This window comes from Miscanthus floridulus, chromosome 1, assembly GCF_019320115.1.
Source record: "Miscanthus floridulus cultivar M001 chromosome 1, ASM1932011v1, whole genome shotgun sequence".
NCBI classification, from domain to species: Eukaryota; Viridiplantae; Streptophyta; class Magnoliopsida; order Poales; family Poaceae; genus Miscanthus; species Miscanthus floridulus.
In genome coordinates, this window is record NC_089580.1 from 110,589,143 (window position 1) to 110,733,321 (window position 144,179).

The 144,179-nt window shown below is 43.5% G+C and overlaps 2 protein-coding genes, 2 long non-coding RNA genes and 1 pseudogene across 6 annotated transcripts; 2 read left to right on the forward strand and 3 right to left on the reverse strand.

Moving 5' to 3' along the window:
- Positions 1–5,085: 5,085 nt before the first annotated feature.
- LOC136491072 (8-amino-7-oxononanoate synthase-like) lies at positions 5,086–9,968 on the forward strand. The gene is made up of 9 exons (XM_066487287.1): positions 5,086–6,671; positions 6,973–7,214; positions 7,281–7,322; positions 7,459–7,546; positions 7,666–7,799; positions 7,992–8,080; positions 8,618–8,768; positions 8,893–8,961; positions 9,645–9,968. Exons 1-9 carry the CDS (start codon positions 6,498–6,500, stop codon positions 9,685–9,687), a joined length of 1,032 nt encoding a protein of 343 aa, XP_066343384.1. The 5' UTR covers positions 5,086–6,497; the 3' UTR covers positions 9,688–9,968.
- Positions 9,969–17,932: 7,964 nt separating this feature from the next.
- On the reverse strand, positions 17,933–91,214 carry LOC136491079 (WAT1-related protein At5g64700-like; annotated as a pseudogene).
- Positions 91,215–99,837: 8,623 nt separating this feature from the next.
- On the forward strand, positions 99,838–102,511 carry LOC136491087 (uncharacterized). The gene is made up of 5 exons (XR_010767941.1): positions 99,838–100,375; positions 100,495–100,599; positions 100,736–101,531; positions 101,650–101,702; positions 102,272–102,511. It is a non-coding gene; the product is annotated as an uncharacterized lncRNA (long non-coding RNA).
- Positions 102,512–124,017: 21,506 nt separating this feature from the next.
- On the reverse strand, positions 124,018–127,705 carry LOC136538863 (caffeoylshikimate esterase-like). Of its 2 annotated transcripts, none has more exons than XM_066530811.1 (9): positions 127,546–127,705; positions 127,257–127,464; positions 126,708–126,737; positions 126,009–126,135; positions 125,762–125,908; positions 125,487–125,617; positions 125,275–125,412; positions 124,683–124,781; positions 124,018–124,548 (listed from the first exon to the last, which is right to left on the reverse strand). In XM_066530811.1, exons 1-9 carry the CDS (start codon positions 127,698–127,700, stop codon positions 124,315–124,317), a joined length of 1,269 nt encoding a protein of 422 aa, XP_066386908.1. In that variant the 5' UTR covers positions 127,701–127,705; the 3' UTR covers positions 124,018–124,314. The 2 variants fall into 2 exon arrangements, with proteins under 2 accessions (XP_066386908.1, XP_066386905.1); XM_066530808.1 differs by having other exon boundaries at positions 127,550–127,701.
- An 8,502-nt stretch (positions 127,706–136,207) lies between these two features.
- Positions 136,208–137,533, reverse strand: LOC136491089 (uncharacterized). Of its 2 annotated transcripts, none has more exons than XR_010767943.1 (3): positions 137,152–137,533; positions 136,672–136,743; positions 136,208–136,601 (listed from the first exon to the last, which is right to left on the reverse strand). It is a non-coding gene; the product is annotated as an uncharacterized lncRNA (long non-coding RNA). The 2 variants fall into 2 exon arrangements; XR_010767944.1 differs by having other exon boundaries at positions 137,140–137,533.
- Positions 137,534–144,179: the final 6,646 nt, after the last annotated feature.

Below are 144,179 nucleotides of genomic sequence, written 5' to 3' on the forward strand. Positions count from 1 at the left end.
ATCTCAACTCAGTCCACATGAATCTAGGGATATTGAACCTGTCCTCACCTGGAGCAAATCTAGCCAACACATTTCTCACATAGCCATTAATATATGAGACTGCTCCATCCTTTGGGTCGATGGTGTTCCTGATGAGGTTGTTGAGGATGTAATAGAAGCTGTGTAGACCACTCCTCTTGCCATCTGCAATTCTTTTATCTCTCCACATGTAACTGATGTCATGGATCTTAGCTCGAGGCTCATCATGAATGTAAATGTAACTTCTGTGCTTCTCCTCAAAGCCAAGAATCCGGCTGAAAGTGACAAAGTCGACTCGGTAGTGCCGACCATCAGTCATCCAGTGAATCTCATCAGAGGTCGGGTCATAGAAGTATGTGGCATGAAACTATGCAAGGACCTCCTCATTCCAGTTATACTGGAAACCCATGATGTCTGAAAGCTGGAACCTTTCACAAATCTTGATTACCTTGTCAAACTCAGGCTCCTCCTGCATCTCATCCCAATCAATGTACTGCATCTTGATGATCTTGGTTTTCTTGGATGCAAGAATGACAGTGGCATAAAAGTTAGAATGAAACTCATTCCAGAATCTGTAATCAATGTCCAAATCCTTGCGCACTGCATAGGGATTGATCCCTCTTGCCTCTTCCACCAGCTTCCAACTCTTGGAATAGTTGACAACTGCATGCTGGTAGGAGTCATCTGAAGGTCTCATGATGATCTCACTCTCAAAATCTCTCATATATCTGCCATCAAACTCTGAGAGATGCCGTGGGGTGTCGGAATGACATCAGTGGTATGACCTGTCATTTCCAGCCTCTCCTCATCTTTAATGTATTGCTCACGCCTCCCCCTGTTACCAAGTCCCCTTGGAGCTACACTATTGCCTGCTGTTGTTGACCTCCCTCGACCATGGCGAGGTGGATCTTTGTCTTTTTGCTTATTCATCTTCCTTTTTTCTCTTCGGTCATAATCTCCGTGCTTCATCTTCTCAAACGAGGAATGGAGAGGAGAGGAAAGAAACTGCTCGGGTCAAGGGCAGTAGCAGCCGTTAGTGACGTTGAGAGAGGGCTGTCAGCTGCCGCGGCAGTGCCAGAGATCGGCAACGCGTGGCCAAGCGACGGCGACGACGTGGGCACGAGAGGAGAGAGGCGCGGGCGTCGGCGTCGGGGGGAAGAGAGAGGGAAAAAAGTTACTGCGGACCTGAGGATAAGATGAAGAATAAATGGGCCCCGCAGTAAAACCGTTTGGGCCGAATTTCAATTGAGATTCAAAGTGCGGCACTACCGTATGCCTAGCCCGGCATTGCCGCAGAGCGGCATTGTCGCACGGCAGGCGCGACACTGCCGCACTCCCCAAAACAGTGGGAGTTAGCTATGATCTATATGACTCTCTCTGTATAAGATATGGATACATATCACCTATATACCATGACCAGAAACAAATAATCAATACAGGCTATGATCATGATACATAAGTTGCCTTTTATAAATCATTTTCATGTACAATATGAAATTTTTTAATTCTTTTGCCTAGATACTAGTTTATCAAATAGAGGCATGCTAAAATTCAAACCACGTTACGAGAATCAAGTATATTTAGCTCACTACGCAAAGCACAAAACTTTGACTCGTCGAGGGGCTTTGCGAAGATAACGTCTAGTTGCTTTTCGGTGCTCACATGGCGAATTTTGATATCTTCTTTGATTTCGTAGTCTCTCAAGAAATGATCTCGGATGTCTATGTGCTTGGGAGTGGCTTACGGGATTGTTTGCAAGCTTAATGGCACTCTCATTGTCACATAATAATGGGATTTTGGTGAAATGACATCCGAAATCACGAAGAGTTTGCCTCATCCAAAGTAGTTGGGCACAACATGCACCGGCCGCAACATCCTCGGCCTCGGCAGTGGAAAGGGCTACACAATTTTACTTTTTAGAACTTCAAGACATTAGGGATCGTTCAAGGAATTGACATGTCCCTGAAGTGTTTTTTCGATCTACTTTGCAACCGGCGTAATCGGAATCCGAAGTTGTACAGGAGGAGGGAGATGTGAGTTTAGAAGGTCAAGTAGTGCCTAAGAAGGATACCTTTCGGTATCTGGGATCGATGCTACAGAGGGATGGAGATATTGATGCGGACGTTAGCCATAGAATCAAAGCAGGGTGGATCTAAGTGATGATAAGCTTTCGGCATTCTCTGTGACAAGAGGGTACCACAAAAGCTAAAAGGCAAGTTATATAGAACGGTGATTAGACCGGCTATGTTGTATGGAGCAGAATGTTCGCCTACAAAGATTCTTGCAGAAATGCGTATATTGCGATGAATTTGCGGTCACACAAGAATGGACCGAGTTCGGAACGATGATATACGTGATCGCCTAGAGGTAGCACCAATTGAAGAAAAATTTGTCCAACATCAGTTGATGTGGTTTGACCATGTCTAAAGGAGACCTCCAGAGGCACCAGTGCATTATGGAGTCATAAGCCAAGCTAATAATACGAGGAGAGGTAGAGGAAGACCGAAATTGACAGGGGGGGGGGGGGGGGGGGCAATAAAAAGAGATTTGAAAGCTTGTGATATACCTAGAGATCTATGTTTGAATAGAAGTACTTGGAAAGCAGCTATTGAAGTGCCTGAACCGTAACTTGGGATTCTTGGTGGGTTTCAACTCTAGCCTACCCCAACTTGCTTGGGACTGAAAGAATATGTTGTTGTTGTTGTGACATTGTGGGCATAGATCACAGAGAAGAATAATTCTTGCTTTATCGGTTTGGGAGGATGAAGGGTTATTATGTATCATACATATTTTTCCATAGTCTCTCTAGAACCAGTTGTATGAATTATGATCATTGTGGTGTGTACTGTGTACATTTCCCAGATCCTACTTCAACTTGAATCCCTACCTATGTGGTAACAAGCTACAGAAATTTGTCAGTTACCAAGTATTCTCATGGCTTAACAGTTAGAGCATTAAACTCCAGGAGTTGATGAAACCCTTGTTGCTGGCCTGGGTTTGAATCTTGGTACCTTAAGGCTACTCTCAGGAGGAGGCTCACCTCGTAGTCTAGTTCTTTACAGAAAATTATCAGTTTCACACTCTGCATACTTCTTACTGGCTTACTGTAAACACATCTACACATATTAGAGATTATTAAATGCACCTCTTGTTTTCTAAAAAAACCCTACCTCTTTCCTTAACTTATAGTTTAGTAGTGAGCACACACCCAAGTGAAAGTAGATTCATGATGGGTTTTATCCTTATTTTGTATGTACTGCTTTTGGACCACTTTATAAGGCACAATTTGACACGACACGGACTCGAAGTTATACTTTGAGCATTCATTTATTTAATATTATTTATTTATGATTATAAACTTATGATTATTGGATAGTACATTTAATTACAAACCTAATTGTATAATGTTTGTATTATAATAGTTAAAAATTGTCGGTGAAATTATTGGTCAATGATTATAAAAGTCCATCACTTCTCTCCTAGTTTTGATTAGTCTAAAAATACCGATAGTATGGTGTAGAAAGTGGTCTTTCTGCTCTTTAGGTGGGTTATATTTGTGTCTCATTTTTTATGCCATGTATGAGCTGGTTTCAAGAATATGTTTTTAGTTTTTACTGATTTTTGTGATGATTAACTATTTGCTATCAAAAAAATTGCTGACAAATAGAGCTCTTGATTCTTTGGTGTACTCTCTACTATGTATGAACATTTTTTTTCCCATTTTTGGGCTAACTATATCTTTGGTGTTACTAATGAACATATTTTCAGGTTATGGTCTAATTTAATAATATATTTGGTAGTCATTTTAAGTGATGAAATGCTGACATGGGCTCCATAATCTTGATACCATAAAATCAGTCAATATATTTTTGCTTTGTGTGTATGTGAAGCTCTCATTTCTATATGTTGTAGAAATAAAGTATTAAGAGGCTCTTTATCATAAAATTTATAAAACAAGGACCCCCCCCCCCCCCCCAAATAAAATAAAATGCTCCAATAGACTCTCTAAACCACTTTCCATCTTTTCCGCTCTCCAAAACCACCTTTGTCGCTCTCCAATTTTGGAGAGATTACATGGTTCTCTAAATGCAATATATGGTAGTTTTCTTATGAATTTTTTCACAAAAGGAAAGTTAGAGCAACTCTAAAAGCCTCTATAAATTTCAATCTCTATATCTCTATTTAAAGTGCCATTCAATGAATATTCTCTTTGTATATCCTGTGTGCCTTCAATGTTTTTTCCAGTTTTGTTCTCTATACTCCAATAGGTTATCATAATTTTCTTTATGTGAAAAAATCATGAGAAAAACTACTGTATATTGCATTTAGAGTCATGTAGCCTCTCCAAAAGTGAAGAGCGAGAAGAGTGTTTTTTGAGAGCGGTAAAGATGGAGAGTGGTTTGAAGAGTCTTTCGGAACCATTTTTTTTTTTGGTTTGCTTTCTAAATTCTGTGACATCAAACTGAGAGGACTTGTGTTCAGCGAGAGTACACAGAAAATTGCTCCTAAAACATCGTCAACCATCAAACGACCGTCAACCTTCTGTCGCCTCCCTCTACCAGGAACTTTCCTTCTTAGTGTTTCTTCCTTGCACAATGGCTCCCATTTCTTTAAAAAACAAAAGAAAATGGTGAATTAGATCCGTTGGATGGTTTAATATTTTGTTTTTGAAAACAAGATCACGGTGAGTTAACCACAAACTCCAGCAGATGCTACCTAGAAAAAAAACTAAGAACTTATTGCGAGAATCTCTGCTATGAAATAGGATCATCTCTATGAATTGTTGAGTAGATCGAGGGATTCCTCCAGAGTTTAAAACGTCTCTAATGACACACCACGGGTACTGGGCGATGTTACACTGTATATGATCAGCACTTTTCTCCTGTCCACATAATTTACTATTCTTCTCACCTTGCTAATTCTCCCTCAGGAGTTGGTCAGCAGATTGAATTGACTCATGAATAAAAGACAGAAATTTTCTAATCTTCAGCGGTAGTGGTGAATTCCATGTCTAATATACTGTGTTTTCTGGAGCAACCTGGTTCTGATGATGCTGTTTATCTGGCAGGTTCGTCAGCTGCTTACCAAGTGATCTAAGACAAGGTTGAATTAGGAGAAAGGTTGTCTGCATACGGGTAAGCGTGTTCAAGAGGCCTTGGAGATCTTGTGAGCTGTTTCTTACTCGTGGTTTGGTAGTGTCGATAAGGCTTATGATAAAATACCAATGAATGTTATGTGGTGGGCGTTGGACAAACATAAAGTCCCAACGAAGTACGTCGGGCTCATTAAGGACATGTACAGCAATGTTGTGACTAGAGTTCGAACAAGTGATGGAGACACGGATGACTTCCCGATTAGGATAGGACTACATCAAGGGTCAGCTTTGAGCCCTTATTTGTTTGCTTTAGTGATGGATGAGGTCACAAGGGACATACAAGGGGACATCCCTTGGTGTATGCTTTTCGCGGACGATGTAGTGCTAGTTGATGAAAGCCGGACAGGAGTGAATCAGAAACTGGAGTTATGGCGGGAGACTTTGGAGTCCAAAGGTTTTAGACTTAGTAGAACTAAAACTGAGTATATGAGATGTGACTTCGGCACTACTACTCGGGAGGAGGAAGATGTTAGTTTGGAAGGTCAAGTAGTGCCTAGGAAGGATACCTTTCGATATTTAGGATCAATGCTACAGAGGGACGGGGATATTGATGAAGATGTTAGCCATAGAATCAAAGCAGGGTGGATGAAGTGGCGGCAAGCGTCTGGTGTCCTATGTGACAAAAGGGTACCACAGAAGCTAAAATGCAAGTTTTATAGGACGGCGATTAGACCTGCTATGTTGTATGGTGCAGAATATTGGCCTACGAAAAGACGACATATTCAACAGCTAAGTGTCGCGGAAATGCGTATGTTGCGTTGGATTTGCGGTCATACAAGAAGGGATCGAGTTCGGAACGATGATATACGTGAGAGATTAGGGGTAGCGCCAATTGAAGAAAAGCTTGTCCAACACCGGTTGAGATGGTTTGGACATGTGTAACGGAGACCTCCAGATGCACCGGTGCGTAGTGGAATCCTAAGTCAGGATAGTAACGTGAAGAGAGGCAGAGGAAGACCGAAGTTGACTTGGGTAGAGGCAATAAAAGGAGACTTGAAAGGATGGAATATACCCAAAGACTTAGCCTTAGATAGGAGTGCTTGGAAGACAGCTATTCACGTGCCTGAACCTTGATTGCTTCTGTTGGGTTTCAACTCTAGCCTACCCTAACTTGTTTGGGACTTAAAGGCTTTGTTGTTGTTGTTATTGTTGTTGTTGTTGTTGGACAAGGACAAAGTAAGTTAGTGTCTGTATTTGGTTCACGATGTTGCCATCTACAGTATATAATGTTAGGGGAGCGCCAACTGCATGTTGAGAGAAGCTCGTAAGGGGCTTGTAGCACCGACGCAGTTGAATTACAGTACATTCTCTAGTTTCGTCAGAAATGGACCAAACTGTTAGCTGCTCTGAACATGGAAAGTGGCTTCTGGGGGCGCTGGAAAACCAGGCGCAGTTTTGCCACGCTCTGAACATGGAAAGAGGCTCTTCCTTGATCTGTGGCTTTACTACTTACCACAAACTGGTGGAGGAATCACTGGAGGAACTGCAGAAAAAGGAGGTAACTAACAAATGTTATATTATTCTGTTTTATTTACAGCAGTGGTGGATCTAGGTAAGATTTTAGGAGGGGCCGAAGAAAAACGTACCAGCGACAAAGCTCCACTATGACCCTCCCACAAAATAAAAATATAATAGTTTGAAGTAGTCTTATATTAAAATATCGATGAACGATAAATTTTACAGTAGTATTAATATATTCAAAGTAATTGATAATCGTCTAAAAGCAGTTTCTTTAGCTTAACAATTAGAGCACCTCGATATGATGATTTTCATTGGTTCTATTCTATCTACTTGTACAGGATTGCCTTCTCTGTCCCACTGGATTTTCGGCAAACACGGCCTTGATGACTGCCCTGGGTAGCATCAGCTCTCTTTTGGCTTCTGCAGGGAGAAAACCTGCACCGGACGAGAGGATCGCAATTTTCTCAGACGCCCTCAACCATGCGTCAACAATTGATGGGATCCGCCTTGCGGAGAGACAGCAGGAAGCAGTAGCCTTTGTGTACAACCACTCTGACATGTCGCATCTTGACTTCCTGCTGTACGTTTCTTTTCTGTTTTATTTCGATACCTTGGTAGTCAGTCATAAATCATGACTCGTCATGAGAATCTGCATGCAGGTCCAGAGGAAAGTTGTCGTCACAGATAGGCAAGTCATCAGAACAAGTGTTCATATCTCCGTCAGAATTGAATTTGCACCAAGTGCTTGCTTGTATTTAGATATATACGCAACTGTCAGAGTACTTATTAACCCATTGATCTTTTCACATATATAAATTGTGCAGCATTTTCAGCATGGATGGAGATTTCACGCCGTTACCTGAACTTGTCAAATTACGCAAAAAATATGGATTTTTGTTGGTCGTCGATGATGTTAGTAACTTAATTAGCTAGTATTTTATCTCCTCTCATTTACATTTTAATTTCCAGATTTTCTAGCTAGTGGCCAATATAATAATGGTGGCAATGCAATTGCTCTTTAATTACTTAAGGCACATGGAACACTTGTTTGCGGTGAGAATGGTGGTGGTATACCGGAGCAGTTTGGATGTGAAAATGACATCGACATATGTCTTGGCTCCTTAAGCAAGGGAGTTGGTTGCCAGGGTGGTTTCATAGCATGCAGGTATATATATTATGAACAGAAACATAACGTATAATGCCATCCAAATTATCAGCTTTAATTTCACACATTTGCACCGCCGATTCTCATGCCTATAGTTTTGCCGAATGTATAGTGGACTACTTTAGCTTAAGTAACTAGGTTTGTTGGCGCTTCATTTCGAGATTTCTGACTAACTGTTTGCAATGTGAGCAGCACTAGCTGGAAGAGGTTTATTCTATCACGAGGTCGCTCCTTCGTATTTTCGACTGCTTTGCCAGTGCCTGTAGTTGCTTCTGTGCATGGTAACATCGCTGTCGGTCCTTCGAAAAATGAATATTGCTTGCTTCTGTCATTTTTTAAGCATGCTGGACTGCTGAGCTGAGCATTCACCATGTACTTTTAAAAGTTCCATTACATTTTCTAGTAGTAGGACGAAAAGATTAACTTATTACCACGGGCAAAAATGGTATTATTAGAATATAGAAAACAGAAACGGTAGATACAGAACTTTTCTAAATTCACGAAATTAAGAATATAAAAGGGTTGTAAAACCAGTAGAAAATGACAACGCTTATGTTTGGCTAAATTTAAAAACATCGAAAATATTATAATAATATAGAAAAAATGGATTTATCCTGTTCATTTTCACAATAATTTTTAAGGATGAGAATATCCTATTCCCTGCATTCTAAATTATACATAGTGTGTCTTATAATTTGGAAAGGGGGAGTAAAAGATAGGACATGCAAGTTGGTTCTGTACTCGATTGCTACGAAATATATAACAACACTGGGTTACATCATCGACCGTTTTTCCTGATTAGAATCTACTGGTTTCAGCTGCGATCAGTGTCTTGAAAAAGGAGAGATGGCGAAGATCAGTTATCTGGGAGCATGTGCAATATTTTGCTTCTTTGACCAAACTCAACATAGCCAGTCCCATCATTGTCATTTTAGTTGGAAGTGAAGAAGCAGCGGTCAAGGCTCACAGGTTCCCTCTCATCTCCCACCGACTTCTTCTTAATTAATTCCCTTTAACTTTCATGCTTCGAGTAGATCTTATCCTCAATGACTTTGCTTGTGTTTCCCGGCCTGTTTTTGAAACTTGGGTGCAGGCATCTTCTAAGATGTGGATTTCTTGTCCAGCCAATCCGGCCACCCGTAGTGCCACCCAACTCAAGCAGGTGGTTCCAAACTGTCTCTTCTTTTTGGGTGTCTTTGTCGTTTTGCATCTTTCTTTTCCTTGTCATGACGTTAATACAAAAGCCTAGCACTTGGTAGGCTTTACCAACAACAACAACAACAACAACAAAATCTTTAAGTCCCAAACAAGTTGGGGTAGGCTAGAGTTGAAACCCAACATAAACAATCAAGGTTCAGGCACGTAAATAGCTATCTTCCAAGCACTCCTATCTAAGACTAAGTCTTTGGATATATTCCATCCTTTCAAGTCTCCTTTTATTGCCTCTACCCAAGTCAACTTCGGTCTTCCTCTGCCTTTCTTCACGTTACTATCCTGACTTAGGATTCCACTACGCACCGGTGCATCTGGAGGTCTCCGTTGCACATGTCCAAACCATCTCAATCGGTGTTGGACAAGCTTTTCTTCAATTGGCGCTACCCCTAATCTCTCACGTATATCATCGTTCCGAACTCGATCCCTGTAGATGGTAGGCTTTACCAAAATAACAAATTTCTTGTATCACGAAAGGTTTTACTCCATGTAGATGGAACTTCTGCCATAAAAATTGGATGAAGAACACACACACTAGCACACTATATGTCTGTATCTTCTTGCATTGATACTATGCCAATAAGAAAAACAGAACGAGATTAATTGACTGTACAAGAAACTCCCCTCTGGCAGGTTGCGAATTACTCTTAGCGCTCACTACTTGGCTCCATATTGACTGTACATCAAAAGGCTCGCTGATGAGCTCACTACTTGGCTCCACATTAAACCTGATGAGCTGAGTAAAGCTTATTCAGCTTCAAGACTATAAATCAATGTACTCTTTGTTCCAAATTATAAGTCGTTTTAACTATTATGGCACATCGATTTTTCTATGTATCAAGATTCTATGTATAAAAAAAGTTAAAACGACTTATAATTTGGAACGGAGAGAGTAGGTGATATGGCTAGAAGCAATTTCGAATATCATGATTGTACCGGCCCAACATATGTTTTGTGTAATTTGAACTATGTGCACTCATTATTGTATAATTTCAATAACCTTGTTCAGAAAGTATGTAACTTGTTTTCATGCCTCTTTTTTCAAACAATATGCAACGCTATTCTAAATAATTCCTATTCTCATATCATTATTCGGGTCACTAATATATGGTTCAAACATATTGGACGACACATATGAAATTAGTTGTGCAAACATCAACTATCTCAGACCAAAACATCACTGCCAGTTCAAACCCCCCCATAGCTGCCGAAATTTGAACCGGTAGTACCAAAACGATAGTGATGTGCCGATCCTATCACTACAGACAAAAAACTGGTAGTGATAATAACCTTCACAGCCGGTTAGTAACACCAATCGGTAGTGTTGATTCGAGTAACATTGCCGGTTCACAACACTAACCGGTAGTGTTTAGTTGAGCAACACTGCCGGTTCAGTACCTAAGATGGCAGTGATATACCTGTGATCTCTGCCAGTTCATGACTGCAACCGATAGTCTGCCAACTCTGTACTTAAGCCGACAAACGACAGTAATATAATTTCCAATAAAACTAATTTATTTTATTATTTTGTGTGGTACGTTTTATTTCCTATTGTTACTAGACTCATACATCACATATCCATCAAGATTTATATTATAAATGTTACGGTGACAAAGACAATGTATATATTACAAAAGTCTAACATGGATTGACCATCCTCTAGTCCGATCCATCGGCGGGGTGCCTCAACATTGTATCTTTCTTATGCTCTTTGTCATGCCACACTTGGATGACTTTGCATTTGAAAACAACCGATGCACACGGGAAGCTATAGGAAAATACCAAACGACCTTTACGTACCCTCCTCTAGTCTTGCTACCCTCATTTGACGACTCTTGCTTGTACCGTGGAGCTTTACACAGTAGAATATGCAATCATTGGAACATGCATAAATTTTTTGAACCTCAAGACTGACTGACAGATCATTTTGGCAGTTATGTCTTTTCTTGCAACTCATTAGGGTCTAGGTGTTTCCTCGATACACATAACAAATCATCGAAGCCTTTATCGCTCAGTCCGTGCATAGATTTCAACTCTAATAGCATGATGTCGGTTTGCAATTTGCTCACTGACAACCCTAGTACAATGGTGTTTTTCCATCCTTTCTCGATATCTCTAACTTTTTCAACTATCTAGCACCAAGAAATCCGCCCTCTACATCACGTAGCAGCTAAGAAATGCAATCGTCGTGCTTGGTGTTGTCAACTAATGTATTCCTAAACACATTATCTTTGGGAGCCACCTGTTTCCTCGTTAGTAACAGCCTAGGGGCAACGTCAGACATGATCACACCATCAAAGGTTTCTTGTGGAACATTCTCACTAACCTTCCCATGCTCACTCCATATCGTGTAGTTTTTCATAAACCCCTTGATAATCAAGTGACATCGTATATGCTCCACGCTAACAAATTTCTTGAGATTATTGCAATCTCTGCCAGGGCAGAATACATGTTCTCCATCACCAGCATAAGCTTTGGCGGCCGTAATGAAGGTGCTGATTCCCATCAAGTACCGCAAGTCCACATATGCTAGACCGTACATCCATCCTCGATCCATCTATGCATAGAAAAAAATTTCTACTTCATGCCACATGAAAATGGGGAGAGTAATTATATGAAAATAAAAATTGGAGCCTTCATGAACAACAATTATAGCTCAAAACAATGGGTTAGTAGGTGTGACATGGTTGTGCTCATCAAAATTGGAATTGGTAGTGTAACACCCTAGTGTTCAGCATGCATTTGGCACTTGCATTTCATGAGCACAAGCATCATCCAAGCATTCATGAGCATGAGCATATGAAATTTCATCTCATTCTTTATATGTTATCACATGTGATGTTGATTATATACATGCATATGCTTGTGATAATGTGTGACCAATGCAAGAAATAGTGGTGAGGTCACAAAAACACCTTAGACACATCTAGGATGGAAAATGGAACAATGTTTGTATTCATGACTAGCCCAAATTTGCTTCTAAGTGTTGGTTTACTTTGAAATGCCTTTTACATGATGCTCGTTTGACCAAAGTTGAACTATAGCATAGAATGTTTGCATGGTAGTGTACCCTTAATAAAAGTTGTAGTCCATGACATGGGGAACAAACTTTATTTAAGGGTCATGAGCTAATTCAGCGCCTAGCATGGTCAAATAGAGCCCACAAGTAGCAATCAAATGCTGTTTAGGGACTTAGAAATTTTGCTAAGTCTAAAGCTGGTTTTTAGTTTTAAAGTAGCCTACTTTGGAGCATTGTAGTTTGAAAACTGTGGCGAATTAGAGGAAGCTTCCTAAAGCAAAGTTGGAGAGTACATGTAGCTCTACATTTCCTATTAAGGAGTTTTTCACCAACTCGAGCTCGTTTGGGAGTTACATGTGCTTGAGGTTTCTCCGTCAGTTAGCCATCGCCGGCCTGAAACAGAGCAGCAGCAGCGCAGCAGTGGCCGACCGGTGCCAGGCTGCGCGCACCGTGTGGCGGCCGCTCGCCGGCATCGGCCCGGCCAGTCGGGCCAGTAGGGGGAGAAAAGGGAGGTGAAGCCACTGCGCTCGCTTATTCTCACTCTCTCGCTCTACTCTCCCTCTCGCTAGCTCACCGAGTGGAGCCGTGCTCGCCATCGCCGCCGCACACCTCCACCACACTCGCGCGCCACCACCGCTACACCTCCATCCAATGCACCTCTCCCACAGCTCTGCCATGAGCCACTCCACCTTCCCGACCCACCATTGTCACTGTTCGAGCCCAGGTAATGCGACATTTCACGTTGTCGTCGCCGCGACCATCGTCGGAGTGCCATCGAGCTCCGAGCTCACCGTGGCTAGCCTTATATGCTACTCCTCCTACCTTTTTCTTCATTGGTTTGTCATCGCCTTAGGTCATAGATGCTCACATCGTCGTTTATTTAACCGCTACTACCGCCACCGTGCGGGAATGCGCCGCCGCACCGAGCGCGTCGGCCATGGCCGTGAGCTCAAGCTCACCACGACCGGCACCGACTAGGTCCCGTCGTCCCCCTCTAGCGTGTGTTTCCGCATCTCCATTAACCCTAGCACCATCATCGAAGATGGAGATCTGCCATCGACATCTGTCTCATCGGAACGGTGACATCACCGCCGTGTGCTGTGCGTCATCGTGCCGTCATGCACGCGGCCGGAGCACACCGCCTCTCCACCATGACCTAGACCTAACCCTAGAGCTCCGCTAGGACCTCCTAACGCTGTAGCCTCGCTTGCCTGGCCGTGTCATCGCCGGAGACGATGAGCCCACCGCAGAGCACCTCTGTCGTGCCGCCATTATCATCGGCGAGGTAGCTCCAGTGATCCATCGGGCCAACCTAGGGTACCGGTAGGTGCGCAAGAGTGTGGGGAACACGACGCCGGTGACCTCATCGTCGATGAGTAGTGGCCGGTCAACCGTTGTGCCCTGCTCCTATGTCGCTGACGTGTGGGGTTAGTTGACTGTGGCCCCCCGCTGTCAGTCGTAGTGGGTGCACTGGATCGGGTGCACCTAGCAGCTGAGCTCGATTTGAAATTCGATTTTCTTTATTTATTATTCTAGATTTTGTAGCAATCTTGCAAAAAATTATATCTAGAGCTAGGAGTATCCAAATGGGGTGATCCAAATTTTGCTGGATTCATCATGAAGTATACTATTTGATAAAAATATGAAACCTACTGTTTGGAATATTTTTCTAGGAGAATTAAATTAAGCTAGTATAGTGCTTTTAAATTTGTTTCTATCTTGTAAAATGCATATCTTGAGCTAGGGAAGTGCAAAAATTATGATTCCAATTTTGCTGGTCTTATGTGGACATGATCTATCTAGGAAAAATACTAAGCCTACAGTACACATATTTGAAATATGGTCTTCCTATTTAATCTTAAATAATTGCTAGTTTCTAGTGAAAATAAGTGGGGTAAAAATACATAATGTTTGATCATGTAAATTTTTACACAGTGTTCTTATGCTAGGATGAAAGTAAGAAAAATATGAAATCTATTGTTTGACACTTTTCACTAGGCTAAACTATTTTTTGCTACAATAAGCCTATGCAACTTATCATTTTTGTAGAGGTTGCTATACTTATCCAAATGGCATGAATTTTATACAATAAGCTATTGGGGACATGTGGAGGCTACTGTAATGTTCTCAAAAATTTATTGAGGACTAGAAATATTTATCCTTTAAATCATCTTATTATATAAGGAAATTAATAAATGCATGTAAATAAGTTATTGGGGCTTAACCATGATGTTTTCTAGGGTGCTTGTGATGCATATGATGTGTTGCTATTAGTAGTTGTGCTTGGAATTAATTAGTTATAGGCAGTGAGTTAATTATTGCTTTATAATTCAATTAAATGACTGCATGAGTAGTTTCTGTTGTGTTGATAAATTCATGATGATAGTGACCATTCCTATGAAACTTGTTAATAACAAAGTTATAGATAACTTACCCATATTGCTTGTCCTAAAATTTCATGGTCATAGGACTAATGGTTTAAGAGTTATAGCTGTTAGAAGTCTGCTATAGATTTGCTTATCCTCTGGATAGATATGAAAGATTGAATTGTTTGACTAGATAGCTACAGAATCACCTTAAGATGATTATAAGAAAGTTGTAGACAATTTCATAATCTTTCTAGAAAGTCCAAGATCATATTGTTTGGATGTGTATAACTCCAGTTATGGTCAAAACAAGTGGCTGTTGTTTTGCAATCTAGAAATTGCTTAAATGGAAATTTGTTTAATTACTAGAGAGGAGATATGCACCTACTTAGTAAAAGAAAATTCATCTTGTTATCACTTTAATACATTATTGTTAAGGACACTTATGAGTATGCTTTTTATCATATCATATCATCCATGTCATTATCTATGCATCCATGATATCTTATTTTATGCTCATACATATAGGATCGCCCGAAGGAGTAACCCTACTAGAATTCAAAGAAGAGGCGGAGGAGAATCAGGAGACACCATAGCCAGCAACTCCCAAAGACGAGGAGTCAGCTACTGAGGAACTTTTGGAGTGCCCTAACCACTGACCCACTTTTTTTTTCCTGAAAGGCAAGCCCCGGAGCATTTTAAGCCTCCTATGTTTTATAAAATATCACTTGAGTCCTTTATGTTTGATGCATTAGGTTGTAAGAATTGAATTGAAAACACTTGATGCATAGAACTACCTTGTCCAGATATATATACCTTTAACCCTGTATAGGTCCAGGATCTAATATATGCTTAGCAATGCTTAGACCGGTAGAAGTCGAGTGATTTCCTACCACCTGCGAGATATAGGTGGATACCGCAGCACGGTTGGCTATGCTATCATGGAATAGAACCATGGGGTAATATAACTGGAGGCCAGACGGAGTCTATGTGTAGGTTGATTCATGTGATTCCATCGGTGCCGATTAAGGATCGCATCGTTGGAGGCCCTCTTATCATTTTGAACGCATGCCTCTCACTTAGCTGGCCAGATAACTCATTCCGACCGCGAAGCCGAGTAGCTCAACTCAGGCTTGGCCTTGTTCTGTTAAAGTGCGCACACTCGAGGTAGTAAAGATGTGCGGGGAGCCGATGTGAGGCCAAGGGCAGGTTAGAGTCCTGATCGACCTGGCATCCGGTAGTGTCCCTGAGGGTGCGGCGCTGATCGAACCCTCAAAATATGTACCTGGTTGTACCAAAAGTGACCTAAGTCTACCGTGGCTGGTAGACTTGGGTTTGTGTTAGGAATACTGCCCAGCTGGTTGCAATTGATTTGAACCGCCGTCTCTCCCGGATAGTGAGAAACTTGACGGAGCTTCTTCATCGTAGTAATTGGATTATAGAATATGATGGTTCTAATGAATATGAAATTCTTACACCGGCTATGGTTACTATTATTGTGCTGTCACTAATGATATACCACATATTTGGCATATGTTAGTTGCTAATCTAGAGATGAATAGCTATAATTAACTTGGTGACCGAATTAATAAATGTATAGTTGAGTTAGTGGCTTTTTATGCAAAATATTGTCAAGCTAGCTCCACTTATAAAGCCTTGTATGATCCTTGGAGTCACCTTATTTTTGGTTTATGACGGGTAAGTCTAGCTGAGTACCTTCTTGTACTCAGGGATTATTTCCCACTTGTTGCAGATAACACAGTGTATCATGGATATTGTAAGAATTGCTTCTGTCCCGCTGTGAACGAGGAGTAGGCCCCGAGCAAGGCGCTTCTACTTATATATCTAATCTATGATGCTTTTGTGGGTTGTGATCACAAACTGGCTTGTATTAAACAATGGTGTGAGATGCTGGTTTTAAAACTACTTTGCTTCCGCTACTACCTGATTTGGAACTTGAGTTGTAATAACTTTAATCATACTCTAATGTATGGCAATGTATTTGTGAACTCTATGCAACATGTGGCATAACATATATGTTGAATCATGTACGATCTTGGTTATATGTTGGCGATTAATCGAGACCATTTGGGGTACTCGACGGACTACCGGGTTTATATGGACTCAATTATGATAGTGCGACTGCTTCGTAGGCTGCCATTGTACTTGTGCTCTTGTAAATTAGACGGTTCTGTTACAGGTAGCCCCTTTTGAAGAACTTCTACACTTCATGCCACATAAAAATAGGAAGACAGACTAATTATAGGGTAATAATAATTAGAGCCTTAATCATGAACAACAATTGTAGCTCAAAACAATGGGTTGCTAAGTGTCACATGGATGTGCTCTTCAAAAATGAAATTGGTTGCCCCCCTCTTGAAGAACAACTTCATATATGCCACCTAAAAATAGAGAGACTAATTACAAAAAATAAAAATTGGAGACTTAATCATGAAGAACAATTGTAGCTCAAAACGTAGGTGTCACATGGATGTGCTCATCAAAACTGAAATGAGTAGCCCTATTGAAAAAACTCTACTCTACTCCATACAAAAACTAGAGCATCACAAACTAACAATCATCTCAAAACCTTCATGTAATTTGCTAGGAACTAAAATGGGTTCATAGACAACCTTTTTGAGGGTCACTATATATGAAGCCTGCCATGTATTGAATGGCTTACCACTACAACAAACCTTTTAATCCATGACAGATTCTCGACATCATTAACAGTCCACAACCTATGACGGTCATATATTTTTCATCATGGATCTGCACTAGTGGATACTTGTCACACCCCCAAAATTTCCATTTTGGGTTGTGAATAGAAAACACTAAATAAAGTAAATGATTTTATGATTTTTTCTAAAATTTTCTAAGACTTAGTTAGATTGTTGACAATTTAAAATAGTGAAAAACGTGATTTTCTAAAAAAATCATAATTATGTTAATATGCTTGTTGCATTCATGGTGTTGCATTTAATTTAATTATGTGAAAAATGAATTTATAAAATTCGAATTAGGGGCGACTCGATTTTGCTCTATTTATAAAATAAAGTATTAAGTGTTTGAAAAATAAATTTAAATATAAAATTTAAAACTATGTTTAAAAGTGTACCATTCTGAAAAGTCAAATGGCTTAAACAAATTTCAAAACAAGTTTGACTTAAAAAGGTTTGATTTGAGTTTCAAAATAAATTTACAAAACTGAAAAGGTTTAAAACTTTCTTTTTCTGATCTCGGTCAAAATTCTCTTCCTCAGTCCTCCTCTCTCTCTTTTTTCTTTCGGCCCGCTCTGTCCTCTCTCCTCATTCAAGACATCGCGCTGGGGTATTTTTAGAAAACAAAACACTGCATACAGACACGTTGCATGTGCCCTTAGTGTCCTGTTTCTACTTGTTTCCTTGCATATATAGAAGACATTATCTGAATTCAGTTTTAGTACGACAAGGTAAGGCTTCTTCATGCTTATAAGAACACCATATCTTGGATAAGTGTCTTATTCTCTATATAGAACATTACTGTTAACGAAGTATTCATACGTTGGATCCTGACGAATCTTTGATTTTATCTTCACTCTGAGATTGCAATTCATCCTTGGGTTTTTCATCGTTGTCGGGCACCAGTTCTTTTCTCTTTCCCCATAGGAAATGGTAGAGCCCGGCGAGAATCATGAACATGCCAAGAATACTGCATGTATGAAATCAAATTTGCATTAATTAGGTCAATAGGTCGTAATGCAATCATAGTCTTTATTTTTTCAGTTCCCAAATTAAAAGCATTATTATTTTCCCTTCCCAAAGTCACTCTAATCAAAATGTACCAGTATTATTTTTCATTTTTTTAGTATGCTTTCACCATCATGTCAGATGAAGAGAAGGAACATTAACTTCTTACACAGAGTTTCATAATTATATTACCTTTTGACTTATGCTAGTGAATTTTAAGAATTACGACTGAGGAAAAACGTTATAGTGATAACTTCCAACAGACAAATCATGGCCCAGAAGCAGTGAGTCAAGTACAGTAGTGAACAGGACGGATACCGCACAAAGCATCGATGGTAGGTTGGGCCTCGCTGCGTGACGACCCACGAAATCATCACGAATTTCGCAGCAGTGTTGAGTATTGCCTGTTCAAAAGAACAAGTGTACATTTAAGCACTAGTAATGAAGCACTTGGCTAAATACTTCTTTAGCCCTCAAATATAAGTCGTTTCTTTAAATTTGAATAAATTTATATAAAACAATAATGTTATTTATGACATTAAGTTAGTATCGCTAGATAAATTGTTATGAAATATATTTTTACAATTTAAATATTTATATGGTTTATGTTAAATATTTTTCTCTATAAATTTGTGTCAAACTTGTGATAATTGGACTTAGGGCCACTACAATAGAAATAATGTTTAGAATATGAAAGGCATTCCTCGACGCTTTCGTCGGCCACGGCGGCGGAGATTCCTGCCGTGGCGGAAGATATCCCTGCGCCTGCACCTCCCAGGATCGTCCTTATCCGCCCTCCTGCTTCTCGGCGGTGGGGTGCGGAGCAGCTTGGTCCAGAGGGGTGGGTGGAGTTCGTGTCGCGTGGCGAGTGTCGGCGTCGCCGGCGTGTAGCGCGTCCTCCTCATCGTAAAGTCCCTGCCGATTTGGTGGGCAAGTGCTTCAACTGTTTGTCTGCCGGTCACACTGCCATCTTGTGCCGTCAGAAACCTAGGTGCTTCCGCTGCCGTTCGCTGGGGCACCTGTCCTACGTGTGTCCCATGAACTCGGCTGTTCCGGAGCGCAGCTCGGTTTGGAAGCGCATTGGGCCAGCATCGTTGAGACCGGTGGCACATCTCCGCAACAGTTCTCCGACGGGTGAGGAGTCTAAGGTCGCTGCGGCTAACCCGATCGGCGGCACCAGTGCTGGGCATGCCTCAGGTGCTGTTATGCGTGTCTGGAGACGCAAATCTCCAACCCAGTCCCCGGCTAATTCCCCGGTCGTTTCTAGTCCCCGCAACGGCATTCCAGCGGGTGTGGTGGAGGTCGAACTGGGTTAGGCTGCGCATTCTACTGTCGGCGGAGCTGTGCCGTAGGGACCTGAGGCGGCGGCCATGGATGGTGGGGGGAGGCGATCTCGTCGCCGTCGTCGACACCGCTTCCGTCAACCTGCCGCCTCGTCCATGGATGCTGATCCCGCGCCTTCGGTTTCTGCGTCAGTGGCTTCCCCTGAACCATCTGTCATGCCCATGCAGTCTCCCCCTGCATTATTAGCTGGGATGATCGCATGGCTAGGGCAGAAGAGGACCTCGCGTATGCCGTGATTGTGACTGTCTGTGGGGAGAAGCCCTTGGCCCCGGCTTGGGAGATAGCGGAGGTTCTCGCTATCCGGTTGGGTGTCGAGGCTGGCTCCCTAGTGCTTCGTCAAGCTTCCGACTCGAGTTATCTGCTCGTCCTCCCCGATATTGGCCTCGTCGAGTGCCTGATGGATCAGCGACTGCCACCCCTGCGCTCACCTGCTTTCACCCTCCTGTGTTTGCGGTGGAGTCGGTTGGCCGGTGCATCGGGGCGGTCCCTGCCATGGCTGGTTGATCTTGAGCTTCGGGGTATTCCAGCACATGTCTGGCAGACCTCAACTGCGGAGCAGTTCTTGAGCCCTCTAGCCTGCATCCAGCAAGTTCACCTAGAAACTATCAGGCTGACGGACCTGTCGACCTTTAGATGCTCGGCATGGTGCAAGGATCCAGCTGCGTTCCCATCTTTTAAGGAGCTCTAGGTCATTGAACCTCCGGTCGCTTCCATGGAGGGCCCCCTGGCGAAAACATTACTGTCCTACCCCATTGATATCAAGTGCTCCATCTTGCTTGGGCCTGGTGCTCCTTCCACCCCCCCGCCACCTCCTGCAGGGATTCATGATGACTCTCCTGCTCGTCGACGGCGGTGCCGCCATTCCTCTGCGTCGTCCGACGTCTCTCCGGCGAGTGGGGGCCATGATGGCCCCCCCTGTCCTTGAGTAGGGGGACCTTCCTTGTCCTACGCAGGCCATGTGGTGGCCCCTTCAAGCATCGGCATCTTGATGGCCCCGATGCTCGAGGCTCCTTCGGAGCAGATCGCGGGTTTCCAGGGGGCGCTGGATGTCCGACCCCTCCTAGAGATAGAACCCCTCGGTTCTATTCCCTCTATTACTGCGGTGTTTGCCAATGGATGGAAGGGCCCTTTCGACAAGGAGCCAGCAACTGCCAAGTCTTTCTCGTCGAACGATGCGGCCCCTTCGGTAATCTCCCCCACGCTTATGCGGTTCTCAGTTGGGGAGGAGTTAATGCTCCCCTGGACCATTTCTGGTGCTCCTAGGTTGGCCGCCCATAGGCCAGTGGACTCTTCACCTAGGCCAAACATGGATGATGGGCTTGATTTTGTTGGGGCTAATGCTGACGATCACGGTGAGGCGACGGAGTTGTCGGCCTCACCTAGGCCAAACAAGGATGATGGGCTTGATATTGTTGGGGCTGATGCTGAGGATCACAGTGAGACAATGGAGTTGCTGGCCTCACCGCGTTCACCTCTATGTTTTTTCCCTGAGGAGGCGATGGTTTTGTCGGCCTCACCTCGGACGCCGCATTCTTCATCTCACATTCCTGATTTCATTCTCCTGGTCACCCCACCGTTGCTTCCTCAACCTCAAGTGAAGCCGCTCCTAGTTTACCCTAGGCGCCACTTCCACCACTCAAGGACCCTTGCGGGCGGGGGTGAGGCGGTGGGGGTGGTGGTTGCCATTCCGCCTCCAACCTCCTTGAAAGCTCTAGTTTGGTTTTGTTGAATTGATGAAACCCTAAGTGCTAACCTAGTTTATCAAGTGATCATGAGATAGGTAGCACACTCCAAGTCGTGAAGCAAATGAAGATCATAGCATGATGAAGATGTTGCCATGGTAATGATCAAGTGCATCGACTTAGAAAGAAGAAAGAGAAAAACAAAAAGCTCAAGGCAAAGGTATAAACCATAGGAGCTATTTTGTTTTAGTGATCAAGACACTGAGAGAGTGTGATCACATTTAGGTTTGATAGCCATACTATTAAGGGGGGTGAAACTCGTATTGGAATGCGGTTATCAAAGTGCCACTAGATGCTCTAACTCATGGCATATGCATTTAGGATCTAGAGGAGTGCTAACACCCTAGAAAATGTTTGTGAAAATATGCTAACACATGTGCACAAGGTGATACACTTGGTGGTTGGCACATTTGAGCAAGGGTGAAGAAGATAGAGTTGAAAAGGAGTTAGTCACGCTGGTTACAGAGTGATCGGACGCGTCCGATATGGTGACCGGACATGTCCGATATTTGGCGACGAACTCAGCGACCGGACACGTCTGGTCGCCACACTAGACACGTCCGGTGTGAATCAGCAAACGCAGTGTTTGGCAGAACAGTTGATTGGACGCTGGTAGCGTTCGGTCCGGTGTGAATGGACGCGTCCGGTCGAGCGTGGATGCTTATAGGACTCGACCGGACGCAGTGGCTCAGCATTCGGTCATTTGTGTTTGTGCGTCCGGTCATCGATAGAATGGGCAGCAACGGCTATGTTGGTTTGAACTAGACACGTGGCAGTATGGGAGCTACTAGACACATCTAGTAGGCCAACCGTACGCGTCCGGTATTCACGGTCGGAGCGTCCGGTGCTATGTTTGGTGCATTCTGACCGGAGCGTCCGATCGATGCGCAGTGAGCCAAATATTTAAGCCAACGGCTCTATTTCATGGGGGCTTCTATTTAAACCCCATGGCCGGCTCAAGCTCACTCTCTTGGCCATTTACATTGACATAGCAACCTTATGAGCTTAGCCAAAGCCCTCCCACTCATCTCCATCATTGATTCATCATCTTTGTGAGATTGCGAGAAAATCCAAGTGCATTGCTTGAGTGTTTGCATCTAGAGGCACTTGGTGTTCGTGTTTCGCTACGGATTTTGCTTGTTACTCTTGGTGGTTGCTGCCACCTAGATGGCTTGGAGCAGCGAGGATCATTGAGCGGAGGGTGGTGATTGTCTTCGGCTCCGATCGTGGTGATTGTGAGGGGTTCTTGACCTTTCCCCCATGGAGAGCCAAAAGGTACTCTAGTGGATTGCTCGTGGCTTGTGTGATCCTCATCTTGTGTTGGTTGTGCAGCACCCTATTGAGGGTTTGGTGTGTGAAGCCAATTAGCGCGTGAACCTCCAAGTGAGTGAATCACCACAATGAGGACTAGCTTGCCGGCAAGCAAGTGAATATCAGTAAAAAATCATTGTGTTCATTATTGATTCCGAGGTGATTGGTCTTCATTATTATTCATCCTTGTGATTGATGGTTCCTTCATCTACACGGTGGTATAATCTTCTTGATCACTCTCTTTACATTACCGCAAACTAGTTGTCAAGCTTTTTAGTGTAGCTAGTTGTGAGAGCTTGCATGCTTGGTTGGTGTGGCTCTTTAGTTAGCCTTTGAGAGCACACTAACATAGAGTAGTGTCATAGCTATTATGTGAATAGACACTATCTAAACTAGAATTGTGATAGGTGGCTTGCCTTTTTGAGTAGGCTAGCACAACACTTGCTTCGCCTCATAATTGTCTAACCATTTTGTTAAGTGTTGTTGTAGAAATTTTTAATAGGCTATTCACCCCCTTTAGCCATTAGGACCTTTCAAGTGGTATCGGAGCTGAGGTCACCGTGATTTGAGGATTAACAACCTTCGGTGTAAAAATGGCTCAAATCAACAACACCAAGAAGCCACCCCAATTTGATGGATCAAATTATCCATATTGGAAGTCAAAGATGACCACACATATCAAGTGAATCAATAGAAGAGTGTGGAAGGTGGTAGAAACCAAAATTGAGATTGAAGATCCGGAGAATCCCATTGCGGCCGAAGAAGTGCTTCTCCAAAACAATGACATTGCTCTAAGTGCTATTCATGATGCAATTGATGAAAGAACATTTGAGCAAATCAAGAATATTGAGATGGCTCATGAGGCTTGGAATAAATTGAAAGAATCATTTGAGGGCACTCAAGCTGTGAAGGGTGCAAAGGCATACATCCTCAAAGAGAAGTTTGCAAGCTTCAAGATGAAGGAGGATGAGAGTGTGCCAGAGATGTTTCATAGGCTTCAAGTGCTTATCAATGATCTCAAAGCACTTGGAGAAGAGGTGAAGGACAAGGACTTCTCCCACAAGTTCTTGAGATGCTTACCTTCAAGATTTGGCACATTGGTCACAATTCTAGTGAGGAGTGGTTTGGACACCATGACACCAAACCAAGTGTTGGGAGACATCATGACCGATGATACATATAGAGATGAAGATGAGAAGGAAGAAAAGAAGGAGAAGAAAGATGAGAAGAAGGATGAGAAGAAGAAGAGCATGGCATTCAAGGCCACATCATCCAATGGCAAAGCTAAGCAAGAAACATCAAGTGAAGATGATGATTCATGGGATGATGATGATGATGAGAAGATGGATCTCTTTGTCAAGAGATTTGGCAAGTTCATGGTAAAGAAGGGCTACCATGCTAGAAGGAAGAAGTCTTCATCCAAGAACAAAGAAGAGTCAAGAAGGTGCTTCAAGTGTGGAAGCAAAGATCATCTTGTTGCTCAATGCCCATACAATAGCGACAATGATGATAACAACAAGAAGAACAAGAAGGAAAAGAAAGAGAAGGACAAGATGGCCTTCAAGAAAAAGAAGGGTGGTTCATATGTAGTCACTTGGGATAGCGATGCTTCATCAAGTGATGATGATGATGATAGTGATGATGTCAAGACTACCAAGAAGAAGGTTCTTGCAAGCATTGCTATCAATGAGAAGCCTTCTCTCTTCGAATCTTCATCATGCTTCATGGCTAAGGCCACTAAGGTACAATCTTGTGATGATGAAAGTGATGAAGAATATGATGATGATAATGAACATGAAAATGAAAATGATAGTGATAGTGATAATGATGAACCTACTAAGGATGAATTATTTGACATGCTAGAAGATGCTAAAGAACATTTTGACATTAAGAGAAGAGAATGCAAGAGCTTGAATAAGGAGGTAAAAGCCCTTAAGCAAGCCCTTGATGAGCTCAAAGCAACTCATGAGAGGCTAGAGGAAGCCCATAAGAAACTAGGCAAGGCTCACAAGAAGCTTGAAAAAGCTCATTCTTCTTTGCTTAATGAGCAAAATAAAAAGAAGCATGTTGAAACTTGCAATATAGGCTTAACTTGAGATATAATTGATGAATCATTATCTATTCCTATCATTGTTGCTCCCACTAACCCTTCTTGTAGTACTTCCACCTCCACCTCATCTAGTAGTGACAGTCTCACTTGTGATGCCTCACTAGTGGTTGAGAATGAGAACCTCAAGAAGGAGGTCAACAAGCTCACTCACACCTTAGCTAAGGCTTATGGTGGTGAGGACCGCTTGCTTATGTGCTTGGGTAGCCAACGGGCTTCTCTCTACAAAGAGGGATTGGGCTACACCCCCAAGAAAGGCAAGGCGGCCTTTGCTCCTCACAAGACTAGTTTTGTGAAGAACAATGGTTGGTTTTGCACTAGTTGCAAGCAAGTTAGTCATGTAGAGCAAAGATGCATGAACAAGAAATCATAAGCTAATGTATCCTTCATAAAGCTTGATTCATGCTATATGCTTACTAGGGGTACAAATGGTGTAAAGGCTAAGTTCATTAGTAAACCATGGATGGGTTCAAAGAAGAAAGCCATTTGGGTACCAAAGAGCTTAGTGACTAACCTTCAAGGACCCAAGCAAGTTTGGGTACCTAAAAAGAATTGATCTTCTTTTGTTGGTTAATTACAAAGCCGGAGGAAGGCATTGGGTTCTTGATAGTGGGTGCACTCAACACATGACCGGTGATGCAAGAATGTTCAACTCAATCAACACCAATGGCAATGATGGTTATGATAGTATCACATTTGGTGATAATGGCAAAGGCAAGGTCAAAGGGCTTGGTAAGATTGCAATATCCAATGACATGAGCATATCCAATGTGTTGCTAGTAGAGAGCTTGAATTTCAATTTGCTATCCGTGGCTCAATTGTGTGATCTTGGATTCAAATGCATATTTAGGGTAGATGATATAGAGATCATAAGTGTAGATGGCTCTAACTTGATCTTCAAAGGCTTTAGATATAAGAATCTATACTTGGTTGATTTCAATGCTAGTGAAGCTAAATTATCTACATGCTTGTTCACTAAGTCTAGCATGGGTTGGTTATGGCATAGAAGGCTTGGTCATGTTGGAATGAAATAATTGAATAGATTGGTTAAGCATGACTTGGTTAGAGGCTTGAAAGATATTGTGTTTGAAAAGGATAAGCTTTGTAGCTCTTGTCAAGCCAGAAAACAAGTTGGAAACACCCATCCCAAGAAAAGCATGATGAGCACTAGTAAAGCATTTGAGTTAATGCACATGGATTTGTTTGGGCCAACACAATACATTAGCATTGGTGGTAACAAATATGGCTTTGTGATAGTAGATGATTACACTAGATACACATGGGTATTCTTTCTAGTGGACAAGAGTGATGTGTTTACAATATTCAAATCATTTATCAAGGGCATTCACAATGAGTTTGAAACAACCATCAAGAGAGTTAGAAGTGATAATGGTAGTGAGTTCAAGAACACTAGAATTGATGAGTTGTGTGATGAATTTGGAATTAGACATCAATTCTCAGCCAAGTACACTCCACAATCAAATGGCCTTGTTGAGAGGAAGAATATACCACTCATTGATATGGCAAGGTCTATGCTTAGTGAGTACAATGTGAGTCAATCTTTTTGGGCCGAAGCAATCAACACGGCTTGCTATTGTAGCAACCGCCTCTATTGTCACCCATTGAAAGAGAAGACACCATATGAGCTCTTGAATGGTAGAAAGCCCAACATTACATATTTTTGGGTCTTTGGTTGCAAATGCTATATCTTAAAGAAAGGCACTAGATTGGGCAAGTTTGACAAGAAATGTGATGAATGATTCTTACTTGGTTATTCTACTATAAGCAAAGCATATAGAGTTTGGAATTTGGAAAGTGGTACTCTTGAGGAAGTTCATGATATTGAATTTGATGAAACCAATGGTTCACAAGAAGAGAATGAGAACTTAGAAGATGTTAGAGGCATTCAACTTTCAAATGCCATGAAGAACATAGATGTTGGTGAATTGAGGCCTAAGCAAGTGAATGATGATGAAGATGATCAAGTACAATTGCTCTCTGACTCAAATGTGCAAGATGATACAAATCAAGTTAGTACAAGTGGCTCTCATGATAATGAACAAAATCAAGTGGCTAGTACATCATCTCAATGTAATGATCAAGCAAGTGCAAGCAATCAAGTTCTAATGCTCCAACCAACCAATATTGCAAGGGATCATCTATTGGACACTATCATTGGTGATATTTCTAGAGGTGTACAAACAAGATCAAGATTGGCTTCATTTTGTGAGCACTTCTCATTTGTGTCATCCATTGAACCAAAGAAGATAGATGAAGCATTGAAGGATGTTGATTGGGTGAATGCTATGCATGAAGAATTGAATAACTTCACAAGAAATCAAGTATGGGAATTAGTACAGAGACCAAAGGGACACAATGTGATTGGAACCAAATGGGTCTTTAGAAACAAGCAAGATCAAGATGGGATAGTAGTAAGGAATAAAGCAAGATTGGTAGCACAAGGCTATACACAAGTTGAAGGTCTTGACTTTAGAGAAACATATGCCCCAGTTGCTAGATTGGAAGCAATTAGAATCTTGCTAGCCTATGCTTGTACCCACAACATCAAACTCTATCAAATGGATGTCAAGAGTGCATTTCTCAATGGTTACATCAATGAAGAAGTATATGTTGAGAAACCTCTCAGTTTTGAAGATGACAAGAAGCCCGACCATGTGTACAAGTTGAAGAAAGCTTTGTATGGCTTGAAGCAAGCACCTAGAGCATGGTATGAGAGATTGATGGACTTCCTACTCTCTAAAGGGTTCATGATGGGCAAGGTTGATACCACTCTTTTCATCAAGAAGATTGGAAAAGATTTATTTGTGTTGCAAATCTATGTTGATGATATCATATTTGGATCAACTAATCAAGACTTTTGTGATGAGTTTGGAAAGATGATGGCTAATGAGTTTGAGATGTCCATGATTCGAGAGTTAAGTTACTTCCTTGGTTTCCAAATCAAGCAATTGAAGAATGGTACTTTTGTGAGTCAAGGCAAGTATATCAAGGACATGATCAAGAAGTTTGACATGAGTGATAGTAAAGCCATTAGCACACCAATGGGAACAAATGGTAACTTGGATGGTGATGCAAGTGGAAATATGGTGGATCAAAAATTGTATCGGTCTATGATTGGAAGCCTACTCTACGTGACCGCATCAAGGCCGGATGTCATGTTCAGTGTATGCATGTGTGCAAGATTTCAAGCCTCACCAAGAGAAAGTCATTTGAAGGCTACAAAGAGAATATTGAGGTACTTGAAGCATACATAAAATGTTGGTTTGTGGTATCCCAAGGAGCAAAGTTTGAGCTAGTTGGTTACTCCAACTCGGATTATGCGAGATGTAAGGTTGAAAGAAAGAGCACCTCGGGCACATGTCAATTGTTGGGAAGATCACTTGTTTTATGGTCATCAAAGAAGCAAAATAGTGTTGCATTATCAACTGCCGAAGCTGAATACATATCCACCGGTAGTTGTTGTGCACAAGTACTTTGGATGAAGGCCACTTTGAGTGATTTTGGAATCAAGTTCAAGAAAGTGACATTGCTATGTGATAATGAGAGTGCAATCAAGCTAACCAACAATCCAGTGCAACATGCAAGAACAAAGCACATTGATGTCCGCCATCATTTCATAAGAGATCACCAACAAAAAGGGGACATTTGCATTGAGAGTGTAGGCACCGAAGATCAACTTGCCGACATATTCACCAAGCCATTGGATGAGAAAAGGTTTTGCAAGCTAAGGAATGAGTTGAACATATTGGATTTCTCAAATATGTGTTGATACACCCCCCACTCATATGACATGCCTCTTCGTCGAGCAATCCAAGGTAAAAGTTGATTAGCATGGCATACATCTTTGCTAAGGACATGTTTAGTGCATCTAGTCATCTCTCCATTTTATTAGGCTCATTCATGAAAATCAAATGAATTTGATGATTGTATGGTACCACTATTGTTTCTATGCTTATTTTGATCTAGTGGTAGCATATGACATGTTTGTGGGCTTGTAAACCTAGTGTTTAATCTAGAAAATAAGCTATAAGGGTTTAACCCAATATGGTACAAGATAACCCTTATTTGGAGGTGTGAAGAAGCTTATCCTTGGATCAAACCGAGTTAAATATCTTTGGCATATATTCTAGTTTGAACCAAATTTGGAACTTTGATCCTCATCCCATTGATTGACATTGATAATCTCTACCTATCTATATTTTGAACCTTTGTGGTCATTGATGACAAAGGGGGAGAGAAACAAAGATATAAGTAATAGGGGGAGAGTTTGACATAGGGGGAGAGATATGACAAAGGAAAGGGATCAATTAAAATTTTGCACACAAGTAGGGGGAGCAAGCTCATGAACTTGTATGGTGCATTTGAATGTGCATTTCATATGTTTGCTTGCATGGCACAAGTTTTAAAATTCAATATCTATGCTTGTATGGTGTATGCTAGTTGTCGGTTTGAATGATGAAACAAAAACTAGCATGCATAGGATATCTAGTGATTTCATTTCCAAATATTTCCAAGTGGTATTGAGCTAACCATGGTGCTAAGGATGGTATATTGGTGCACTCCGATTGGTATCACGCTTCAAAGGTCCATCTTTTATACCTTAGCATCATTTGGTAGACATTGTCTCCTATATTTCCTGTCTAAGTATATGTGCAAGCTACAATCCAAACTCTTAGCACATATGTAGGGGGAGCAATTGCTACCATTTGGAGTTCATGAAACTTGTCCATATCCTTTTACACATGATAAATATGCTTGGGCAAGTAACATGGATTCAATTGAATTTCAATTCATATCTTTGTGTAAGGGTTGTCATCAATTACCAAAAAGGGGGAGATTGAAAGCTCTAGTTTGGTTTTGGTGAATTGATGAAACCCTAAGTGCTAACCTAGTTTATCAAGTGATCATGAGATAGGTAGCACACTCCAAGTCGTGAAGCAAATGAAGATCATAGCATGATGAAGATGTTGCCATGGTAATGATCAAGTGCTTTGACTTGGAAAGAAGAAAGAGAAAAACAAAAAGCTCAAGGCAAAGGTATAAACCATAGGAGCTATTTTGTTTTAGTGATCAAGACACTTAGAGAGTGTGATCACATTTAGGTTTGATAGCCATACTATTAAGAGGGGTGAAACTCGTATCGGAATGTGGTTATCAAAGTGCCACTAGATGCTCTAACTCATGGCATATGCATTTAGGATTTAGAGGAGTGCTAACACCCTTGAAAATGTTTGTGAAAATATGCTAACACATGCGCACAAGGTGATACACTTGGTGGTTGGCACATTTGAGGAAGGGTGAAGAAGATAGAGTTGAAAAGGAGTTAGTCACACTGGTTATAGAGTGACTAGACGCGTTTGGTATGGTGACCAAACACGTCCGGTATTTGGCGATGAACTCAGCGACCGGACGCGTCCGGTCGCCACACCGGACATGTCCGGTGTGAATCAATAAACGCAGTGTTCGGCAGAATAGTTGATCGGACGCTAGCAGCGTCTGGTCTGGTGTGACCGGATGTGTCCGATCGAGCATGGATGCTTACTGGACTCGACCGGACGTAGCGGCTCAGCATCCGGTCATTTGTGTTTGTGTGTCCGGTATGAGCATCCGGTCATCGGTAGAATGGGCAGCAACAGCTATGTTGGTTTGAACTGGACACGTGGTAGTCTGGGAGCTACCAAACACGTCTGGTAGGCTGACTGAACGCGTCCGGTATTCACGGTCGGAGCATCCGGTGCATTCTGACCGGAGCGTCTGGTCGATGCGCAGTCAGCCAAATATTAGAGCCAACGGCTCTATTTTGTGGGGGCTTCTATTTAAGCCCCATGGCCGGCTCAAGCTCACTCTCTTGGCCATTTACATTGACATAGCAACCTTGTGAGCTTAGCCAAAGCCCTCCCACTCATCTCCATCATTGATTCATCATCTTTGTGAGATTGGGAGAGAATCTAAGTGCATTGCTTGAGTGTTTGCATCTAGAGGCACTTGGTGTTCATGTTTTGCTATGGATTTCGCTTGTTACTCTTGGTGGTTGCCACCACCTAGATGGCTTGGAGTAGCGAGGATCATTGAGTGGAGGGTGGTGATTGTCTCCGGCTCTGATTGTGGTGATTGTGAGGGGTTCTTGACCTTTCCCCGGCGGAGAGCCAAAAGGTACTCTAGTGGATTGCTCATGGCTTGTGTGATCCTCATCTTGTGTTGGCTGTGCGGCACCCTATTGAGGGTTTGGCGTGTGAAGCCAATTAGCGCGTGAACCTCCAAGTGAGTGAATCACCACAATGAGGATTAGCTTGCCAACAAGCAAGTGAACCTCAGTAAAAAAATCATTGTGTTCATCATTGATTCCAAGGTGATTGGTCTTCATTGTTATTCATCCTTGTGATTGATTGGTTCCTTTATCTATGCGGTGGTATAATCTTCTTGATCACTCTCTTTACATTACCGCAAACTAGTTGTCAAGCTCTTTAATGTAGCTAGTTGTGAGAGCTTGCATGCTTGGTTGGTGTGGCTCTTTAGTTAGCCTTTGAGAGCACACTAACATAGAGTAGTGTCATAGCTATTGTGTGAATAGACACTATCTAAACTAGAATTGTGATAGGTGGCTTGCCTTTTTGAGTAGGCTAGCACAACACTTGCTTCGCCTCATAATTGTCTAACCGTTTTGTTAAGTGTTGTTGTAGAAATTTTTAATAGGCTATTCACCCCCTCTAGCCATTAGGACCTTTCACTCCTCTACGGAGAGGGCCCCTACCATGGGCTCGATGGTTGGGGGTGAGCAAGCGGCTGATGCTGCTAAACCTCTAGCCTACTCTCTAGCTGATGCGGAGGGCCCATCCCTGGCGACTGCAACGGTGCCCCATCCGGCAGTTGCCCCAGTGGCTGCGATGGGGCTTCCTCTGGCGGCTACGATGGGGCCCCCTCCGGTGACTGCGAGACTCCTTCCTTCGTCGCTGGCTACACCAGATGCTCAAACTGCATTCCTTGATAAGATAACTCGACGCACTTCGAGCTTGCTGCCCGGCCCCTCCGTCAGTAGACATAGAGGTATGTCTGTGCCACCCAGGATCTGCCCTAGCCATAGCCGTTGGCTTGCTGGTGTTGAGGCTAAAGTGATCCCTACAGACCTAGGGGGAAGACCAAGGAAGAAGGCGATGAGGTCCCTCAACATCATTGATGAGCATGAAGGTTTGACTCAATAGGCCCAAGACAAGTATTTCAAGCTGTTTGGGCAGTCACTCTCGTATTCTCATCTCCAGGCTCTGACTGCATTGTTTAACTGGTCTCTCCCTAAAGATTTGGAGTCTAGGATTGAGGAGGTGCTGGTGATGTAGGTTTGTTCTGAGTCAGTTCTGTGGTCGTTCTTTATTTGTGTTCAATGGATCCATCAAAAATTCTGATTTGGAATGTGAGCGGTTTAAATTCTACCGCTAGACAAGATGCAGTGCGTTCTCAGGTTGTCTCTTCTTGTGCAGATATTGTTTGCGTTCAGGAAACCAAGATCACAACCATGTCTCAAAGGGTCATTTTATCTACCCTCGGGTCTGATTTCATAGGACACTTGTCTCTGCCATCAACTGGGGCTAGTGGTGGTATTCTTGTTGCTTGGAGGCATCATGTGGGAGTCTCTGTTGCTCAGAGGGTTGACAGATTTAGTACGTCCATTCAATTCTTCACGGATAATGGACACGCGTGGTGGCTGACCTATGTTTATGGACCGTAGGGGAATGGGGATAAAATTTAGTTTCTATAGGAGCTTCGTGACATCCGGGCTGCCTGTCCTGGGCCTTGGATGATAGCAGGGGATTTCAATTTGATTTACAAAGATGAGGATAAGAATAATGCCAACTACAATTGAGCTATGATGGGTCAGTTTTGGCGTTTCATTAATGATATGGCCCTCAAAGAAGTTCCCCTCCATGGTCGCAAATACACTTGGTCTAATCAGCAAGACTCCCCTATTCTGGTTAAGTTGGACAGGGTTCTCTATTCTGTAGACTAGGAGGATAAATTCCCTAATTACTTGCTCCAAAGTTTGGCGTCAGAAGATTCTGATCACTGCCCTCTTCTATTGGGGCTTCAGGATAACAAAGTAGGAAGGCGCATATTTCATTTTGAGTCCTTTTGGACCAAGATGGATGGGTTTTAGGAGGTGGTAGCCACTGCATGGACGTCTGTTCCTACTGGCTCTTGCCCCTATTTAACTCTAAGCTAGAAATTTAAAGCAACCGCTAAGGGATTACAGAGGTGGAGTAGCAAAACGGTTGGTAATGTGAAATTTCAGCTTGCCTTGGCACGAGAAATCCTTCATCAATTTGAGATAGCTCAAGATAATCGTCCCCTATCTCCAGGAGAATTGTGGTTGAAAAACAATCTGAAAAAGCATAGCCTTGCTCTTTCTTCCTTTACTAGAACTATTGATAGGCTACGATCACGTATTGGATGGCTCCAGGAAGGTGATGCCAACACCAAGCTATTTCATTTGCATGCCCGTCATAGAAAGAGAAAAAAATTTATTGGCCATCTCATCTTCGGGGACCGTGTTTGTACAAGCCACCAGGACAAAGTTGAAGTGATTGATAATTTCTATGAAAATCTGCTTGGGAGTAGTTCAGACAGGCTACATACTATCAATTTAGCTGAGATTGGAATCAATTCACAGGACTTGGCTGTTTTGGATCTTCCTTTTAGTGAAGAAGAAGTATGGAAGACAATTCTGCAACTGCCATCAGATAAAGCCCCTAGGCCGGATGGCTTTATAGGTCAGTTTTACAAATCCTGTTGGCCGGTTATAAAGGAGGATATCATGGCTGTAGTTTCAGCACTTTGGAGCAGAAAGTTCATGAATTTTGAGTCTCTCAACTCAGCCTACATTACTTTGCTTCCCAAGAAGGTTGGTGCGGATTAGCCCAAGGATTTTCAGCCTATTAGCTTGGTGCATAGTTTTGCTAAACTTATCACTAAGATGTTGGCCAATCGGCTTGCTGATCATCTCCAGCAAATGGTGTCACCAAATCAAAGTGCGTTCATAAAAGGGCGCTTCATACAGGATAATTTCATGTTGGTACAACAAACAACCAGATATCTTCATCAACAAAAGCAGCCCCGCATACTTCTTAAATTGGATATTTCTAAGGCATTTGATTCAGTGTCCTGGCCCTTCCTCTTGGAGGTCCTACAACACCTGGGCTTTGGGCAAATCTAGAGAGATATAATTTGTGGGCTGTTATCCTCCTCGAGCACTCAAGTTTTATTGAATGGGATTCCTAGAAAATATATTTCCCATCGACAAGGGCTGCGGCAAGGTGACCCCCTTTCTCCCATGCTCTTCATCTTGGTCATAGATGTTTTGGGGCACTTGATTGACTAAGCTGCAAGGGAAGGCCTTCTACAGCCTCTCTCGGCTGGAAATTTGCAGCACCGAATTTCTTTATATGCGGATGATGTGGTGCTCTTCCTCCGTCCAGTGGCTAGCAACATTTCTGTAACAATGGATATCCTCAAATTTTTTGGTGAAGCCTCAGGCCTGAACACTAATCTTCAAAAGAGCAGTGTTCTCCCAATTAGATGTGGTGACTTGGAGTCAACAACCATTCAAAATTTGCTGCCCTACTCCCTTGCTGAGTTCCCTTGCAAATATCTAGGTTTGCCTCTGTCCTTGAAAAAGCTAAGCAAAAATCAAGTGCAACCCATTGTTGACCGCATTGCTGATCAGTTGCCAGGTTGGAAGGCAAAGTTGACGACAAGGGCAGGAAGGAGGATTCAGGTTCAATATGTGCTTACTAGTATGATGGTATATATTGTTATGGCATCAGATCTTCCAACTTGGGCTATCAAGGCAATTGACAAAATAAGGCGTGGTTTTCTTTGGTGGGGCCACAAGGAAGCAAGGGGAGGACATTGTCTTGTTGCTTGGGTGAAGGTTTGCCACCCAACTAAACTTGGAGGGTTAGGTATTTTAGATTTAAAAATGCTTGGTTGGGCATTGAGAATGAGATGGTTGTGGTTGCAGAAAACAAAGCCAAACCGCCCCTAGGCACATCTCCTTATTCAGGTCCCTGACTAGGTGAAGGCCTTCTTTGCTGTGGCTGTTATCACCGAAGTTGGTAATGGTGAGCACACCCTGTTTTGGACCGACAAGTGGCTGCATGGTCAGTGCATCACAGATTTGGCTCCTCGACTGTTCGCTATTGTTTCTAAAAGAAAGATCAAACAGCATACAGTCAAGGAGGCACTTAATAACCGGGCTTGGATAGCAGACATTCAAGGGGCTATTACTGTTGGACTGATAATTGATGTGTTCCAGTTATGTGATACCCTTTCAGGCATTGTTTTGCAACCTAGAAAGGGGGACAAACATGTCTAGAAGCTTTCATCTAATGGCCAATATTCAGCTAAGGCGGCATATGAGGGTTTGTTCTTGGGAGCTACTCTCTTTGAACCATGCGAAAGAATTTGGAAGACTTGGGCACCACCAAAATGTTGGTTCTTCATGTGGATAGTGGCCCACAACAAGTATTGGACATCTGACCGCCTTGCACGACGTGGAATGCCTCACCCAGATTATTGTCCGCTGTGTGATCAAGAAGAGGAATCAATCAGCCATCTCCTTATGGAATGTGTATTTGCCAGGGAATTTTGGTTCATTTTGCTTCGGCAGGTCAGTCTCCAGGCTTTGTCTCCCCAACATACTGATAATTCCTTCATGGACTGATGGGAGAGAGCTTGTCGGGTACCATAAAAAGGGGTCCCCTAAGCAAGAACCCAAAAAAATCGCTTAGACCTTATAAAAATCAAAGCCAAGAGATAACTACCGGTAAACCCCCACCTTATCTGAGGCTCGGCTTGATCGCTCGGCCCACCTCAAACAGTTTTCTGACTCGCCTGAGGCCCCAACCATAAGGCCTCGGATGAGGTACCAATTCTCTGCCTCGCTTGAGGCCCCGCCCGTAAGGCCTCGGACGAGAAACCGATTCTCTGCCTCGCTCGAGGCCCCGCACGTAAGGCCTCAGATGAGGTACCGATTCTCTGCCTCGCTCGAGGCTGGCTTGGCAACTACCCCATCACCACTGCCTCGACCAGGACGTCAGCCGAACGATGGCTCGATACAGCAGAGTGGTCGACGAGATGGGAATCACATTGACACCATGCCATCCGGGACAGGACGGGGCAGGGGTTATCGTCCGCTGTGCTCGGCACTGTGCCCACAACTAACACCCATGCGGCACTGTGCTGCCTAACCCCACCTGCTCTGAGGATAGTGCAGCATGGAGAATCATGTTCGGGTCCCTATAGCCTCAGAATCAGCATAAAAGACCAATTGCTCCCTCCGAGCCTCGGCTACCCGCCTCCGCACCCCTGTAGCCTCGGGACTCGTGCCCGCCGAGCCCCCCCACAATGGTTCAGCCTCTGCACCGACGGGGCCTCAGCTCTCTATGCTATCGACATTTAATGACTGGCACATCATCCATAGTCTACGCCATGCCCTGCGTCAAGCCATCACAGGAGCCCCCATGTCGCACAAGATCGAGCATGAGTGGCGCGTCGCTCCAGTGCACCGAGGACAAGACCGCTCTGTCGACCATGCCACCACAGTGACAAGCATAGGGCTCGGACATACTGCCTCCGCTCACAAAATGCCACGTAGCTATGGCAGAACCTCTTAAGAAATCGGGCCCACATGCACCTATCGTTGTCTTGACAGACCTCAGATAGCATACACGAGTTCCCAACAACTCAATAGGTCTATCGAGTGTCCTTAGGAAACCTGAATCATCCACGATTCTCTTTTCAAATAGGATCCCAATCATAGACATTATAGATTACAACAGTTTATTCAAATATATACATCAGAGTAAAGATAGCAGAAGTCTTAAGCTAACATAGGTTACAAACCTGTTGTTTTCAAACTTACAATACCATAAGTGTCATACAACCATAGTAGTGGGATAATATTACATTAACTTTATTTATCAAATAGACTAGTGCCTTATCCAAAGGCCATTCATCACTCCTCATCATCGTTGACTTCAAACACAGACATGCAGCAGGGACCAAAACAAGTCTACGCATGCGACTCACCTACAACAAGGGTTAACAAACCCTGAGTACAAAAGTACTCAACAAGACTAACCTGACATAAAGGGGGTGTAAGACTTTTAGAGAAGCAGGTGTTTGGGCAAGGTAAGGATGTAGCAAGACTCAAAAGTTCTTTGCCAAAAGCTTACTATTCTTGATCCTATTTTCACATTTTACCCCTAAGTCCTTTTAGTTGATTATCTCAACTAAATGTACATTTCCCATATTCCATTCCTTCTCATTCCATTCTTTTCTCATATTTTAGTAATTCACCAGTCCTGCATTGCTTTTGTAATGAATCAAGTCTCCATATCCGCGGAGCACCGGCAATTCGAATTGTTTCAAGTCCTAGCTAGGGATTCCTTATCACACAACATATGTAGAACTTAATCTTGCATATATCAACCTCGCTACCGGATCCTCCTATACTAAGCCGTCTCCACGTCACCCGAGAGCATAGCACACCTCAAATCTAGCCACATTCCAGCCACGAGGGTACACGCTACTCCCACCATCTCTCCACTCCCAGTGCGTGGGCATTCGTCTTAGTATCGGATTAGCCGAAGTAGGCTTACCGGAGTATGTGACCAGTACTACAAAGTGTCTCGTTCAGAAGATCCACAATGAGTGGCCTTTAAGCGACATAGTCGGCAACATTACCCAACATTCAAGATAAGTCACCCGACTAGTCTCTAGTTCATTCTACCTTCTTTCTTTCTTTGGCCAGTATGCCATCTTTGATTGTATCGAAACTTTTACTTTGAAAACCTACCATAAGCATACTAAGCATTCTACGCCTTTATAAAATGAAAACATCTTCAAGGATGGTAAACAATTAACAAGGTAGGCAATGCATCAAGTAGGTAACATTTGAATTTAATCAACTTAATGCAATAAGTAACATAGGTGTTAAACTTTTGAAAGTAACAAGGTAAAGGTTTAATGCATAAACCGGGGCTTGCCTTCGTTGACGATCTCGGGTTTCGAATCAGTACCACAATTATCGAATCCCGTGACAACCGGGGTTTCTTCCAAAACTTGCTCAACTAGAATCGTTTCACTCTCAGATTCTACACAAAATGGTAACATATGCTTTAACATGATGATAATGTAAACATGATGCTGTCATGGTACATGAAATATAACAACACCTTGAATACGACTATTTTTCACGGTACAGTTGCAAGCCAACAAAACCAACTTGCAAGGCTACCATCAAGAACCACACATATAACTTGACCAAATGGATCTTGAAACCCTACTAGTCACAAAACATGACCAAAATCAGATCCAACACTAATCAAACACTTAGGGTTTGCTTTTATTCATTTTTGAATTAATTTGGAATTAAGCCCAAAAATGAACTTGTTCCAAATGACCTCAAAATTTTATGTAAGCTTCCTCATGATAAATTAGTGTATCAAAACAAATTTCATAATTTTTGGAATTATACAGTGGCTTACAAAAATCATGGAAATTGCATTTATTAATTAATGGACTAAATATTTGAACATTAAAAATTTATTCAAATTTCAAGTTTCAAATTTTTAAATCATACTAGAGCATGTACAGAGGCTACACACAAAATTTCAGAATTTTTGGAGCTATGATTACTTTCCTACAAATTTCCAAAGATTTAGCACTATTCAAAATCAGAAAATAACAAAACTCACTATTCTCTCTCTTGCTCTCACTAACAGCCGGCCCCCACCTGTCATCCCCAACCTCGGGCATTGACCGTGGCTGCGACGGCGCTGACCGGCGCAATCTCGCCGACGGTGAGCTCAACAGCGACGGCCAAAGCACTAACATGTTCACAAGAGCTAGGCGCATCGATTAGTGGCACTTTGGAGGTCGATTACGACATAGAACAAGGCTGACACCGGCCATGGTGGATGTGGTGGCACGGCAATGTTACGCCGATGAAACAAGACCAGTAACGGTGAAACAGAGAGTTCAGAAAGCATCAGTGGCTCACCCGGATCGTGTTGAAGCAACAAGCGAGATCGGAGAAGCTAAGGTGACGCGTTTCGACGGTGACTAGGATCACGGCGGAGCGGACCTCGTCGACGACAGCGTTCCGGCAACTGCAGTGGGCAAAACGAGCAGGCAAGAGTGGAATGAGCACTACAGCATCGAGACGAAACCAGAGAGTCAACAATCAAGGGCAACGACTCACCGAATGAGGCTGGCCACGGTGAATCGAAGTTTCCATTGAGGTCGCCGGCCGCGAGGAAGATGAACGTGGACACTGAGCTCTCAGCGAAATCAAGCGACAACAACAACTCGGTCGGATGCGCAAGGAGCGGGTAGAACTAGAACATGGCTTTTCCTGGGCTATCTTGCACTGAGGAGGCGAGGGAAGCTCGCCGGAGTCGAGACGGCGGTGTCGGGAAAACAGAGAGGAGGAATAAAAGTGAATGGCGTCGTCTGGTTCTTATAGCTCGGCCAGGAGCGCGCGGACTCGACACGCAGCGTGCTCCCTATGCCAGCGCAAAGCCAAGGGCAGTCGCAGGCATGCCTGGAAGGCTAGGGAAGGACACCGGCGGTGGGGCGGTGACGCCCTGTTACCAACTCGATTTTTGAAGTATTTACAGATTTGCCACTACGTCTATTTTTCAAATTACTCACAAATTTTCTAAAGAAGTTGAAAATCTCCAAAAATGAAAGTTGCTTAGCTTTTCAAACTCTACAACTTTGCTTCAAGGAACATTTTCAAATTCTGCCTCCATTTTGAAATTTGAATTTAGGGTGCATTTGAGCATTTGAATCATTTCAAAATTACTCCAAATTTTACATGTAAACTTGAAAAACTTTGAATACCAAAGTTGATCCTTATAAAATAATCTTCAACTTTGCTTTTTGTCTCAACCCCAAATTCCAAATGGATTTTGATTTAGACAAAAGGGGCAAAAAGGACCTTTATGATTTGAACTTGAATTCAAATTTGATTTGTTTACCTTTTTACTTTAACTTTGATTTTTGACCAGTAACATGGCCCATTAGGGTTATTTGAGTCAAATGACACATGGCCTCACATGATCACATGAAATTTGACCCTTGTGGTCATGATCTTTATTTAGGTTTTTGAATCACATCACATAAAATAACAACATTATGAAATAAAGCTTACTTAGTGAATGCATTCAAAATTTTCTACTTGATGAATGCTTTGCAATGCACATGATGACATGTCAAATTTTAGTGCTAGGTCAAAACACCAGAGGTGTTAAACCCTTCCCCCTTAAAGATATCTCGTCCCAAGATTTAAAACCTAGAGCTAAGTAATGGAAAAGGAAATGTGTCAAGCTAACACATCACAACTTTATTCAAAAGGCTAGTGAGGGGTTTTCCATTCTATTTGACAAATGAGACAAGTTACAATATAGACAAGGTATTGCAACTAGATAGAAGCGAAGAAGTCAGGAAAGTTTTCTTCTAAGTAATCCTCGGACTCCCAAGTAGCTTCATCTTCAGTGTGTTGATTCCATTGTACTTTGTAGAACTTGATTGTACGTCTTGGAGTGACTCGATCTTTCTGATCTAAGACTCTAATGGGATACTCGGCATAAGTCAAATCATGTTCTAATTCTACATCACCAAAGTCGATCACTTGGTTAGGTACGTGAAGACACTTCTTTAACTGGGATACATGGAAGATATCATGCACAACTGACATGTGATCTGGTAGCTTGACATGATAGGCGATCGGTCCACATCGTTGTTGGATTTGAAAAGGACCTACAACGATGAACTCCTTTCATTGGTGATACCTTGAGGTAGACATGATCTCCCACCTTGAATTCTAGCGGTCGTCTCCTCTTATTAGCATAGCTTTTCTGTCGGGATTGAGCTATCTTCATATTAGCTTGTATGAGTTTAACCTTCTCTTCAGCTTCCTTGACCACATCCGGTCCAAATAACCAACGTTCTTCAGCTTCTGACCAATTTAAAGGTGTCTGACATCTACGACCATATAGTGCTTCGAATGGTGCCATTTTAATGCTCTCTTGATGGCTATTGTTAAATGAGAATTCAGCTAAAGGAAGGCATTCATCCCACTTAGCACCATAGGAAAGGACACATGCTCTTAGCATATCTTTAAGAATTTGATTTACCCTCTCAGTCTGTCCATCTGTTTGTGGATGATAAGCAGAACTACGAATAAGTTTAGTTCCCAAAGACTCATGTAAACTTTTCCAAAACTTGGATATGAATAATGACCCTCTGTCAGAGACAATGGTCTTGGGTGCCCCATGCAGACTGAAGATTCTATCCAGATAAAGCTTTGCATACTATTCTGCTCGATATTTATCTCTGACTGGTAAGAAATGAGCTATCTTGGTTAGGCGATCAACAATAACCCATATTGAATTGTAGCCTGTAGATGTCCTGGGCAATCCCATGATGAAGTCCATACAAATATCTTCCCACTTCCAAGATGGAACTGGCAAAGAATGTAATGGACCTGCAGTCTTCATATGAACCGCTTTGACTCTCTGACAAATATCACACTTGGCTACATATTGAGCTATTTCTATTTTCATTTTGGTCCACCAATATCTCTTTCTCAGATCATGATACATTTTATTGCTACCCGGATGAATGGAGTATCTTGTAGAATGAGCTTCATCAAGAATATGCTTTCGTAGCTCTGGATTCTTGGGTACTACCAATCTATCCTTGAACCATATGACATCTGATTCATCAATCTTGAAACATGTTGGTCTTCCAGATCTGACTTTATCCTTGATATGGGCTATGCCCTTACTTTTCTGTTGAGCATCAATGATCTGATCTTTGATAGTGGACTCAATTACAATATTGGACAGGGAACCTTGTTCTATGATTTGTAAATTTAGATGCTCCATCTCTTGACACAACGTTCATTGCATAGGCTCTACAATCAGACAATGACAATGACTCTTGAGACTCAGGGCATCGACAACCACATTAGCCTTGCCTGGATGATAATGCACTTCTAAGTCATAATCTTTGATAAGTTCTAACCATCTTCTTTGCCTCATATTCAACTCTGACTGAGTGAAGATGTATTTCAAACTTTTGTGATCCGTATAGATATGACAGATATTGCCTAATAAATAATGTCGCCAAATCTTGAGGGCATGAACAACGGTGGCTAATTCAAGATCATGGGTGGGATAATGTTCTTCATGCTTCTTGAGTTGTCTAGAAGCATATGCTATGACTCTGCCTTCTTGCATAAGAACACAGCCAATACCAATTCCAGATGCATCACAATAGATATCAAATGGCCTCTCGATATCCAGTTGTGCTAAAACTGGTGCAGTTGTCAGTAACTTCTTCAATGTCTGAAAGGCCTCCTCACATTCTACTGACCATACAAACTTAGTTTGATTTTTCAATAGTCCAGTAATTGGCTTCGTAATTCTAGAGAAGTCAGGGATGAACCGATGATAATACCCTGCCAACCCTAGAAAACTACGAACTTGATGAACAATTGTAGGTGCTTTCTAGTTAAGGACTTCTTCTACCTTGCTCGAATCTATAGCTATACCTTCAGCAGATAACACATGACCTAGAAATTGTACTTCCTCCAACCAAAATGCACATTTACTGAATTTGGCATATAGTTGGTGATCTCTTAATCTTTGTAGAACAATGCGGAGATGTTCCGCATGTTCCTCTTTGCTCTTAGAATAGATAAGAATGTCATCAATGAACACCACGACAAACTTATCCAACTCAGGCATGAAAACTGAGTTTATTAGGTACATGAAATGAGCTGGGGCATTGGTCAGCCCAAAAGACATGACTAGATACTCATATAGACCATATCGGGTAGTAAACGCTGTCTTCGGCACATCTTCTCGTCCAATCTTAATCTGGTGATAGCCTGATCTCAAGTCTATCTTTGAGAACACCTTAGCTCCCACAAGTTGGTCAAAAAGCAAATCAATTCAGGGTAAGGGGTACTTGTTCTTTATGGTGACTTCATTTAATGGCCGATAGTCAACACATAACCTTAAGGTTTGGTCCTTCTTCACGAAGATAGTAGGGCATCCCCAAGGTGATGAACTGGGTTGAATGAAACCCTTGTCTAACAACTCTTGTAGTTGCATTTTTAATTCTGCTAGTTCTTTGGGTGGCATCCTATATGCTCTTCTAGACACTAGTGCTGTTCCTGGCTTCAGATCAATTCTAAACTCTACATCTCGGTCTAGTGGTAGACCAGGCAGATCATCGGGAAAGACATCCATAAATTCACATACCACTGAAATTTTCTTGGCTTCTTCAACAATAGTTGCATAGACTGTTTCCACTGTACTCTTAGGAAAGGGAAGTTGGATGAGAAGTTGGGTTTTGCTGCCAGGTGCATTTACCCTTATGGTTCTACGCAGGACATCTATGATAGCCCCGTGTTGGGTTAACCAGTTCATACCAAGGATCACATCTATATCTTGATCCTTTAATATCAGCATATTGGTAGGGAACTCATAACCTCCCAAATCAATAGGTACATGCTGAACTACCTCCCTTGTATAGATTTGTCCCTCGGGCGACTGTATATGATAGGGTTCTTTTGTTTCCCCAATAGCTATCCTATGCTTCACAACAAATGTACGATTGATGAATGTATGGGATGCACTAGAATCAAATAAGGTAATTGCAGGATGCTTAGCAATGGGAAATATACCCATCATTACTAGTTCTCCTTCTAGAATAGATTCCACCTAAGTATAGAAGACCCTTCTAGTTTTCTTCTCAGCCTGACCCTTCTGACTATTCTGAGCATTGCCCTTGTACTGATTCTGAACTTGAGTAACAGGGGCTTTGGGTGCATCAGGATTATTCTTCCTAGGATACGGGCATTCTTGGGAAAAGTGTCTGGGTTTACCACAATTATAGCATGGATAATTGTGATTCTGGGGAGTAGCATTGCAGTTTGCATTATTTGTATTATTTTGCTGCTGCGGTGCTTGATGAGGGTAAGGCGTATTAGTTGTAGGGCGAATAAAGATTTGTTGCCTGCCTTGGCCTTGTTGTGGGCGGAATGGTGCACGGCCATGATTCTAAGGATGGTAGACTATCTTCTGACGCTTGCCACTTGATGATCTGGAAGCAGATAATTTCTTTTTCTTCGCCTCCTTGTGTCGGTGGTAATTCTCCTCTGAAGCGATAGCAATGTTGATTGTCTCATGGTAAGTTGCGTTACCACAAGTTGCCATCATAGTCTAAAGTTTAGTGTTCAGGCCTTTAAGAAAATGATTCTTCTTCTTCCTGTCAGTATTCACATACTCTATAGCATACTGTGATAGGTGATTGAAGCACCCAACAGGTGCTCCCCTTGCTTAAGAGCCAAAAACTCCTCTAACTTCATGGTCATCACACCATCTGGAATATAGTGTGCCCTGAAGGCATCCTTAAACTCCCTCCAGGTGATTTGGTGACCAGCGGGCTGTACTGCTACCAAATTTGCCCACCAGGCACCAGCAGCTCCTCGGAGTTGCTGTGCCGCAAACCTTGGTTTCTGAATCTCGGTACAGTGAATTAGCTCAAACTTTTGCTCTATTGTCCTAAGCCAATCGTCAGCTTCTAAAGGCTCTTCTGCCTTAGAGAACATAGGCGGATGTGTGTCAGTGAAATCAACATAGGTTGACTCATCATTTCCATTATTACGATGGCCACGATTAGGGTATGGTGCCCGTTGGTTCTGCGCCAATTCCCTTAACAACCTAGCATTCTCTACTGTTGCATTGATGAGTGCGGCTATGGCATCTGCCATAGTCAAAGGCATTGGTGGAGGATTTGGGCACTCATCATCGTCATGCGAGCCACTAGCACCAGTTTGGGTGATAGGACGAGGCATCTGTTAGAGAAACACGTTTACTTACATTATTCTTTATTGAAAGCATTTAAAAAGGTTTTATGCTACAAAGGGTTACTTATTTAAATTACATGTCTTGTATCCCACAAGACAACCCTGATTTACTAGGAAAGCAGTAAAGGAACTACTACTACTCTGGGCTCTCAGTCATCGGCATCTATGCCCATATCAGATGAAACCTCATCTTCATCTAAGAAGTACACTAACTCCTTAGGATCCTCCTCCTTCTCTTCATTCTCGACTTCTCCTAGATCTACAATCATTTCTTCATCTGTAACTTCACCATCCCCATGAGGAGGATGAAGTTGAGCATACAGCATGTGGACATTCTCATGAAGAATGGCATTGTCCATCTCTAGGTCTTCTACATAGAACTCCAACTCATGGACGCGTTCATTGGCCGCATCCTCTCATGTCCAGGCTTCATTCCGCAGCTCCATGGTCATGGTGATGCCCCTTTGCATTTCCACTAGCTCCTCTTGATCTTTGGCATGAGCTCGACGAAGAGTGTTGAGCTCCTTGTTAAGGTTCTCGATTTTGGCAGGATTGCTTGAAGATCCTTCATCTCCTAGGGTCTTGGCACTTCCTTCACCAAGCTCATGGTTTCGTGGTGCCAACTGGTGACGAGGGACTCCGTGAGGTCCGGTGGACTTGCGTGCGGTCACCTTGGTCTTAGTCATAGCCTGTAGGATTTAAGGTAGGACTATAAGAATAGCTTGAGGATAATCAAGGTTAGCAAGAATGGGATTGACATTACTTACCCACCCACTATTAAGGGGAATTATTATGCAAGGTGCTCAAGCATGATGCATGAATCAATCTTACAAATCTAGGTACAAAAGATTTATATAATCATAAGTACTAGATTTTTAATTCATAGGACAAACCTAATCATATTATTCGCCACAAACTTTCAAATAAGACAAGATTGAGCCTAGATCAAAGGTAAGAAGAAAGAAATTTGAACTTTAAAATATCAAGTTTACTTTCTTTGATCCAAATCAATTTAAAGGTTTTCCAAAGTAACCTACAATGATCTTAGATGGGACCTTGCTCCGATACCAGCTGTGGCAGAACCTCCTAAGAAATCAGGCCCACATGCACCTATCGTTGTCTTAACAGACCTCGGATAGCGTACACGAGTTCCCAATAACTCAACAGGTCTGTCGGGTGTCCTTAGAAAACCTGAATCATCCATGATTCTCTTTTCAAACAGGATCCCAATCATAGACATTGCAGATTACAACAATTTATTCAAATATATACATCAGAGTAAAGATAGCGGAAGTCTTAAGGTAACATAGGTTACAAACCAGTTGTTTTCAAACTTACAATACCATAAGTGTCATACAACCATAGTAGCGGGATAATATTACATTAACTTTATTTATCAAACAGACTAGTGCCTTGTCCAAAGGCCATTCATCACTCCTCATCATCGTTGACTTCAAACACAGACACGCAGTAGGGATCAAAACAAGCCTACGCATGCGACTCACCTGCAACAAGGGTTAACAAACCCTGAGTACAAGAGTACTCAACAAGACTAACCCGACGTAAAGGGGGTGTAAGACTTTTAGAGATGCAGGTGTTTGGGTAAGGTAAGGATGTAGCAAGATTCAAAAGTTCTTTGCCAAAAGCTTACTATTCTTGATCCTATTTTCATGTTTTACCCCTAAGTCCTTTTAGTTCATTATCTCAACTAAATGTACATTTCCCATATTCCATTCCTTCTCATTCCATTCTTTTCTCATATTTTAGTAATTCACCAGTCCTGCATTGCTTCTAAAATGAATCGAGTCTCCATATCCATGGAGCATCGGCAATTCAAATTGTTTCAAGTCCTAGCTGGGGATTCCTTATCACACGACATATGTAGAACTTAATCTTGCATATATCAACCTCGCTACTGGATCCTCCTATACTAAGCCGTCTCCACGTCACCTGAGAGCACAGCACACCTCAAATCTGGCCACATTCCAGCCATGAGGGTACACGCTACTCCCACCATCTCTCCACTCCCAGTGCGTGGGCATTCGTCTTAGTATCGGATTAGCCGAAGTAGGCTTACCGGAGTATGTGACCAGTAATACAAAGTGTCTCGTTCAGAAGATCCACAATGAGTGGCCTTTAAGCGACATAGTCGGCAACATTACCCAACATTCAAGATAAGTCACCCGACTAGTCTCTAGTTCATTCTACCTTCTTTCTTTCTTTGGCCAGTATGCCATCTTTGATTGTATCGAAACTTTTACTTTGAAAACCTACCATAAGCATACTAAGCATTCTACGCCTTTATAAAATGAAAACATCTTCAAGGATGGTAAACAATTAACAAGGTAGGCAATGCATCAAGCAGGTAACATTTGAATTTAATCAACTTAATGCAATAAGTAACATAGGTGATAAACTTTTGAAAGTAACAAGGTAAAGGTTTAATGCATAAACCGGGGCTTGCCTTCATTGACGATCTCGGGTTTTGGATCAGTATCACAATTATCGAATCCCGTGACAACTGGGGTTTCTTCCAGAACTTGCTCAATTAGAATCGTTTCACTCTCGGATTCTACACAAAATGGTAACATATGCTTTAACATGATGATAATGTAAACATGATGCTGTCTTGGTACATGAAATATAACAACACCTCGAATACGACTGTTTTTCACGGTATAGTTGCAAGCCCACAAAACCAACTTGCAATGCTACCATCAAGAACCACACATGTAACTTGACCAAATGGATCTTGAAACCCTACTAGTCACAAAACATGACCAAAACCAGATCCAACACTAATCAAACACTTAGGGTTTGCTTTTATTCATTTTTGAATTAATTTGGAATTAAGCCCAAAATTGAACTTGTTCCAAATGACCTCAAAATTTTATGTAAGCTTCCTCATGATAAATTAGTGTATCAAAACAAATTTCATAATTTTTGGAATTATACAGTGGCCTACAAAAATCATGGAAATTGCATTTATTAATTAATGGACTGAATATTTGAACATTAAAACTTTATTCAAATTTCAAGTTTCAAATTTTTAAATCATGCTAGAGCATGTACAGAGGCTACACACAAAATTTCAGAATTTTTGGAGCTATGATTATTTTCCTACAAATTTCCAAAGATTCAGCACTATTCAAAATGAGAAAATAACAAAACTCACTATTCTCTCTCTTGCTCTCACTGACAGCCGGCCCCCACCTGTCATCCCCAACCTCGGGCATTGACCGTGGCTGCGACGGCGCTGACCGGCGCAATCTCGCCGATGGTGAGCTCAACAGCGACGACCAAAGCACTAACATGTTCACAAGAGCTAGGCGCATCGATTAGTGGCACTTTGGAGGTCGATTACGACATGGAACAAGGCTGACACCGGCCATGGCGGACGTGGTGGCACGGCAACATTACGCAGGCGAAACAAGACCAGTAACGGTGAAACAGAGAGTTTAGAAAGCATTAGTGGCTCACCCCGATCGTGTTGAAGCAACAAGCGAGACCGGAGAAGCTAAGGTAACGCGTTTCGACGGTGACCAGGATCACGGCGGAGCGGACCTCGTCGACGACAGCATTCTGGCGACTGCAGTGGGCAAAACGAGCAGGCAAGAGTGGAATGACCACTACAACATCGAGACGAAACCAGAGAGTCAACAATCAAGGGAAATGGCTCACCGGATGAGGCTAGCCACGGTGAATCAAAGTTTCCATTGAGGTCGCCGGCCGCGAGGAAGATGAACGTGGACAGCGAGCTCTCGGCGAAATCAAGCGACAACAACAACTTGGTCGGATGCACAAGGAGCGGGCAGAACTAGAACACAGCTTTTCCTGAGCTATCTTGCGCTGAGGAGGCAAGGGAAGCTCGCTGGAGTCGAGACGGTGGCATCGGGAAAACAGAGAGGAGGAAGAAAAGTGAACGGCGTCGTCTGGTTCTTATAGCTCGGCTAGGAGCGTGCGGACTCGACACGCAGCATGCTCCCTGCGCCAGTGCAAAGCCAAGGGTGGTTGCAAGCGCGCCTAGAAGGCCAGAGAAGGACGCCGGCGGTGGGGCGGTGACGCCCTGTTACCAACTTGATTTTTGAAGTATTTACATATTTGCCACTGCATCTATTTTTCAAATTACTCACAAATTTTCTAAAGAAGTTTAAAATCTCCAAAAATAAAAGTTGCTCAACTTTTCAAACTCTACAACTTTGCTTCAAGGAACATTTTCAAATTCTGCCTCCATTTTGAAATTTGAATTTGGGGTGCATTTGAGCATTTGAATCATTTCAAAATTACTCCAAATTTTACATGTAAACTTGAAAAACTTTGAATACCAAAGTTCATCCTTATAAAATAATCTTCAACTTTGCTTTTTGTCTCAACCCCAAATTCCGAATGGATTTTGATTTAGACAAAAGGGGCAAAAAGGACCTTTATGATTTAAACTTGAATTCAAATTTGATTTGTTTACCTTTTTACTTTAACTTTGATTTTTGACCAGTAACATGGCCCATTAGGGTTATTTGAGTCAAATGACACATGGCCTCACATGATCACATGAAATTTGACCCTTGTGGTCATGATCTTTATTTAGGTTTTTGAATCACATCACATAAAATAACAACATTATGAAATAAAGCTTACTTAGTGAATGCATTCAAAATTTTCTACTTGATGAATGCTTTGCAATGCACATGATGACATGTCAAATTTTAGTGCTAGGTCAAAACACCAGAGGTGTTACAGTAGCGAACACATGTATCACCCCTGTCCCCCCCTTCAACTATAAAAGGGAGTGACCGGGGCCATTTCTAGACACGCACAGACAGACGGAGGTAGATGCATAGAGAGACAGACTCACGTAGACTTAGACACACACACACACACTCTAGCAACGCTCAACACTCTGTGATACGCACACTCCCCCGCTGCCTGAGATCAACATCTCAAGCAACCCACGCCGCTCCACGTAGAGACCTGGGACTAGCTCCCTCTCTCGCATAGCTTGTAAACCCCTACTATAAGCATCTCGGTGCAAGGAATACAAGATCGTTCTCTCAAACTGGATGTAGGGCACCTATTGCCTGAACCAGTATAAACCTTGTGTCTCTTTGCATCACCATCCGGGATTAGGGGCACGTAGTACACATTCACTAGCCGGTTGAGGGCCGCTGGTCCAAAACACCAACAGTTGGCGCACTAGGTAGGGGATCTACTGCGTGTTAGTTTCGTCATCCCAACAAGTTTCGGATGGCAGACCCCGTGCGACTACTGTGTCTTGGCACGATGATCTGGTTTGGAAGCCTAGAGTTCATGTCTCTAGGATGTGAGTACGATATGGTACTCCTCACACCCAAAGCCCCACCGACTGACGACAACATCATGCACCAGCAGCCTAGGCGCAGGCGGCGCCCGAGCCACCGCTCACATCACGCTCGCTAGGCACAACATGGGCGGGACCACCCTAACACCGCACAAGGTCAGGGCGATGCACTGCGCTTTGCCGGTGCCCCATACCTAGCTGTTGGTACAGAGTCCCTGGTTGGGGACCTGTCCAGCCTAGGCCTAGGCAAGGGAAAGACACCGGTGGCATGCAGCGATGCCCCATCATCTAGCTCTGCCCCGCTACCTCCTAAGGAGTCTACTCTAGTGGAGCGGAGCCCGGTGACGGCACCATCCCTGTACCCCTTTGGGTTGAGCAATGTCGCCGCTGCCTATGCTTCCGCCTATGCTTCTGCTCACGCGGAGCCCTCAGGACGCCACCAACACTTCACCCTTGACCTCGATGCCACAACCTTGATCCACTCCCACATCAACTACTCAGAGGAGGACGAGGCGTGGGCTGGAGTGGACTTCTCTAGGCTTCACGACCCTGAAGCCATGCGCCACTTCTTGGCCGTGAGCGACTACTGCTTCAGCTACTCCGACTCCGATGATGAAGGCACTTATGATCCGACTCATGAGTGCTTCAACATCGAGCTTGGGATGCCGAGAGCGAGCGATGCGGACGAAGGGACAGGCAATTGCTCCCCACCCTACGAGGGGGCAGGCGACACCACACCTCCACACGTCGAGCACCCGGCAGCGTGGAACGAGAACCCCGCCCCTAAGGAACTTCAACACCTTGACTTGGAGTAGCTCCATGAGTTTTAGGCCAAGATCGAACAAGATCGATTCCTTCTGTAGCAGCTCCAAGACACTCTCGAGCGAGAGCAGCGGGGTCACGGTGATGGTAGAGTAGCCCGGCGGAGGGCTCGCGATGTCAACCACCGCATCAACAACGACAAAGGGGGCGAGCAACCCCCTATCTTCAATCACGCTAGCCAGAACGTCATGGCAGCAGCGATGCTACTCTGGACAATGCCCGAGCCCTCTACCTCGGAGGGGTGACGGGTCCACAGTGAGCTCCAAGATCTTCTCGAGACCACCGCGGTATAGCAGGCCGAAAGTTCCACCTCTCGACGGCATGGAGGCGCCTCAGAACTTCCCACGGCACCGCCTCGGTAGGATAGGGAGGCCTTGGTTCATCCCGAGCCCGCTCAGGCACCGATGGTCAATAGGGCCCCCATGGTGCATGACCGCCTCGGCGATCGACGCAAGGCATAAGGTGACCACGATGTGATCAGCAGGCGACGACGCCACAATAATGAGGGGCCTGCCCGAGGCTACCACCTGCACCGAGGCGGTCGCTATGACAGTGAGGAGGACCATAGTCCTTCTCTTGGGCCACCTGGCCCTCGAGTCTTCAACAAGGCCATCCGCGGCGCCCACTTCCCCGCTCGGTTTCGGTAACCGGTTAACCTCTCAAAGTACAGCGGCAAGACCAATCCTAAGCTATGGCTGGCCGATTACTGCCTAGCTTGTCAGCTAGGAGGCGTGGACGATGACCTGCTCATCATCCGTAACCTCCCGTTGTTCCTATCAGACTCGGCGCGAGCCTGGCTCGAACACCTCCCTCCCTTATAGATCCACAACTGGCGTGACTTGGTAAAAGTCTTTGTTGGGAATTTCCAGGGCACATACGTGTGCCTCGGGAACTCTTGGGACCTCAAGAGTTGTCGCTAGAAGCTGGGTGAGTCTCTTTGAGACTTCATCCAATGCTTCTCCAAACAATGCACCGAGTTGCCCCATATCGGCGACTCAGAAATTGTCCAGGCGTTCCTCTCCAGCACCTCCTACCGAGACATGGTCCGAGAATTAGGCCAAAACGTGCCAACCTCAGCGGCCGCGCTCCTCGACATCATCACCAACTTCACCTTAGGCAAAGAGGCTATTGGGGCCATCTTCCCCGACAATGACACCAAGGGGAAGCAGAGGGACGAGGCCCCCAGGGCCTTGGCCCCCACCTCCCCAAGAAAAGAAAAAGGGTCACCAGGGGAAGCAAGAGGTCCTCGAGGCCGGTCTAGTCACAGCCACAAAACACAAGAATCCCCGAGGCCTAGCCAGAGGCCCTAGACTCTTCGATGACATGCTTAAGAAGCCCTACCCTTATCACCAGGGCCCGGTGAAGCACACCCTCGAAGAGTGCACCATGCTCTGCTGTTACTACGCCAAGCTCGGACTCCCCAACAATGAGGCCAGGAAGAGAGACGCCGGTGATAGGGACAACAATAAGGATGACGGGTTCCCCGTGGTGCACAACGCCTTCATGATCTTTGGTGGGCCTTTAGCGTGCCTCACGGCATGCCAGCAAAAGAGGGAGCACCAGGAGGTCTTCTCGGTGAAGGTGGCCACTCCCTAGTACCTCGACTGGTCTCGGGAGTCGATCACCTTTGATCAGGATGACCACCCCGATTATGTCCCAAACCCCGGGCAGTACCCACTCATCGTTGACCCGATCATCGACAACACCCGGCTAACCAAGGTGTTGATGGACAAAGGCAGTGGCCTCAACATCCTCTATGCCAACACCCTAGAGCTCCTAGAACTCGACCAGTCACAGCTCTGAGGCGATGCCGCACCCTTTCATGGCATCATACCAGGGAAACGCACGCGACCCCTCGGGCGCATTGACTTGCCCGTCTATTTTGGCACTCCCTCCAACTACTGCAAGGAGGTCCTCACCTTCGAGGTGGTTGGGTTCAAGGGGACCTATCATGCCATCCTAGGGCGCCTATGCTACACCAAGTTCATGGCGATCCCCAACTACACCTACCTCAAGCTCAAGATGCCGGGCCCTAATGGCATCATCACTATCGAGTCCACATACGAGCATGCATACGACTGCGATGTCGAATGCATCGAGTACGCCGAGGCTCTTGTGGAGGCCGAGACCCTCATCGTCAACCTCGACCAACTTGGTAGCGAGGCATCCGACTCCAAGCATCGTGCTGGGACTTTCGAGCCCATAGAGGCTGTCAAGCTCATCCCGGTCGACCCCACCTGCTCCAACGACTGGGCGCTGAGGATCAGCGCCACCCTCGACATCAAATAGGAAGCCGTGCTTGTCGACTTTCTTCGCGCGAATGCCAATGTATTCGCGTGGAGTCCCTCGGACATGCTGGGCATACCAAGGGAGGTCGCCGAGCATGCCTTGGACATCTCGGCCAGTTCTAGATTGGTGAAGCAGCGCCTATGCTGATTCGACAAGGAAAAGCATAGGGCCATCAGCGAGGAGGTGTAGAAGCTTTTGGCGGCTAGATTCCTCAAGGAAGTGTCCCATCCAGAGTGGTTAGCTAATCCTGTACTAGTTTAGAAGAAAAATGGGAAGTGGAGAATGTGTGTAGACTACACTGGTTTGAATAAAGCATGTCCAAAAGTCCCTTTCCCATTACCTCGAATCGACCAAATCATTGACTCCACTGCAGGATGCGAAACCCTATCTTTACTTGATGCGTATTCCGGTTACCATCAAATCAAGATGAAAGAATCCGACCAGCTCGCGACTTCTTTCATCACACCATTTGGCATGTATTGCTATGTGACTATGCCGTTCGGCCTCAGAAATGCAGAGGCCACATACCAGCGGTGCATGACCCAGGTCTTTGGCAAGCACATCGGGTGAACCATTGAGGCCTATGTGGACGACATTGTGGTCAAGTCTAGGAAGGCCAGTGACCTCATTGGTGACTTGGAAATAGCCTTCAAATGCCTCAGAGAGAAGGGCATCAAGCTCAACCCTAAGAAGTGTGTCTTCGGGGTCCCCTGAGGCATGCTCTTGGGATTCATAGTCTCGGAGCGTGGCATCGAGGCCAACCCAGAGGAGGTCTCGGCCATGACCAACATGGGACCAATCCGAGACCTCAAGGGAGTGCAGAGGGTTATGGGATGCCTTGCGGCCCTGAGCCACTTCATCTCGCGCCTTGGTGAAAAAGGCTTGCCTCTGTACCGCCTCTTGAGAAAATCCAAATGCTTTTCTTGGACCCCCGAGGCCAAAGAAGCCCTCGCCAAGCTCAAGGCACTGCTCACCAATCCTCCCATCTTGGTACCACTGGCCAAGAGCAAGGCCCTCTTACTCTATGTCGCCACAATGACCCAAGTGGTCAGCGCAGCCATAGTGGTCGAGAGGCAGGAAGAGGGGCATGCTTTACCGATCCAATGACTTATTTACTTCATTAGCGAGGTGCTCTTCGAGACTAAGACGCGCTACCCCCACATCCAGAAGCTGATGTACGCCATAGTCTTGGCTCAACACAAGCTGCGTCACTACTTTGAGTCCCACTCGGTGACCGTGGTGTCGTCTTTCCCCTTGGGAGAGATAATCCATAACCGAAAGGCCTCAGGTAGAATAGCCAAGTGGGTCGTCGAACTCATGGGGGAAGCCCTGTCTTTTGCGCCTTGGAAAGTAATTAAATCTCATGTCTTGGCTGATTTTGTGGCTGATTGGACCGACACCCAACTACCACCTGCTCAAATCCATGCGGAATGCTAGACCATGTACTTTGATGGATCCCTGATGAAGACCGGGGTAGGCACGGGTCTGCTCTTCATCTCACCCCTCGGAGTGCATATGCGCTACATGATTTGGCTCCACTTCGCCGCCTCCAACAATGCAACCGAGTACAAAGCCCTCGTCAATGGCTTGCAGATCGCCATCGAACTCGGAGTACGGCGTCTCGACATACGGGGCAATTCGTAGCTCATCATCGATCAAGTGATGAAGGAGTCGAACTGCCATGACCCCAAAATGGAGGCGTATTGCAAGTTGGTGCGTCGCCTAGAAGACAAGTTCGACGACGTCGAACTCAATCACATTGCGCAAAAATTCAACGAGGCCATGGATGAACTAGCAAAGATGGCATCGGCATGGGCCCTGGTTCCCCTGAACATCTTCACTAGAGACCTCCACAAGCCTTCCATCTACTATGCCTTGGTGGCGGAAGAGGGCCCACCGGCCGAGCCCACCGCAGGGCCCGAGGCCCCCTCTATCACTGAGACCCCTTCGACCGAGCCCGAGGTCATGGAAGCCAACGCAAAGCCTCCCGAGGCCAACTAGGGTATGGACTGGCGAGCCCTATTCCTTGATTGCCTCATTCGAGGAGAGCTTCCTGGAGATAGGACCAAAGCCCGACGGCTTGCGCGACGAGCCAAAACTTACGTCCTCAGTAATGGCGAGTTGTATAGGCAAAGCCCATCTGGCGTCCTCCAACGGTGCATCACCACCGAGGCAGGCTAAGCCCTACTTTGGGACTTACACACGGGAGCCTACGGGCACCATGCAGCGCCTCGGACGCTCGTTGGAAATGCCTTCTACCAGGGGTTCTACTGGCCAACAGCGATTGCTGATGCCACCAAGCTGGTACGCTCCTGCGAGGGATGCCAGTACTATGCGCGGCAGAAGCACCTCCCGGCCCAAGCCCTCCAAACCATCCCCATTACATGGCCATTCGCTGTGTGGGGGCTCGACATGGTTGGGCCTCTGTAGAAGGCCCCCGAGGGCTATACCCATTTGCTAGTAGCGATTGATAAGTTCTCCAAGTGGATCGAGGCTCGTCCAATCAATCAAATCAAATCTGAGCAAACAGTGCTGTTCTCCACTGATATCATCCACAGGTTCGGGGTTCCAAACACCATCATCACTGACAATGGGACACAATTCACTGGCCACAAGTTCCTGACGTTCTATGATGACCACCACATCCATGTGGCCTGGTCAGCCATAGGACACCCTAGGACAAACGACCAAGTAGAACGTGCCAACGACATGATCCTACAAGGCCTCAAGCCAAGAATATACAACCGGTTGAAGACATTTGGCAAGAAATGGCTTGCTAAACTCCTGTCGATCATCTGGAGCCTGAGGAACACCCCGAGCCGAGCCACGGGGTTCACACCGTTCTTCCTGATCTATGGAGACGAGGCCGTCCTCCCCACTGACTTGGAGTACTATTCCCCGAGGCTACAGGCCTACAACGAGCAAAGCAACTGCACTGCCCGTGAGGATGCCCTCAACCAACTGGAGGAAGCCTGAGACATTATGCTGCTACACTCGGCCAAGTACCAGCAAGCCCTATGATGCTATCAAGCCCGACGCATTCAAAGCCGAGACCTGAAGGTGGGCGACCTAGTGCTAAGACTAAGGCAGAGCAACAAGGGCCACCACAAGCTAACCCCGCCATGGGAAGGGCCGTACATCGTCGCCCAAGTGCTAAAGCCCAGGACCTACAAGCTAGCCAACGAGAAGTGTGAAATCCTCACCAACGCTTGGAACATAGAACAGCTACGTCGCTTCTACCCTTAAATTTCCAAGCATTGTATACATTGTTTCTCGAAATACAATAAAGAAATGTTCTTTAGTTATTCTAATTTTTCGGGAAACCCCCCAAATCTATCGATGGGGGATCAGCATTACGATAACGCTACAAGGGAGACTCAGCTCTGCCTCTTCAGAGGTGCCCACCACGGGGCTCGAACAAGACTCGGCTCTACCTCTGTAGAATAGAGCCTCCCTCGAGGGCTAGAAGGGGGGACCCCCCCTAAGTCCTAGGCACCATTTATAGTCGTTTTTCAAAAAAATTTCTACGCCAAACTCTCTAGCGTGCTCTGACAAATCAATTGTGAAAAACCTAAGGACCAAAAGCCTATCTCAGGGCCAAAAGGTTGGCCAAGCCATGAGATGGCCTACGCCTCTGGGCTACGGCAACTCCCTCACCACCTTTTGCCCGAGGGGCAGCTTAGGCTCCAAGGAAGTTTCTTGCAAGTGATATGTTCAGAGACGAGACAGAGGGCAGAGGCTCGGAAATACAATAAAAATGATTAAAAAGCGTAGACGCATAAGTACTTTAAAAAAGGCCTCGACGGCCACAAGTATTATGGTACAATAATAATCCTAATCTATTTACATGGCCCCTTTGGACCAGGTCAGAACTCAGGGTCCCCAACGTCGGCGGTTGGCATAGGAGGAACCACCTCCTCTTTGAATAGCTTGGTCAGCGTTGTGCCAGGGGCCTCAGCCGCCTCCATCATCTTCATGACCTCCTCCTCAGCCTCCTCGTCATCCTCAGCCACGACATAACCGTCGCTGATGGCCTCGAGGTCGATGCCGGCGTAGTGTGAGGAGACGACGGCCAGGGCGCGCTTGACGCCCGTATGCAGCGCCCCCCTGGAGCCGCTCGTGGACTCGGCCGCTCAACACAATCAAGCGGCTCCTGAGGGAGCTGCCTGACTCGACCCCCTAACCTCCAGGGCCTCGCAGGCGGTACGAGCGGCGCTCTACAATGTGTTGTGCTCCCAGACTGCCTGAGAGACCTCCTTCTCCAACCTAGCGCCAAGACAAGCGGGATGGGGTTAAGCACAAAAGAAAATAAGCCAAACAGGGGCGAAGGCCTATGGGACTCACCCTTGGCTTTCTCTTTCTAGCTTTAGACCTCGACCCAAGAGGCCTCGACCACCTTGGAAGCCTCCTTCTCCAGCTCTGCATCATATCAGGGAGTTAGGGGTCGAACGCAAGAAAAACAAATAAAACAAGGGGCGCGGCTCAATAGGACTCACCCTCGGTCTTTTTCTTCTAGGCTAAGGCCTCAACCCGGGAGGCCTTGGCCACCTTGAGGGCCTCTGCCAAATTGCCTTTCGTCAGCAGGTGCGTGCCCTGCTCCGCCCCCAGCTGCCTGACGATGGCCTTGGCAGAGACCTCCGCTTGTTCGGCCCAGGACCTAAAGGTGTTCCGCTCGCCAGCCACCCGGGTCAACTCCTCCTCCAGCTCCTTGATCCATGCCGCCAAAGGGGCAGCCTGCTCCTAAGCCATGGCTACCTCGGCCTTCATGTCAGCATAGCGAAGGTGGAGGTCCTCCACCTCCGCGCTCCACGCCGACAGAAGCTCGTTGGCACCGGCAAGTAGGTCCTTCTGCTACCAGAGCTGGTCCCAGATGCCCCTCTCCCACTGGAGGAACAACGACTTCCCAAGGGACCGGGCCTCGAGCTCCTGGATAGGCAGAACAAACATCAAGCACTGCGAGAAAACTTGGGAAAAGATGACACAGCACGAGAAAAGAAAGCACGTACCTAGGCAACACCGGACAGATCATTAGCCATGACGGACAACGCTGTCCGCAGTGACTGCTCTACTAGATAGTGAAATTGCTCGAAGGAGTCCCAGCGCCCCCCCTCGGCTGCATCCTCGAGGGCAAATAGAAGCTCCCCTTAGGGTCATCCCGTCTCCACCATAAGACACACGGGCTATCCCACCCGTGGGGCTCGGGTTGTACCCAAACAAGGGCCGAGCTCCCCTCGCTAGAGGTCAGAGCTGGCTGCTCTGTGGTGCTGGCCACCTCGGTGTCCGCCACCTCCTTCCCCCGGGAAGTATCGTCGGAGGAGATCGAATGGACCTCCACCTCCTAGGTGCTTCCCTACGACGGAGGCAGGTCTTGGACTAGGGGCGGTACTAAAGCTTGCCCCGCCTCCGTCTCCATATCCTAGGCCGCTGGCTTCACCGTGCCCACGCCAACCTCTGCCACCTCGGCCTCGGTGGTCCTAGGAGCCTCGACCTCCATCGCTTCAGCCTCAGAGGTCCTAGGGGCCTCGGCCACACCCTCGGTGGCCTCAGGGACTAGGGGTGCCTTGGCTTCATCTGATGCGTGGGCCTCGGCCTTGCGGGGCATAGGCGCCTCCTCCCTCGCTTGCTTCGTGGCCGCCATAGTAGCCTCCCCTTGGGCGACTGGCTCCTTCGGGTTGGCCCTGGCCGATGCCACGCCACGCTCTATGGTGGCTTGCACCTCCACCACCCATTGGGCAGGGGAGCTAGTGCTCACCTTGAGCGCCTTACGTGGCGCCAAGGCAGACGCTTCCGCCTGACACATCTGGCTGAAGAAAAAGCACTCATGGGGTTAGTGTACGACCAAAGAACGAGTGGAAGATGCTGCAAACTCCACTGACAAAACACTTACCTCGAACAGGGACACAACCGCTTCCACACTATGTCCCTCGTCCTCTGCAACGGCGGTGGCGGTGGCAGTGGCATGGCCCCCATGTCCACCGGTGTCGGCCGACCCTTGCCGAACTTCGGCGCCCCCTCGACCCTCTGCGGAGGTGGTTGCATCGCCCCCGCCATCGCCTGCTCCACCTCCACTGTTGAGCCCACTGGGCTAATGGCGCGCTTCCCTAACACCCATGCCTCAGGCGTGTCGGCCTCGGCCCCAGGGCGGGCGATCGCTGGCCCCGAGGCATCCTCTCCTCCTCCTCCTGGAAACGTCGGGCTACTTGCCGATGCCTCGGGTGCCATCCCCCTAACGTTAGGGAGATGGTCTAGGGTACCCCGCCCTACCTTGCTCTTGTCGTCATCACTCAAGGGATCCGACAACGATGGTGATGGAGACAGCTCCACCAGGAGACCATTGTGCCTCTGCTGCCAGCGATGTTTCTCCAGCTCATCACGCTCAAGGTTCTTCCTCTTGCGCCTTGCCTCCTCAGCGTCTTTTCGCTTCTTTTGCACCTCGACATGTGCTCTGTTCACCGCCCGCCGCTCTGCATCCTTAGGAACAGGCGGTGGGGAGGCTCGCACATCCCTCATCGCCTATAGGAACAGCAAACGCAAATAAGGAACCGATCAAAAATGTAAGGAGCAAGGAGGCCTCGGGGGCCACAGTGGCGCGTGACTTACTAGAGAGAGGTACCCCCACAATGAGCGCATCAGAAATGGGCTTAGACCACTACTCCTCAGCCGCCCTCCACCGTCTCTCTCACCTGACGTAGAATCTCCTCGTCGGAGAGGGCGACGGTGGACAACCGGACGCCATCGATTAGCTCATCCGGTGTCATCTCGAACAGGCGCTGCCACCGAGCCATCAGTGGTAGCACCCTTTGGCAATGGAAGGCTGCCATGACCATAGCCACCGTAAGGCTATGGCTGTGCAGCATCTCTAGCGCCTCTAGAAGCGGCCGTAGCTTGGGCTAATCCACCGTTGGGACGCCGTACCTCCACTTCTCTGGCTGGCTCTCCACGACCCGCCCGGTATAGGGGGGAAGTCCACCATCGTCGTTGCGGAGGTAGAACCAGCTATTGTACTAGCGACGGTTGGACGACACGAGCTGGGCTGGGATGTAGAGGAGCTGCCGGTCTTGGCGCACTTGGAGAGTGTAGCCGCCGGCCCTCATTGCCTTCTACGTGCCCGCCATGCCCGCTGGCTTGGTGGTGAGCCCCGCCTAAAAGAGGTGGAGCCATAGCTCCTAGTGGGGGGCAATGCCTAGGTACCCCTCATAGATGGCAATGAAGATGGCCGCCTGCATGATGGAGTTAGGGTTGAAGTTGTGGAGCTCCACGCCGTAGTAGTGCGGGAGTGCCCGCATGAACCATTCTGCCGATAGGCCGAGACCGTGCTCATGGAAGGCCACAAAGCTCACGATGTAGCCATCGCATGGCCTTGGCTCTAGCTTGGCCCCTAGAGCAATCCAGTCTAGTCTAGTGGGGTCAGTAACCGGGTGGAGGAGGCCATCGTCGACGAGCGACTGCAGTGTCACCATAGACACGTTGGACGGACCCTAAGGATCCGCTTGGATGACAACAGCGCCACCGGCCATGGGTGCGGTGGAGAACACGACTACAACAATAAGGCGAGCTCTCGCTATCCCTCTCTCTCTCGCTCTCTTCCTCCCCCTTCTCCCTTCTTCTCCCCCGGTGCTCTCTGTTCTTAGCAACCACTCGAGGGCAGAAAGGTCGAACATATGTAGGCAAGGTAAGGAGAGGAGGGGCAAGGCTCATCACGTATTTATGAGGGAAGGGGGCGAAACGGATGGGCGATGAAACCAGGGAAGTTTCCCTCAGATCTGGCGTAGTTAATCTGGATCCAATTAAACTGCCCACGCGTCCACCTTTTCCTTATTAACTACGCACGCATAGTAACATCCCATTCGCAAACATCGCATTGCATTTGACCGCAGCGACGGCAAGCATCGTTTTGTCTTCCTAAGAAACCACCTCAAAAGGCGCGACCCACCGTCGTCAGCTGATGGGAGGGGAATATCCCCCACCCGATTCCTTTCAGACTAAGAAACTAGGCACCGAGCCCGTTACGGTCCAGGGGTTGGAAGGCTAGGCCCCCGAGGGTCTCAACAGCCGCCCTAGGACAATAGAGTCAGGGATGACTATGGGTGAGCCCATACATGGTCGAGGCCTGAGCAAGCGATTGCTCAGGATGCCCTAAGTCGTGTTCGAGACCGATAGGGAAGTCTTTGAATGGGATCCCACCGTAGGGAGGCACCAAGACCTTAGAGCCAATCAAATGGCCCTGGGACCCACTAGAGAAGCCCTCTGGTACTTTTGGAGTGCGTCTCTGGACCACCAGTCGACCCCTATTGAATGGGGCACCAGCCTCCACTTGGACTTACCTAATAACAGCTCACTGGAGGTGTCACTGCTCGCGCCCACCAAGGGTAGCCTGGCATACTCCACCCCTCCTTCCAAATGAAAAGGATGTGTGAGGGCCACACAAAAAAGATAGGGAAACTCCTGATCGCCCTCTTGCTCCGCGTAGAGGCTCAGGGGCTCTTCCTGCATACACGCCGAGATCCAGCAACCCGAACTCGCACTCAGGGGCTCGGCAAAACGTGATAAAGGGCACTAAGCCCGTTACGGTCCAGGGATTCAAAGGCTGGCCCCCCGAGGGTCTCAACAGCCGCCCAGGACAACAGAGTCAGGGATGACTACGGGTGAGCCCGTACATGGCCGAGGCCCGAGCAAGCGATTGCTCAGGATGCCCTAAGTCGTGTCCAAGACCAGCAGGGAAGTCTCTGAATGGGATCCCACTGTAGGGAGGCACCGAGCCCCTGGGGCCAATCGAATGGTCCTAAGACCCACTAGAGAAGCCCTCTAGTACTTTTGGAGCGTGTCTCTGGACCACCAGCCGACCCCTATCGAATGGGGCACGGGCCTCCACTTGGACTTACCCAATAACAGCTCACTAGAGGTGTCACTGCTCGCGCCCACCGAGGGTAGCCTGGCATACTCCACCCCTCCTTCCGAATGAAAAGGATGCGCGAGGGCCACACAAAAAAGATAGAGAAACTCCTGATCGCCCTCTTGCTCCAAGCAGAGGCTCGAGGGCTCTTCCTGCAACCAAGCCGAGACCCAGTGACCCGAACTCGCACTTGAGGGCTCGGCCAACACGATAAACACCCCTCCTTCTGAACGAAAAGGATGCATGAGGGCCGCACAAAAAGACAGGGAAACTCCTGATCTCCCTCTTGCACCGAGCAGAGGCTCGGGGGCTCTTCCTATGGCCCAGCGACCTGAACTCGCACTCGGGGGCTCGGCAAACGTGACAACCCCCCCCCCCCCCGCTCGACAGGGAAAAAGCCCCTAGAGGAGCAAATCCACTCCTCTAGGGCCTCGGGGGCTACACCCGGTGGGTGCGCTCATGCGCACCCATCGAGGCTTTGAGTACGAAACACCATCCCGCTAGGAGCTACCGTGAGTCAAGTCTTGTCAAAACCTCAGGGAGAGCGCTCACACTCTCCCCGAGGCTCGGGGGCTATTGTCGGGTACCATAAAAGGGGTCCCCTAAGCAAGAACCCAAAAAATCACTTAGACCTTGTAAAAATCGAAGCAAAGAGACAACTACTGGCAAACCCCCACCTTATCCGAGGCTCGGCTTGATCGCCCGGCCCGCCTCAAATAGTTTTCTGACTCACCCGAGGCCCCAACCGTAAGGACTCCGATGAGGTACCGATTCTCCACCTCGCTCGAGGCCCCGCCCATAAGGCCTCGGATGAGGAACCGATTCTCCGCCTTGCTCGAGGCCCGCACGTAAGGGCTCGAACGAGGGTACCAATTCTCCGCCTCGCTCGAGGCTGGCTCAGCAACTACCCCATCACCGCCGCCTCGACCGGGACGTCACATCCAACTAACGTGACCAACCACTCCCGCGACATCAGCCAAATGACGGCTCGATACAGTGGAGTGGTCGACGAGATGGGAATCACATCGACACCATGCCATCCGGGATAGGACGGGGCAGGGGTTACCGGTTGCTGTGCTCGGCACTGTGCCCACGACTGACACCCATGCGGCACTATGCTACCTAACCCCACCTGCTCCGAGGACAATGCAGCGTGGAGAGTCATGTCCAGGTCCCTGTAGCCTCAGAATCAGCATAAAAGACCAACTGCTCCCTCCGAGCCTCGGCTACCCGCCTCCACACCCCTGTAGCCTCAGGACTCACGCCCGCCGAGCCCCCCCACAATGGTTCAGCCTCTGCACTGATGGGGCCTCGTCTCTCTACGCTGTCGACATACAGCGATTGGCACGTCGTCCACAGTCTACGCCATGCCCTGCGTCAAGCCATCATAGGAGCCCCCACGTCGCACAGGATGGGTGTGACCGGCGCGTCGCTCCAGTGCACCAAGGACAAGACCGCTCCGTTGACCATGCCGCCACAGTGACAAGCACAGGGCTCAAACATACCGCCTCCACTCACAAAACGCCACGTAGCGAACACATGTATCACCCCTGTCCCCCCTTCAACTATAAAAGGGAGTGACCGGGGCCGTTTCTAGACACGCACAGACAGACGAAGCTAGACGCATAGAGAGACAGACTCACGTAGACTCAGACACACACATGCTCCAGCAATGCTCAACACTCTGTAATACGCACGCTCCCGCGCTGCCTAAGATCAACATCTCAAGCAACCCACGCCGCTCTACGTAGAGACTTGGGACTAGCTCCCTCTGTTGCCCAGCTTGTAAACCCCTACTACAAGCACCTCAGTGTAAGGAATACAAGATCGCTCTCTCAAACTGGACGTAGGGCACCTATTGCCTGAACCAGTATAAACCTTGTGTCTCTTTGCATCACCATCCAGGATTAGGGGCACGCAGTACACATTCACTAGCCGGTTGAGGGCCTGCCGGTCCAAAACACCGACGGAGCTAATAATGCTACTTCTGATATGGTGAGGCAAGGAGTTAATTCCCTAATTATTTTAGGGGCCTGGACTCTTTGGAAACATCGCAATTGCTATGTCTTTGCTGGAGCAACTCCAAGTGTGGTTGGGGCTGTTGTAATGGCCAGTGAAGAACGTCGGTTGTGGACCAGTGTAGGGGCTCGAGGGCTCTCCCTCTTGACCGCCCATCTCCCAGGTGATTAGTTCCTAGGATCTCTGTGGGTCAACTTCAACCAGCCGAGCTGCGTTTGTGCCTTGGCTGGTGTAGCTTGTGTCGTGTGTGTGTGTGTTGTGTTTGGGGTGTTTGTAAGTCTGGGTTCTTGTACCCTCTTTTCTTCTTAATACAATGAGACGCAGATCTCCTGCGTTTTTCGAGAAAAAAACAATGGTTGGTATTTCAGTTCACTCCTAACACTAGGTGGTGCACCAAAAAAGTCCACAATTTTTCAAATAAGGTTAATTGAAGAAAAATTTTATATCACAACTGCAGAGCTCGATAAGATCTAAACTTTTATAAACGATGACTTTTTTATTTGAGATTGTTTAAGGCTCAAATACATGCTTTATGTTATCAAATTTTGGATTTAAAAAATTTTAACGACCTTAGGTGGTGACGCACCCTATATCAAAGTTGCAGAGCTCAACCAAATCCAAAACTTTGTTGTTCAAACCTTTTCATTTACATATTTAAATATGAAATATTCAAAACAAGAATCATAGAAGTTAATACAAATGATAACATCCTATATTTGGTTACAGCTGACAAAGTGGTGAGGTGGTTGGGAGGGCTTGTGCGTGACAAGAGGTTATAGGTTCGAATCCTAGAAAAATTATTTGCACGTATCTCACATGAAAAATAGCGTGACTTATGACTTCTAGAGAGGTTTGGTTTGCAAATCAAATGTGACCATCCATAGAAATGTTTTGTGTAGTAGTAGATAACTAAATAAGGAGTATCAATCAAATATGTCTATGTATCCATAGAAATGTTTTGTGTTGTAGTAGCTGACTAAATAAGGAGTATCAATCAAATATGTCTATGTATCCATAGAAATGTTTTGTGTAGTAGTAGCTAACTAAATAAGGAGTATCAATCAAATATGTCTATGTATCCATTACCTTTAGCCTAATATAAACATGGTAAAGAAAAAGAAAACTCAGGTGAGTCCTGGTGAACCTTATCTCCAACCTTTACCTACGATAAGTTCGGTAGATATTTAATTTTAAGCTGCTACCATATTTAAAAAAAATATATAGTTCATACATGGAAATATATCCAAACCATCTCCTTTCAATTATTGTCATGCGGCTAGAAAGGGAGGACAAACATATGGGGAGGTTCTCTTTCAATGGACAGTATTAAGTTAAGTCGACATATGAGTGCTTTTTCTTAGGCTCTACCCTTTTTGCACCGTGGGAAAGGTTTTTGAAGTCTTGGGTGCCACCTAAATATAATGTCGGTTCTTCATGTGGTTAGCTGCACACAACAAATGCTGGATGACAGACTGCCTTGCATGTCATAGGCTGCCCTGTCTGGAACGCTGTCCACTATGTGATCAAGATGAGAAAACCATTGTGGTCCATGGCAGGGGCTCAAGGATTATCCCTCTTGTCCGGCCCCTCCAAGGTGTCATGTTTCAAAGGCACGTTTGTGTTTAAGGTTGTTGTAGCATTGTGTTGTGTGACTGCGTTGTGTTGTCTGTGTGTGGTGTAAGTGTTGTTTAGTTCTTACACCCGTTCTCTTCTTAATATAATAAAGCGCAGATCTCCTGTGTTTTTCAAGAAAAAATGTGCGTCTCTTATAGTGACATCTCCATATTCTCCATACTACAAACCGTCATGGCGTATGTATAGAGATAAAAGCAATTGAGTTACCAATTATGATTTGATTTGTTTGGTTTGTCAGGTTGCAACGCCGGCTAACGCTCAAATAGGATTACTTGTGCAACAAACTCATAAACACAACAACTTGGTAGTAGAATCCATCTCTTAAGCTAAGGTTATGAGTATGATTCCTTATATTTCCATAATATATTTTGTAATCTGCTTTTATATTTCCTCCTCTGCTTCCAGTTTTTTTTTTTTCCATTTTACCTCTTTTCCATGGAAAAAATCAGATGCTTTCTTTTTTCTCAATCTACCTCTTTTCTATGAAAAAAAAAACAGTTGCAAAACAAGACTTCAGGTTGTGCGTGACATGAATGGGACGGACGAAAAAGAAAAAAGGAGAACTGGAGGAACTGCACGAGGTGGAATGAAAGAAAAACTGAAAACCTAGATTGGGGAGAATGAAAACAAAGAAAAAAATAGAAAACGGATGAAGAAATCTTAATTAATGACTTTAATATTGAGGATCGCTAGATTTACCGAGTAAACGATTGTGAGCAGGCTCATGTTCCATTTCAGCTGCCAAGTCGCCCTTTCTCTGTTCATTGCGACCCCTACAACAGCCATGTGGATGCAGCCCACGAAGCATGTGGCAACCATGGACCAGTACTTGTACGGGAACACTTTCAGCATCTGGGCATGTAAACACAAGACTGCATGTAAGTTTTCCTAAAACTATATATGTATGATTTCCTTGCTGAATTAATGGTGATCAGCAGAGAGTTGACATCAAAGCATCACTTCAATTTTTTCACATTTTAATATCTACCATTCAGTCTGACAGCAGGAACATTCTGAAAAGAACAGATAGAAAGATACTGCATGCGTGGGCTACAAGTGTTTCTATTAGCTGATCTCTATGAGTGTGTGCATTATTTGCTGGATATTCAGTTGTTGAATTAGAACTTAGCATAAACAGGATCTTATCTTAGCCTAAACATGATCACTAACTAAATCTTATGAGGAAATTAATTTGATACTAACCAGAGCCTGTGAACGCCATCTGTGTCGCTGGAGATGTGAAGTTGACGTAGATGAAGTAGGTCTTAGTCTTCACCAGATCGGGGCTTGATGCTCCTAGTTGGTGAAGAACGCGATGTAGATCTTGCAATACTTGGATGGACGTGGGTAGACGGCCTTCCTAAACCCTCCAGCGCCTAATTGATCGGTTATGTGAATAGTTACGGGGATTAGAGAGATTATGACGCTAGGGGCGTCTCTCTTATTTATAATCGCACTGTGGACCAGGGGACCGAACCCTTAGAATTCTAAGGGTTGCCGACGATCACGGTAGTTCTTATTTAGTTGGAAATAAAAGACAAGTGGGTGGACTAAAAGGTTAACGCTTAATTAATCTTGTAATTAAGTTCGGGATTAGCCGAACCGATCACATTCCAACATTCTCCCACTTGATTGAACGACTAATGCAATTATGCAACTAATGTTCGCTTTACACTTATGTTCACACTTAATAGTCCAGACCAATGCGTGGTCAGCAACATTAATCGCCACTGGGATCTCATTACCCATAGTTCACTGCAATACTTTGTTAGAACGGTTATTACTTATTGAGAGTACATGGCCCTATTATCTAGAAATCAAGTCAAAGACTCTGCACTAAATCCTAAATTGATTTGCGCGCTCATAAATGGGATAAATGTTAAGCCTCAAATAATCAAATATGCTATCATCAGCTTAGTTCTTATTTTTCTTAAGGTTAATAATTTGATCCTGGGTTCTTTCTTTCACACCATTTAATCAATGTGCTTATCATCAGCATTTGATCTGTTGTTACTCAAAATAATACTGCAGTTTAATTGTAGGCATGTAGCAGTATGTCAATACTTAATTTTGGAATAATATCTCTTTAGCCACATGGCCCGTCGTATTCATGCAACTAATTTAGCTCATCTTAAAAACTAATTATATTTGGAGCTTTCAATAAAACCGTCCTTTTCTGCAAGAGTAGGTATAATTATACATACTAAAGAGAATTGACAATCTACTAATTCTTAATTCTTATAAGTGACATGATGATTCTTTTGGTGCCTCGTCAATAATTTAAAATAATTTAGGATGTTCTAGTGGACCTATTCTGGATTAAGAAACTAATATTTTTGCCAAGTATCCCGATGCCAAGTCTAAACTAGTATTGACTTGAGCATTCTTAAAGTTAATGACAGCCGAAGCATATGGAATGTCTTACTCTTTAACTATTACTAACTTATTCTTATAATTATTTAGGATAATTAATCTTACTGTGTTGTGCAACTACACTATGCAAATAAACAGGCGTGACATTACTTATTCAAACTCTATCACTTAAGCATTCATTTGATATGCCTTTTGTGATAGTCCTAGTACTCAAATGGTCCTGTATTGGTGTATCTTAATGCCCAGAAAACTCAGAGGCTTCACCAAAATATATCTTATTAAAATTTTGGGCGAGTAGAAAATTCTTATGTGACATTCCTATTGCCACTTATTAACTCAACTTCACCCATGTAGAGTATTAGGACAATACTTTTTTCCACCTTTTCTTATAAACATAATTGTCCATTTAATGAAATTCTAAACCATAGTGGGCTATATTCTTAGTTTAAATCTTTCAAAACTCCCTTTGAAGCCATCCTTAGAATTATAGACCCTTTTATAGCTTACTGTTTTGACTTCATTAGGAAACTTATTAACACCCACATTTTGTATATACTTATGGACCTAAGCTCATAAAATAGCTTAGTTTAGAATAACAAAATTCTTCTTCTGATGTGATCATCTTATAGATTTATCATGGATCACAAGCAGTTTAATAACAATAGAGGTTTATTTATGTGCCTAATTATCCACTAATGGTTGCTACATGTATCTGATGTGACACACTAATTGATTCTTGAAAATCCACAATAGAAATTGTAGTAATTTAAATGGAGGTATACTAATGACTTTTGTCACAAACTGAGATATTTCTGTCTTCTTAGTCATTGATACATAAAACTAAGTCCGTATCTCTCCAAGATTTAACCTTCCTCCTTTGTGAACTCTCACTAGCTCCCACTGATTTTTGCATTCTTTAGGAACACATTCATCAAATCTTAACTTAGTGAAATAGTTATAAGTTATAACAGTAGAAAAGCAATCCTTTGGACTTTGCTCCCACTGATTTCTGTGTTGTCTAGAAACATAATCAGGGTGCCATGTGGATAGCTCATTTACTTAGAATCTTATTTCTTATCCTTAGCTAGACTATACTTATGTCTTGTTGATGTTTTGCCCAATAGAACTATTATGGTCAAATATTCATCAATCAGCGTTGGCCAGAATGACAAATATAAGGCATATAAGTCTTCAAAAAACAAGCTCTATGAACTAGTCTAATCAGCGTTGGCCAGAATAAACTAGAACAAGAAACTTGGTGGACATGCAAACACTAATCAGTGTTGGCCAAAAATAATGAAAGCAAGTCATACTTCAATTAGAGACTAATGTGGGCTTAGGGACAAAAATTAGTATCAATGATTTATTTCTCAAGTCCCGTGCTTTATAATTTTATTTGAATAGAGCATCTCTTTCCTGATGAGACAGTCCATTCTCCCCTTCGAAATGTGGGTTAACTATAGTGACATAATTTCGACAATGTCTCATCATCTTGACTAATGATTAACTTAAAGATAAAACTGACATAAAGAAAACTCATATTACAGGAAATAAATCTCTTTGCCAACTAATAAGATAAATCATAATGGAATAAATTTGATGTATTCATAAACTCCAAACTCAAGAACATTTGTTCAAAATACTAAGTATCTCATACTAAGATGACATAAGCATCATTAAGAACTAAGTTTAAAACTAATCTAATGCGAAGCTCCAAGGCTCGACTTTATCTTTATTCCATCAATGGCTTCTTAGACTTTGCTCCCCTGGTTTGGCAAGACCTGAGGAGAAGTTAAGATATGCATTATTGCACCTTACTTAATCCACCATATGTTGGGGAAATATCTTAAGTAAAAGCTTATGAGACAACTTAAGTTACCTATCTTTTGAAGCCACTCTTATACCTATTATCAATTTGGTAACTTGTAAAATTTGCAGATTATTGGAAACTTATCATTTTGAGTATGTTTGTTATGGTTTTCTGGCATAGAATTCATAAGGCAATTTACCATAAACTCATTGGACACATCTAATCCAAGTGCCTTCAACTCATAAACCATATCAAACAAGCTTTTAATGTGGTTACCCAGACCACTTATCCCATCATAATGGGAATTAAGTAAGTTGTCGAAGAGGAAACCTTTCTAAAATGTGCTTTAATAGAGTTGTGAAGCTCCTTAACACTTAATCCCTCGATGTTGTTTTTATTTGAAAAAAAATCTCCTCATCATGTTAACTAAGAGCGAGCATCTTATTATCATTTTAGCAACCTTGTTAGATTTCTCCAATTTTTCTAATTTTGGAATGTACTCCTTCGTCCTCTCATCATAGTACTCATAAATAGAAGGAGCATGTGTTTTTCCTCAAAAAACGCATAATCAAGGTCCAGCTCCTTGAGAATGGCATGCACCTGATTATTCTAAGTAGAAAAATTAGTGTAACTTAGGGGTTCTATGGTACTTATATAGTCTGCATAATTTACTAAAAAAAATTGAAGCAAAATAGTGTCTTAATTAATAAGTTGTATATAAGATGTACTTAAAGCATGAAGCTAAAACAACGTTAGTTAGTATTAACAACATGCTTAAGAACTTTAATTTGCATCACCGTAGGGCAGAAGCAAACCAAAATTTGTCTTAAATAACTCATAATTAAATCAATGTTGGTCAGAAATTAACTATGAGTAATCTCCGGTTAAACTTCTCGTTGGTTCCATTTAACTGGAGACCATCTTATTATACAGTAGTGGATATATTTATATATATGAAAACTTTTAATTGAATGCAAATTCATGCAAAACTTAATCTTAGGGTATAAAATGATCATGAAAACATAAATTGATACTAGAACTGAAGCTAAAACTAAGACTTAGAACTTATTCAAATAGTGCACAAAAATTAACTGAGTAAATTGCACTAAAGAAAATTTTCTTAAACATTCTTAGCAACATATTCCCAAAGCATACTTAAAATTAACTTAAAGGTCACCGAAAAAAGGCAACTTAAACTTTATATGAAATGGGAATATGCAACATTACGTGGGCCATAAACTTATTTGCAATAAAGTACTAATTAATTTACTTATGCAAATGGTAAAGCAAACTTAAATTTGGATAAATATATATTTATATACGGATCAGAATATAGCCCAGAAAAAACTTAATTCACTCATGGGCCAACATTTGCGGCAGAAGCAGTGCACAGTTGGCCGAACGTATCGTGCGGTATGCCTCTGAGCAACAAATGAGAACTCAACTTATAAAAGTAATAAATTACTGATAGGCTGAACCAATTAGAAAACATAAAACTCAATTCGGCCTTAAATAAACTCAGCATGGAGCAGCCGAAAAACTCAGCACCAGGCCACGGCCTGCTCATGGCGGAGCCAGCCCATGCGGTTCTTCACTTAAAAGCCATCTCGGCTTTCCCTAAGGCGCATCAGCAGCCCACTCAGCAAAACTCTAAAGCTCAAAGTAATGTGAGCCATCAATCTGAATCCAACGATCACGAAACATCTGGACAGAAAAACCCTTCGTATAAAAGCAAAAAGCTTAAGCATCCCATTCACTCACTTCCTCCCTTGCTTCTTACGTAGCAGCCACACACAAAGAGCGGCGATGTCCCGGATGGACTCAGGGCCGCGTGCGGCTTTGTCGAACCTGGCAGCCCGTGTTCCCTTATGTGGTGCGGGGACAGTGGTAGGGAGGCGGCGGCCGAAAGCAGCGACAACAGCCTACGGTGGCGTGGCCCCGGGTGGTGGAAACGCCAGCCCTAATCTGCGCGAGGCAGCACAGCGCGGGCGGCGTGGCCCCGAGGGCATGCGCGCAACTCACGACGGCGGTGGTGGCCCTAGCCCATGGCCCTTATCTGCGCGGTGGTGGCAGGCCCTGAGCGGTCTACACGCGGCGGTGCCCTGACACCGGCATGGCCCTGCCCTGCAGCGGCGGTGGCGACTGGGCCTGAGCGTCCAGTACGAGCCACCCGCTTGCAGCACAGCCGCACGGTCGTGGCGACTCGGCCCAAGGCCGCCGGGTATGAGCCACGTGTGACCGGCAACGGCGACCTAGCCTGGAAACCGGATACGAGCCGCACAGGTGCAATCTCAATCTCAATCTCAATCTCAGATGCTTCATCTTAGGGTTAGGGTCCTGATTTGGGGAAAAAATATTGGGATTTTTGGGACTTTTGACGAGTTTTGCCCAAATCATCTCTTCTAAATGCTTATGTCGGCGTAATGCGGTGAAAACCACCTCTGATTGCAAACAATGATCTTAATCTCAATTAACAGTAAAACCCTAATTGCTTAATTAATCTAATTGTTCACTGTCATCAATTTGAACGCATTTGATAGCACTGATCTACACTTGATCTTAACAACAAATCTAATCTTAAAAACAATGCTAATTTAAAATTAATAGATCGATCTCATCTAATCTAATAAAGGCATAACCTGATCTGAAAACTTAACTTAGATGTGAACTAACGATCTGATGTAAACTCTTAAAGAACAGGTAGTATGTGATTTCCCAAAACTTAGCAAGATCAGCACGTACTTGACAGATGCAGAACAAAGAACTTTAAATGAATCTTAACCGAGGCATAAAACAGAACTGACTCTGGCCTAGGATCATGTTAGGTCTAAGCAAGCTCCGATACCAATTGTTAATTAGAACTTAGCATAAATAGGATCTTATCTTAGCCTAAACATGATCACTAACTAAATCTTATGCGGAAATTAATCTGATACTAACCAGAGCCTATGAACGCCATCTGTGTTGCTGGAGATGTGAAGTTGATGTAGATGAAGTAGGTCTTAGTCTTTACCAGATCGGGGCTTGATGCTTCTAGTTGGCGAAGAATGCGATGTAGATCTTGCAATACCTGGATGGACGTGGATAGGCGGCCTTCCTAAACCCTCCAACACCTAATCGATCGGTTATGTGAATAGTTACAGGGATTAGAGAGATCATGATGCCAGGAGTGCCTCTCTTATTTATAATCGTGCTGTGGGCCAGGGGGACGAACCCTTAGAATTCTAAGGGTTGCCACCGATCACGGCAGTTCTTATTTAGTTGAAAATAAATAACGAGTGGGTGGACCAAAAGGTTAGCGCTTAATTAATCTCGTAATTAAGTTCGGGATTAGCCGAACCGATCACATTCCAACAATAATACCTACACTGTGTACCGAACGGCCAGGCTTAATCAGCTGACGATGAGCAAGACGGTTCCACGCGTATGGTGGTGCCCAAAGGCTGATCCAGATTGCTTGGGGTGATAGCCGATGATGTTGGTAGGCCAGAGATGAAGCACTTTGGCTTTGTAGAGGCTGATCACCAGTGTCCCCCAAACACAAACTAGAGTTCCTATCACTTTGATGTTTCCTACCAGGCTCTTCAAGTTCAAAGGCTCCTTCCTGATGAAACAGGCTAATTATTTATGTAGGGGTATGTATCCTTTTAGGAACAAACAACTCTGACATTCTTTATTTTGGTCTTATTTACTACTCACTACCCCAGATTTGTACATCACTGCCGGTTCAAAAACCCCCTTCACTGTCAGATTTTGAACCGACAGTGGCATACCAGCAGTGATGTGGGGTTGACATCACTGTCGGTTCTTAAAAAGCGACATTGATCTACAGATAATAGTGTTGGTTCATGGCTCCACCCGACAGTGTCTAGTTGAATAACACTGCCAGTTTGTAGCCCCCACCGACAGTGACGTTTGCTTCAAGGGTGTCGGTTCTTGCCCAAACCGGCAGTGTAGATCAAGCCAACACTATCGGATTATGGCTCAAGCCGGCAGTGTTGATCAAGATAACACTGTCGGGTCTTGACCCAAGCCGGTAGTGTTGAGCAAACCAACATTGTCGGTTGATGGCTGAAGTAGGCAGTGTTGATCAAGACAACACTATCGGTTCATGGCTCAAATCGGCAGTGCGGAGCAAGAGATCACTGTTGGTTCATGGCTCAAGCCGGCAGTGTTGAGCAGTCCAACACCATTGGTTCATGGCTCAAACCGGCAGTGTCGAGCAAGAGAACACTGTCGGTTCATGGCTCAAGCCAGCAATGTTGAACAGTCCAACACTATTGGTTCATGGCTCTAACCGGCAGTGATGGTTACGACAACACTGCCGGTTTATTGCTAACCGGCGGTGATGGCCCATTCACATTTTATTGTTTTATAATTTATTTTAATTTATATTTTTTCGTGGGATCGGGTTTCGCTTTATATACGCTACGTATTCGACAGGTCCATAAATATTAAACATTACAAATGTTACAGTTACAGTTCAAATGTTATATCTAGATCTCGATCCCTAAAAAAAAGAAATGTTCTCAGACTTCTTACAATAATCTGGCAAGCCGCTCTAGACCATACTGGTCCTTGTACTTCATGGATTGTGCAATGGAAAATAGTCAATCTTTTTCCAATACCTCGGCTAAGATGAATTTTGACAGCTCCGATTGTAGTACGACGATCTCCATCTCTAGCAGCCTTTCGTGCTTAAATTTCTTGCGCTGTCGTTCAAAAAAGATTATATCCAAAGAGGAATAGTAAATTATTTTGTTGAATTATTAATAGACATAAATGAAATGGGGATTATACACACCAACTTATCGGCTTCTTCCGATTTCCCGCCGATGTAGCAAAGCATTGCCCACATTACATAAAACCCACATTCATTGTTTCCCACCGGCTGTGATAGGTATTTTCCCTCCATTTCGACAACCTTGAATGGGACCGACTTCCCACCGATATGGCTTCTTTGGACACTAAGCAACATTAAAAGGAGAAACATTAGAAAGCGGGTATGTGTGATTAGAAAATAATATGTTATTAGGATCGCTTACTAATTCAGCACTGACACCAGTGCATCCAGATGATGAAATGGTTTTTTCTTCAATTCCCACACATCGAGCAAATTTTTGGCAAGATTAACACAAATGAAGACGAAATGGTTGCTGCAATCACATAATCCTAATTATCGAATAATCTTAACAAAAAAAGAAGCATAAAATTAAAAGCCGAGAACACATACTCGTAGTTGTAGGCTAGAAGTATGTAGATTTTCTTCTTCATTGTGAATTCATCAAAAACAGCAATCAATCTCTATTTCAGGTATTCCACATCACATCCACAGAGGCCTAGACATGTCCTCTCATTGACTCGCATGGGGTCCAAGAAGCCTATGTAATCCCATTTGCTTTTTAGAATGCAAAATTTTGCTATACACCTACATAAAATCATGGGAAGTGCTCAAAAGTTAATAATTTGTGTATCAAGAGAGTAGTTAATTGTAATATCGTGCATGTAGGGTACTTACATAGTCCACAGCATCAACAGTTGAACATTGAGATCGTGTTTCTGGTATAGCTGGAACAAGCACTCCCACTCGACATCAAACTTCTCTTCTTCAGGATAATTGAAAACATGTGGCAAATGGATAATAACCTCAAAACCAAAGTTGTTTGTCTCTGTTGCTTGAGCCATATAATATTCATGTAAATGGCGCATATATGTTGCCAGATTTTTATACTCATGATCGTGAACCAAAAAATTGCCCCTTACATACTTCATTGCTGGTGTTGTCATCCCTTGTACATCATAATAGATGGTCACGGCCTCTTCCATGGTTAATCCTGGGTTGTCTTCGACGTACTTATGTATGTTCCTTAAATCTTTATTGTGTATTTCTTCGTCTCTTGTTGTAGCGTATTTATTCTGTGTTTGCCTTTCGAATTTGGACTTCAACATAAACGAAGGCAATGAGGCACAGAGATTGAAGAAACTAATACAATCTTCCTTCTTGACGTGTGCTGTAAATTTTTCTTCCATCAAGGAGGTAACGCTACCACTGAACGGCCTTTTTCTTTTCTATTGGTCCACTTTGGGAGCATTAGCGACCGAATCCAAGGACCTTTTTTGCGACTGCGAGGATGTCCTTGATCTTGTTTTGGGCTGAGGTGGTGGAGGAGGAGGATGATGACGAGAATTTTATTTTCCCAGCGCTGATGAAGATGGAGTCGGACGAGGAGGAGGATGAGTCTCTTTTCTCGGGGCTGATGAAGATGGAGTTAGACGAGGAGGAATAGAAGGAGACCTCTGTCTTCTCGGGGGTGATGGTTCTAGATGAGGAGGGGAGTGATCTTTATTGGGAGATGGTGAGTTATCATCACAGGTGGGTGAAGACTCATAGTCGTCCTCATCATCAGAGGACAATTGGTGGTCAAGCTTAATGAAGCGCTTGCGCTAGGCCACTTGAGAGCCCTTATTATGACCAAGTTTCGGCGTGTCTTCCGCTACGGGGTACTCAATGGGTATCTTATTATACTTCTTATCAAGTATTCTGTCAATGGTGACGCGAGCGTACCCCAGTGGAACTGGGCGGCCATTAATTGTCTCGTCTCCCATAGGCCAGGCCTGGCCAAGTGTCACCTTGTCCTTTGTCCATTCCCGACAAATGTACAACCTGACATTGACGGGTTCAGTGATGTCGTCCACCAGATGAGGCACATTCGCCTCTTTTTCATCGAGCGGGGTCGATCTGCAGCTGCTGCGACCCCTAAATTGTGGGCTAAAGGTAGTAGGAGTAGGATTTTGTGGTACTGCTAACCCCTTGGACAGTAAAATTTGCTCGACTCGCGCTTCAACGGTCGCCTCAATCCATGCTTCTATTCTGTCTTCCATCTCTTTTAGTCTCCTCAAATACTCTGCCTCATGCTCCTCTCTACCCCTCGAGCGGCTCCGATAAGTGTTAGATTCTTGGGGGAATGCTAGTTTCTAAGGAACAACACCGGTTCCTCTAGTGCAACTAGGGTGCTCCTTGGTTTCGAGTGCTTGGGTGAGCATGTCCTTCTCCCTATTAGAAGTGCGAGTCCCTTGCCTCACCTCCTCAGTTACCTGGGAGATCCTCTAGATGAGTTTGCTCATGGGTACATTTGAGGAGCTAAAGCTCCCATCCTCGGCGTGCCATACATTCCTCCCCATACAGTATATTACCGATCTGGGCTCCCAATCGGCGGTCTCAACCTGAACGCCTTCCTCAGCAAGGCGATCCATCTTTTGAAGTTCTGCTTCAAATTCTGGCATCTTTTTGGCGTAGCCACGAGAGCCGAGATGATGAGGATTCGTCGCTTTCTGCGAATTCTCCTTATTCTTCCTGCTCAATTCTAAGTAGTCCTCAGATAACCTGTATTCCTTGAAAGTCTGCCAGAAGTCCTTCTGCTTGCTAAACTGTCCACCATCGAAATCTGACTCTTTATTTTGGAGGACAAAATTCTTGTACAATGTCCCCTTGAAATTCTTGAAGCATGTTCCCATGATTTCTTTTGCTTTTTTCTTGACTAACTCCCTGTCATACTCGGCTGGGAAAGTGAAATACTCTGGGATCTTGACATCCCATATATAATCCTTCTCGCTTTCGGGAACCCTCCACCGATCATCATCTTTCTCAATCCACTTCCTGTACTTAATCAGGATGAAGTCCCTAACAAGTAACCCTAGGATGGTCTTGTATTTGGTCAAAGCTATAGGCGGTGAGAGTGGATCCCCAAATTCATCGAACTCAGTAATGTGCCAGTGTGCATTCCTACCAACAGGAACCTTTGACACGCCTCGCTTGGATCTGGCCTTCCTACTACCCGAACCCTCTGGCTCCTCGGCCGGTGGAGGCTCCTGCTAGAGACACCAAGTAAGCTATGACCCTCTTAATTGATTAGTGTGTGTGGCTACATAGTGACATGATACCAAAGTTACCTGGCCATCTTGGTCATTTTGACCCAGATCGAGCAGGCCGGACGGGGTCCATGGCTGCTCGTTCTCACCAACCTGATTGACATCGTCACCGTTTGTCGGATCATGTGGCTCTCCCGTCCCAGCGATATCTACCGCTTCTTGTTGCTGATCTATTCTTCGGCGACAGGGTAATAGGTGACGATGAGTCATGGCTGTGACACGATCGTGGTTAGTTTTGGCCATGGACAACTACTAATAGCATATGTTCATATATATATAATATGTTTAATGCAAAGTCTAATAATAAGTCCACATACAACAAAGTCAAATAATAGCATATGTTCACCTAGAACAAATTCATTGTTTGATTGACCACATACAACAAAGTCCACCTACTCTTCTACGAAACTAAGCCTACATCAACTTCCAAATAAGAAAAGCGATGACCATAGCCATAAATAAAAGCATGACATCTTTCTAAGACCAATGAGCAATTCTCCTAATCTTCACACCTCCGGCGGGTGGCTTCTCTTCGATATCCAGTGCCAGCGGATGGCCATGGTTTGTATTCATTAGACCATAGTAGGCCGGTTGCCCATGGTTTGCAAGGTGGGCCGGATGACTATAGTAGGCCCTTAAAGCTTCAGCTTCCGTGTTGTATTTTTTGTGCAAATTACCAGGGTAGCGATTGACTCGAGCATAGCAATCTTCCCAGGTTTAATAAATCCTAGGCATGTGATCAACATGCACTACATACCATGCCATGGTTGCCTATACATTTAAGTAAATTAGGTATGCGGTAAGTGGTAATGGTAACTCACTGAACAAGAGTTATTATTAAAGTTATATGGCCAAACTAATTCTATTTAATGTTCTTTATCCTTGACATGATAAAAAATTACCTCAATAATTGGACTGTTTATTATTCGGAGATCAATGTGGTTTAGTAATCATACTTGCTACTGCTGCCGAGCCAATTTTAAAAGTTGTTTTTAACTTTTTTTTTCTAGAACAAACATCTATAGATCCCTTTTTTAAGCATGCTATACATTCCCCCTAAGATTGAATCCCCAAATAATCAAATATTGCTATAGTGTAATTTAGCGGTCTAGGACTGTGACAACAGGTCTCTGAAAATAGCATTATTTTTAAAATATACTAAAACTTGAAGTCAGCCACCATGCACGCCTATATAAGCCAGGACACCATGCACGCAGTCGGCCACCATGCACCACCGCGGGTCAAGAAAACGAAGCACACCCTTCCCACGCACACCTCGCTCCGACCCTCGACGACCACCCGCCGCCACAATGCCTCGCCGCTTGAAGACAACATGGGCGATGCTGAACCCGTCGTCCTCACATCGCCCCCCGACGCCTCCACCGACGCCGTCGTCCGAATCGGACCCCGAGGTGAACCTCGAGGATGATCCGGACCGTGAGACCGCATCGGAGGAGGAACCGGAACCTCTTCTAGTGGAGGAGGTCGTCTTCAACTCGTTGGAGATGGCTCGGAAGGAGGAGGAGGACCGGCACCTCCGCGCCATCACATAGAAGGAGACCGACGACTGCATCCTGAAGCACGTCATCGAGATCTCCAAGGAGGAGGAGCACCACCGCGAGGAAGAGGAGCACCGCCGCGAGGAGGAGGAGCGCCCCGCCGCTAGGAGTAGGAGACCGAGTGGCGTCTCGCAATGGATGCGGAACGGTGTCGGCTCAGGGCTGAGCGAAAGAAGCGCGAAGAGGAGCATCGGCAGTAGGGGGACGACGACGTAGGCAGCACCGGCAATAATTAGTAGCACTAGTGATTAATCTATGTCTTAGGACAATGTAATAATTTACTGGTGCTAAAAAATTTACTAGTGATTAATCTATGTCGTCGAATCCTTTATTTGATCATCTTCACTTTGGTGCTGAGAAATACCGTGTTGCAGCATGTCTGTGTTCTGGTAGTGATGGGGGTACATCACTGCCGGGCCATTCTTTAAACCGGCAGTGATTTCAGTGTAGCGATTACAGCATAAGTAAATTATCTTTTCATCTCCTTTTGAATACCTCCTACTAGCACAACGGTTAAGACCCCGCAACTTAGCCCCCGATACCTATGTTTGAATCCCGGGCACCCCAATTTTTTGGTATAATTTTATTATTTATTAAGCGGTGTAAAGGTCAAAAAGACAAAATAAATAAACCAGACACACATCCTATACTATCGCAGCGGTTAAGTGTCTGAACTCTGTAGTCCGAGACCCGAGCTCAAACCCAAGGGCTGGCACAATTATTTTTTAATTTTTTATATATCACTGCCGGTTTTCAAAATCAACCGACAGTGACAACAAGCATCACTGTCGGTTTTTTCTCATCACTACCGGTTTATTGAAACCGACAGTGATGTTTATATATATTAAAAAATTATTTTACATACTGAATAAATAGAAGCTTATGTATTCCTATGTCGAAATGACTTGAAATTTTTTTGGCAAGCTTGTACACCCAAATTAAGACCCCACACAGGATCTTAGGTTTTTATGATCATTTTTATTTATTATATTTTTCTCTGTGCCCAATGAGACAAAAGAGGGTGAATTTCATCTTGGACCTAATAAATTTTTTCATCCACCCCTACAAAATTCTTATCCCTAGGGCACATTAGAGCATGTGTAAAAGTTTGGCACCATTCTGGATCTTTTTGTGGGTAGACTCAGTTCAACCTATAATTAAACGGTCTCGTCGCGCGGAAATTCAATTAAACCTCAGAAAGTAGCAAACCAATTATGGAAAATCCAAAACTTGGTGTTTCCTTCACACGTGGCACGTGCAAGCCTGAGAAAAAGTTTGAGACCAATACGACACCGGAATGCATATGAACCACAGAAACCTTGATAACCTATGTGTATAGTCATGGTTCGATGAAAGGGCACATGTACCTCCGTGAAGCATGTATACACCGCCTATGTCGAAATGGCTTGAAATTTTTTGGCAAGTTTGTACACCTAAATTAAGACCCCACACAGGATCTTAGGTTTTTCTGATCATTTTTTTATTTATTATATTTTTCTCTGTGCCCAATGAGACAAAAGAGGGTGAATTTCATCTTGGACCCAATAGATTTTTTTATCCACCTCCACAAAATTCTTATCCCTAGGGCACATTAGAGCCTGTGTAAAAGTTTGGCACCATTCTGGATTTTTTTCGTGGGTAGACTCAGTTCAACCTATAATTAAACGGTCTCGTCGCGCGGAAATTCAATTAAACCTCACAAAGTAGCAAACCATCTCCGGAAAATCCAAAACTTGGAATTTCCTTCACACGTGGCACGTGCAAGCCTAAGAAAAAGTTTGAGACCAATACGACAACGGAATGCATATGAACCACAGAAACCTTGATAACCTATGTGTATAGTCATGGTTCGATGAAATGGCACATGTACCTCCGTGAAGCATGTATACACCGCCTATGTCAAAATGGTTTGAATTTTTTTTGGCAAGCTTGTACACCCAAATTAAGACCCCACACTAGATCTTAGGTTTTTCTGATCATTTTTTATTTATTATATTTTTCTCTATGCCCAATGAGACAAAAGAGGGTGAATTTCATCTTGGACCCAATAGATTTTTTCATCCACCCCCACAAAATTCTTATCCCTAGGGCACATTAGAGACTGTGTAAAAGTTTGGCACTATTCCAGATCTTTTCATGGGTAGACTCAGTTCAACCTATAATTAAACGGTCTCGTCGCGCGGAAATTCAATTAAACCTCAGAAAGTAGCAAATCATCTCCGAAAAATCTCAAACTTGGTGTTTACTTCACACGTGGCACGTGCAAGCCTGAGAAAAATTTTGAGACAAATATGACACCGGAATGTATATTTCTAGTTGCCCAACAAATGTTACACGAATTACATGCATGACAATAATTAAACACATAAAGCCGTACATATTAAAATTAGAATCCAATTAAACTATGACCTTAAAAACCTACTAAATAAACATTAATTACCATCAAAATCACTGCCAGGATCGATCGGGCCACGCACGCTAACATGCCTCTGTAGCCATATATGGTAATTGATGTCACGGATTATGTATTCGCTTGTATCGATAAAGTCCAATGCCCGTATGAGTGCACTCTCTCGTACCTCACAATACCGAAAGAATGGTCGGCCATAGATGTAACCTACTGAATGACCACTGCCCCTGTTAGTAATTCTTATGCAGTACTAGCGTCCTTCTGTAGTGAGCTGGCTGAGGTTTCCATTGCAGAACTCCCAATCATACCCGAGTTGCTTCGTAGCTTGGTCTAGAACGGCCCACAAGCCACATGCAGCATAGGTAAGGTCCTGTAGCGCAATCTGCATATGGAGAAAAAGAAAAAAATTAGAGAATGTTATTACAATATTAAACAACAAATAACCACGACTCAGGTATAAGTGACCATTTTACCACATCCGCATGGTTGTAGCTCACAAACCATTCGCTTGCTTGCGGGATGGGGATATCACCAGCATTCAAAGCAAGTGCCTTGAAGTGCGAGAAATCAGGCACATCATAGCAAATACGTCGAAGTGCCTCTAAACAAATGCGCACGGCAGTTAATTGGGTGCTCATCATGTTCGAGCTCGGTATTCCGGTCCCGTGGATATGGTTCCGATGATTTGAACCCCTCACAGGGATGAAAAAACTAAGTTCACACGTCCATAGCTGACCACTTGCATTAGATGTCGTGTTCTCGACGATGTCCGAGATAAAGAACCAGCTAAGTGCTGTTCGCAGCCAATCTATTGGGGATATAGTCTATGCCATATATATACATGCAACAATGATATTAAACTAATTACAGTTATTTGTTAGCATCAAAAAACAAAAGATGTTGAAAAATATTTCATACAATAATTGGAACAGGGAACCGTGGAATGGCCACATTAGGAGCGAATGGCTCATCGCCAGGGTGAAAACCTGGTTCTTGTGGTGGGGGAGGTCCGTTGTTCATACCACCTGATCGATAAAATGCAAAAAATATGAACTTAAAATATATGCACAAAAAATTCTTCCATGTAAAATGTGGCAACATAATTAAATATAGATCGAATGCAAGGAATAAGAATATATATAAATGTAGAATGCAAAGAAACATGAATATAAATATAGATCAAATGAATATAGATAGAATATTGGAGAAGACAACATATCAATACCATTGAAAAATGCAGGAGCCATGACCAAATCACGTAGAGAGAGAGTGGATGTCTTGAGAAGTGAGAGTGAAACGTGAGAAATGAGACTGAGATAGTTCGTGGGTGGGTGGGATCGATGTATGTGGCCGGCAGTTTGTTTTATATAGGGGGGCATGGACATCACTGCCGGTTTTTAAATAGAACCGACAGTGAAGGTGTATATCACTACTGGTTTTTAAATAGAACCGACAGTGAATGTGACTATCACTGCCGGTTTCTAAATAGAACCGACAGTGAATGTGCATATAAGTAACGGATATATTTATTTAGATACTACAGTGGGAAAGTTTTAACAACAACGATATATTTATTTAGATAGTAATGAAATACATAAAAAATTACAAAAAAAGTTACATATACGATAACAAAGACCTTACACTAAAATTTCATATACGATAACAAAGACCTATTTACATACAGGTCAATGTTACCATCAATATGTATCAACACATTATAATTTAACCACCTCAGTAGCATTCTTCTAGCACCAACTAGGGTCGAACAACAGCATCGAGGTGGTCTACAAGCTATACCGGTTGGAGATGACAAGGTGGCATCGATGAATCCATGCCTCTGCTGTACATGGACTTTTTCTCGGTACAGTCCAGAGCACATCAGATTCAGCTCGGCACCGCACCGATGAACCAATGCCGCTTTGGGACGGGAAATTGCCCAGAGCACACCAGGTCTCTCTGGACATACAGTCCAGAGCGCACCACAGCAAATGGCTCTGTGAACCTCGTGGCATCTCCAATCTTCGGTGTTGCTCTATCTTCAATAGCATTCTTCTAGTACCTCATGTATGCACCATTTTGGTGGACTACGATACATAATGATATATGTGGTTTGTTATGAGAGGAAAATATTGTATCATGACTAATAAGGCCTAGCTGAAACCAACATGCATGGAGAGGCTAGCTCCTGGCCGAGAGCCATTTTATAGGGGCTAGCAGTCGTGGTACATTTTTATTTCTAAACTAAAGTTGTCGGGGTAGGTGGGAGCAGTGTTCCAATGGTTGTGGTCATGGGAGCATTGTTGGCATGTGAGGAGCATCTACACATCACTGTCGGTTTTAGTTTAAAAACCGACAGTGAATTAGGCCTTCTATGTCGGTTTGAGCAACTGACTGTGATAGAAGATATCACTGTCGATTTCAACCCAAAACTGGCAGTGAAGGGCCCTGCGGCCAACTTTAGGTAAAAAAATATAAAAAAACAGTGTCGGTTTGGAGCCTGTCATCGCAGCCTTTTGTAAAAAATATAAAAAAGTTTAGCCCGCCTAGGATTCGAGCGCGGGTCTCAGAGTACAGAGTGTGCGGCCTTAACCGCTGAGCTAGAATAGGGAGTTCACTTAGTTTACTTTTCTTTGTTTATTTATTAATAGAAATAATGCAGTTAGTTTATATTCTAAAATAACACAAAATTTGTGTCTTGATTATTTAATTCTATGATAATGAATTAATGGTCTATAATTATCAAATAATAGTGTTTGTGAACATCATCTTAATATTTGATTACATAGTCAATAATTAAATTATAGAGATGCGCACAAAATATAAATTAAATATTCAGTACAAATTACTGATACAACGTTTGCATAATGATTACATAGTTAACAATAATCTAACTATCTTTAGGTGCATCAACAATGAGGGTCTCATTATGATCAATTCGTACATAAGCAGGTTCGTCACCCTCTTGAAGGATAGGTAGGGGTACGTTCGCCCTGAATGCAGGCATTTCCTGATAGCCCCTGTAGTCTTCTTTGTCCGTCACTCCATCAACACCGACAATCTTCCTTTTCCCTTCTAGGACTACTTTTAGCCTTCCTTTTGTCTTGTTGTCCCTTGCATAGAAGACTTGCATAACATCTCTTGCAAGGATGAACGGGTTATCTCTGTATGCGGTCTTAGTGAGATCAATGGTAATAAACCCTTCGCTGTCAGTGTTGATTTCCTCGAGCCGGACCCATTGGTAGCGAAAAAGAGCTGCCTTCAATGGACCATAGGCTAGCTCCCATATCTCCTCTATGAAACCATAGTATGTCGCCTGCACGTTGCCGTTTTCGTCGTGAGCATCAAAACGAACACCACAATTTTGGTATGTGCTCTTTCCATCTTGTTTTTTGTGTAAAATGTGAATCCATTGATCTCAAACCCTTGGTACTTAAGATATGTACTCGAAGGTCCCTTGGCTAAGGCATCCAGTTGATTACCCAACTTTATTCCAAGCAAGCGACGTCACAACCAGCTGACAAATTCCTCCTTATGTTTTTTATCCAGCCAAGCCTGTGATTTGCTCGGATACAGAGTTTGCAGCGATTGCCTGTGCTTGTCAATGTATGGCATCACACCCTTGGCTTGCTGGAGAACAGTGAACTATGCCTGTCTGAAAGAAACAAAGTCGTCTACTGTAACAGATTTCTCCCCGACCGTTCTTTTGCCATGTAGTCTTCCCTCGTGACGAGATTCTGGAACTCCGACCCTTTTGATGTCCAGATAATATATGCAGAACTCAATGGCCTCCTCCGTTGACCATCCTTCAACCATGCCCCCTTATGGCCTGAATCTGTTCCTAACATACCTCTTGAAAACTTTCATCAATCTTTCGAAAGGGAACATCTGATGCAGGTACATTGGGCCAAGGGCTCTAATTTGGTCAACAAGATGAATGAGCAGATGCAATGAGATATCAAAGTAAGTCGGCGGGAAATGCATCTCAAGCCTAATGAGAGTTTTGGCTATGTCCCGCTGCAGCTGCTCTAGCATGGACATATCAATGACCTTTTTTGAGATCGCGTTGAAGAATGAGCAAAGCTTTATGATTGGGGCGCGGACCTTTGGGGGGAGGATACCACACAGGGCAACAGGGAGCAGCTAAGTCATAATGATATGACAGTCACGGGCCTTCATAGGGCCATAGTTGAACTTGAGTTCTCTCATGTTCACTAGCCTTTTTGGGTTCGCACAGTAGCCCGTCGGAACTTTGAGTTCATTGAAGAAAGAAATAAGCGCATGCTTTTCTTCCTTCTTCAATGTCCATGACACAACTTGAAGTTTGAACTGGCCATTCTCTAGGTCCACAGGATGCAGCTCCTTCCTGATTCCCAAGTGTTGCATGTCCAGACGTGTGGCTAGTGAATCCTTTGATGTCCCCCCGATGTCCATCAAGGTGTTAAGAGTGTTAGCGCACACATTTTTAGTGATGTGCATGGGATCAAGACAGTGGCGTACACTGAGAAATGGCCAGTAAGGTAGTTTCCAGAAAACCAATTTTTTCTTCCAAATGCTCCCATCAGGCGCTGCTACTACATTGTCCCCCTTCCCAAGGACAACCTCCAGATTATTGAGTTCTCGAAGTATTGCAGGACCGTCTCGATATTTTGGAGCTAAGCGTTTCTCAATAGTACCGTTGAAATCTTTTTTGTTCCTACGGTAAGGGTGATCCTTAGGTAGGAACCTACGGTGTCCCATATAAACTATCTTTGAGTTATTTGGTAGATTTACTGCATCGGTGTCGTCCAAGCACTCGACACATCCAGTATAGCCTTTTGTCTTCTCTCCGGACAATGAACCTCGACCTGGTAGGTCGGTGATTGTAGCGATAAGTACTCCCTTGATCGTGACATGTTCCTTTTTGTACTCATCCCAAACATCCGACACACCCTTTTCAAACATCTCCACTAGTTCATCGATCACTGGTTCAAGAAACACATCGATGTCATTCCTAGGCTATCTTGGCCCTTGGATCAGTAGTGGCATCTGGATGTACGACCGCTTCATATAGACCCAAGGTGGAAGGTTGTATATACAGAGTGTCACAGGCCAGGTGCTACGATTGCTTCTAACCTGGTCGAAAGGATTCATCTCATCTGTGCTCAAAGCAAACCAAAGGTGCCTTACCTCTCCACCGATGTCCTTATAGAACATAGTATTGACAGTCCTCCAGTCATGCCCATCGGCGGGGTGCCTCATCATTGTATCTTTCTTATGCTCTTCGCCATGCCAGCGCAACAGCTTGGCTGACTTTGCACATGCAAACAACCTATGCATCCGGGGAGCTATAAGGAAATACCAAACGACCTTTACGGGACCTCCTCTGGTCTTGGTACCCTTATCTGACGGCCCTTCCTTATACCATGGAATTTCACACTTGGGGCACTTGTCCAAGTCTTCGTATTTTTCTCCATGGTACAATATGCAATCATTGGAACACACGTGGATTTTTTCAACCTCGAGGCCGATGGGGTAGATCATTTGCTTGGCCAAGTATGTCTTTTCTGGCAACTCGTTTTTTTCTGGGAGCATTTTTCTTATTATAGCTAACAACTGATCGAAGCCTTTATCGCTCAATCCGTTTGTTGATTTGAACTCTAACAGCATGATGTCGGCTTCCAGTTTGCTTATTGGACAATTCCTATACAATGGTGTTTTGCCATCTTGTCTCATTTTCTCTAGCTTTCTCGGCTGTCTTTCATTAAGACATCCGGTCTCTACATTATGTAGCAGCTGAGAAATGCCATTGTTATCCTCGGTGTCGTCAGCTAGCGTGTTCCTAAACACATTATTAACTGTGGCCATAGGTTCCATGTTGACACCGGGTTCCTCGTCAGCATCGTGGATGGCTACGTCAGGCATGTCCACATCATCACCGTTTTCCCGCAGAACATTCACACCAACCTCGCCATACATAGTCCATATCGTATAGTTTAGCATGAACCCCCGGGTACTCAAGTGTGATCGTATAGACTCAATTTGACGAAAGTTCCTATGATTCTTGCAATCTTTGCATGGGCAGAAGACAGGGTTCCCATTCCCAGCATGGGCTTTGGTATCGGTGATAAACTGGCTGACACCATGCATGTACCGCTTGTCCGTTCAGGACAGATGCATCCACTCTCGATCCATCTCTGCACAAAAAAAATACTGAGACAGTAATCACAAAGAATTAATAAGAAATCGAGCTTCATGAACAACAATTGTAGCTCGAAAGTACCATTTTTTGAAAACATTATTGTACACTAATTATTAAAAAATTGGAATTGGTAGCCCCAGCCCTGTAAATTGAAAATTGTAGTAAAAAACAATTATTGCACAATATTAAAGAATAACTATTCTACTCTACTTCTAAGAACTAAATATAGCATCACATACTAACAATGATGATCTTGACCACCATGGAATAATTAGCTAGGAATTTAAATGTGTTCATAGACACCAACCTTTTGGATGATGGATTCACCATAATTTGAGCCTTGCACAAATGTCCAATTGGAAAAGTGCTCTCTAAAATGGAGAAAGAACTAGAATAAGAATCAAGCAATGTAGCCATCAAAATGAAGCTAATTAAGCAACAAAATCAAAGGAGTGGATGTTTGTTACTAACCTTAAAGCAAAAAGATCAAGCCATTCTTCAAAATCCAAGCACTAGCTTCATGGTGAAGAGCAGCCACAACAATGGAGGGAAGGGCCCAAAAGAGCGCCTATGTTCTCGGGATGGAAGAGGGGAGAAAGAAGAGGACGACTGTAGCCTTTTTGTATTGTAGGCTTATCACCATCAGCTCTTGGCTAGAACCGACAGTGATAGTGCCCAATCACTGTCGGCTCTTGGTTTAAACCGGCAGTAATGAGTGCCCGCCAAAATACTGCCGGTTCAAGCCACAAACCGGCAGTGATGTGATCCTTCACTGTCGGTTTTAGCCCAGCCCCAATCATTTTTTTTTCATTTTCAAGCTCATAACCGGCAGTGAAAGTATGTCACTGCCGGTTCTCACAAATCCGGCAGTGATGAGGCCGGCAGTGATGTGCAAATCTGGCGTAGTGACTCCGTCCATTCCAAACTATAAGACATTTTGTTATTTCTAAATACACTGATTATTATATATCTAGACATGGTGTAGATATAAGTGCATAGCAAAAGTTATATATACACCTGGACAAACCAAAATGTGTCTTTATAATTTGGAATAGATGGAGTACCTAAAAAGAACCGCAAGGACAAATGTTGCTATCGGGATGATGTTGTAAAAGTTGATTGCATATCTGGGCGACGTATCTCCTAGGCCAATGTAGTAAAGACATGGAATTGTGAACCTGCAGCATGTAGGTAACGAAAAGGTAGAATTTTATTTTGTATTGTAAACAAAGAAATGATCGTTTATGCATGGGTTTGATATAATAAGATCTTAGAGGACAACTACTCACCCTACAAGTGCACTTGTAAAAATCCATATGAATGCTTTCAATTTAATCTCCTTCCACTTCCCTCTACACCAATATAATCGGAATCAACACCATCGCATATGAAGACTTAAATAATTCATCAGTATATATTCAGGATAACATATTTAGATCAAAGCAGGGACAAATTAAATATGATAAGAACTTAATATAACACAGTTGTATATCTTCTTTTGTTGATAATATATAACTGAAGGACTTTGCAATTTTTATATTAGAGTACTACTACAGTATTATTATATTGTGTGCAAAACAAAATTTTCTGCTACCAAACATAATCTATTAGGGAGATGACCACATGGATGAAAGTAACAACACTATATATATAGGGTCATATATATTTTGTGGAGAGATGGAGCTAATAATTTTCGAAGATAGCAGCTAAGGAGATGACCAAGATGGCACCCATGAAGAAGCGATAGGTGAGCTGGGTGTAGACGGACACTCCATCGTCGACGACCACCTTGGTGAGCAGCGACTGCCCGGATAGTGAAACTTGAATCAGTGCCACAGCCATGAATGATTATCGCTTCTGCCGGCCACATTATTGTGTCTCTCATGCACGTCTCACTCACTACAGGACAGTAGTGGAGTCGCACAGTTCTATCCCGATCAAGAAGGCTGATAAGAAAATGCATGCAATCCTGCAGTACATTAGGAGGGTCTGAGTATTCATGTACAACTTATTGACTCCATAGGATGCCGTTAAGGCATGTTGTATTGAATATTTTCTCTACCTTAATATAAATACACGCAAACCTTTTTGCGTGTTCGAGAAAAAAAAATCATGCAATCCGTTGTGGCGTGTGTTAAGGGGCCCCGGGGAACACAAGATCGACAAGATGGCACCAGTTCTCCTTGTGCAGTTGGACTACTGTATTATAGTGTATGGGTTTCACATCAGGATGGGGATGAACCGAATCATGCATCTCTCAAACTGACATGTACTCCTAGTAGCTCTTATAAATTTGAAAGGAACAAGGCACTTTTAGGATGACTTGCTTGGGCGGCGTATCAGCGAACACATTGGTGGATCGGAGGTGTTTAATTTGTTCAAGGCCAGGGGTGATATAGGATGTTCCTTCGTTGCTATATATACATGCCATGCCATCACTGCACCGCTCATCAGGAGATAAGATCAGATTTTATGCATCAGATTTTATATGCATCTCATTTTATATGCATCAGATTTTATAGACAAAGAAAAGATAAGATCATTCTCTCTCGACTCGGTCGAAGATGATGCGCGAAACGTAATTTGTGCAGAACATGCATACATGCATCTCATCGGAGTAATTAATTTAGATTAATAAGAGAGGAAATTAGACTTGCTCTACTAACTGAACTTGGTAGCAGTTAGCGTGCGTACGTGAACGGAGTACAGACCTCTCAAAGATGATGGCGAGCGGGATGACGAGCAGGGTGCCGAGCAAGAAGCGGTAGGTGAGGAGGGCGAAGACGAAGAGCCCCGCATCCACTACCACCTTTGTGAGCAGCATCTGCCCCGTCGTGAACACCTCGATCAGCACCATGCAGATGGCCGGACCCCACTTCGCCTTAAGCTTCAACGACGACGACGACGGACCCTCCATTTATCACTCCACGTACGAGAATATTAGATGGATTTGATGCCGCAGTGACGGACCTAGAATTTTACGGCATGAGCAAGTTGTTTTAGAAAGGAAAAATAGATGATTCACGGCAATAATTACAAACCTGAGCCTTAGTGCGTGAGATCGATTTGCACAATTGTACTTAGTAAGTCTTTACGGTGCCGGCCGGCGTGGGGCAAGCAAACATAGACGACGGAGACTGCCGCCGTGCTGCCGTGCGTGCAGCGAGGCAGGCCGGAGCGGGGCAGGGCGGCAGCCGGCAGCCGGCAGGGGCAGAATCGCCGGCAAAGGCCAGAGGGAGAGCAGGAGACGGACGGGACGTCGGGACGACGCCGCACCTATTGCCGCTGCGCCGCGCTGCCGCAGGAATCAGGATATCGATCGAGGATCGACGATAGGGATCGCCCGCTTGTGGCCTGTGGGACTGGGACCTCCGCGAGTGCGCGTCTTGATGGAACGCCTGGATGGATCGAGTCAACCGAGCGGAGACGTGCATGCGAAGCCGCGACGGTTTTCCAAGGTGTCAGCCAATCACTGAGCGAGTCTAGTGGTAAAAGATTCTCAGGAGAAAAAGGATGGGAGATACGAGATGCCCAGCGAACCAAATGAGATTCTCGCATGGCTTCCGAAAGTCCTAGCTACCTGTCATCTAGTGGTAACAAAGTGAAAAGTAACCTGACCGAGTCGTGTGAGTTCTCGTTGAGCGGTGATATATTTCTTCGATGGAGCCAATTTAATTCCTCCTGAAATGCTTTAGTTTAATTTCGAACACGCGTGCATGAGCACAAGTCGTAATTTCTGAAAGATCAGGGAATAGAATTGGGCGACGATGTAATTTAATTGGAGACTAGCTAGCAAACATGTATGTGGCAATAAGACATACGTACAACTTTTTTCACAGACATGCCTAGAGTTTGATTTCTTTGTTTAATTGAATTGGATTTAGTCTACCATATTTTAATAAAATGAAATACTAAATCCCGAAGTCCTTCTTAAGTGCTTGGTGCAACAAAAAAGGTTAATCTCGTATGAAAAATCAAACTTAAATGGGTGCCCCTATTGTGTACATTAAAATCTAGCTATCAAAACAATTGAAAACCTACAAATTCAAAAGAGTGAATGTTTGTTACTCACCTTAAAGCAAAAGATCATGCCCATGCAATGCTTCTAAACCCAAGACCACGAGCATTTTGGTAAAAAATGGCCGCAACAATGAAAAGAGAGGTGGTGAAAGGCGCCTCATTGGATAACACTATACCACAGCCCATACTAGCGTCCAACCAAGAGTCGGTAAAAATATCGAAATGCCGTTGGACGGTCGGACGGTATAACTTAGTGGCTTACGGTCACACGCTATATCTTGTTTTGGTTACAGACTGTCGGTCGTTAATTCTATTTCACTTCGACGTTGAACGGTCGGTCGTTATATCATACTTTTAACGACCCACCGCTCGTCGCCGTAGATCCCGCCTAACTTTTTAATGTGGACACACCTGTCAGAAAAAAATTTGGAGCCCGCCATTCCAGCCCGCCAAGGCACAACACCACATTAGCCCATTTCCCGTCTCCCCTGGGTGCTCACCCCAGTAACCCACGGTCCCTTTCCCCAAACCCCAGCGCAGCACCCCGCCGCCGCTGGCTCCAATCGAAGAAAAAAAACCGCGGCCACCACCGGTCCTGCACACGGAGCCGCCCCCTAAGAACTGCTCGCCGCCGTTGGCCGGCCGCCCTCACCGGTGGCCCCCTAGCCTCCTCCGCGCGCTCAGTCAGCGGGCCGGCGACCTCAGTCCGGCCGCTCCGCGCCGACGACCTCAGCTCGATGCCGTCTCCAGGTCAGCACAGCCGGTGAACTCAGCTCGCCCCTCCCTCCGCCCCCGTCAGTGACCTTAGGTCCCCCTCCCCCACCACCACATACGGCGCCCCCCACCCCCTCCAAGTTGCTCTGCACCAGCACCCCCATCCCCACCCCCTCCGGGGTCCTCCATTCTTCTGCACTGGCGCCACAGCCAGCTCTCCCCCTATCTCCCTCCGCATGGCCAGATCCAAAGTAAGGGAGCCACGGTGTCCCTCTACACTGTGTTTGCTGCTGTTGACTGCGTCACCTCCTTACTAACTAAATCATGGATTTGTGCATGTTGTATTCATGGTTGCCTAAAGCGTACAAGAAGAAGGTGCTCCTTGGACCTCTGCCCTAAGAAAAGCCGCAGCCTCTGCCCTAAGAAAAGCCGCAGCATCTACAGGCGCCTCATCAGGCCTCATCAAGCACTAGGAACCAGCTCGTGGATTAGACTCACGAGTATCAGGTAAAGTGCTCTCTACCACTTCGCTACCATTGTTGCTGCTTGTCTTTTCTGATTCCTGGTAAAGATTCTCCATGTAGTGATATGGATCTCTATTTCTGCTACTAACTGTGCCTTCTATTTATTATAGTGGACACATTTGTTGTTGCTTATTTGCTTAACTGGGCCAAATCAACAAGTACACGTGGCATAGAAACTAAGTGTGCTCTCTGCATCCCAGATGTTGCTTAGTCGATTTGGCATATGGCAAAAATGAATACATAGTTCATGTAGAGCTTCAATGTGTCATCCAGATTTATTGTAGGAAGTATAGTAGTTGCCTTTAAATTTACTCAGTGTGGGCTGTGGCTTTAGTTTGATCATCAGTATGGACTATGGTTTAGTTTAATCTTCATTTACTCCACATTTAGTTACTGTGGTTTAAGATTATTTTTTCCTATTTTTTTTGCTTCCTGTGGATAGTTCAAGAGAATCTATAGCTTAATTGAAAACCGAGTGTAGCTCATGAGAAATATGGAAAGTTTACTTATAAGACAGGGCCCCCTCCCCCTCCAAACTGATCACCCTATTTTGCAATGTTTATTCTTGTTAAAGTTAATATGCATGTGTTCTTTTTCTTGCTTGCTTGCCTGCCTGTCAGTACGACTGAGACTGAATTGAATTGAACTGAATTTCAGAGAAGAAGAGTACATAACTCTTGAACTCCCTTAGAGTGCAGATCGTGCAATATAGCAGTTTGGGAGGACCCATTGTTCTAATCAACTTCTGCTATGCAGGTCACTTCCCTACCCCTGCTTATTGTGCGCATGCTATATCAGACACATTTTTCCGGTCATGTTATGCATAAGAGTTTCAGTTTGGCAATTTAGTTTTTTTGCAGCCAACAAACATGAAAGCAGCATAAAGTTGGACCAGTTGTTAGTTAGACAAATAAGTGTTCATGACCCCACATAAAAGAAATCAAGCCCATTCCCTGTACAGCTAATTTTTATTTTACCATTCCCATGTTTTCATTGCCCACCGTTATTAAGAGTTGGTACATGTAGTTGATATAATATTAGTTGTCGATCATTGGTTGAAGATCATCTTACTTTCCAATTCCAGGTGGGTATTTCATTTGTCGGTGTCACTAGCTTTAGTGGACCTGAAGGTCTCTTAGTGTGGATGCCTCTCACTGCACCATAGATGACATAAAGTTAATGAAGTATAGTATAAGTAACTTTGAGTGATTTTGGTGGTTCCCTTATTCTAAATGACAATATCCATTTAAGACAACTTTCACTATTGCATTCACTATTCCAATAATCATTGGTACGAGCTCGGTCGAAACATAGTAGTGTAAGTATTGCTGGGACAGTTCATCTTTCGGTGTAGGGCTAAAAATAGAGTTCATCATTGCAAATGTGTGAACTGAACATTGCAAATAAAGCATGTGTTTGCTACCACTGAAGTATTGAGCAAATGTATGAAACTGAGTGCTGCTAGCTCTAAGACTCAACTTTGGAGCATAAGACCAAGTACAACACAGACGTTTAGCAGGCTCTTAGAGGCAGTTTCATTGTTTTCCTTGCCACTGTGGACCTGAGCACAAGCTCATGTGTGGGCGACTGGGCGTTGCCACTTGACGAGGTTTTTGATGCATGCCTTGAAACTTACGTGCGAGACGGATGTCTCCCAAGAACAGTAATTAGCTTAATTATTTCATTACCTTAGCAAAATCGTTTAGTTTCCATTTGAGACAAAGGCTCTTTTATGTTTGCTTCATGATTCGTGTCCTAATGCGCCTACTTGTGTGACAATTTGAAGAGGCTGAAGATTCCTGTAGGTCAAGTCGTTGCTAATCATTTCTGATCATAATGTTTAATCATTGAATTTTTGTCTATGTTGCTAGCACTAGCAGCCTAGCATGATTGTGTTACGTAGGTTTGAAATGCCATGAACTTACTCTTTTATTATTCTGTCTAACCTTGCAGGTTGGGTTAATCGCTTCGCCAATGCCGGTGATACTGCTGTGGTTGTTGCTAAGAGCACAACAGTTAAGGTAATTTCAGAATCTGTTGCTGTGATACAATGTGCTATCTCCAATTTACTTAATCCTAGCATGAACTTATGATTGCTTCCAGCTGGACTTGATTTTTTTTATTGTTAATGTACTCATGATCAGTTCCAATTTAAGCCTATCATAAAACATCTCTTTCACATAACTATATATTTAGTATCAGCTAAGTTAGTGGTTTTCTGCTGGTGTCCTGAGATAGTTGGTGAATGGTGAATTGGAACAACAGTGTGGTGACATATGGTTATAGGAAAGTTAATGCCAGAATTTAATTTAGCTGCTTCTAACTTGCTACAAGAATTTTTCTTTTCTCAAACAAGAGCAGCCTTTTATTTACTAATGGTGCTAATTTCATTACAGATCTCATGAAGGCTACTCATGAGGACCACACGGAATTTCTGCTTTACTTGGTCTGGATCCATGACGAGGTGGGTAACCTTTTTTTATACTGCAAAAATGTAGGTAGGCATGCAAGATAGTTTGCTCCTCATGCTATGGTTATATGACAGGAAACCTATCGATATTAATGAAGGGTGAGTCATCTGCATGCTAATTACAGTTCATGCTAGCCTAGAGTTCGTGTTTGAAGGCGTCCCTCTAAATAGTGGGAAGGTTCCTGTTGGATTGCTGATTGCTGATGGAATTATTATGGTATCCAGATCAATTTTCTTTTTGATGTACTGAAAATTGCACTATTTGTTCAGCTTTTTATGATGGAATTTGTATGGTAGGTCTGGCAGCTCCATGAGTTGACCTTCAACAAGACGGTGTCGACATTGACCAGCTCAAGGTACACCTATGGCCCTTATTTCATTAGATTTTTTTTTTTGTCGACATTGACCAGCTGAACATTGATGTCATATCCTGCTTGCTTGCATAATGTTTTTTTTGGTTGAGTAAATAGCTTTACTCGTGTACTAGATAGGTCTAGCTAACTAACCGTTATATTTCACTGATCACTGGATGGAATACTTCACTTTCCTATTATCTTGTTTCTTGCATTTACAGTATGAGATGATTGTTCACGCAGGTGCAACTAGGGAGCACTGTTTTCCTTTGATCAATATATTTGTCCACTTGATTGTCTATAGGTGACTGCTAGCCAGGAGACATATTTGCTACTTGAGATGAGCAAATAGCAAGTGACATGGCTGTCTTCTGAATTAAATAGAGACCAGAGAGAAGTAGCGCAGATGAGTTGACTCATTTGATCTATATTTGCATGCTATACACAGACTACAGTTACAGAAAGAAAGTGTGAATTAGAGGTTACATTGCAGTAGTACATGAATGAATGGATGGAAATTAGGACAGATCAACTGCAGATAGTTATTAGTTGTGAAATATTTTTCATGTAGCGAGACATGAGTATTCTTTTTTTGTTCTTTGATGAAATTTAAGTTTTGTCGGCTCATATTTTTGGATGTTCAAACGCCACCGTAGCATTAGCACGGGCATTGGTGATGAAGAAATTGCCTACGTTTGGAATGGTTCCGGAACAAATACCATTGTAATGAAATAACAAGTTATTTGAACCTATTTATACCTGGTAAACTGATGGGGTTCTTAACGAAAAAAAAGAAACGAAAAAAAAACATATGTTGTGCACTTATGTTGGTTCTTTGGTTTCAAATTCAGGATGGGAACGATCTTGGGAGTGTTCTTTGTCTCCAGGCACTTGCAGTAACATGGATGAAATGATCGATTCATGGAAGGAGTTCAGGAAAGTTATGATTCAAAAATTTGTTACTTCAATCCATCAGTCAATTCAAACATTTGAGGATGGTTATGAAATTTTATATATGACCATGTATATAATTTGGAAAAATGTATATAATCCGGAAAACTATAGAAAACTGTCGTTGTTTGGTTGTTTTCATGTGCACCTTGAAATAAAGCCGTGGCGTTAGCACGGGCATTATACTAGTGGCATGTAAAGCATCAAGGGCATTAATATTGTATTAATAAATGTAAGTTTTATGGAAGAAGTAAAAAAATTTTAGAACTCTTGCCATGTATTCTCTTCTGAGGTTCCTTCTTTTGTGGTTTGCCTGCTAGTAGAAAAATTAAAGGGTTCTTGTTATCAACACTTAAGCACAATGTAGCATGTTGGAGAGAACAGGGCTCTTGTCACTTTTACCTCTGTATTTGTGTGCCCAGAGAAGGGCTATGAATGCAAGTAGCACCAGCTTGGTATGGTCAAGAAAAAATTGTGGTCAATTTTAGAATATTTGTATTACTAGTACTGAAATCTACACACTATTTAGGTAGCCAAATCAAAAGCATGTACTTAGCTGAATTACATCTCCAGCTGCTATTGGATTGGAACTCTCAGTTTATTATATCTTTTATTTACAGGTGGGAGGTAATGGCTAGGGGGGCTGATGCATGCAAGAAGCAATTGGATGGAATTTCACATGGCCAATGCATTATTTTGGACATTCTAACTAGATATGAATGCTTTTTGGACATTCTAACTAGAGATGAATGCTTTTGTTTAAGTGATGAATTGTAATGAGTGCGAGCAAACCATGAGATGTAAACTGTTGCAACTAGTGCAAACATCTATATATGAGCTATGCATTATTCTATCTTGATGGCCAAACTGCCTTATGTAACTTGTTTCTCCAAGTTGAGCTTATGGATATGATATAATGATATAATTGTGAGCTATGATGAGCTTCATTGTTCATAATTGTGTATATTGTCCAAATGGAATTGATGATTTTATATATGGTTCATTGATTGTATGATTAGTACTGATACTGAGGTTAATGAATAATTTGAGGTTAATGAATAATTATGCTGTAATTTTTTGTATTGATAGTGTCAGATAGTGGACGCTATATAATATATAGCGTCCTGACCAATAGTCGCTATAAGTATGTACTTGGCGTCGAACAGTCGGTCGGTATATCTTTAACATACCGTCGAACGGTCGGTCGCTATAATTAAGGTCGGACGCTATAACTTATAGCGACGCCACTTATACCCACGCGTCAAGTCGGACGCTATATATATATTATAGCGACCTACCGTAGGTCGCTGTACTGACTTATAGCGACCTACCGTAGGACGCTGTAAATAGGATGTGGTATAGTGTGAGTGTGCTCGGAGTGGAAGGGAAGAGGGAGGAGAATGTGAGCTTTTGTACTGTGCAGCTGACGCTGCTGGCTCAAGTAAAAACACCGGCAGTGATATCATAACATCACTACCGGCTCAAGCCAAGAAACTGGCAGTGACATATCACCACCGGTTCAAGCCATCAGCCGGCTGTGATAGGGATCTTCACTGCAGGTTTTTGAGGACCCCTATCATTTTTGGTTTTCGAGTTAAGAATCAGCAATGAAGGGTTATCACTGCCGGTTTCAGAGCAACCGACAGTGATGTGGCACCTTCTTTACCGCTTGTCGGTCATCTATCAAGCTGCTCCAACAGCAGTGGAAGCACAGAGGAGTAGAGGAGTAGCGAGGGGTGGCAGTAGTAGCAGGGTTTGGAGTGCCGGCCGAGTTGTCCTAACAGTAAAATGAGGATATACTAAGCCGTTACTCACTACGGGAGAGGCAAAATTCCCCGAGTGCCAAAAATCGGGCACTCGGGAAGAGAATCTTCCCCGAGTGTTACACTCGGGGAAGAATTGCACTCGGGGAAGAGAGGCTTTCCCGAGTGTTGCAGAGATCCTGGCATGGTAAAGAGCAGCACTCGGCAAAGGCCCTCTTCCCCGAGTGCAACACTCGGGAAAGATCGGCACTCGGCAAAGAAACAAGTTACTTGACGGTCCACCCTGCCCACGCCGCCGTTAAAGCTTAAAAAAATTCTTCCCTGAGTGCCTTCCCTGGCACTCGGGGAAGAGGCCCTTCCCGAGTGCCGGAAACAGGCACTCGGGAAAGAGGCTGCCTTCCAAGGCACTGGGGAGGGGAAGAATTTTTGTTTTTTTTGCCTCATTTTTTGTGAGGCCTTCCCACATTATTTAAAACTCCCTGTTCAAATTTAGGACAATTTGACTTTTTTTGTTATATTTCGTTAGTTTTTTTTGTTTCATTGAATTTTTTTGCATACTTCGAATTTAAACTGCAGGTGCATGAAATAATGGAATTTGGGTGATTCAAAAAAAATTATATTAATGATATTTGATGTATGTGGTTTTAGGCATCCGACGTCGCAACTTGCTCGAAACTTCTCAATTTTTTATCATAGCCTCTACATGCGATAACATGACGCCCAGACCAGACAAGTTTCGTGATTTTTGGACTTCGTTCGGATTTTATATAATTTAAATACACTTTTTCCGCAAGTTGTTCATCATGTTACATAACAAGATGTTCGACATTTCATGGAGTTCTAGATAAGGCCTCAAATACACCAAATATCATTAATATAATTTTTGAATCACCAAATTACATATTTCATGCACCTGCAGTTCAAATTCGAAGTATGAAAAAAAAATTCAACGAAACAAAAAAAACTAACGAAATATAACAAAAAAGTCCAAAATTGTTCCAAATTAAAACAGGGAGTTTTAAATAATATGGTAAGGCCTCACAAAAAAAATTAGGCAGAAAAAAAAAAAAACAAAAAAAAAAATTTCTTCCCGAGTGCCTTCCATGACACTCGGGAAGACTAAAAAAAAGGCCCAGCAGTCCTTATCTAAACTTAACGGACACCCACCGGCCACCACACACGCTCGTCGCCCGCCAGCCCACCCGCCCGTACGCGCGTACCCCGCCGCCGCCAGCCCCCTCCGGCGCCCGAGTTTTTCATCTTCGCGATTCCGGCCAGGAGGCTACTTGTCTCGGCGTCGCCCTCGGCCAGGATGCTACTCGGCCGTGGCCAGGAGGCCGCGCACCACGGGCGAGGATCTCGCCCGCCCTGGCCACGCCCCCGACCAGGAGGTCACCCGCACCGGCGTCGCCCCCGGCCAGGATGTCGTCCGCGCCATGGGGGGCGCGCCGACGGCCGACGCAGTCGCGGGTGGAGGGCGCTGTCCGCGGTCGCGACTTCACCATCTTCGCGGGTGCAGGCATGCAGCCGCTCGGTAAAACCAGCCGGAGCAAGGCAAGGACGGCCCGGCGCCCTGCGTCCGCAGGCGGCGGCCAGCCCTGCGCGGCCCCCTCCCACCGGCGGCGGCAGCGACTCCCTGCTGCTGCGTAGCGTGCATCTACGAGGCGGGTGGTGCAGGAACAGACGGCACGACGGCCCAGCGCCGCCACTGCCACCATGGATGCCGGTCACGATGAGCTGTCCTACCACTTGAGGCAAGAGGTCAGGTTCCCTCCGATGCACCCTACCCCTTTGCATCTCCCTCCCTGACAATGATAGCTTAGTTCCTCTAACCTACTTGCTCCTAATTGAGTTGATTCAGTTCAAAATTGATTGCTTAGGATATAAAAAAAGGGGAGAAGAATGACGCTTTCTACAATCAAGATGCCCTCCATCCGGTCATCCCCGACACCTCGTCCCTATTGATTGCAGCGGCTATCAAGTTGGTATATATGATATCTGATAACTGTTCATGGAGCATTTCTCTCTATTGTCTAGCGAAAGTCTTATTAATTTTATTTGTGAAATCTTTGGAGTAATCTATCCTTGAAATTGAACTATATTAGTGCACCCTTTTTTCAGATGTGATCTGGTGATTTCCAAGTTCCTCTTGTGTAACCACTACTGGACCAAGGTAATATGGGTTTTCTTTAATTCTTTATTCCCTTTCAATGGCTGTGTATGCAAATTCTAATGCTCTTCATGTATATGAGCAAGGTCTGTTTCGTATATAAGAAAATATAAAGCAGCACACAGTAGAAGATATTCTTGAAGATCTGTCGAACTTGTGCTTCATCTTGAATTTATGTTGCCAATTCCCTGGTTGGAAACAAGACTAATACTGTTGGACATTCTAATTAGTACTAATTAGTGCTGGGTCATATTATTTTGGAATCTTCTTCTTCCCTGATTTAGAGTTGCGATACCAAGTACTTTCCAGTAATTTTGGGGGGGGGGGTATTCTGATTGTTTGATCTGTATGACCTCTTTACAATTTAAGTTCCTTGGCTGATCCATTTAGAGCAGTTATGAGTGGACTCATAGTGTTATCATCTTGGTAAGTTCTTTCTCCCTCAGTCCTTCACTTCACTCTATTACCAATTTTATTTGGCTCACTATAATGGATCAGTAAACATTTGCATGGTAGCACATTTATACCCTAAATAAAGTCTTCTATGTACATGTTAGTATATGTGTACAATAGTATACTCATCCTTCACTCTGTGGGTCAGTCAGATTTGAAGTCCGCTGCTTTATCTACTTGGAAAATCAGTTGGACTGGATCTTAAAACAGAGCAATTAGTAAGTCTGGTTGCCCTGTCTAAAGACCATTACTGCTAAAGACAAGAAGGATGTAGTAGATGACAGCTGCTGCAAGGTTGTTAAGCTTATCTTGGTATTTTTTACTGCTCTAAATCAGTATACACTGGTTACGTGTTTTATGAATACTACTAGAGCATTTTTTATTTGTAATACGTCTCAACTTGTTTCTGCAGTTCTCAACATTATGATTCTTGGTTGCAGTGATTTCTGTTCTTATAGAAAGCAGGTGAACCTAATTTCTCTTTTACATACTAGATATCCCATATAACTTATAACAAATTTCCTTGTTCGGCGGCACACGGTTCTCTCTCACACACAAATGTTTTATATTGTATAATTCATTATTGTGAGAATTTTTCTGGAAATTGGTAATCTAGATCCTATTTTCATCCTTACTTGAAGCACATATGCACACAACTGAATCAGTTCTGTTCACATTTGGAAGGCATAAGACAGTAGCTGAATATTGTGGAATACTGAAGATATGATTTTTCATTTGAAAGGGGCGGGACCAGGTTAGGGAGGGGTTTCAGTGAATCAGACCACTTGTAAACTATTTACATCTGTATAGCAACTATTCACATCCGAAGGGCCAGTATTTTCCTTTGGCATTCTTTAAGATCTTGTATGCAATTATGAATTAAGATGACACATTATAGAACAATGAATGCATTAGTATAAATAATCGCATATCTGTTGTGGTGATTTTTTTTAAGACTGGTGGCATGTGAATCAGAAGATGGTAACAGTCTAGGAGAATCGCATATCTGTTCATGAATCCTCTCTTTTTTGCAGCATCAATCGGGGGCGGCGTCGAACCATGTCGAAGGGTCGCCGGCATCGCACGTCGGGCCATCCCCACCTGGACCGTCGCCGGGATCGCACGCTGGGGCGTCCCACCCCTCACAGTCGCCGTGAGCCACCTTCGAAGTCGTTTTTATGTATTGAACTTGTGAACTTGGAATAGTGTGTACTTTTGAACGTGTGGTTTGTAATATATTGTGGATTTCAGACAAATTTGGTCGTTTGTGATATATAAATGTGGTTTGTGATATATATATATATATATATATGCTTTGTTGTTTACATGGAAAAGCAAAAAACAAAAAAAAAGAATTTTAGAGGTGGCTTCCCCGAGTGCTGGGCTGTGGCACTCGGGAAAGAGGGATTTAAAAAAACAAATTTCTTTGCCGAGTGCCTGAGCTGCGGCACTCGGCAAAGAGTATTTAAAAAAAATTCAAAAATCTTTCCCGAGTGTTGCACTCGGGGAAGAAAATAAAAAAAACGGCGTCGGCCGTCGGCCAATGGCGTCAAGTCTTCCCCGAGTGCCAGCACGGTATTCGGCAAAGCCTTCCCTGAGTGCACGATTTTCGACACTCAGGGAAGACGCCTTTCCCGTGGGAGGATTAGCCGGAGGCTCTTCCCCGAGTGTTGCACTTGGGGAAGGCTTCCCCGAGTGCAACTGGCACTCGGAGAAGCCAGCAGTTCCTGTAGTGTACTGCTGCTGGTATTGTAATCTTGTATTTGCTTTGTTGGCAAGCTGGTTGCATGTGTTGTATTTTATCCTTATCTGACATGATGGTGCTCGTGTCAACGTATGGGATTTTGATTGGTTATGATTATGTTAGAATCCTGCAAATAAACATTTTTCCTGTTAACGAATTAGGCGGTTTCTAGATTAAAAACAGAATATAAATCATGACAAATTTAAGAACCAGATTAAACATAGCTTGTATACAACATGAACAAGAGAACTAGTATAAACATATCTCATACACTAGCCACCATATCAAACAGCATGAACTGAGACATTGGATCAGGAGATGTATACATTTTGACTGTAGAAGGAGACGACGTCACCGGTGGTGGCGCGAGGTTGTCGATGAGCGGTGAAGGAAGAGATCGGAGCAGTTGACGATGGATACGCCAGGACGTAGCGCCGCCTGACTTAGATAGAAGATGACCAGTCGTGAAGGTTGGGAGCAGTCGCGCAAAGAGCGCTTCCCAAAAACCTTATTCGTCCTCTCCCAGTGCAGGATTGCAAGGACGAAGGTTTTGAAGACATGCTCACCCGGTCGCCAGTGCATGCAAGCGATCAGGCTGGAGAAACTACGGTGGCGGCGCAACAGCGAGACGAGGCAAAAACCCTAGCTTGTTTTGATGCGTTTTGGCATGGGCGATAGGCTGCTTATATAGTCCGGTTCAAGCCGATCTCGTGTCACGATCACGATCTAAATCGTTTAGGACTCTGCAAACTTGAAGGCCAAGAAACCAAAACTAAAAACTGCAAAAGGAGCCCGCGCCCCCACAAGTTGAGGAGCCGGATTCCGTCGGACCATTCACGTAGGTGCCACGCATCCACGCCCTTCGCCATGCCTCGCCCGGCGAGGCGAGCGAGCGTGCGCATGCAGGCTTCTCTTTGCACACATGAATGGGCCTTCGAGATTTCTTAGGAATTTTCATGAACTTCTTATATAGGCCAAGCCCATCTAAATTCAACAATCTCCCACCAGATCTCAAATGCCCATTTAGAGATTTCCTGTCCCCACTACTATTTGATATAATAGTGTTTCAGCAGACACTATGAAGTTGAACATCCGCCTGGAACCTCAAGTTATACTCATCCACAACTTGGACAATGGACTACACCTTGAATTGCAAGTTTTGTGCGAACGAGCTTTACTCAAAGCCAAACTAGTACTTGGCTACCAGTAGTCTTCTCCATGGGTGGAGCATATACGTCGTACTCCCTGGTCTCTTCATGAGCTTACTAGAGATCACCCAAGTCTCATGGACTGTGACGTTATACAGTCAAGCTCATATAGGTATGTTCTTTCAAGAATGCTTTGTAGGACAACATCTTCGCTTATTAAAGCCAATAGAACACATTAGGGCATTTGCCAACCTATCATATAGTGCCTCATTGCCTTGAAAGTATTGCATCTTCACTTAGAGAGGGTTATAGGTTACTCTCCTTAGTTTACCAATAGCTTGTTCTTCCCATATCCTTAGTCACGGGATCTCCGATAAAAAAATGTTGGGTTACTACTACCGTAAACTCACATGGGTCTCTACCCATCTCCCTTGATGCAAATTCTATCACATTCCGTGATAGCTCTTTTGTAAAGGGATCTACTAGGTTTTTGCCTGTTTGCACATAAGCCACAACTATTGCTCTGAGTTTCTCAACTTCCTAACAAACTTCAGACGTCTTTTAACGTGTTTTGTTGACTTTTCATTATCCTTAGCATTGTTCACTTTAGTAATCACTGTTTGATTATCACAGTTCATAAGGATAGTTGGTATTGGTTTCTCAACCACCGGTAAGCCCAACAAGAGCTCACATAGCCATTCTGCCTCTACAGAAGCTGTATCTAAAGTAGTAAGTTCTGCTTCCATGGTTGATTTAGTCAAAATAGTCTGTTTGCAAGACCTCTATGACACTGCACCACATCCAAGATTAAACACATACCCACTAGTGGCATAGATTTGATCAACGTCAGAAATCCAGTTCGAATCACTATATCCCTCAAGCACAGCTAGGTGCCTAGAATAGTGAATCTGAAAACTCATTGTACCTTTAAAATAATACAAGACCCTTTCAAGTGGATGCCAATGATCATCACCCGGGTTGGACATGTACCTACTCAACTTGCTCACAACAAAAGAGATATTTGGTCTTGTTGTGCTAGCTAAATACATGAGTGAACCAATGATCTGAGAGTACCTCAATTGGTCTCTAGCAATCTTCTTGTTCTTTCTCAATGTCACACTAGGATCATAAGGTGTTGGAGAAGGCTTGCTATCCATAAAGCTGAGCCAGCTCAAGACCTCCTCAACATAGTGAGATTGCAACAAAGTTATCCCACTCTCATGCTTAATTAGCTTAATCTTTAGAATCACATTAGCTTCTCCTAGATCTTTCATGTCAAAACTCTTTGATAGAAAAGACTTGACCTCATTAATTGCATCAATGTTTGTTCCAAAGAGTAGAATATCATCAACATATAAATATAATATAATAGATTCACCCCCACCTTGTCGATAGTACACACACCTATCAACTTCATTTATGGCAAAGCCCGAACTCGTTAAAGTTGTGTCAAACTTCTCATGCCATTGTTTAGGCGCTTATTTCAAGCCATACAAAGATTTCAGTAAGTTACACACCTTGCGCTCTTCACCTTTTACTACAAACCCATCAGGCTGATCCATATATTTCCTCATCCAACTCTCCATTAAGGAAAGTTGTATTCACATCCATTTGATGAACGAGAATACCATATGAGGCAACCAAGGAAAGTAGCACTTGAATAGTGGTAATTCTAGCAACAGGTGAACAAGTATCAAAGAAATCCTCACCTTCCTTCTAGGTATAACCCTTAGCCACAAGCCGAGCCTTATACTTGTCAATAGTACCATTAGGCATAAGCTTCTTCTTGAACACCCACTTATAGCCCACAGGTTTACAACCAAATGGCAGTTCAGATAATACCCAAGTGCCATTAGAAAGAATTGAGTCCATCTCACTATGAACAACTTCTTTCCAATCATCTGCATCTAGAGATGCATGCGCCTATACAATAGAGGTGGGAGTATCATCCACATGGTACACAATAAAATCATCACCAAAAGATTTTTCAATCCTTTGTCTCTTGTTCCTCATAGGAACTTCATTGTCATCCTTCTCATGAACTTCTTCAAGTGGTTGCTCAAATGACTCAATAGGAGACTCGATAGGTACAGTAAAATCATGAGTTATCTTAGAGGAAAATCTAGTATTGCTATGCATATCTTTCATAGGAAATATGTTCTAAAAAATGTAGTATCATGAGATTCCATAATTATATCAACATGCATATCAGGAACTTCAAATTTTACTACTAAAAACCTATAGGCATGATAGACCAGGGTCCTAGGGTTCCCTATGGGGTTGACAACTCAGTTGGGCCCTGGGCTGGACCACGGTCTGTTGGAGGACACGAGACAAGGTGGCATGGACTCCAAGGCATCAAGGATTGACCTAGTCAGCTTAACAAGAAAGTTAGCTTCTGTAATAAAATTAGGACTCTTCTATTGTCTTACGAACTTCACCGCCGTGTGGGTGGCCGCGCGTCGCCGCTGCGCTGCTCAGTCTGGCCACGATAGGCCAGAGAGCACCACATCAACCCCCAGCGTGCGCCTGTGACTCCACCGTGCTCACATTTGCATTTCTTGCTCCTCCCTTTGCTCCCCGCTGTGTCCGTCGTAGCCCAGTGCAGCGCGAGCACGCTGCTGTCGCCATTGCTGGCCTTAGCTTGTACCGTATCTCTCCTAGGCCACTGCAATAGTTTTGTCAAGCTCCACAGCATCACCTCGCCCGCCTTGCTAGCTTGAAACGCTCGGTAAGGTGCTTTCGCCGCACACGGCCTCGTCGGTGGTCCACCGCCGTGCCCCGTCGCCGTGGCCAGTCTGATTCCGACCACCCCTTGCCTCGCTAGTGTGTGCATTAGCTTCGCCGTGGACCATAGAGTCTTGGCTGACCCTTGGATTGAGCCTTCACTGCCAACGCCGGCGTCGCGCTGTCGAGCCACACCACCGTGTTGCCATGACCGTCGCCATCGTGCTTAGCGCCGACAATAGGCCAAGCTAGGTAGCTCTGTAGGTGCACAATGTCATGGGGATGCTCATCGTGTCGTTGGTTTCCCCGAAGAAGCCGTCGTCGGTGAACTCCGGTTGATCCCGCGCCGTCCCGCGCCGTGCTCTGCTTCGCCGTCGCTGACAAGCGGGCCCGGCTGGCTGGTGGACCCTGGTTGCCAGTGACTTAAGGATTGAAAGCTAGTTCAAATATTTTAGATTTGAATGCCGTTTTGTAAAATTTGTATCTCTAGTTTTGTAGATCCAAATTGGGTGGTTCCAATTTTGTTAGGATCTTGGTGAAGTGTAGTATTTAGGAAAAATATAATATGAGCACTTGTAGTAGAGTTTCTGGAAGAATTAAATTGAAACTTGAAATGTGTTTTTAATTGGATGCAAACTTGTTTAAATTATATCTAGTGTTCCTTTTCTCCAAAAATTATGAAATTTGGATGGTGAGCTCTTCTTGATGAGTAGAAGGTCTGGTAAAAATTTCAGAGTTAGTGCATGAATAGTTATTAAGTTATAGATTTTCCTTTTATAATTAGTGATCATTGTGTGAATTTTTATAAATTATTTATGAATCCAATGCTCATTAAATTTATTGGAGGTTGTCCTAGTACCTTAAGGATGCTAAAAAAATATAAAATCTGTTGCTTGACACTTTTCACTAGGGTTTTCTATTTATGTTATTTTAAGCCTTTATGCCTTGTTATTTTTGTGTAGGATGTTATACTTGTTCAAAAGATGTAAAATTTTTACAGTAGTCTACTTGGAGCATGTAGCACCTACTGTAATTTTTGTAGATTAAATGGTGCAGTTTTCATATATGTTTATTATTCCTCTCAAACAATTAAATAAATTAAGAAAGGCATTAAAAGAAATGAATTGGTAGTGAACACTTTACTTTCTGGTGTTATTTTGATATGTGTGATGAGTTAGTAAAGTTGGTTTTGTCCATTTATATGTTTGCAACATAAGTTAATAATTATTCCCTTGCATTATGTCTTTCTGGACAGTTCTGGGAACCTTGCAAAGTTCACCATGATAATTTGGTTTACTGGGAAAGTGGTGAATACAAAAGTTGTAGATAACTTATGTATCTAGCTCCTGTTAAAATTTGGTGGCATTTGGCCTAGTATTTTAGGAGTTACAGTCGTTCAAAGTTGGATCACAGTTTTGCTTGCTCTCTGTCTTGTTTGGACCTGATTATGTGGTTCTGTAAATTCGACCTGGTAAAGGTTGGAATCATGCCTTGTGGTCTGAAAATGAGTTGTAGGTAATTTCATAAGCTTTCCAAATTGTCTTGTTGCCTATCATTTCGATTGGTAGATCTCCAGTTATGATCAGTTTACTGTACCACTATATAGTCCCTGTTTTGCTGAAATACGAATGTTGGTGTGTATGCTTTGTTGCAATGTTCTAGTTGATTGTTTAGGTGCTAGCCTAACTTGAGAACATGCTTAGGTGCAGGTGCTAGATCCTTAACTGAAGATGAGCAATTGTACATTAGGTTGTATAAACTTGGTAAGTTAAAGTGAGTTGAATAGAGCTTAAGCTAGAATATGCGGACTGCAGTAAGCATGTGCACTCCCCGAGCATTCCTAACTTCGTTCATGTGCATCCATGATATTTATCTTATGCATACATGCAATAGGTGTGCCGGAGGGAGTGACACTTCTAGAGTTCGAGGGAGTGAGCCAGGAGGAGGAGCCCGAGGTTCAGGCAATCGACAAAGCAGCCGCCGAGGAGGAGTTGCCCGAGTGCCCTGACCACCACCCATCCTCTTTCCTGAAAGGCAAGCCCCAGAGCATTCTAAGTCTTCCATGTTTTTACAAATATCTTGAGTATCTTTTATTGTTGATGATGCATTAAGTACAGGAATTAGTTGAACCAATTGTTGCATTATATATCTATCCTTGTCCAGATATCACACTTGAATCCTATTTAAGTTTAGGAACGGGTTAAATGCTTAGCCATGCTTAGTGCGGTAGAAGTCGGGTGATTTCCTATCACCTGCGAGCTTTAGGATGAGGTAGATCACGGTTGGCTATATTTGCTATCGTGGAAAAGAACCATGTTAATAATGAATGAAGACCGAGCGGAGTCTTGTGTAGGGTTGGAAATAGTGACTCTGTCTGTGTTGTTTAAGGACCGATACGCTATACGTCCTTATGTCATGTTGAACGCAGCCTAACACTTAGCTGGCCAGATAAGTCATTCCAACCGCAAAGCCTAGTAGCTCGACTCAGGCCAATAACGCATGTAGTGGCGCGCATTCTAGAGGTAGTAAGGATGTGTGGAGAGCCATTGGCATAAGCCCATGGTGGGTTAGAGTCCCGATCACCCTTGGCAGAGTGGTTCTCTAAGAATGTCGATCTGTTCAGACTCATGACTCCTGAATTGTGCCAAAGGTGACTTGATTATGACCCTGACAGGGGGAGCAGGGTTTGTGTTTAGGAATACCCCTCCAGCTGGATATGAATCAATTCGAATCGCCGTCTCTCTTGGATAGTGAGAACTTGACTGAGCAGCGGCAACGTAGATTCACTTAATTTAACGATATGGTTAAATGGAGAATGATGATAAAGTTGCCACAGTTTATACCTGCTATGGTTAATAATGTTTGCATCTTAATCAAGTGATTGCTTAGTATAGGTGCTAATATAGATGACAGGTTAATGGCTAAAAGTCACTGCTAGCTCATGTTAAGAGTTAATCATTATTACTTATGCTTTTCTGCAAAAAGAAAGTGTCAGCCAGATCCACTAAAGTAAGCTATGCATGATCCTTGGTGTCAATTATTTTGGTTTTTGACGGGTAAGTCTAGCTGAGTACATTCTCATACTCAGGGTTTATTCCCTCTTGTTGTAGATGACCTTTATCAGGGCTTCTGTAAGTATTGTCTCCACCCGGCGGGTGACGAAGACTAGATCATGGGCATAATCTCTGATTATCTTATCCGGATGCTTTTGTGGGATGTGATCGACAAGCTGGTACTTGTATTTGAACTCGTGTGTGTGTGAGTTAAACTATTTGCTTCCGCTACTTTACAAGACTTAGTTTGTAATAACTATGACTCTGATGTGTTGTAATCTATCTGCAAACTGGTTATGAAATGTTGTAACGTGTGATGTGTTATGTTGAATTACTGTGATCTTGGTTGTATGCAAGTTGGTTTGAAATCCTTCGTGGTTTCAGTTGACTACCGGGTTTATATGGGCTCAAGTGCGAGAATTTGATCGTTTCGGCGATTGTTTTTGTACTTGTGCTCTTATAAATTGGTCGGTTCTATTACACTCCAACTTCTAAAATAGTGACGACACCCGGTGTTTCCTCCAAGAGTGGAGGCCATCCTAGGAACGTTACTTCGAGGCAACTTGGGAGAATGGTCAGCTTGAGATCCGCCTCGGGGCCTCTCAAGCCACCCTTCTCGCTGCTGAGGAAGAGGGCAATGCTACTCGGGCATGGCTGGCCGAGTTTGATGCCATGGTAGTGGATAAGATGAACTCTAAGAAAACTCTTATTTCAATTTTCACTGTCTTTGTCTTGATAGCCCCTTTGTTTCTATGATTTCCAGCAGTGACAATGCAGTTGGAGAACCTCCAACTAGCAGTGAACGCGGCTACAGCGGCCGTCAATGCCCGAGGCCCTCTCCTCAACAACCGCCTACACGACATTTCGGTGCGCATCCAGGAAATCGCCCTCCACGGCGTTCACCATGGCGTAGCGGTGGTCCTGGCCATAGCGTAGGTCCAGACCGGGCATGACCTTCGCACTATGGAGCCAGGCTTCCCGATGGCCGATGACCTCGACATGCATGAGGACCTGATCGAGGACTTTGACGATGCCGCAGCGGCGATCGTGGACATCACCTCAGCCTAGGATGTTATAAATAAAGTTTTTGAGTAGTTTGTACTAGGAACAAACTATGAATAAGTCCTTCTTTATGAAATTGTCTCTGAATCTAATTAGCATGATCGTTTGTATGTTTGTTTGTTTTTGCTCTATAGGCGATACATGTCGTATCAGCTTTCACCCCTTCAGGTCTATTTTTTGAACTAAAGGTGATGCCCTTCTGGTACTGGCTATTAGAGCCAATGACTAAATAAATCAGCTATCAAGTATTAATCCAAATGCTAGGATAATATTTCTTTAGATACTTTCAATTGATTGCTCTGTCAAACTTCTCTTCTCCTTCTAGCGTTTTCAAAATATAAGCCTTGTCATCCATGAAACTAATAACCTTGTCCCAGCTGCTGCATCTACCAACATATCGGCTATTGGCATCAGATAACCATCCATGAGTGTAGCCTTCTTCAAATCTCTAAAATTGATGCAAACTCTTAACTTCTCATTTTTCTTATACACGGGAACAACACTCGATATCCACTCTGCATAACGGCACGGTCAGATAAATTTTGCTTCTAATAATCTTTTAGTCTCCTTTTTTATATCATCAAGAACATTTGGGTTAAATCTCCTTGGAGCTTGTTTAAAAGGCCGATATCCAGGTTTGATTGGCAACCGATGTTCAACAATTGATTAATCTAGACCAGGCATCTCATAATATTCCCAAGCAAAACAATATTTAAATTTCTTTAATAAATCTAATAACTCTCTCTTATACTTAGGATCCAACTTAGCACTTACATACGTTGGCCTAGGCCTATCTCTAGGACCAATATATATCTCCTTTAATTCATCGGCCGACGTAAAGCCATGTCCTAGTTTACCATCTGTACCATCTATTGGTTTATCCATTAAAACAAACTATCAGAGCCGACTACTTGGATCGGCTGTTGGCTTTCATCATTGATTTTAATGAAGCCTCCTTCCCATAGCTTGCCAGAAAAATACTCAAAATCTTCTAGTTCCTAGTACATTGGGTTAGTTGTTGCTATACTCATAGAATCATCAGCATGAACTAGCTCAACATCATCTCCATGCCACTGAATCAAGCATTGATGCATAGTTGATGGTACACAACAATTTGCATGAATCCAATCACGACCAAGGAGTAAACTATATGAACCCTTTCCATCAATGACAAAGAATGTAGTGAGCAAAGTCTTACTCCCAATTGTTAATTCAATGTTTACTGCCCCCCTAGTCTTGGATGCATTACCCCCAAAATCCTTAAGCATCATGTCAGTCTCAATCAAATCTCCTGATCCCTTTCCAAGCTTGCAAAAAGTAGTATAAGGCATAAGATTAACAGAAGCACCTCCATCCACCAACATTTTGCTCATCGGCTTCCCATCAACAAAACCTTTCACATATAAAGCCTTTAAGTGCCGATGTTTGACTGGCTTATCAAATATAGCTTGTTGTATCACTGTCAACTTGGCAACTATCTCATATTCTGATTCATCAAAATCTGAATAGACTTCTTGATCTGCTGGAGCTCTAAATTCTGACAATAAAAGAAAAGCCATTTGAATATTAGCCGATGGTTGACCCTTATCGGCTGTTTGTTTAGCACGCCATACTTGAGGTTTACCAGATTTCTGATCCTGTTCTAGCTCTATATTCCTTAGGCGTTGTACCCTTCTTTTCTAATTCTTGTTAAACCTCCTAGACAACATTGCTCTTCCTGCCAAACATACTCTTTCTCATCACCTTCTTCTTCATAATTAGCCCAATTTTGATCAACAACTCGCTTTCCAAGCCGATCATGAACACTTCTATTTTTAAGCGTCGATCCATATTATCATGATGATACTCAATTCGAGCATGGATGGACCGACGATTGACTTGAGATTGCCTAAACTCTCAATATTGTTCACTACACTCTAGGTAGTTATTTCTAGTAGGCAATTTCAAACCTTCATTCCAACAATGTCTGAAAAATGGACAATTCCAATATAATTCAGCTTGTTCTCTTTCATACCTCTCCTCTTCTTGTTGACGCTGATATTCTTTCTCTTCTAACCAATGTTGATAATCCTTTTCTTTCTATCATTGCCATTTATTTAACAAAATTTGAGATGTAACACGCGGCCTCATCGCTCTATTTCTTGATGTCTCTCCCTACTCATATTAGCTCTTCTATTGATCACAATGCCTTTTAATTTTTCTATATTCATCAGCCGATATTTACATCTCTAGATCAACTGTTCCAGTTTCTTTTGTCCTAGTTGATGTTAGAACTTTAGTCTTTCCTTTGAGCAACTTAGCATCAACCATATCCTGATCTTGTGGGAAAGGATTATCATCAACTTTCATCTTCCCAGGTGTATCAAATTTAAGCTTTCCTTGCTGAATAGCCCTCTGTATATGTTGCCTGAAAATTCTGCACTCATTAGTAGAATGGGAAGTAGCGTTATGAAATTTGTAGAACTTCTTATTCTTCAACTGATCAGGAGGTAACATAACATGATTGGTGGGCAATTTGATCTGTCCTTTCTCAAGTTAGAAATCAAAGAGCTTGTCTAATTTTGTGATGTCAAAATCATAACTTTCTTCAACTCCTTTTCCCCAAGGATTTGGCACCATCACTGTCTTCTTACCCCAATTTCATTCAGCCATAGCAATCTCCTCATCTTCATCATCCCCACCATCATCATCAACTAAATATGGATTATAAGCTTCAGCAATTGCAACATTCTTCTAGAATCATGTATCTCTGTGCATATTCTAGAATTGGCTATTAAGTGCTGCCACCCGTTGAGCCAATTGACCTAAATTGTCAAACTATTGCCCAAGCAGTTTTTCTCTCCATGTTGGCAACATTCCTTGAACAGCCAAAGCAGCTTGCTGATCATCAGTCAAATTTAATGAAAAGCACAAATTTCTTGTTTCTCGGAACCTCTGAAGAAACTCAGCACCCGATTCATTAGTTCTTTGCCTTATGGTCGTTAAATCTATGATTTCCCTTTCTCCTGTCCCAGTATAAAAATATGTATGAAATTTCTTCTCCAGGTCAGTCCAATTGGCAATAGAATTAACTGGTAACGATGAAAACTAGGTGAAAGCTGGTCCTGACAAGGACAAAGAGAAGAAACGAACTCGATGAGCTTCTTAAATGGATGCTTCACTCAACTGAGTAAGATATTGACTGACATGTTCTATTGTACTTGTACCATCTTAACCAGTGAACTTGGCAAATTCTGGAAGCCTGTAATTTGTAGAAAGAGCAACTAAATCATACCACTCTGGATATGGACGTTTGTACGAAAAGGTCTACCCTTTTGGTTTTAAACCGAACTGATTCTTCATCATTTTAGTTACTTAGAGCAACAACTCATCAGCATTTGAATTTGGATTTCTTTGCAATTGTTGACCCATCTGTGGATTAAAATTTTAGGTTCCTTGATACCCTAGATTTGGAATCATATGAAGGGTATTATAATCCGTGCCATAATGATATCCTTATAGAATCTCTATCTGCTAAGTCCTTTGTTGATTTGTTGTTTGAAGTCTCTGACTGTAAATATTGGGATCTATATCTCTATGAATCCTTTGAACTGATGGTGCTATTTTTTGAGTCGATGGCGGTATCTGGCCTAAATTAACCATTTGATTCTAAACTTTCCTTATTGGCTGTTGCACATGCTACACTGATGATCTAGGATTATACTGCATTTGATTACTGGTAGTACCCTGAACTTGCTCAGATGAGCTTTGAACTACCTGGCCACCATCATTGCTAGCTAGTGATGCTTCTTGATGGCTAGTACCGGCTTGATTAGTCCCCTGAGTCAATGGATGTGGAATGTTGTAATAAGCCGGTCCAATCTGATCAATTGGATATCCATGAAACACCTCTTTCATGGTATTGTTGAATGTGTTCAAGAAAGTTGTATTATGATTCAACATGGCATCATGAATAGATTTGTTTATAACATCTACAAAGAAATGCCTATCATCAGCTTCATCTATATCTGACTGCCCATGTATCAAAACTCATGGTAGTGGATATTTCTTAACAACTTCATTGTCACGTGTCTTGGTGTAGGACAACAAACACTTGTTCTAAAACTCTTCTATAGCTTTACTAATGACATCTTTATCCTCATCAGATAAGTCTTCATAAGGTACCATAAGAATGTCCTTGTTTTTGTGAGCTACCATGATGATTATGGTCCCACTAGGTGTGTCAAAATGTGTGTCGACGCAAAAACATGGCGATGCACCGGGCACGCAGCAAGCCGGATGATCTGAGCGGAGTCAGCCTAGAGATCTGCTTGGCTTCAACACATGATCAGTCGATCATGAAAATCCCAAAGGTGTGCCAATCAATTTGACCTACAATTAACAAGGAGAGAAAGCTTATCAGTAATTTAGGGTGAAACATGCCAGTATTGCCCAGACAGTTCCAGGTATGCTGCTTCGAGAGCAGCCAAACAGGGGAATCAACTAAATAGCCAATACGAGAAGAAATTTACTGTTAAGGACTATGATGCTCGTGGGTCATGATTGATTTATGATAACAAGTACAATACACCCAGATATGGTGTTTAATGATCCTTTCCCTTGAGCTATTAATATGTACGCGTCAAAGATACATCATTGGCTAAATTAGATTTAATCAATACATGGTGCAAAGCCAATGAATTCGATAAAAATAGATATACCACGCAAATAACCGACTGTTTGATATAAATAGATCTATGAACTGTCTAGATCTAATCTATTACCATCAACAGTGAGGTTCGACCGGATCAATGCAGCTATGATGATGACAATAATCTAAAACCAGAAAATCCATAAAACCAACTATATGTCAACAGGTTCATGAAAGCATGCTATATGTGTGAAAGCATAGGCGAATCAGCTAAAATAGCCGATGCATGCATAGCAAACAAACATAGTACATATCTCAACCACGAACAAAACCACTAATTAATAATCTCTAATCCAAAGTCTTACTAGTGAGGTTCGTCCGAATCGATGTAGCTATGATAGTGTCATTAGATTGGATCTCATTGACTAGTGAGTTTATTTAGGATTGAAACATGTCTTTGGATGCATACTATGTTAGATTGGAATAGAGATAAAATAGCTGATCTAGCAGAATCAAGTCATCAATTATAAGATTCAAAGCGTGACCAGACTAGAAGACAACCAATTAAGATGATGTGATGCCGATTCATCTGTATCTCAATCAGATGATTTGTTATGATTAATGGCACATACTTATAACAAGATTAATAATTAGTGAATCAACCAAAAATAGCAAGAAAAATCTTACTAATCTTAGCAGATTCAATAACTAATGATATTGTATTAAACAACAAGTTATTTAACATAAGATCGATAACTTTGATCTATATTATGATTCGTAAGAGATAAATTAGCTGATGTAGCCTTACAAATAATGATACAGATCGATCACTACCTTATATTATACTCATAAAAGATTAATCGGTTGATGCAGCTTTACAAGTATGATACAAGTCGTGACGGTACTCACAGACAAGCCGGAGGTCGATCAGTCGATGCAGCCCTGCTTGTTGAAGAACTCGTCGAGATCTACAGTACTCCTACTCCTAAGGGTTGGCGTGAAGTCGAAAAAGTAATTGTACTGATTGGTTGATTGTCCTTTACAATAACCGGGGTCCAATATTTATACCCGGAACCTAAATATGAATCCTACTCGAATACGACTCATTACAATTCTTGGAATAAACGAAAACATTCCCAACTTAAAAATAACTTGGACCCTAATATTTTCCTTTTTGTAGAGTCTGACATATTTTTCCCCGACGCCATTCGTACATAGTCCATTGACGTTGTCTGCTGACGTCATATATAAAATAGCCGATTCCAACACTGCATCAAAACCAGCCGATATCGATTCACACCTAATCGATTCCTTGATGACGCAATCTTAGAAGCTTCGAATTCCTACGTTCTTCTTTCCAAATTTTGGTGTAAACAGGCATATTCATAGGTAAACAATGTATAAGCACCACACTTACACAATGTCGACCACCCACCCATGGTACCTTAGAGTGAGCGCTATACGAACTTATACATGAACATGATGATAGTCCAACTATACTAAGCATATAATCAAAGTAGACGATGAATATTATAACGAAGAACATGAATAAGATGAATACTAATATTGTCATAACAATTTTAGCAAGCATATAAAAATAATGGATATACAAAAGAGAGAGGGGGTTCAAAGATTATACTGAACCACGCTCTTGACATGATCGGGAATCCAAGCGAAGCCTGCTTGCCTCCCTCTAGACCTAGCCTAACTAGCTATGCCCTAGAATATGGTGAAGCTTTGAGAATGATTAGGGTTTTTGTCTTCTCAAATGACTTGATGCCTTCAGGGGGTAGGGGATGATATATATATAGGCCAGAGCGTCCAACGTGAGCCCTTGGATCAAACCGACTTAAGGAACGGCGTAGATACAACCTAGGAGGCGGTGGAGAACTGACATTGTGACAAGGCTGACAGGTGGGACCCTGGGGGGGCCAGGTGGCCTCTAGATGAGGCCAGCCAGCCCCACCTAGCAGTGTCTCGGCTCTCGCTTCGGTGTGGAGTCCTCTTGAGTCTTCTAGAGCCTTCTAGTGTCTGTTTCATGGTGGATAAGCACAATTAAATCTGACATGTAGGCCCACCTTGATGGTTTTCTAGATAAACCCTACAGAAATTATAGATTCACCAAAACTAGTGGAATTTATTAGTTTAAACCCCTAAACCTTTGTTGGTGATCTCAATTATGCCCTTATGCATGTTTTATTAATGTTTATAATGGTTGTTAACTATCATCAACACTTTTTGAACCCTAACCGGAGCTAGATCCCCTTTGATTCATCAAGATTAGGTTAGCTGATGATGGAAGGACTGCCTTGACGATGGTATATGTAACAACCAGTCCCGACATACATGGCCTAGGCCCACTCTTCCGAGGAGTGGTCCCACCCGCGTAGCAACCTGCTTGAACTTTCATCCTCACTTCGTTCAAAATGGTTAATCGAAGGTTACTTCGCGTCCCTGGCCCTGGTATTTAAGTCGATCCGGCGATTCCTCAGTTTCCAATATGGTACTAAACTGGGTGCGCAGAGTTTTTCGCGCTGATACAGTAATAGTGAACAGTACCCTGAATATGGCCGTCCCGTTTTTTAGGTGAACAGTGATCGGTCTACAGTGCCCAAGTCTCGGATGCTGTAGTAGCCACCCATTTCTCTGCTACAGTACCACCGGCCCATGACTGGATTGGATTGGGCCCACTTTGGCCCATTAGGATGTTACGGTATAGGCCAAATCTGGATCCCCTACTTCAGCACCTGTCATGACTAGCCAGATCCAAATCCTAGCCAAAGCTAGATCTGGTACCCCTTCATCAACACCGGTCGCACTAGTTCCACGACCACGATGACAAGACGGTTGTGCCAACAACAAAGCATAGCCAGGGTACACGGAGGAAGAGGTACCCAAATTCCTTAAATGATGTGTGTGGTATTGTAGTGGTTCAACCTGGGATATGTAGATAGCGACGGGGTTATATATTTCTTATAGTTGAGTGTAGCTAACATGTGCTTTATTGGATTAATGACTTCCGTATAAGCTATAGTTACTAGTTAGGTACTTATTTGCATACTCTTGCTCTTTGTTATGTTGACATTCGCTAGAAGCTTTAGTTAATAAATACCTTTGTAATCTAGATGAACAACCGCTAACTGCTTTTGAACGAGAGCGGGAGGAACAAGTCACAAAGAATCATAGGAAGATGAAAGAACCAGGGGTGGTTGTTGAGGGATTTGGTGATACAGATGAAACATATTCAAATTTACAAGATGAGCCAGTGGCCCTTGCAGTTGAGGTGCTTGTTTTACCTTGTATTGAGTTCGGGCAAGAGGGGCCAGGGGGTGGCGTGCAGATAGCAATGCAATGCTTTGTTGTTTGGATAGCAATACAATTTGTAAATGCTTCCTGCTTAAATTTATTTCTCCAATTTCAGCGTCCGGTTCGAAGAAGCCATAGAGGAGGCTCCGCCAGCAGGACAAAAGGCAGCACTGATATCAGTCCTAGAGGAAGGCAATCCAAGAGAGTGAGGTCAACATGACCTGGAGAGTTGACTCATGGATCTGAGAAGAACAAGCAAAACCGTGCAAAAGTGAAGTGCCACCAGGCTACAAGATCTTGCTTCTATGTTGTACAGCTACAATCATTTGTAAGTGATGGCTGTGTTTTATTGTTACTCTAGCCTTTGTATAAATAGAAACTCATGTGCACTGTTAATAGAAGCAATAGTGGCAGGAGCCTAAGGCCCCCTTTGGAACATAGGATCGGAAAAACGTAGGAATAGGAAAAATACAAGAATATGATTAGAATGCATGTGAAAAATAGAGGAATGAAAAATAGAGGAATTTTGTTAGAAGGGGTGTTTGGTTTTGTACAGGAAAAACATAGGAAACCAATACAATGAGGTTTCACTGGATGTTTTTTTCCTTTGTTTTTCCTATGAAAGTGAAAGGATAGGAAACTTTCCAATGGTTTTCCTTCCATTTCTTCCTGTGAACCCAAACCCTCTACGGTGCTGATTCCATAGGATTACTGATTTCTACATTTTTTCTTTAGAAATCCTATGAACCAAAGGGGCCCTAAATTTGGCATCATCATTTAATTTTGAAGTTGCAATACCTGTGCATTGTGCTTATGTAATCCATATCTGTAACCTATTATTTACTGGTTAAATTTCGTAGTATGTAATTCATATTAGTACCTGTGCGTTGTGCTTATGTAGAGGGTGTTTGGTTGAGGGCCACCGGCCGCCACGCCACAAATTGTGGCTCACCACGAGAACCAGAGTAGTTGTTTGGTTGTTGACTTAAATGAGGCTGCCATAGCTTTACTCAGTAGAGAATGAGCCACAAGAGTGTGGCAGATGAAAACCCTGCCACCGCCACAACTTGCCACAGTGTGGCTATTATGGCCAAGATCCAAACAGCCCCGTAATCCATATCAATATGAAACCTAAGTTACTTGTTATGAACTAATCTCTTGGGTTTTCAATTAAAGTCCTCTTCCACTATCTGTAACCTAATGTTTACTGCTTGAATTTCACAGGAAGCTATGGAAACTATGCGAGCAGAACCTATTGCTGATGGGCATGAACCAATGACAAGTGTTGATCTTGTTCCCACGGTTCTTTGCATCTCCCATGGCCAGGTCCACTTCTAGGTCAGCGGCAACACCCTTTTCTTGAAGAATATTAGTATCCCAACATGCTCTACTAGAATAGAGACATTGGCAGAGAGAATGCTTCAGGAACGGCTTATTGCTGAATAGGAAAGTTCCGCTAACCTTGTCGAACAAGTGGATGAACTAAAGAGGAAGACATAAAAGACTGAAAGGGAGTTTGAGGAGTTCAAGATACAACAACAGGAGGATTACAATAAGCTACGTGAGGATATCATACGCTTTAGCTCTTCTTCTGGTAACTCTCAGTCGTCAACTCTATTAACTTGATCCAATGAACATTTGTGGTTTGATGTGTGTACTCATGTGCTGGTTTGATGTGGTGAAACTGTCAGCGGCTTGCTACTGATGTGTAAACAGTAATTTGTTGTATTTGATTGTCATGCTGAATAATTATGTAGACATCGTCGAATAATTATGTAGTCAATCTGTGCAGCAGTGACGATCTTGAATTACTTTTATGATGAATTGATTGTTGGGAACATGGTAGAACCTAGGCAGGCCATGTGATCAAATAAAAATATGACACGTGGATGAACCAGTGCATGACACGTGAAATAGCCATGGCATGACACATGAGCTAATAAAAACTCGACACATGGAAGAAGTCGTCAAGCCACGTGGCCGAATCAAAAAATGAAACATGGACGGATAGCACCGTGACATGTGGTCGAATACGAAATGACCACGTGGACCAATAAAAATATGACACATGGTCCAATAAAGAAATGACACGTGATTCAACCGCAACATGACACATGTGCCAATAGAAAATAGACATGTGGAACAACAGGGGACCGACACATGGTCCATTAAGAACCTGAAACGTGCAAGAACCAGAGATGGCCATGTTGTCCAATAACAAGGTGACATGTACCTGAACCATCTCCAATGCAACCATCTATAGCAGGTACACGTGGAAAGCATCTCTAATGAAAGAAACCGCCAGCGTGGATGCCCTCCCGCCAAGCATGCCAAAGTAGTTCTATGACGTTCAGTTTTCATCATAGATCTATGCACATCTATGACGAATTTCTAAAATCATCATAGAAGTTAAGGAATGAAGTGACTTCTATGATGAACCGTTTTTCGTCATAAATTCATCATAAAACTTAAATTATGACAAATTTGGCTCCTTTAGTGATGAAAGCTGATCGCCATGGAAGTGGATATTTTTAGTAGTGGTACGAGGTCTCGTTAGACCTGTTTAAGCCATGACGATGATGTCGGACTGTGTCTATCTTGTAGGGAAATTTGTATATCTCTACAGAGTTTATTGAATCTATTCGAATAGCCACGTCATTAGAATGGGCAGATGCTAGGATGGGATACTATGATTAGACTTCTACAACTGTGATAATATGGTAAGATGTATTTTACTAATTTAGTAAACTATAATTAACCCAGAAACTGGTGAGAATGGTAATACTTTGTCAGGGTCTAACCTATAATTATAATTACTTTACCCTATCACTTTTACCTTAACCGCTTTAACCACCTCCACATATAGCCTTCCCCTTCCACCTCTCCTTCACCCAAAGTTTAGGGTTTGCTGAGTACTTTATGTACTCAAACCCCTCCATTCTATGTTTTTAGGAGAGAAGCTATAGGACCACATACTAGGAAGGAACTACTAGAGCTATGTGAGGATAGGATAATAGGAGTACATACGAGTATGGAGCTATTGAGGACTGCATAAGGATAGGCCAACCGAAGTATGCCCGAAGGCAGAGCCGTACGACTACATGAAGGAGCTACGCTAGGACTACGACGATTGGGATATAGGAATGCGCTTAAGGAATAAGTCTAGTGTTATGTCTGCGCTCCAAGTTGCCTGTAGGAATGGAGCCACGATGACATAGGACCACTGTCTTAGAACTCTGATATACGATACGAGGCCACTAGCCCTAGTTATGTAAACCCAAACCATGTAATGTGTTTCCCCATTAGTAATAAAAGTATGGTTTTTTATATCAATCTTGTTTGAATTGTGCATATCAGCTATTGATCCAGGGACTGAGACATGATGCACAAAGGACCCTAAATTAGGGGCCCGGCAGCTTAGCCTGCTAGTTTACCGGATGGGCTAAGTAACCGAGCCTCGTGTAAGTATGGTGCTTATACAATGTTATGCCTGTGAGTGCACCCTATTCCCTAGCCGTGTGGTAGTAGCAGGAGGTGATAGCCCCGTCTATCCTCTGTAGTCCACCCCATATGAGCAGGTTCTTAAATTGTAGGACCATAGTCGTGTCAGCAGAGTTATCTTTTGCGGAGCTCTACCGCCTAGCGGCGTCCCAAAGTGCACAAGAGTAGAGTTAGTATTAGCTATAGTTGGTTGTACTTTGACCATTTAATAAGAATGTCACAGGAATCTACCTCACCCGTTGTTCTCCCGAGTTGACTAGTTATTTATCCCCTGTGTGTCATTATACATAATTCCTATCATTACATTTACCCCTACTCTAGCTATGCTGGTATGTTGATTAGTAGATACTCCTTGGTTATTCAATAATCTTTATTCCATTGTCTCTCTGTGGTAAATATATAAATAATGATACCTGGAATACTCCCGGTAAAATGCTATATTGGTATTCTATGTGCTTGCGGAAACCTTACATTTTAGTTTGCACTCATAAATACCAACAGCAGGGAAACCTAAAGAATGACAACTAGAGAGATGGGCTGGTTAGGAGCAGTCATCCTCTTATTTATAGAGCCATTACACACTCCTAACAACGCTCTTAGATATTTTAGCTGAACCACTTAACCTAGGGGCAAAATGGTCTAACTTAAGATCAAACATCTGATGGTCACGAGCTCTTCAAGACTTTGCTTCGCCTCGACGCAAGCTTCGCAATGACACTACGTGCCTCCTCCCATTCCCACCGGAACTCTAATCGGGTTTTGAGGCCCAAACCCGAGAAACCATCCGTTGGTGATTTTGAGGCCCAAACCACCTAGAGAAACCGCTACGCCTCCGGCACGAGGTCGATACATGTCAACGTCGTCCTCAACCACCCGATCACCAAGTCCTCTTGCGCCTTCGCTTGACTTGGTCAACCACCGCCTTAACTTGGTCAACACGGTCTACTCTTCATGTGCTTTTGCTTGTTGATGTCTCAAGTGTCACCCACTACGGTTAGTCTTCCAGACATCTTGGTCACTCGGTCCAAGCCTCACACCTGTTCTTTACTGCTCCTCATCCAACGACACGGTCCGTCTCTACTTGACTTTCACCATGCCCGTCGACCGTCTCTGTGCTCCACACCTGCACCAATACAGCCAAGACACATGTTACACACACGTACTCACGCCATGGTTAATCTCCAAACTCAACCAAAACCAACCATCTTCTGACAATCACTCATCACAAACTCAACACACAAGGACACGTATCAATCGTTCGCACTTAAGACAAACAACTGTTTACACTGGTGTTACAAATTTGTGCCATCAAACTAAATGAACGATTGTCTCAAACTGCAAAGCTGTTTGCACTCAGAACGCCTAACTCCATGATTACAGCTCCTCGTGGCCTCGCAGGCTCCCAGCAACACCCGTAATGACTGTGCCCCATCGTTGAACACGCAGTCGTCTTCAAATCATCCAGGCCCAGTTCCCAAAAAAAAATCATCGAGGCCCAGAATCAACTTGCAGATCATGGCATCGGCACAGGAAAGAGAAACACTACCACGAGCTAATGCTTTGGACACGACACACGTCAGATTTCTAGTTATTGGGTATTGCAAAAAGATACCACAAAACTCCCCATCTAATGGAAAGTACCGGAAAATGTATAAAAATAAAGGGCGTTTTGTAACTGAGGTTTTCCCAAATAATTCGTGGTAAATAAATACACATTGATCAGTTATATATATGTACATCAACATCGTTCAGATACGTGACGGACACATCAATAATCAGAACTAAGAATTTTACAGGGTCATATCAAAAATGGAATTCTAAACCGTTGAATCTGGGATCCCTAACCGGAAACGATACAGCATTGCCAAAGGAATTCACCAAATCCTGGCGAACAACGCTGCCCGATTCACGACGACATACCTTCTTCTCTTGTGGAATGCTGATCGAGCCAAGATATGATATCATTGAGAACTTGGAATATTGTATCGTCCGGTTCACCTTCCAAGATAGCGTGATATGCACCTTTGTAGAGGCACACCTTCTTGTCTTGGCTCTTAGCTTTCTCATACAGAGCCTTACTAACCGCTGGGTCAGTAACCAAATCAGCCTCACCGTGCAAGATGATCAAGGGCAAAGAAACCTGTGCAACATGAAGCAGGATCCAACCATCAAAGTAATGACAGCTGCAGAATACAAAAATAGACCATCCACGAATCTATATTCTTATACCTAAAAATAGACCACTGGAGATAACAAAAGTGGAGAGACACATACCTCTTCCAGACGCCTTTCTATCTCTTGTGTCGTTTTCAGCATCTCCAGAGCTGTTCGCAAACGTGGTTTATCCTTGTAGGCAATCACATTGAAAGAACACTGCATTGGATAGTGAATTAATAAGTACATTCTAATCATAATGAATAGATAAGATTGACAATGATCTAATAAATAAATTTTCAAAAGAAATAAACTTATTTCTCTTTCAACCAAATAGTATTTCAAGCCCACAATCAAAAGAAAAGGAACTAACAGGGCCTGCTTTTCAAATGCATCTTCGTACATACTCTACGGTTATAAGGGAAGATAAAACTACAAGCAGCAGTAAAACCATAAAATTCACCTGTATGCCAAAACTATTTATTCTAATTATCACTGGAGAAGATGCGAATGCATACTACTTTCACCTGGAGCATGAAGCAATATTAAACAGGCCATACTGTTTTTTCACATTATTTTACAAACATAAATGCCTTGAACAGTTGTGTCAAAGAATGTACAACACAGTCGAACTGGAAGAAAATAAGGAAATATTAACTAAATGAGAGAATCAAATTTTAGTTCCAGAAAATCCAGTGTGAAAGATAGTGACCTGCTCTTGTTTCTTCTTCTCTTTGAATGCCAACTCAGCTAAATCCTTTTGAGGAACAAGCTTTTCTTTTGGCAGAAGTTTGGCCATAAAAATTAGAACTTGCTGAATGGGCCAAGGTGGAACCACATCATCTGCTATCTATTGAAATGAATTTGTGAATAAGTGGGAAGGCATTAACTAGTATATATAACATTCCACAAAGATAAAACTACCTTGCACATGGGTGCAACCAGTATTGCACCATTCCATTCATTTGGTTGCTTGAAGTGAACCTTCAATGCAACTGCTCCACCCATAGATTGACCAAACAGAAAGCTCGGGAGGCCTCTATATTCAGGATTTCCTACCCAAAAAACAGGACTATTATACACAAATGATAATCTTTAATAAGTTAGGAAACTTTTCGCATAAAGACTAAACGTATTTCAAAATCATGTACATAAAAGAGATAGCATGAGAAACCAGCAAGAATGTAATGGCAGAATACCTTTGACCTTAGAAAAGTGTTCAGCTACATCATCAACAAGAGTATCAAAACTTGGAATATATCCATGAAGTCCTTCTGAAAGACCGAAGCCAGGGTAGTCCAGTGCAAATACTCCATATCCAGCTGAAGCAATCTTCCTAGCAACTCCTAAAATAAAAACAATCATTAAAAAATATGCAAAAAGCAGCAACATATTACTATATCAGACAAACCTTAGGATAAGTAGCATCAAAGAGGAAAAGCTAACCATCAAGGAAAAAGGTACACATGTCTCCATAACCATGGCAAAGACAAACAATTGCTCTCATGCGACGATTCTCCGGAAACCAGCATTTTGAGAAAATCTCCACCCCCCTAGAGTTACGCTCATATGACTGTAGAAGAGAAAGATTCCGAAGGTTGAGGATTAATCAACAAGCTGGCATAAAATTCTAAACAGAGAAGAATTAAATGGTTTTCATTATGCTTTCAGAGTCAGGAATACCATTGAGCAAACTGACATTTTTGCATAGCATATTACCATCTTAAAATATCTTCGAGACAAGGAAAAATGATCTATAAAATAGCCAACTCCTGAAGGTCATCACTCACAGCAAAACACCTACCAAAGCAAAGGAGAAACTAATGTACTATTGGACATGCCATGTGAATTCAACATTACAGTGCCCTGCACTAATTTTTTTAAAAACAAATACTGCAACTATCCAATATTTCAACACGGTGAGCATTCGCTCAATTCAATTAAATAAATACACCTAACTTACATAGAGTAAAACATTCAAATATTTCTCCAACATACAGTGTGCACTCATTAGAAAGAAAACAAGGGATCAACTCTATGGCATAAATAACCTTGTATAGAAATGCATGAAATAAATTTATGTGTTGCAGTAGAAGTTGAGGGATCAATTATCATGAAGAAATCATAGAATTTAAGATATAGTACCTCCTTTGTTCCGATGCCACTATATTGTCCCTGCATCATAATCCGAATGCAAGTGAGAGAGATCATCCATAGCATGAGAAATCATAAAGCGTGTTTTCTATGCCATCATTTGAAGCGAGATGAGTGAAAAAAGATATTATTGCAGAGTTTATTTATATTCTACAAAACCATTGCACTGGAGATTTAAAAGCAAAAAAATAATAATGTACAGTAGTACCCATACTCACACCTCCAACCAATTCCTAACACATGCTTTGCCTAGACATCTTTTCGATGAAAGGCCAGAAGTTTGTGATTCATAAAAACGAAACCTTTTATTCCAAAGACAGGTTCTATTGCAGCTTGTTACTCTATTCGCTGAACTAGTAGACAATACCGCATGAAAACAGCACTTGTATTATCTTGCCCAACCAATCATATTCTGGCACGTCACCAAGTAAGTACGAAGAACCGATAAAAAGAACGAACAGCATTTCTGGAACACCAGAAAAAAAATGGCATCTTTATCTGGATTCTAAGCAGATAGGCAAAATAGGGGTAGCGGTTGACCTTGAAGAGGCAATGGTCGATGCTGAGCTGCACGTTCTTGAAAGCCTCGCGGATGCGGCGGCGCTCGGGGGCCTGGTCCAGGCGCGCTCCCAGCACCTCCCTCTCGAGCGCCTCGTCCACTAGTCCCTCCCATTTCCTTGGAGCCTGCGCTGGCGCCGCCCCCGCCGCCGACATCGCCGCCGCGCCGGCACCCCGAGTCGTCGGCCGGCTGCGTTGGACGGATGGATTCGGTTAGCAGATCCGCTGCGGGAAGAGGAGGCGGATGGGAGGCGAGGGACCGACGACCCACCTACCGCGAGAAGACGGGGGCAGTAAGGAGGGGCGGCGGCTGGAGCGCGGGGACGAAGACCTTCGCGAAGGCCCGTGGCTTTGACGCCATTTATTGTGCCTCCTTTTTTGTTTTCTTTTTTCAGAAAAAGGAAATGTGCTGTGCGCGCACAGCATATCCATTTTTCCTTTTGCTTGTTCGGTGCTTCTTTACGTCACGGAAGCGGGAAGCCCAGCTGTTTCAGAAGTGACTAACCTCTCACATTTCATTTTCCGGCAATCCAAAAAAAAAATAGGACGCGTTTGGAAAGTATCTCTAGCTTTGAGAAATTTGTATATTTGCCAATCCAAACATTAAGCTTCGCAGTTTGCCATTTATAACATTAACTTCATAAAAATAGGACTCCAAACACGTGACACTGGCTTTCCATGACATTTCATGTATTTTCTCTTCTTTCTAGTATCTCTCCCTGTATTTGACACCTGAAAAAGACACTTTTACCCTTCAGTCGTTTTGCACCTTATGCAAACTACAAAAGAATAAAGTTGTCGCTCTAACCCGACGTTTCGTCTGGCCGCCGCCGTCCACCCAATCCCGACCTCGACGCGCAGGCCATGGATGGCCAGCCGCCCGATGACTTTGACGGCCGGCTGCCAGAGCCCTGGCCATGACCGCTGATGGCCTGGGCACACCGGCCTCTGTTCTGGCCACACCGGCCGAAGGCCTCGCTACGCCTGACGCCATGGACATGGATCATATGCCCAGAATTTTTATTATGCCCAGGCGGCGGCGGTGGCCAGCCTACACAGGCGGCAGCCAATAAGCCAGCCCGAGCAGTACATACGTAAGCAGCAAACCAACAGAAGGGAGCAAGCGTACAAAAAGGGCAAAAGTGTCTTTTCATGTGCCAAATACAGAGAGAGATACTAGAGAAGAGAAGAAATATATAAAATGGCATGGAAATCAAGTGTCACATGTTTGGAGTCCTCTTTTTGTGAAGTCAATGTTACGAATGGTAAAACTGCGAAGCGCATGTTTGGAGTCCCATCCAAATTCTCCTCCAGCTTGCCACAATGCACTTACGGCATGCCAAAAACGCGGTGAACAAATCTGCCGTGAGAGATTTAGCGAAAAATTAACTGCAAACTAAAGGAAGAAACTCGGCGCGCCAAACCTCTAGCAAGTTACGGAGGCAATCCAAACAGCTGCCTAAAATATCACTAGCTAGTTGTGGCACGCTGGGAAGCCATCCAAACACGTCCTTATTAATCGACAAAGTTCATTCTTTGTCTAGCTCAAAGATTCTAAAAGTGGATATTTTTTATTTCCTTTTTGTATGTTATCCTTTACTTCCATTACAAGAGGTACAACCGACAAGTGATCTGATATGGATAGGTATGAAAACGGTACGGATATTTTCCGACCGTATTCGAAACCGAATCCGTTTAGAGGGGTTGAGATATGTCCGTATCCAAGTCCGGATATCCAACATCCGATACCGTATCCATATCAAATACTTAAATCGCATATTTATAATGTCGATATCCAATCGTATCCTATCCGACATAGTTAACACTATCCGTATTCGAATCCGGACAGAAATATGAAAACAAATATAATATCGGTGATATCCGTTCGTATCCGATCCGTTTTCATCCCTAGATATGGATGGTTTGGGTGTCTGGTTGTCTGGCTTTTGCACAGCTTCATCACGTGACAAAATGACCTATATTAGTGCGATCGCGGAGTAACTAATTCTAGTGTGTACTGTATTCCCTACGTCCTAAAATAAAATCATATAAAAGCGTGTCTAGGTTTTATTATATGACTTAGTACATACGTAAAAAAAACGCTGCTACCTCTAATAGGTACAGAAATTATTAGAATAATGCGTACTCCCTCCATTGCAAATTCTGAGTTCTTTAATTTTTATTAACATAGATGTCTAGATACTATGTAAAAAAAAATCATTTATAATTTGTGACGGAGGAAGCAGGCCCGGCACTACGAAGAACGAGTGGATGGGTCACGGGGAGATTCTTGAGCCTAGAAGCCTCTGTAGATTTTTCTTTTCCTTTTTTTTTTTGACACAAGTTCCTTTTTTGTTTTTTTTTTTTTTTTGGTTCTCGTGTGCTGGCGCTGGTGAAAAGCTACTGCTGCTCTGTCATGTGCAGATAGGATATTGTACCCATGTGCATTTTAGAGCATGTCCAAGAGACCTTTTAAAGCTCAATCTCTAAATCAACATTTAGAGAGTCATTTGCAAAAAACTTGTTTTCTATATTTTGACTCTCCAACACATTTTCTATATCTTGTTTATACTCTAGAGAGTCATTCTTAATTTCTATCTTTAGCTAGTAAGAAATTCAAAATAGAAGATGACTATATTTGGATAACCAATTAAAAAAGTTATTGAAGAATACTTTTTTTACCAAAATCTCTATTCCTATAACAATATAAAGAATAGGGTCTGTTTGATGCTGCTGGCAACGACTGTGGCGATAGAAAATTTAAGACGCCACACATGTAGCCGAAACGCTGCCTAGCAAGCAGCCAGCCAAAGCTCTTAATTTGGGACAAACTTCAATTACACATCGCTGTGGTTTTCGTGTCCATCAAATTGTTTTCACATTGACTAGGTTTGTATAAAATATTAACAATATTTATATCTCTAAATAGACTTATTAGGAAAATAGATTCAATGATGATACTTATTATGTATTATAAATATTAATATTTTCTTATATATATTTGGTTAAAGTTAAAACTATTTGACTTATCTATAAACCAGAACAATATGTTTTTTTTCAGAAGGAGTATTTTATTTTAAGATAGAGCGAATATGTAGGAGTGTTTGGATCCGGCTACTAAAATTTAGGAGGTATGTCGGAAAAATGTTGTATAGGGTGTTCGAATACTAATAAAAAAATAAATTACATAATCCGTCAGTACTCGAGACGAATTTTTTAAGCCTAATTAATTCGTCATTAGCATATACTTACTGTAGCAAGATATTGTCAAATCATAGACTGATTAGGCTCAAAAGATTCGTCTCACAAATTAGTCGCAAACTATGTAATTAGTTTCATAATTAATCTATATTTAATACTCCATACATATGTTCAAATATCTGATGGGATAGCGACTAAAATTTAGGAGAGGCAACCAAACACCCCTGTATTTTGTGCAATGGGTCAGGTCATGTTTTTCTTTATACCAAATGATTGATGTGGATGCGTCCGAATATGGTGTACGGTTTTGATGAGGCAGTAGTGCTATAAGGTGCCAATCGTGATTCACACCTGACGTGACACTTTTTAATATTATTATGATTATGATTACGGAAATTCTTATGGATGATTGATTAACTAGAAGTTCAACAAGAGATTAAGAATTTTGAACTTAGTAACCATACTAATTGATGTCATGTCCATACATATATTTTTTATGTTCATCAAGGTGCTTGTGCGGACTGATATATATACAGTGACATGAATAGCTGCTGTACTACGCCAAAACCGTGGATGACTACCGGGTTAGAACTCCCATCACTACCGAAATTTATACAGGCAGAGGATAATCGGTAGGGATGGGTGACTTATTACTATGCCAGGTTAGTGACCCGACAATGATAATAAACTATCATTCAGCCTGTTCGTTTGTTGGTTTCAGCTAGCTCAAACCAGCCAGCCAACAGTATTTTTCTCTCACAAAAAACCAGTACCAGCCAACCTAAACCATCACCAGCCCCAACCAGCGAACAGGCCGATTGTTGGGTCAAAACATCAGCCGATAGTCGTATCTATGGATATCACTGTTGAGATGGGGGCATGAATCGGTTGTCACTGCAGGGTTGGCGATAGTCGTATCTATGGATATCACTGTTGAGATGGGGGCATGAATCGGTTGTCACTGCAGGGTTGGGAGATGGTCCAACAGTGAAACTTAAGATATCACCGTCAGATCATGCTTTAATCCGACAACGACACTCGTGACATCACTGTCGGCTTGATAGCACACCCGGCAATTAATTTGGTTAATTTGTGAGTGTCACTTTTGGCTCAATACTGAACCCGGCAGTGAGTACTATAATAAGGCTCTAGATACACTAGAGATATAACGCAACAGACAATTATAATAAACCAGATATATAACACATTAGGGAATTACAATGCACCAGGTGCACTAGATATAATGAACCAGATATACAAGATTATTCAAGTTACATATATCCACTACCAGATTCTACATAGCTCCCTAGTGTCGCAAACACTTGGGAACAAGCAGAAAACACTCGGGGTAGACTTTTATGAGAGTAGGTGTGGCAGAACCACCCGAAATAACACATTTTCGGAGGTGCTCGTATTTCGTTAGATACTAAGCACCCTGAAAGGTGGCTACATCGGACAGTTCGGTCGAGCACACCCCAAGGGAGAACTCGAACAATCTACATTTTTCATCCAGAATCCAATAATGAGAACGAGTTTAAAATACTTAGTCCATTTCATACAATAAGAGTTCTCGAAAATACATTATTACAATACCAAGTTCAAAGTGCAGAATTTAAACAGCGGAATTGAAATAAACATCTAGCAATAAGATACAAGGATCCATCTGTGCCCACCCGAAGAATCCTCCACACAACAGCCACTCCTCAAGCTGCACCTACAACAGGGGTAAATAAATTCTGAGTACATAATGTACTCGCAAGATTTACCCAACTAGTGGGAATAATTTTCCGACTCTAAAGGATATGATAAGCTTTATGGTTTGCTGGGTTTTCTTTTTGCGAAAAGCATTACTAGTAGTGAATCCTTATGTATATGTTTTATTAGCAGTCATGATTAGTTCATTAGCTAACCATTCTATGTAAGCACATGTTCTACTTTTAAGCAAGAGTTGAGCAATCAGATCCATTCACCCCATTTTATCTTTCAGTTCTTACTACGATGCTAGACCATAGCCAAGTTGTACCGTCTCACGAAAACTACGATTCATGAACCAATGTATCCCAGCTGGGTACATCGAAACACACGCCCCGCTTGTACTCCAAGCACAAGCAAAACCAACCCACCGCTCTCATGTCAAGGGGTCCAGGTCCCCGTCTAAACTTAGACTCTAAGCCCCCACTCCTGAGTCCCAGACTCAGTGTGGTGCTTAGATCTCCACCATCCCTGCCTTCAATCAGTCGGTCCGAAAAGAGCCGGAACCCACGACAAGAGAGCAACGAGCCTTCCTACTCCCATAAGCAAGTATGTGCTCAGAATAATAAGTCTGTGACCTAACTACCATCCACAGCAATGGACGGTCCTTAACCGACATGGACAGGGAAAATAGTGTAACCAAGCTATGCCCTGTTGACCGCGGGACACAACCTATTATACCCACCAATACTCGTACCATATCCCTGCCCGGTCTCTATTTCCTTTCACTATTTTATTACGAGAATAATAATAATAATCACCTGTTGTGAGTAACGGCAGGTTACTCACGCTACCGATAGCCTAAGCATAGCAGCTACTCGACATATGCTAGTAGAACTCATAGGTAGGTTTATCTATGCATATAGTTTCAATATAAATCATGTAACGTAAATGCACATCACACACACACACACACACATATATATATATCCAGTGATTATTCAAAATAAGGGTTATGCACTGGGGCTTGCTTTGGGCAGGCGGATTGTCAGTTATGTCAGTCGTCGATGGCTCCGAGGCTTCCTCCTATACAAGGACCTCCTCCTCACACTCCTCAATTACCTCCTTGTACTCTACTCTCCGGTGATCACGAACTCCATCAACTCGTTCTCTACATACATGCGATGATGATGATGCAACACTTAACATTTATGCAATAGCAACTCTTGAAATAAGAATACGCATACTAAGCTACTAAGCTAGCTCTAATGACTAAGACACTAAACTAACTATCATCTTTACCAAACAAAGTGTTGCGTTCAACTAACAAACACCTAGCTTTACAAATAAAGGATATATCTTTATTTCTACTAATGATTTAATGTATATCTGAAACAAAGAACATTTAATTACCCTTATGTTTAGTCTATTCTAAAGCTACAAAAATTACAGTGAGCACATAATAATACCACGATGCTGCTATAAAATTTTTAGGGCTAAAACAATCACCAATTTACAACAAAATTTCCTACAATAATTCTCCTAACAATATTGAACATTTTCAAATGATTTAATAGCTCCTAGTATCAACATGTATATATATGAACTAAGTACACTAACAGATAGAGCATAATTTTAAGAACTTAACAAAATTTGTTTCATATTTTTTGGACACCTACATGATTTTATATGATTTACCAAAGATCAGCTCAAAAATATATTAGAAAACTATTTCTAATTCCTTATGAAAAAGAAAAACGAATTCTCCCACGTGGCCCACACGCGCGGTGGCCCACGGTGTGGTCCACGCGGAGAAGGCCCACGACGGGGAACCCCACGCGCGCTGATGTTTTTGCAAAATAGACCTCGCACTCCTCCTGAATTACAACTAAGTACTAACACTATTTTTCCCCTCTCTCATAACTTCTCACTTAACCCCCTGGCCTTTCCCTAATTTACCCGCTTGCTCCCCCGATGACTCAGTGCATGGCGGCGCGGCGAGCGGCGGCACTGAGCGCCTATGCCGGCCACCTGGGACCTACGTGGGCCCACCTAACGAGTCGATCACCATCTCTAACCCGAGCGGCTACACTAAGTGGCGGTATAGGGTGATACGACTAGCTGGGGAAGGCTGTAGCGGCGCACAGCCATCCGCGACGGCGGCGCACTGTTCCGGTGGGCTGGGGTAGCTACACGACTAATTGATTAGCGCATGAGCATTAGGAGGCTACCATGGACTAGGGCGACGTGACAGTTGGGGCAAAAGATGACAGAGGAAGGTTGGCCACATGCGGCCGAGCCGTGCGACGGCGTACCGCGATGGCATGGGGGCACCACGACGGCACGGGCACGTCAGCGATGAAGGGGAGGCGGCAGCGGTTCGACTAAGGCACGTAAAGTGGAGAGAGAGTCAAGGCGATGCTAGTGGTGCAGGTGAATTAGCTCGGGAGGGATGATGGGAGAGCTGCCCACACCCGTGGCTAGACAAGGCCTTATCGGCACGACGACGGGGAAACTCCAAAATTGGAGCTCGACCAGGCGCCATTCAAGGCGGGGTGGGGACGGGTAGCTAGGCAGTTGTGTGACGGAGCCAACAACGTGACAAATCGACTTGAGGTGACCTTTCCCTGATGAATTTAATGACGCGGCTCGACGGCGGCGGCAGAGATAGACGGGGCACGGCAGGTGGGCTCAGCTCGTCCTCGCCTTGGCGGGACGCGAGCTGTGCGATCAGGACACCCACGCGCAGGTGCTACAGACAAGGCATGCGCGCGTCCGACCGGCATGGCCCACGCAGCCGCAGTGCCTTAAATGACATGGCGACGGCGGCCTTGAATTGGGCCGACAGCGACGTAGGGTTATGGCCTTGAATTGAGCCAGCAGCAGCATCACGACGCGAGGCTGGTCGGTAGTATGGCGATGCGATAGCAGCACAGCACGGCCATGGCGGCACCAATGGCGGCAACGCGAAGCAGGGTAGCAGGACGTGGTGACACAGGGTGACCGCGCGAGACGCGACCATGTGCGCGGCGTGGGGAGACCGCGCGGTGACCGCGCACACGGCGCCAACCAACCCGAGACATGTGATGCGCATGAATTTTAAAGCGCTCCAAACGACTAAACGGTTGCCTTAGGAGCCAAAACCATCTTCACCATGCTCAAGATGGCATATGAGACTACCAAATCGAGCTATAACACTACACCACCTTTTAATCCAATCTCTTAAAATAATTTGTTAAACATAGCAATGTCTAGCTGTGCACAAGCTTAAAATTTTCTCAAGTTTTTTTTTTTGAGTTGAACTCTATTTCAAATTGTATTTCTAAGCTATTGAAAATATTACTAAGCAATATTATTTTTCAACAAGTATTTCATTGTCATCTACAAAGTTTGCACTTCCAACTTTATTTAAGTATCACACACATATTCTATAGTATTTTTGCTTAATAAAAATTGGTTTTAAACCCTACTTAATTGGTTTTAAACCCTACTTAATATGTATGAACTATCGAATCAACTTTCGTTTAACATTTTATTGATCATTTTAAGTTACAAGAAATTGATCTACACACTTTATCACATGCATTAACATATAAACATGATGTTTATGACATGTTTTAGTAAATGATTTAGGGTGTAACCCCGAGGGTGTTACGGTAGGCACTCGGCGAAGAACACTCGGTGGCGTCAGGTCGGGAAACTAAAGGTTTCCCGAGTGTCTTCACCGTAACACTCGGTGAATTAAAAGATTACTGTGTGTTTCCACTTACACTCGGGAGACAGAGAGCACACAGGAATGAAACATGCTAACGACTCCGTCCCATGATAACGGTGTCATTCCCTGAGTGCCTAACACTCGGCATCGTTTTGATCTATTCCCGAGTGCTTGTAGATTGTAGACACTCGGGAAAAATAAGGTTTAGGCTGCTACCATACTGTTACAGGCCGACTATTTTTTCTGTTATTAATTCCTGCCCCCTGGCTTCAACATGGTTTCAATCCATATGCACTCACATGAACTTCAAAAAAATATGGAAACATACAACATATCAGGCTACATTCACAATTTCCACATGCCATTGTTCAAAGCACACTCAATGATCACATGTCCTACAATTTGAGAAGTCACAAAATAGTCATCCACTCCCTAACGAGCAGTTCTACATGTTTAGATTCCCCAAATGGGCTAACATGATCATATCAGCAAAAGTCACAAGTTCTAAAGGTTCACAATAGGGCACGGCAACTTCACCTCAAGTTTGACAACGGCACTAAGTTTAGCATAGAAATGTGAGATCACAATAGATTGGCCTAATGGATCGGCATAGATTCATCTATATGAGATCCATTGTCAGCATGTTCCCCCTCTCCAGCCTCTCTGGCAGTACCAGTTCCTGTGGCACCTATGTTTGAGCCTCCAGTTTCTCCAGTACCCTTCATTTTTAAAAGCAAGTGAGATTTCTGAAGTTTCAAGTGGCAATCAAGTGATTCAAACTGTACTAACCTGATGAGATGATCCAGTTTGTGATGGAAGTACCGGTGGAGGTACTGGAACATTCAGATGTGTTTGGATAATCTACACAAAAAAAATTATAAATGAAGATATAAGATACATTAGCATATGAAAAAACATTCAGATGTGTTTGGATAATCTCCAGTACCCTTCGGCCCCGTTCGCTTTAGCTGAAAAAACAGCGGCAACATTGTTCCGGCTGATTTATTAAAAAAAAAAACACTGTTCCAGCTAAAAAAACAAACAAAAAGTATAGATTTTAAGAAGCGAACAGGGCCGAATTGTGAAAACTAACATATATTGAGTTGAACCTGCATTGTACTCAGTGTTCACTCATTTAAATATGATGATTTGTTGTACAGCTTGCATCAAAATCGGAAATTCATAGTCAAATCAGGACCTCCGAATCATAGGAAAACAAAAAAAAAAGAAGCAAAATTTCCTTTTTTTTTTCCCCACCTTCTCTCTCACCTTGGCTGCTCCGTTTGCATCCAGAGAGGGGGGATGTAGCACGGATCTGCAGTGAAGGATGTGATCTATGGAGGTGGGGATTAAAGAGAGAGGGAATCGGAGGGGGCTAAGCAAATTGGAGCACGGGCCCTGTAATTTTGGGGGAAAACTGAAACTAGGGTGTGCGGCTTGGTGCTACTAGCTTCATGCCCCATGGGGTGGCAGCGGGAGCAGCACTAGGGGCCTTGCCCATGGGGTGGCAGCAGGAGCAGCACCAGGGGCTGAGACGGGTGGGAGTGGGATGTGGTGGCGATGGGTTCGGAGACGAAGGCGCCGGGTTGGGAGACGCCGGTGGCGGCGGGTTTGTGTGGAGACTGGAATGTTTTTTTTTGTCGGTGGAGGCTTCGAGGGTTTTTCCCAGGCAAAAATTTTTTGGCTTTCGGCACGAAGGGCAACAGCTGCGCGCCATTTTTGCCGCCACGTTCGCGAAAACTAGTACCCGAAGGCCCGCTTGCATAAGACACTCGGGAGTCTCCTGACGCTATTTACCTTTGCCGCGACTGCCAAAATTTTTTGGTCTAAAATAAAAGTATCCTGATGGCAAATAAAAAACACACGGGGAAAGTAAAATATCCTGAGTGCTTTTCTATATCCCGATTGTATTTTGATAAAACACTCGGAAAACTCTTTGGCACTCGGGAACTACGCAGAATCTGGTAGTGATCACCTAAAACATCAATAATGTATATATACACACAAGGTTTAGTTGGAATAACAAATAAAGCACTACAAATTAGTTTTTGTCTCCATATAAAATGTAAAACTGTGATTTCTCTTTAAACACCTGAATACCTCATATATGAGGAACCCCGCAAGTTGTTCTTGCATTCCTTTGATCTTGGACTCCAGCAGCCCACGCTCGTGAAGCTCTGCTCGCTGTCATTGGAGCAAAAAGGTGTTTGCACAATTAACATGTGTTCCTAAACAACAACTTGTTTGACGAATGTAAATAAAATGAAAAACATGGATCGCACCATTTTCTCCTATGCTCAAATCATTGCCGCTGAATTCATGCATTCTATATATATGCATCACGTTGAAACTGCAAAAGGTCCTTGGTTGGAGGCTAATGTAGGGTATAATTGTCCATAGGGTCTATCAGGAAAGTTTTCTGGTACGGTCTATACATCACACTTTTCTTACAATACTCTATAAAGGCACTGCATGAAATTATTAGAAACCGAACCTCCTAGTTTTTTTGTATGGTTTATACATCGTGTGGCGAGGGTCCTTAAACAGTCCACATGGCGCCTCTGGTAAAAATTAAATAAGCAGTCCAAAGACCCATATTGTTTCTTCTCTATGACAAAAATATCTCTATTGGGACTCTAACTCCAAACATTAATTGTTCCTTCTTGTTGATCTCTATTTTGTAATATTTATGCAGTCGACGCAAACTTGTCGACAATTGTGCGATCGCTTCCTCGTGCTCCAATAGATATTTGCATCCCTCGTCCTTGTATGCAAGAGGTGCCTTATCAAATTCTAGTCCTCCTTCCTATATTCCCGCAATTCTTCCTCTGTCATACCCATGGCTTTAGTTTGTTTCTGGAATTCTATTTTTGCTGGGCAAGTACTCATCAGCTTGTCTGTTTGTTGGATTTTTTTTTTGGTGCTTTGCCATTCGAAGTCCAATCGATATTGTGGGTTTCCACAGCGGGTCATTAAATCTTTGAGTACAGCCCGTCGTGCTTTCTTGGAGGGTGGGTCCTGCTGATGTGGGCCTTGCATTAGTCTAGTTATGCTCCCATTCATCTGCCTTCTTTCCCACGAGCTTTGGGAGCTTGATTACTGAGGGGTTGGACCGTTTTTTTTTTATCCAGGCCTTGTTTAGATTGGGGTTAGGAATTAGTATTTGACACTGTAGCATTTTCGTTTGTATTTGACAATTATTGTCCAATCATGGCCTAACTAGGCTCAAAAGATTCGTTTCGTAATTTACAATCAAACTGTGTAATTAGTTATTTTTTATCTACATTTAATACTCCATGCATGTGTCCAAAGATTTGATGTGACGGAGAGAGAGTGAAAAAACTTGCAATCTAAATAAGGCCCCAATAGAACTCCTTGGCAGTGGTGGCAGCGATGGAGAAGAAGGCGATGCCATATGAGGAGCCATCCTCGGCGGCAATGGCACAGGAGGCGGTGTCATAGGAGAAGGATCCCTCTTGGGCGGCGATGGCATAGGAGGCAATGACGAGGAAATCCTAGGTTGTGTCGACGAATGACCGCCGTTGTTGCCATCTTCATTCGAAGATGAATCATCATCACCAAACTGTATGTAGCATTTGTGCCATGCCACAAAAGGCCCCCTATTTCCAATCTGAGCCCCGACCAACGAGAAGGTAGCCCGAGCAAGGGAGCACCGTCTCAAATTTGTGCACCAGCAGACCCTTCGCCTGATCCTCGGATCATCTGCAAGAACACCCATAAAAATGACTAAGTCTTGCACGCTTGGACCGTTCTGAGAAACGTTTCGGTGCACCAGTGAACCGACTGGTAGAACACCGGGACGTTCAGCTAGAACACCCAGAACCCAGATTAAACTCCCCATCTTCAAGAATTGTTGACGATGAAAAAAAAGAGTGAGCACATAAAGGCTCATGAATAGGAAAAAAATGATAGCCATGTCTCAAAAATAATAAGTTAGAGAGAGAACATGTCAAATGAAGGAGTATTTTCATATACCATGTTCCACACACATGCACATCTTGATCTAAGAGTATGACACTTCTCTCCTTGGATCCAAGCTTTGACTTTACAATATATGCAAGGTAAGTATGCTAAATCTTTTATCCTACCCAAAGCTCCACATAAGCCATTTAAAAGTAGGATGAGAAGGCAACTTGAAAAATATGTCATGGTGAGGAATCATACACCATATGAATGACATGAGAGTACCATACGAGGAACATTAAGATTTCTTTTAGAAAAATATTGCAAAAACCTCCGATATGAAACTTGTGGGAATAAGAAAAATGGTGCTCAAGTCAAAGTTGTTCTGTCTCTCAACCACCCAAGACAAAGGAAAATGCCATATGCCCCATGGAGGATAAGGTAAAATGGGTGAGTTTTCAACATTGCTAATTTTCCACTCAAGGAGAAATATGTTTGTTGTACAATTAGTACTCTTGAAATGTGAAGCATAGTAGCAACTCCTGATCCACCAAGGCTAAGTTTTAATTGTTTGCTCAGTATGAGAAAAAGATAAGCTTGGGGATCTTGTTGATGGTGAAAATGTCATGATTTCACATACTCAAAACACCATCTAGAGCCTCAGAATTAAAGGAATATAAGCATATCACGAGCATATTTTATCAAATAACAAGTTTCACATGTATATGGACTATTTCTTTACAGGACATTACAAAATGGAGAAATGAGGGACAATGGGACCCACATAGGAGGGGTTGGTCGACCACCCCTATGGGGCCCATAGTCTTCCCAAGCCTCCATGATACATGTGACAAGCTCCAAAGTGATCCTCCACCCTTGGACCAAAGTTGTGTTTTCTGTCAAGGGTGGAAGATGAAGTCACATGGATTGGATGGTCCACAAGTGACCAAACCGACCTGCCAATGTGTCAACCATGGGACATACCCCCTCTACATCAAGTTAGGACCCACCTCACCAGAGGGATGGGCCCACATGTTAGAGAGGGGGTCAACCAATCCCCCCTTCGTTGACCGACCCCCTGTTGCACCCATCGCCTTTAAGCATGCCACCATGCAAACAAGAACAACTTCGGTGCATCTCAACCATTGATTGAATGATGGATTGGTCCAAGGGCTATGGTGTGAAGCACATGGATCCATGTGTCCACCTCTACTCCATCTATAAATAGAGGCTCACACCCCCCTCTCCATCCATGCCTTTAAGCTCCAAGTGAAGAGTAGCATAGCTCCATTCTATCTTAAATTAGTAGTGTAGGATAGTTTAGTGTGGGAGTTAGAGAGAGTAGTGAGCTTTGCTCGAGTTTCTAGATCTGGTATAGATCTTGTACCTTTCCCTTTTTAGTAAGACTTTACTTTATTCAATTTATTTATATTCCTTCTCTACTTTACTAAGTATTTACTTAGCGTAATGTTATACTTGTTATATTGTTGTTTTAGCCTATCTTAGCATATAGTTGTTTCATATTAGATTGTGATCTAGGACTTACACTTGTATACGATCATCGTCTTTCATTAGGTGCTCTAATTGATCCATGCATGCGCAATTAGAGTAGTGAGAGAAAGTGTAAGCATGGTGCTTATACTCTATCTTGCCTTTGGTTACCGCTTGTTGCACAGATAGATTATGGATGCTAGCAGGTGGTGACAGTCCTGTCTAGTCTTTGTATTCCACCATGTGTTCGAGACAAGTTCTTAAAAGGTAAGGCTAACGTCAACTGTGTAGCGGCTTCTAGTAGGAACTAGTGTTCCTATTGTCTCGCCTACCGCCTAGTATACCCGTTGTGTGGACTCAATCTTTGTGTTGCAATTATGTGATTAAAGTAGAACCATAGAAGTAGAGTCTGAATCATATGAACCTTTACTCTCTCATTGTCCTCCCACCTAACTATACCCTACTAATTATCTTTGAGTTATCTTCATCTTGGCTTGTTGCATTACTCCTTCCTACCATATTTCATTTACCCCCTATACTAGTGAAAGCCCTAGTTTAATTTTGGTTAATTGATGAAACCTATTTGGACTAACCCTATGTTCTAAGTGTGGATTTGAGATAGGTTGGTCCAATCCAAGTGATGGAGCTAGGAGGCACTCATGGATGGAGATGGCCACAAAAAATGATGATCAAAGTGCTCATGCTTGGAAAAGAAGAAAGAGAAAAACAAAAATGGGCTCAAGGCAAAGGTGATTTCCATAGGGCCATTTTTGTTTTTTGGTGGTCAAGACACTTAGAGAGTGTGACCACGTTTAGGATCGATAACCATACTATTAAGAGGGGTGAAACTTGTATCAAAATGCGGTTACCAAAGTGCCACTAGATGATTCTAATTCATTGCATATGCATTTAGATTCTAGTGAGTGCTAACACCCTTGAAAATGCTTGTAAAAATAGGCTAATACATGTGCACAAGGTGAAACACTTGGTGGTTAGCATATTTGAGCAAGGGTGGCAAAGTTGGAGTTGAGGAGGCACTGTTTCCTGCAATCGGACGTAGGACCGGACGCTGATCCTATGCGTCCAATCAATGGAGGAGAGGCAGTGCAGCTTAGGGTTTGTGACCGGACCCTAGAGGGGTCTGGGACTAGACGCACAGGGGGTGAGTCTTGTTAGTGCTGACATACATCGACGTAAGGGCAAGCTAGGCATAGTGAGTGGAATGGACCCTGCCTATGTCCAGTCATGGTCAAGCGGACGAGTCCGGTCTTGAAAATACCTCTCTTGTGCCTTACTAGAGTTAACCAGACTCAGCGTAGTGGAGCGTCCGGTCAGCCTTCGGGCGAGTCCGGTCTCGGCTGACTGGCGGCACGGGCATGCACGATCAGACTCTACGCTGGTGCGTTCGGTCAGCGTCTGGTGCATTCGGTCATGACTTAAACATTGGTGTGCAATCACTCGACCATTGGGATCGAACACGTGAGGCTAAACTTGTGGGACATATGGCAGCAGATGCATGACCGAACGCTGGGTGGCATGCGTCCAGTCAACCCGACCGGCACATCCAGTCAGTGCGCAGAGGCGCCCTCTTTGAGCATAATGGCTCTATTTTGTTGGGGGCTTATAAATACGTGGTAACCAACCATGGTTCACTCTCTTGGCCATTTCTATTGAGAATACACCCTAGTGAGCGTAGCCAATCTAACTCATCATGCTTGATTAATTCATCATTTGGTGAGATTGCAGAGCATCTAAGTACATTGCTTTGAGTGATTGCATCTAGAGACACTTGGTGATTGTGTTTTGCTGCGGATTTCGCTTGTTACTTTTGGTGGTTGCCACCACCTAGACGGCTTGGTACAACAAGGATCGTCAAGCAGAGGAAGGTGCTTATCTCTGGCTCCAATCGTGGTGATTGTGAGGGGTTCTTGACCTTTCCCCAGTGGAGAGCCAAAAGGTACTCTAGTGGATTGCGCATGGCTAGCTTGTGGATCCTCATCTTGTGTTGGTTGTGCGACACCCGATTGCGGGTTAGGCGTGTGATGCCTATTAGCGCATGAACCTCCAAGTGAGTGAATTGCCACAATAGAGACTAGCTTGCCGGCAAGCAAGTGAACCTCAGAGAAAAATCATTGTGTCATCATTGTCTCTAGGATTTCTTGTGATTGATTGTTCATCTCTTGCCACGGCGTTATAACTCACTACCTCTCTTGTGTGTTTACTTTCCTAGTGTAGCTAAGCTCTTTAGAGTAACTAGTTTTGAGAGCTAGCTTGTGTCTTGTTTAGTTTGGTTAGTGAGGCTCTTTAGTTAGTCTTTGAGAGTTCACTAACTTAGTGGTAGTGACTTAGCCTTGTGTGTGACCTATAGACTATAGCAACTAGAATTGTGGTTAGGTGGCTTGTATTTTTAGTAGGCTAGTGCAACACTCGCTTCGCCATTTAATTGTCTAACCACTTGGCTTAAGTGTTGTTTGTAGAAATTTTTATAGGCTATTCACACCCCTCTAGCCATTAGGACCATTCAAGTGGTATCGGAGCCGTGGTCACCATGATTTGAGGCTTAACAAACTACGGTGTCAAAATGGCTCAAATCAACAACACCATGAAGCCACCCCAATTTGATGCAACAAATTATCCATATTGAAATTCAAAGATGACCACTCATATCAAGTCAATCAATAGAAATGTGTGAAAGGTAGTGGAGACCAAAATTTAGATAGCTGATCCAGAAAATCCCATCGGCGGTCGAAGAAGTGCTACTCCAAAACAATGACATTGCTCTTAGTGCCATTCATGATGCTATTGATGAGAGAACATTTGAGCAAATTAAAAACATTGAGATGGTGCATGAAGCTTGGAAGAAGTTGGAGGAATCTTTTGAG

Bases quoted from the DNA above. Each gene is read 5' to 3' on its own strand.
- LOC136491072 (XM_066487287.1), top strand. From the start codon at position 6,498: ATGGACCAAACTGTTAGCTGCTCTGAACATGGAAAGTGGCTTCTGGGG. The intron at 7,323-7,458 runs GCAAGTCATCAG...TAAATTGTGCAG, and splicing joins AAAGTTGTCGTCACAGATAG to CATTTTCAGCATGGATGGAG. The intron at 7,547-7,665 runs GTTAGTAACTTA...TAATTACTTAAG, and splicing joins TTTTGTTGGTCGTCGATGAT to GCACATGGAACACTTGTTTG.
- LOC136538863 (XM_066530811.1), bottom strand. From the start codon at position 127,700: ATGCTGTGCGCGCACAGCACATTTCCTTTTTCTGAAAAAAGAAAACAA. The intron at 126,136-126,707 runs GTACTATATCTT...TCTCTTCTACAG, and splicing joins GTGGCATCGGAACAAAGGAG to TCATATGAGCGTAACTCTAG. The intron at 125,413-125,486 runs GTAGTTTTATCT...TCATTTCAATAG, and splicing joins TGGTTGCACCCATGTGCAAG to ATAGCAGATGATGTGGTTCC.